Source organism: Oryctolagus cuniculus, chromosome 20 (assembly GCF_964237555.1).
Source record: "Oryctolagus cuniculus chromosome 20, mOryCun1.1, whole genome shotgun sequence".
NCBI classification, from domain to species: Eukaryota; Metazoa; Chordata; class Mammalia; order Lagomorpha; family Leporidae; genus Oryctolagus; species Oryctolagus cuniculus.
In genome coordinates, this window is record NC_091451.1 from 43,075,085 (window position 1) to 43,215,762 (window position 140,678).

Sequence of the window (140,678 nt, forward strand, 5' to 3'; positions counted from 1 at the left end):
ACGGATGCGAGAGGGAAAGGTGGGTGGATGGACAGATGAGGGGTGGGTGGGTTGATGGTTAGGGATAGACGTTAAATGGATGGCTAAAAGGATGGATCACTATTCTCTAGAGTCAAGATGCCTACATTGGGTGGGGTTATGCTTTCATGGGTCCCAGCCAACTCTAGGACTCTCCTTCTCCGTGGGTTTCCCTGGGCTTTTCCAGCCTCCTTGAGTTTTCCAATGCCATCTCTCCCTCACCTGTCCTCCCCTTGTTGGGGAACCCTTACTCGTCCCCCAGGGAAAGCCCGACTTCCTGGCTGATGGGTCAGTCCCTCGTGCCAGCGCCTCTCACTGCCCGTGTCACCCCGACTTCCGGTCTCCCTACATGACGTGCTGCTCTCCCTGAGCAAGGAACTCCTCGAGGGGAAAGATCAGACCAGAAGCCTCCCCGCGCGTCCAGGTCCGACGTCTGGCTCAGTCTCTGCTTTAGGCATTAAATCTACCTTCAAGTTTAGCCTGCTTTGACATCTTCAGCGCATCCCAGGTGCTATAAGACTGTTTTGACGACCACCCAGGGCAGGCAATTAGTGACTAAGGCCTCACCTGTGCACAAGAAAAGACATTTCATCCTCCCCGGCCTGAAAGTTCCGTGAGCTTCGTTTAGATTCCCATCTCGTTAACACTCCAGAACCAGTTCTTTCCATCTCGTTTTATCGCCAGGGCAGAAAGGGCCGATTTCTAGTTCTGAATGTGGACCTGCAGCTTGAGAGTGAGGAGCCACAGCCCCCAACGACGCAGGACCTCCTGTGCTTGAGAACCCCTCCTCACGTCGACAAAGGGTTTCCAGCGTCAACTTCCCATCAGCCTCGTTATTTGGGGCGCACATAGTGTCCTCACAGGGCTCAGCTCCCCGCAAGCAGAGTGGTGCCTCCCGGATTCCCCCTAACTCTTCATTTCACAAATGGGGAAACAAGGGGCCAGCACTGTGGCATAGTGGGTAAAGCCACCACCTGCAGTGCTGGCACCCCATATGGGCGCCGGTTCAAGACCCGGCTGCTCCACTTCCGATCGATTTCTCTGCTATGGCCCGGGAAAGCAGTAGAAGATGGCCCAAGTCCTCAGGCCCCTGCACCCATGTGGGAGACCTGGAAGAAGCTCCTGTCTCCTGGCTTCGGATCGGCTCAGCTCCGGCCGTTGCAGCCATTTGGGGAGTGAACCAGCAGATAGAAGACTTTCTCTCTCTCTCTCTCCCTCTCTGCCTCTCCTTCTCTGTCTGTGTAACTCCTACTTTCAAATAAAAGAAATAAATCTTTTTTTAAAAAAAATGTGGAAACAATGCAGAAAAAGGGAGGGACTGACCTGAGGGCCCAACCCCCTTACCGACAACCCAGTGACGAGAACTGGATTGAGCCTCTGCCTCGTCTCCCTGGCAACGCCCACCTTTGGCCAGGCCCTGGTGAGGGCCAACCCTCTCATCCCGGGCACCTGCTGGTACTCGGTCCAGGAGTTCATTCCCCAGCCCTCGCTGGGGGCCTGTCCCAGATGAGCACACCCCTGTGAGCTTCAGTCCTGCCCTCCGCACGCTTCCTGAGGCTCGGACACCTCTGCTTGAAATCCAACCGCGGGGCAGAGCTGGAGCCCAGCGCCGAAGCAGGAGCCGCCGCGTCCCCTTGGCCTCTGCCAAGCAGGGCCGGGCTTCTGCTGCACAGCTGCACCCTGTTCTGGAGCTGGAGCTCAAAGCCCACTTCTGCCTGGCCGGGGGTGAAGCAGGGCCTGCGGTGAACGGAGAGCTGTTGGGGTGGGGACAGCACAGAGGAGCGGGCGTCCTGGCCTCTCGTCTCTCGGCAGGCAGGACCCAGCGAGCAGGTTCCACGCTGGGCAGCTGCCTCGCGGGGATTCTTGGGCTGCCGTACGGCCAGGGAGAGTCTGCAGTCTAACGCTTCTTGTCCCTTTAAGAACAGGGGACACAGGAAGCCTCGACCCCTTCGCTCAGGGCTGGGCCCTGACTGTCACTCACAAGGGGGAACCAAAGACCCTGTGGGGCCCTGGCGGCCAGAAGCCCGCGCGTCCCTGCCTTCTTCTATCCTCGTCATGTTGGCTGCTCCACACCGAGACGTCAGAGCCAGGTTACTGTGGTCTCCCCTGCAAGCTTGTTTCCGACGATTCCCAAATCGAGTGCCCTCCAACCCGCTAACGCGCAGCGCGGTGGACAGCAAGGGGTCCTCCTGTGTGACCACGACAACACGCGTGTGGTCAGAGACCGCCTCTTCTAGCACCCGCCTGATACATCGGGGAGCGCGTGGAGTCTCTCAGCCCCCTGGGCAGGACCTCCTTCCCCTTGGCTGCTGACCCCCAGGTGGCTCCCAGGGGTCCTCACTGGGTATTCAGGAGACGTTAGCTCAGTCTGCAGCTAGACCTGTGGGGCAGGCATCGGGCACAGCCACGAAGCCGCTGCCTGAGACACCGCGTCCCCCTCCAGAGTGCCTGGGTTTTAGACCCAGCTCCGCTTCGGATTCCAGCGTCTTGTTCACTGCACACTCTGCCAGGCAGCGGGGCTGGTTCAAGCCGTTGGGGCCCTGCACCCAAGTAGCAGACTTGGCTTCTGGGATCCTGGCTTCAGCCTGGCCCAGCCCTGGCTCTTACAGGCAATTGACAAAAAAAAAAAAAAAAAAAAAAAAAAAGTGGTAAATGAGAAGAAAACAAACCTCTGCCTCTGTCTTTTAAATAAACAAAAGCATTTTTAAAAAAATATCAATAAACTAGACTTTAGTCGTGCAGTTCCTAGTCCAGTGCTTTGTCTTCTACACCACTCCACTTGCCCTTGAACTTGGTCACCTGCAACTATGTCAAGGCCAGGACCCACCTCCAGAGACTCAAACGGAATCGGCCCGGGGTCTGGCCTGGGCATGGAGATTCCGTAAAACCCCCGGTGGTCCTGTGTGCACGCCGCGGGCGCTGTTCCAGATCACGCCGCTTCAGCGGAGAAGGGAACCGGTCTCGTGCCGCTGGTGCCTTTCTTCCCAGACCCGAGCTTCCGGGGCCAGGTCGGGAGGAAGACGCAGAGTCCCTCAGCTCCCCCCTGGAGATGAGTTACCCTCCCCCACTTTCAACACACACAGCAAAGGACAAGCTTTGGCGATCAAGGTAAATGTCCAATTTATTTTTATAACTTGAAACCAGAACCAACTTGGTTTTGAACAAGCGTACAAATGAAATGGGAGACACATGCTGAACTCAACATTGTGACATTAAGGGGGAAAAGAGGCCCAAAATCTTGTACAGAGAATAAAAGGAACAATAAATATTTTTACTAAGCCATATTGAAATGACCCCCTGTCATCTCAACATTTTATCCATAATAAAAAAAAAGTGCCCGTTTTTTAAACAAAGCACAAATACCAAGCAATAATAAATAGTTCCAAACTTGTAGTAAAAGACAAACCTCCAAGTAAACAACAGAAGCTCATTCAATAAGTAATAGAAAAGGTAATAAAAATATTTCGCCTTGCCAGTACAAATGCAAACAACTTAGATCAATGGAACTTGGCTTTGCCGGGCCGAGATACAAAGAAGCACCAAAATCACAGGTTTGCCGCGGTCAGCACAGCCTTCGACCGCCGGGGACCAGGACCGGAGGAAAGACGCATTTCCTCACTTTTCACATTTTGCTTAGACTAACGCAGTCTGCTCCTCTCCCCACGAAAGACCCTCGAATGGCAAGCGGCAGGTTCCCAGTTGGGGCAGCTTTGGGCAGAGTTGTGGCAGTGCGGAATCGGCCCGAGCTCGGCGGGGTGGCCGACGCCGGAGGGCCGGAGGGCCGGGCCGGGTGCTCAGGCTCAGGTGCACAGCACCGGACACAGGCAAGCTGCTCTCCCTGCAGGCGCCGCAGGCACCCAGCCCGTGCCTCGGGATGGCTTAGTCCTGGCGATTCTGGGTGAGCTGGTGGGCGCTGCTAGCCTCTCACCCTACATGGGCACCGCCGCGGAGGCTGTGCAGGGCCCCCCGGGGCTTCCACGGGGGAGGGCGGCCCCTGGGTATTCAGGTCCAGCGGGTGGGAGGCCGGAACCCCGGATTCGGCTCCCACCTCCTCCCCTCCCTTCTCCCTTTGCAAGGGTGAAGTGGCAAGGAGCTAAACGCTCATCCCACAGAAGAGCGCCCAAAAGTTAAAGGACTGCCTCCAAAGGATGCTGGGAAAATAATGGTTTCTGACATTTCCTGAAATAAAAAATGGCTTCCTGATATACGTATTTAAAAAAAAAAAAAACGTATTATTCCCTCATCCAAAAAAAAATCACCATTATCTTAAAGCTACTTGGCTTTACACACAGAAAAGGGGAGTGGGGGAGGAATGAAGGAGAAAGAAGAGGAGTCAAATGCAAATGGGAAGAACAGAGAGAGGACACACAGAGGCTGGGGGCAGGGGGACGGCAGAGGAGGAGGTAGGGGAAGGCACGGGAGGCAGCCCAGGCCCTCAAGGACGCAGGGGGAGAAGCAGCAGAGCAAGGCAGAGCAGAGGCCGCCGACCGGCCTGGCAGGGTCTCCCTCCGGACACGGACACGCCACCTGCCTGGTCTCACGGCGCTCGCCCCACGCCTCCCGCACCTTCTGGTCCTGCAGCTGGGTGTGCCGCTCTCTGCCCCCAAGGGCGGGAGGTGCTGGTGGGGCAGGGAGGGCACCTCTGTCTGGCTGCCTCCTCCGGTGCACCCGGCCTCTCGGAGCGAGGGAGACTCCGAGGGATGGAACCGACATCCTTCCACCCCACACGGACGGAGAACTGCCCATCCGGCCTGCTGCGGCCACACCGAGGAGCCTTGATGCAAGGTTCGGGGCGTTCGGAGCCAAGCCCGCCGGAGCCGATTCCGACAAAAAAACACAGGGCTGAGACGACTGGTGAACCGAGCGCGGACACCTTCCTCGTGTCCCTTCTCAGGGCGTCAGACAACCCTTGCTCTCCTGCACAGTAGGGCTGGACATACAAATTTTTTTTTTTGCAATATTTTATCCTGCCAAATTAAAAAAATATATTATGGCAGCCTGTTTGTTTTTGTTTTTTTTTTCTTTTTATTTCCAAATTCACTAACAAAAAGGTACATTAAATCCCTTTAAAAGGACAAGCTTACAGTTAAAAAATTACAAGCTCCAGTAAAAATACAGCAAGTGCCTACATCATATGAACCAACCAATATATCCATTCCAGAGGGAGGAGGGAGAGAAAAATAAGTTCAGGGCAGAAATGTGATTTTTTTTTCTGCAAAGCAATAACAATATTAAGCACTTTTTTTCTACATACTTTTTCTACATGGTGTAGCAATCCCCTTTGAATCCCCAAATACAAGTTTCTATACATTTTTTTTTCCGAAATAAAAATTCAACACCCAAGGCAGAAAAAAATTTACTAAAACTCCGACTTTACAGTTACTGTGACAAGAACAAATTTATAGACCCACCATTTAAATTTTACTGCAACATTTTCAAGGAAAAGAAAAGTTTTTTTTTCTTGTTTTGTAAAATGCCCAGGCATTCTCGATTATTACAAATACTGGTCCACTTTTACAGTAATCAAGAAATTTTAATATATATAATATATACTAAAACCCCGTCACCAAAAGAAAACAATATACACGCAGCCGCTGTGGCATTTTGTATAACCTAGTAAGCAAACTTTGAAAAAAAAAATGATCGCTCCAACACACATACACACAATTTTTTTTACCCTTGTATGTATCCAATACTGTAAACGTATTTTTAAGACAGAGTGCACTAAATTTAACTTTAGAAAAAATTAGCCGTTGTTCCTGAATTGTTTTTATTTTCATTCAACGATAGCAACATGTAAGTTCAGCAGTAAGTTACCTCCGCTCCACATCTAAGCAGCGTTGTCCCAAATGCAAAAGGGGTTGTGTACAGTTCAGCTCGCGATGTCCAAGGTTGTGCTGGGTTTATTTCTTCATTTGATTGGGTCTTCTATGGCATTTTCATGTCCTCTCTCTTCAACCAGGATTTTTTTTTTTAATTTAAAGTAAATGTGGCTTTTCTCGTTTTACTTTTTTAAAAAGTCCTTTCATTTCAAAAAAAAAAAAATTTTGCATTTGTCTCAAGAGACTCGGATAGGAAGATCAGTTTTCAAGGCACTCACGTCAGATTGGGTGGCAGCAGAACTGTCCAGCAAGTAACTTGATTTTGTTCTTTATAGTGCCAGCATTGTGAATGCCACGCTTAGCAACACTGACACTCAATCTCGCTGTCCCTTAGAGTTCAACCCACCTCTGGGCCAAAGAGAAGAATATGTTGCAATTTCTTGTTTAGAAGCCATTGAATTTAAATGCAAACAAAAGCTTTTAAAGTGCGGGTCAACAGAATCCAAATGTCTAATCTTAACAGTCCAATGCTGAGCTCCTTCCAACCTAACGAGAGGGGGAAAACTGGGAAGCAGCACGGGGGGCCCCAGTGGCGGGGTCTCTCCCCTTGCTCTTCCGGAGAAAGGGCAGAAATTCCTAGGGTTCCTCCCCCTGTCCCTGCAGCCCGGCCAGCTCAGCGTGCACCGACTGCCTCCCCTGGCTACCAGGCCACGTGACTTCCCGGCAAAGGATCGGCCACCACTGCTGGCACCGTGGGACATGGGGCTTCCGTGGTGGGAGTTGGGGGAGAGGGCCTGTGGGGCCAGAAGTGGCCAGAAAGAACTCACTTACAGGCCACTGACCCACAGGGGGCCGGGCCGTGGTTTGGCCTCCCCTGGGGCACAGAGCAGAGAGGGCACCCAGGACAGCATCTGTGGGCAACACCCAGCTTCAGACCCCTCTCCGCCCGCCCCCCCCGTGGTGGTGGTGGGGGGTGCTGAGTTTGGGGTGCCGCCCCCCAAGTTTCCCTTACAGAACGGTGAGAGCTGAAGTGAACACAGAAAAGGCCTCTGTGAGTCGGAGCTCCTGGGCTGCGCCTCCATTCCACTTCTGAAACAAAGTGCTACAACGTTAGGGATTGTTATCCGCTGACATGCCCCCAAAACGAAACAAAACAAAAGGCAGAAACCGCATGCCACATTTCATTTCAGGCCAAAAAAATGTAAAAAGGAAGGAATAAAATAGTAAACAACTTCAAAATCGTTGAAGTGTTGGCTTCTTCACAAGAAATTACACATGCTTAGCTTAAATCTCAAAAAAGCAGCGCCCCTACCCCAAATTATAATTTAAAACATTCGGCTCCCTCCACACTGCTTGCGAGTCATTGCTCAGGCTACTACGGGGTTTGTTTGTTTTAAAAAAAAAAAAAAAAAAAAAACGAAGAAGGGACGGATACCCAACAAAATTTCTTAAAGGAATTTAAACAGAAGAGAATAATAATTAAAAAAAAAAAAAAAGTACCTGCACATGCCAAAAAAAAAATTACAAAACCCAATAAATACAGAAATTATTGCACAGTTAAAAGGCTCCACAATGTTCAGTGCCTCCATCAACCCTCGGGTCTCCGTGCGACTTGGCAGACACGGGTCGGGCGCGCGCGCGGGGCGGCGGGCGCGCAGGTGCGGGGCGCACGGGCGCGCGCGCGCGCCTGCGCTCAGCTGCGCTCGGCCTGCTCGATCTTGACGTCGTTCGTCAGCAAGTGCTCGCCGTGCCACTTCTTCATGTGTTTCTCCAGGGTGCTGTAGACGCTGAAGGGCATCTGGCAGATGTCGCAGCGGTACACCTCCTTGCCGATCTGCCCGTGCGTCTTCATGTGGCGAGTCAGCTTGCTGCTCTGCGCGCACGCGTAGTTGCACAGCTCGCACTTGTAAGGCCGCTCGCCCGTGTGGCTGCGGCGGTGCACGGTGAGGTTGCTGCAGTTCTTGAACACCTTGCCGCAGTACTCGCACGTGTCGCTCCGGCGGCCCTCCTTGGAGCTGGGCCGCCCGGGGCCCGGGCCGCCCAGGTGCGGCGTGCTGCCGCCGCTGGCCGTGCCGCTGCGCCCGGACAGGCCGCCGTCCAGCAGGTCCCCGGGCGGCGTGGAGAAGCGCAGGCTGCCGTTCTCGGACGAGTGCTCCGACGACGTGGCGAAGGGCGACTGGCGCGCGTCGGTGAAGCCCAGGAAGGGGTCCTTCATGAAGTGGCGCGACGCGGCGTAGCCCACGAGCCACTGCGAGTACACGTTCTCGGAGGGGATGAGCGCGGCGGGCGGCAGCTCCAGGTCCTTCTCCACCTTGATGCGCTTGGCCGCGCTGTTGAGCCCGGGGCTGGGCAGCGGCGCGGGCTTGCGCGGGAAGAGCCCCGGGAAGGGCTCGGCGGCCGCCGGCGCGAAGCCGCCCCCGCGCCCGTTGACCGCGCCGCCCGCGCCCGCGTCGCCCGCGTCGTCCTCGCCGCCGCCGCCGCCGCCGCCGCCGGGGTCGCCGCCCGCGCCCACCGCGCGCTTCAGGAAGGCGCCGCGCTTCTGCTTGTCGGCCAGCAGCTCCCCGTAGGGCGGCGGCAGCGCGCCCAGGCCCACGTTCTCCATGACCTTGCCCAGCACCAGCGCCTTCTCGTCGGCCAGCGCCTTGGCCGCGCCGCCCGCGCCCGGCAGCCCGGGCCCGCCGCCCGCGCCCGCGCCCAGCCCCGCGCCCAGCCCCGCGCCCAGCGCGCCGCCGCCGCCGCCGCCGTTCTCCCGGTTGCGGCTCAGCTCCGAGTCCATGCTGAAGCTCGACTCGGGCCGGCTCTCGTTCTCCAGCAACAGCTCCTCCTCCTCCTCCTCCTCCTCCTCGTCCTCCTCCTCGGGCTCGGGGCCCAGCGACGGGTCGCTCTCGTGGTGGCGGAAGTCGCCGTCGGCCGCCTTGAGCGCGTCGCCCGCCAGCTCGCTGGTGCCGGGCTCGGGCGAGCTGGCGGCCGACAGCCCGTCGTCCGAGCGCCCGGCCAGCGAGCCCGCCTTGTGCATGTGCGTCTTCATGTGGCGCTTGAGCTTGCTTGCCTGCGAGCACGCGTGGTCGCACAGCTGGCACTTGTAGGGCTTCTCGCCCGTGTGGCTGCGGCGGTGCACGATCAGATTGCTCTGGAACTTGAACGTCTTGCCGCAGAACTCGCACGACTTGCTCTTGGCCGGCGGCTGCGGCGGGGGCGTGCCGCCGGGGGGCATGGGCGGCAGCGGCGGCGTGCCGAGGAACGGGGACTTGGGGCCGGGCTGGAAGGGGTTCAGGAGCCGGTGCATAGGGTTGCCGCGGCCTGGCGACACGGGTGGCGGCGTGGAGCTGTTGCCCGCCAGCTCGCGCAGCCGCCGCGAGAAGTCCATGGCGGGCGAGTCCATGGCCATGGGGTTCAGGCGCATGACTCGGTCGAAGGCACTGGGGTGCTGGGCCACGAGCCCCATCTCCTCGGCGCTCAGGCGGTGCGCGTCCAGGTGGTGGCGCGGCGGCGGGCTGAAGAGCGGCGGCGTGCCGGGCAGGCGGCCCTCGCCGAAGCCCGGGTGCTCGCGCAGGATGGGGCCCGTCATGCGCAGCAGGTTGAAGGGGTTGCTGTCGCCCAGGAAGTTCATGAGGGGCGACTGCGCCACGGCCTCGGGCCCCAGCGGCGGCGGGATGGTGAGCCGCGGCGTGAGCGAGCTGCTGGCCGGCCCGGGCTCCAGGTAGATGCGGAAGCCGTGCGTGTTCTGCGCGTGCTGCAGCAGGAACCACGCGCTGGTGAAGGGCTGCTTGCATGTTGTGCAAATGTAGCTGGAAGGCTCATCTTTACCTGGGGAGACACGCGGAGAGCAAGGTCAGAGAGGCCGTGAGTCGCGGCAGGGGGGCGCAGGTGGGCGCAGGTGGGCGGGCGGGTGGGGCCGGGTCCTCACCTGGCGCACAGGCCACCTGGGGCTACGCCTGGGCCTAGCCTCTCCAGGTGGGGGGCCTTGCATCCTCTGGGTGTCTGGGAGGTGCCTGACCCGGTATAAAAGACCAGCGGGTGCACTGAGCCATCCGGGCCCCTGTGTGTGTGGAACCACCTGGACCACATGGACTGGGTGGGCCTCTGGTGGAGTCCTGGGGGCTGTCCCGTGCCACCTGGGATGCACAGCAGGACTCCAGCCTGCACCTGCTGGGTGCCAGCAGCACCCTCTGTCCCTGGTCACCAGGGCTGGACATTTCCAAGCAGCGCTCCCCACCCCCACCGGAAGGGGGCAGGGCAAAATCCCAGCCCCTGAGAACCTCTGCTCCGGCCACTTCTGAGTGGAGGAAGCTTTACAAAAACACGAACTTTTTTCCGTGAGACTTGGCTGGGAATCCAGCGGTAGGATGGTCTAGGGAAACCCTAGAACCCGGGCCAGGGTCTGCGGGGAAGACGGCGCCCCCACCCCGTGTCCTGCACACAGCCCAGGCACCCTCCCTCACCCCCTGCAGAGGGCCCTGGCACTGCCAGCTCGCGGAGGAATGAGAGGACGCGTGCGGTCTGACAGGCAGGCGCCGTGAGCAGCGGCAAATGTTGCTGCATTCGAAACTGGCAGCAAATCGCGGTGGACACGGGGGGCGTGCGGCCAGAATGTCACGGTCTCTGGCACGTCGTGGGGCAGGCACAAAATGGAGGCTGAACATTCCAGCCGGAACCCTGCTCGCAGCAGCCCTCCTCAACTCTGGGTGATGGGCGCGCGCTCCAGCCCAAGCCACTCCTAGTGCTTTACAGGACAGACAGGTGTGGGCAGGCCCTGTCTTCCAGCACCAGATTCACGGGCCGGGAAGCCAAGGGAGGGAACGGCATCCCGGCTCAGCCCCAGGACAAGATGCCGACTCTTCTGTCTTTCCAAACTTTCCCGGACCTGAACACTGGACACTCCCTGGTGAGGCCAGCATGCAAACTGACCATCCTACCCCATACCAGGAAGGTGATGGGCCAGGGGACACACAGGGCCTCTGAGACCCCGTGCAGACCGCCTGCCTCTGTTGTCCGTGCACTAACTGCGTTCAAGGGCTGCCCCCTTAGCGGTGTTCAGAGGCACAGGAACCGCCGTGTGCACAGCAGCCTTAAGGACCAGGTGCCCTGCGTGCCGCCCAGTTTCTGAAGAGCCAGGACCCCAGGGGACATGGGGGGGGGGGCGTAGCAGAGGGGGCTTCCTGCTGTCCCCTGGGGAAGAGCTGGAGCCACTGCCCAGGACCAGGGACCCAGCCACACCTCTGGTGCTACACAGGGGTCGTGTCACCCACTGTCCTATGTTGTGTCTGTGTTTGCTGTCTCGATGACAGGAGATGGGCAGCGGGACAGAAATGAAGTTTTTTCTGAAGTTGCGGCGGGCAGGGGGTCTCTGCCCAGGGCATCTGGGGCATCTTGCTCACACCAGTTCCCCACGCGGAAGCACCCAAGGGGCATCCCCCCACCTCCAAGGGGGCAGGGAGCCCCTCCACGTGCCTGGCCGCCCTGACGCCCACCAGGCCCTGACCCTCACAGCAGAGCCACCAGCTGCCCCGTTCACACCTCTCCTCCCGTGTTTTAGGGCAAAGCAGAATAAATTAACCACCAAAAGGACGACAGATCCCTTTCCTATCCGTCCTGCAGGGCCGTGGGTCTGTGCCCTGACCTAGGCCGCCCCCCTACCACCCACCACTCTGCTCTGGCCACCTCCCCTCCCCCGCCTCTTCCTCACCACCTTCCTCTCCCTTGATCTGCAGCCACACGTTTTCTAGAAAGTTCTGTGGCTGGAGGAATGTGGCTATCAGGCAAACGCAGAACCCGCAGGCAGGCCAGGAATGAAGCCTGCTCTTCAGCCGAAATGGCAGATTTTTTTTTTTTTTACTCAAAATGGCATCTGCCAGGAAACATGTAACTGCATGTCTGAAAGAGCATGATGCTTCCACTTCTTGTAACAGAAAAATATCCTCCTAAAAGGCTGGCTTGGAGCGCGTGGGCCGGGTCACTGGCCGCTGTGTTCACTCACGGGGTCGGATTTCAGGGCCGGGCTGGGCAGAGGGGCCCCTGAAAGACCCCCCTGGCCGCAAAGGCCCCCCTGGGGACTCCCGCCACCCCTCCCCCTTTCCTCCTCACTGGCCTGTCAGCACTGCACGGCTACCTGTGCTAGGACCCTCAGCAGTGTCAGAAACCTCGGAGAGCCACCCGGAACATTCTTCTTCCACTAGAAAACTCGCCGAGAGGTCTGAGCACACGACACAGTCACAGACGGCTCGGGGAGCAGGCTTCCGGGGATGCGGGGCCGGCCCCTTCCTGGGGTGACACTCGGCCTGGCTGCCACCCCCCCGGGAGCTCAGGGTCTCCTGCCCGCCGCGCTGCTACTGGCTGAAGGCACCAGTTCTGGGTTGCTTCGAAGTGACTCAGCCAGCAGTGTGAACCCGGCCAGGTTTTGCTCGCTGAGTCACAGCGGGCAGCCGGAACCAGGGCCTGCCGCCTGCGCCCCGCCCCCCGCGCCTCCGTTGGAGACCCCTCCCCAAAAGCCCTCGCTCAGGAGCTCCCTGGAGGGCGGCCTGGGTTCCGGCTCTGCCTCGAGGCTCCCAGAAGGATGAAGCCAGTCAAGTAAATGCAGCCGCGAGCCTTGATTTTCTCATCAGTAGAATGGGAGCGAGGCACCTGCCTCCAGAGGGGGAGATCCTGCCCCTACAAATGATTCCCTTTGGTTTTTGTTATCCACCCTTGAACCTGGCCCTGGGTGCTGATGGGGGCCTGTCAGGCAGACTCCGGCAGGACCTGAACCCGGGAGGAATCGCAGCACAGCGGCCTCGTGCCCGCCAGGTTCCAGGGAGGCAGAAACCTGCACCGTGAGGAAACCTCATTTTTTACGATGACGCTCGGGACGCGGCAGGCAACTGGACTCCAATAAACGCTGCTCTCTCTGCCACAGGCTTTTCTTTAACGAGCATTTAAATGATTGCTCCTCCTCGTTATGCCGGCTGTACTAATAATACCAATAAAGGTATCGGGGATATTTAATAAAAAACACACCTTAACTGAATTATTAGTCAATGAAAGGGCCATGCTGGAGACTGCCCTGCGCAGGGGCTGGGTCGGAGTGCGGCTCCGGCACGGCCAGCCCACGGCCACAGAGCACTCTACAGCCGGCTTGGCGCTTGCACCAGCGCTCACCGCGGCCTCTGAGCGGGGCCGGGCAAGGCTGCAGTCCTGCCAGCACACCAGGAGCTGGGAGCTGCATCCCACAGCCAGAAGGGCAGGGCCCCGCCCCTCTGGGGCCATCCTGAGCCCAGCAGGACCCCCACCACCTCCCAGCACAGAGCACACACCCCACGGGGTGGGGCGGGAACCTGTCCTCCTGTGTGCACTGGGCAGCGCCTGATCCACAAAGCAAACGGCCAGGCAAGGGGTCTTCCCCACGCCCTCTACCCATCCCTCGAGGGAAGTGCTCTGACGATGCTCGGATGGAACCCGCTCGGGTCTGCCAGGGGCCTCCGCCCCGGACAGAAAACAGGAGGCATTTCCAGACCCAGCTGCAACCCGCTACCTGGGAGGCCTGGTCACGGGGCGGTGAGACGCCACAGTGGCCGAATTCAGGGGCAGGACGCTGGAACCCAGGGTCCCTTCCCTCTCTGGGGTGCCCAGTATCCAAGGACAGGGCTGGTTTCACCATCTGACCACTTGGTCCTCTCTTGAATCTATGGCTGCTGGCAATGCTGTCCCCACAGTTCCAAAATGATGACCACTGTTGGCCCTCAGCCGTGTGGACCAGTCACTGTGGACCCTCAGCCATGTAGACCAGGTGGTCACTGTGGGCCCTTGGTCGTGTGGACCTGGCGGTCACTGTTGGCCATCGGCCATGTGGCGGTCACTGTTGGCCATCGGCCATGTGGCGGTCACTGTGGGCCCTCGGTCGTGTGGACCATGGGGTCACTGTTGGCCATCAGCCATGTGGACCAGGCGGTCACTGTTGGCCATCGGCCATGTGGCGGTCACTGTGGGCCCTCGGTCGTGTGGACCAGGCGGTCACTGTGGGCCCTCGGCCATGTGACCAGGCGGTCACTGTTGGCCATCGGCCATGTGGACCAGGCGGTCACTGTTGGCCATCGGCCATGTGGCGGTCACTGTGGGCCCTCGGTCGTGTGGACCAGGCGGTCACTGTGGGCCCTCGGCCATGTGACCAGGTGGTCACTGTTGGCCATCGGCCATGTGGCGGTCACTGTGGGCCCTCGGTCGTGTGGACCTGGCAGTCACTGTTGGCCATCGGCCATGTGGCGGTCACTGTGGGCCCTCGGTCGTGTGGACCTGGCGGTCACTGTTGGCCATCGGCCATGTGGCGGTCACTGTGGGCCCGCGGCCATGTGGACCTCCTACTCATTTAGACCGCCCTCCTTTGCAGGACATCAGTTGGGCACCCCCAGGGTGGGCGTCAGTTCCGTGTTTATATCCTCCCTCTGCAGGGTCATCTGCAAAATCCACAGCCAGCCCTGCTTGCTCCCAGCGCGCTGCAGCCCCCAGCCCCACCAGACAGTAGGCACAACAGTGGTGGCAACAAGGACCCCGTACAAAACCCTAACCCAAGCCAGGTTCTGAGCTGAGTGCCCGAGGACCACACACGACACTCCCAACAACCCATTCAACAGATGAGCAAACTGAAGACTGAAGAGAAGGTTCTACCCAAGACACAGGGCACTCAGCACCTCCCGCCACACTGACCACAGCCGGGTGGGACACTGAGGCCGGCCCTGGGAGCTGGGGCGGGAGGAAGGTGGCCGCGTGTGCCTGCAACGCGCACCCTCTGCTCCCGCCTGCGGCCAGGGCGCTGTGAGCCGTGCTGCAGTGGGCTAGAAGCGCAATCACATGGTGAAGTCACGTTAACCAGCAACGAGAATGGGCAGACGCGGTGTACCCAGGAGAGTCTTCAAAACACGCGGCCCACAGCGGGTGTCGGTGCTGCCGGTGGCCACGGTGGCCCCATAAGCTAAGAATAAACGGTCCCCAAGCAAGGATGGGCTGACAGAGGCTCCGTCCACCAGAGCCACTGCCCCTACTCAAGCACCCGTGGCAGACATTGCCAATCTATCCCCGCACTCCCGCGCCAGGCCTTGGCATGCTCGGCAGCTCTGCGCTCCAGGCAGCCACTGCCAGTGAGAGTCTGACTGTCTCTGTGCTGTCTTGGATCTGGGGGCTCAGGAAGCCTGGGAAATGGGGGCCCAGCACGGACGGGAGTAAACTCAGCAGCACATCGACGTAGAGCTGCCTTTCTTTTTTGTTTTGCTTTGGAGTTTTTTTTTTTTTTTTTTTTTAAGATTTATTCATTCATTTGAAAGGCAGAGCAACAGAGAGAGGAAGAGACAGAGAGAGGGTGTGTCCACTGGTTAACTCCCCAAATGGCCTCAACAGCCAGGGCCAGGCCAAAACTAGAGTCCGCACACTCGGGTCATCTGCTGCTGCCTGGATCGGAAGTGGAGCGGCCACCCTCCTAACCCGGGGTCAGCACTGTGATCCGGATGCTGGAGTTGCAAGCGGTGGCTTAACCTGCTGCGCCACACCCCAGCCCTAGTGCACTGAACAGAGAGGACCCAGGCCCCCGTCACTGCTGGAGAGACACTCACCTTCCGGGGTGGGGGTGGGGGACACCTAATAACCTCTCAGGGGTGTAATGAAAAGTGTGAAGGACGGTCGGGTGCTGGGAGACGGAAGAATTCAGGGGGGGGTTGGAACCTGCATGAGGCCAGCGTCTTGGCTGCAGGACCCCGCTGAGCCCCCACACCGCAGCCCTTTAACAGAGAAGAGAAGTAAGCTGCTTGAGGGCACACTGCTGGCCTTGGCCTTGTTTTCCCTATGCAGGGTCCGCCCTGGGCAGGCCCAGCCCCCGGCAGTCACGCCCACAGACGTCCCTGGGCACCGTCAGCGGCCCACAGTGGGACAGTCTTCTCAGCCATCTGCCAGCAAGAGCTCCCTTTGGAGCTGGGACGCTGGGACCAAGGGGCTGGGCCTCACGGAGCTCCAGGGTCTGATCTGGGTGGTGGACACGCACCTGCCTTCTCAGGGGTGGACCTCACGGAGCTCCGGGCTCTGATCCGGGTAGTGGACATGCACCTGCCTTCTCGGGGCTGGACCTCACAGAGCTCCGGGCTCTGATCCGGGTAGTGGACATGCACCTGCCTTCTCGGGGCTGGACCTCACAGAGCTCCGGGCTCTGATCCAGGTAGTGGACACGCACCTGCCTTCACGGGGCTGGACCTCACAGAGCTCCGGGCTCTGATCTGGGTGGTGGACATGCACCTGCCTTCACGGGGAGCGTCATAGTGTGGGGATCATCTAGCGTCGCAAAGTGCCCAGGCTGGGGCCCCACGCAGCAGGTGCTGGGTGCACAGGAGGGGCACCCATGCCCTGCGCCTGCCACTCTGCGATCCGTGTGTTTCACAGCCGTCAGCACGAGGACGAGGGCATGTGCCCAGCCCCAGTGAGCTGGACCCAGCGCTGTGCCCTCCACCCCAGGCTGCCCCAGGCAGGGCTGAGTGCAGCAGAAGAGCCCCCGCGCTGCCCATGACTCCCCACAGCTGTACGCCACACAGCCCCCGAGCAGTGCCGGCGTCCCGGGTGACCACAGAACCAAGACATCTCCCGCCGCCTCCGCCACAGCCCACCCCAGCACCAGCGTCTCCCCACGTCACAGAGCTCCCGGAATCAGCCCGCTGCACTCCCCACCGGGTCCCCTGTCTCAGGGCCATGCACTGTCACACCTCCGTGCCCGACCAGGGCTGCTCCCGCTGCCTGAACATCTGCCTCCTCAGGTCCAGCTCACGCCTGAGCCCCCCTGAAGGCCCAGGCCACCCGGTCCAGATTGCTCCGCACCAGTGGTCACCCTTTGCCCTTAGCTCTGTGTGCTCCGCTCACCCACAGCCTGTGTGTGCCATGGACTCTGCTCTCAGGGGGACACTCCTCCCCACCTTAGAAAGTGGGTTTTAACCCAGATTTTCTTAAAAAAAAAAAAAAAAGAGAGAGAGAGAGAGGAAGGAAGGAAAGAAACTGTCAGCCAGTCCCCAGTGGAGTGCGAAGCCCAAGGTCACAAAGTTTGTAAGTGGCAGAGCCAGGGACACATCCCACCCTCCTAACCCGGGGTCAGCACTGCATGGGGACACACAGCAGGCTGCCCCTCACACCGGGGCTGCCAGAAAGCCACGCCCCATGTTCCCACCTGCACCTGCCAAGCCCCAGCTGCAGGAGGAGGCCTCACTCACCTCCCAGGATTCATGACCACCCATCTACCCGGAGGGATCCATGCAGCCAAGGTCAGCCGCCAGGCTTCACCCGCCCAGCGTTACCCGAGGCTGGGGAGGGGCCCAGGGACCCCGGCCTACAGCCCTCGCTGCAGCCTCCACCAGAGCCCCGGCACCGCCCACGACCGCCGGGCCTGCACGAAATGCCAGCAGGCCTGGAGCCCCTCACTGGAAGAGGCCCGGTGGGGGCTGGGGAGACACAGCGGAAGCAGGAGGAAGCATGCGTGGAGGCGACCTCCAAGATGAACAAGCAGAGCTGGACGAGCCCGGGGGAGGAGGGCGGGCCCGCAAGGTGGGGCTGACGTGGGAGCACATGTGGGCTACAGGCTGCCTGGCCACGCTGGGCAGACAGCACTTCTGTCTGCTGCAGGACAGGGCCGGTCAGGGCAAACGGGAGATCAGTCACTTCTGGCCGGAGCTCCACAGGGCCCGCGCGTCCACCAGGTACAGGCCGCCCCCCTCAGCACTTGCATTGGTTCGCTCCTCCCCCTACAGACACAGAAGTCTCTGCTCCAGGCCACGGCCGCTGAGCAGAAGGGCACACAGAGGAGCCTGCGGTCCAGCACTGGCAGTGTCTAGGATGGGCCAGGCCGCCCTGCCACACGCTGGGCCTGGGGGAGGGGAGACAGACAGCCGGGGCAGCGGGAGGGGGGGGCGTCTGTCCTGGGGGGGCAGGGAGGGCGTTGCCCAGCAGAGGAAACCACAGGCCTGGAGGCACGGAGGCGGCACCCTGAGTTCAGAGCGGAGAACACCAAAGGCGAAACCCCCAGGAGGCTCAGGCTCTGAGAACCTGCCAGGAGCCGCGGACGGCCCAGAGAGCGCGTTCCAACGGCTGCGTTTGCACAGCGGCCAGACGTCCACCTCAGGAAGGCAAATGAGCATTTCCCAGAGCCTTCTCAAAGCCAGGAAGCCTTTGGAGCAACAACCTGGGTGCAGCGGAAGGTGGAGCCCTCGGAGAGCAGCCCTCCGACCGGCGCACCTGCGGGGCCAGCGCCCACACTCCGCGGAGCAGCTCGGCCACTCCAGCGCGCTCGTCCCAGGGGTCTCCCAGGAACAGCAAGGTCTGGGCTCTTAGCACAATGGGGTGGGGGCCTTAGAGCTGAACCCCAGCCGCAGGCCCCACGCGCCCCACACTTCCCAGAACAGCCTCGACGGCAACCGCTCAGTTCTGTGGTCAGACCAGGTGCGCAGCTCTAGGCTCAGCAAACAGCCGCCCAGCCCGCGCTCGGCAATGTGTGGGTGCAGGGTGGGAACGGCAGTGTGTGTGAGTCAGACGGGAGAGCCGGGTGGGACGCGCACGGCCCTCTCACACGGGGCGGCTCGGCTGCGGCACAAAGCACCGGGATCTGCCGGAAATACCAGGCGTCCGATGCCCTTGACCTCCACCTTCCGTGGACCTCCCGGGCAGGGCCCTCACCTTTCAGTGGGTTCTGACCGAGGAGTCCATGAGGCCTGTGCTCCCCCTTGTCCCCCCCAGACTTCCCCGAGAACACTCTAGAACCCTGCGGACGGCAACCGCGCAGAGCACGTGAAAGGGAGGCTGCGAGCCAACCCTCCTTATCACGCAGCAGACAAAGAAGGAGTGAATCAGGAAACAAACAGGCAAAAAAAAAAAAAAGAAAAGAAAAGAAAAAGAAAAAAGCAAGCAGCCGGTCGCAGGTGCGTGTGCGGGTGTCGCTCACACGCAGGCCCCGAGCCTCCTGCCCGGCCGGGGGCGGGCCTTCCTCCTCCCAGGAACACAGGAAGTCTCCCTGCTCCATAATTCACGACTTCCTCCGCGAGGCAGGCCGCCATCCTTCCTTTCCTTAAATCCACAAAAATCTCCACGTCCCAGCCCAAGAAGTATGGCAGGGGCAGTAAATCTGGTTTTAATGGAGTGTACGTTTAGCTCTGCGGAGATAATTGACGTTATAGAGAGGCTGGATGCCGAGTTATATAGGTTAGCCAATGCAGAGGGGACTCGTTACCCACACACTACAAACAAGTAGTAATATATGGATATTGTTCCGAGCGGTGTTACAGCAAAAGTGTTCCGGTCCGCGGGGACTGATGAAGCACAGGAAGCGGCAGAGGCGCACTTGTAAATTTGTCTCATTTGTCCCTGAAGTTAAAGGTTATTCCCTTGTTCTGAATTTGTAATGACGACACGCCAGCCCAGGGTTTGTGGGGAATGTTTGAATATTTAAATTGTGGATAATGATAGGCAATTATGGGGTAAAAACTGGACTTCGCGTGGCAGGGGGGAGCCGCGTGGGGCCCCCTGACTGCTCCTGCTGGCGACTCCACCCTGGAGAGGGGCTGGGGCCGTACCTGGTCCCAGGGTCACCGCCTTTGCCTGCGTGAGCGGGCCCTTTTATCCTCCTTCTGCACAGCGCTTCTCTCCAACCAAGGGCCGAGGTGGAGGCGAGGGCACCCTGGGCGCAGCTGGCCAGGGCATCTGTGACAAGGCCAGCACAGGGAGCGGCCTGGGGGTGATACCTTGAGAGTTTCCTCTGCCCTCACGTGGGGTGCCCCTCTCCTCTGCCTCACCCCCCCCCAACCCAGGAGAGCAGGGGGCTGGCCGGGAGCCCCAGCTGTGTGTCCGCCGGGGCCGGGGCGGGGGAGGAGGCACCGCAGCTCCCGCGGCTGCAGCCCAGGTGCCCGCCTGGCTGCGTCCACCGTCTGCCCAGGTTAACCAACTGCAGTGTGAGACGAACTCCAGCCAGCTTGTCACGGAGCACAAAAGTCATCAGCCAGTGAATGTTCTTTTCTGCACCGCAATTAAGACGAATCAATACGACGTGCCACAAATGGTATTTTACTCTCAATAAGGACTCGGGTTGAGTTTATTCAGAATATTTTAGCGCTTCCCCGGGGGATTTTGGGCCGACGCAGATGGCAAATAAAGCACTCAGCCTAAGGCTACAGCACATTATGGTAATTCTAATGTCAGATGTACTTTAATATACAGCTCTATTTAATCACCCCATTATTTCACATTTCCATATGAAAAACCTGCGGCACTTCTGCAGCTCTCTGCCTCTGCCACGGTGCCAAGCTTCCTCCAGCCCGCTGCCGGCAGCCGGGGACGTGGTCATCGTCGCCAGGCGCAGCCGGGCAGAGCTCAAGTTTCCGGGCTCCCGGATGCGCGCCTGAGCTGCCCGCGGAGGTGAGAGCAGCAGAGGCCGGGGATGTGCCAAGCCCCACCGCAGAGGCTGCGCCGGGAGGGCCTGAGCATCCTCCCCACGCACACACAGAAACGCGGGGCACATGCATACACGCAGGGGCCCTCCCCAAGCACCGGCAGCCCCAGCGGCAAAGCCGGGCAACTCGGAGGCTTGGATGCACGCAGGCACTGGTGCTGGCCCGTGACCTGTGGGTCCTCAGCACCGTCGGCCCACCCCGGAGCACAGGATGAAAGTGTTCCAGGGCGCCAGAGGCGGGAGGCTGGGCTGGTGACAAAGGAGGTGGCACGGGGGCTGAGGAGCTGCAGCCAGGCTGGTCCTGCCCGGCTTGCACGAGGGACCCCTGAAGGCCAGATCCCTGGAGAAGCGGAAGGCCCACAGATTCCAAGTGTCTGAGCACCGCAAGGCTGGACAGCAGTCAGAGGAAGCCGGGGATTTGGCTGGGCCCAGGGAACCACTGCCACGCAGTTCACGCAAACGCTGCTGACCACCTAGTCCTCGCATTCTTGGCGACGGCTCCGCTGACCGACCCGCTGACAGCCGGCACCCGACCCTCCCAGGCACCCCAGCTGTGAGTCCCCGTGTGCAGCCACCGACGATGATTCTTGTAAATGGTGACACCGTGACGTTAAGACAGAGGCTGGCCTAGGAGCAGCCTGGTTCCTAACACGAGGTCAAAACCATCTGCCACAGCAAGAGGGCGGGCGGCAGAGCTGAGACAGCCCCAGAGCGCACGGCACAAACACTGCACTGGCGTCCGTGCCCCAATGAGCCGACCAGGGGCTCAGCCCGGCAGAGGCGGCCAAGGGCACCGCCAGAGGAAGGGCGGGCATCTGCCTGCCTGCAGGTCCGGCTGTGACGGACAGCTCACCGCCTGCCTCCTGCACCGTTCTAACTCCCGACCCAGGGCTGTCCTCGGCCTCTAGATAGCTCGCTCTGGGGCTGGGACAATGGGGAGTCACTCTCCCTTTCCAAGGCCTTTGAGTCCACGCGGCTATTACTGCTTATCCTTAAGGCTGAAAATAGATCCTAAAAGTCCCCAGTTTGGAAAAACAGGTGAGACCAGAGGTTCTCAATGGAGCTGGCCCCACTGGGAGGCTTGGGGCAACATCTGGAGGCATTTTGGGGTGATCACAAAAGCGAGGACTCAGGGTGTCCTTAACCATGAGGGGGCAGGGGGCCAGGGAGGTGCTAAGCACCCCCACAGCGCACAGGACAGCCCCCACGGCTCAGAAGCACCGGGCTGGGACTTCGGCTTCAACACGGGCTTCCTGTGGGCTCTGTCCTTCAAGCTGGCAAAAACAGACATGAGGAAGAGAGGCGGGGGGCGCCGCGGGGGCGGGGGGTGGAGAGGGGGAGAGGCGGGGGAGGGGGAGGGGCCCACACCCTCCACTTTTGGCAGCACAGGCACTGTGGAATCCCAGTCAATTTCATCATCGCAGAAATCATTTGAATTCCGGAGCTGCCTGGAGCCCAGGAGCCAGGGCTCCTAGGGAGCTCCGTGCCTGGCCTGGGCTGGTGGAGGGAGCGTGGGCTCCACGTTCATCGGCCCCTGCCCCCCCAAGCCTGGTACCCAAGAAGGGTCCCTGGCGAGGGATGCCCCTCCGGAGCTCAGCCCGGCCACTCCAGCGGGGACCTCGGGGCTGTCCTAGATTCAGCTGCTCAGCTGTGCGCTTTGCAAACGCGGCTGCAGGAGCTGAAAACCCAAATGCACTTCCTGAAGCCGTGGAGATGAAAATACAATTTCTGCTGCGTCCGCCACTCTTTTTCACAGTGCAGCACCATTGGACGGGGCGGGGGTGGGGGGATGACCACGCAAGCTTAAGTGATTTTTTTTAAAACACGATCCACAGAGATTACATAAAAAGTACAATTAAGGGACGCTCAGAATCCCGAGGCCTCCAGAATATTTTTAGAACAATCACTGGAGTGATTCTTCTTAGTGGTAGAAACACTCCAAATCAGAAAGTCAATTTTTCCTCTATTTGCAGAAGTGAGCTGGCTCCACTGGACGGCCTGCGTGTGTTTTGCTTGGCGGCTGCTCATAAGACTGTCTTGGCAGCTTTTCCTTGGAGCGCGCACGGTGAACCTGGCTCTCGCACACAGTAGCACTTTCATTCTACGCGCCGAGCCACGCTTCCCGAATAACAGCCTGGGAGCTGCAAAACCCCTATAAGCCCGGCCCTTTAAATGGGGAACAGAGCAGCCCTTTCGGGGCCCTGCTCGCCACAACAGGGATTGTAAACCGGGGCCGGTGCTTTCAATCAAGAAACGTGGCTCTTGTTAAAAAGGCGGAAAACAAAACAACGCCGGCACGTTCCGGGGACAGCAGTGCGCCAGCTTCCACCTCGCCCCTGCCACACACACAGGCCCTGCCCTGGCCAGCTCTTTAGTCTCTCCTGCCACCAGCCGGGTGCCAGGGGTGTACAGCCCCAGGAAGTCAGGACGGGAAGGGGCAGGCCAGTTGGCGACCACGTGGGGCTGGCGCTGTGGGCTGGGCACGTCTCACGCTCCAGCTTTCCAGGTGTGGCTGAACATGAATGGGCGTGGGGGTGGGGGTGGGCGGGAGAGGTCCTGACCCTGAGCTCCGGTTTCCTGACCCACAAATGGGGACGACGCCTGTACCGAGGTTGGTGGGAGACACCAGAGCCTGTGCGCGGAGGGCCTCGTGCTGCTCGAAGCTACAGACGCACAGGAGCCAGTGAGTGAGTGAATGAAAGCAGGTGGGGGCCAGGGAGGACAAGGAGGTGACGGACGGGCCAGGAGCCAACGCCCTCCATCCCTGGTCACTCACGGCTGGGAGCTGTCAGTCTGAGGCGGGACCGCCCTCCCCGGCTCGCAGAGGCACAGCTTTCTGGCCCTCCGGAAGGGGCTCCCGCCACTGTGTTCACACGCTCCCCTTTCTTTCTCTCTGTGTTGTTTACAAAGGTTTCATTATGTTTTCAACTAATCAGGAAGGCCCCGCTAATACACAATTAACATGTGATTATAAAAAAAATTAAAATAGCTTCCAGAAGAAGGAAATGTAATTAAGTAGAGAATGCTTTTCAGTAAGTGCGTGCTTTAACCTATTGTCAAAAGACAGCCTACGTCCGTCCACAATGCCTGGAACAGACGCCAAGGGCAGAATGTTAAAGGCGAGTAAAAAGAGGATGTGATTGCGGGAGGAGTAATCACCGTGGACCTGGCACGGCGAGCTCGGCTCTGGCTGCAGAGCGCTGACCTCCCCGCCATCCTCTAACCACCCTCTCCTGTACAAATGCTTCCCTTCTGCAAAGATAAAACAGACGATTAAACCCAAACCTCGGGTAGAAAGTGCAAGCAAGTGAAGGCCCAGTAGCCAGGCAGGCAGGCGCTCGGACTCCACTGCGATCAGGAGTCCCGGCCGGGGGCCACGGCGGGGGGGGGGGGGGGGGGGGGTGTGACGTCACCCCTCTCTAATCAAGTCTGAGGTCACTTTGCTTCTGATCGCTTTTGGCCAGATTTCAGGAGGGATCTGTCTGTGAAAACTCTCCTTGGAACGTGGGCTGACCCACCCCCAGGATTGTCTTCTCCCAGTTTCCTGAAGCCCCCGGGGGTCAGTGTCAATGTGACCTTAGCCCTGGGCTGGGGGTGGGGATGGATGGTTGCTGTCAATCAATATGGCCCCAAAGGAATCGCAAATTTCAGCAATTTCCCAAGGAAACGGAGTCTGGGGAGAAATATGCACCTGCAGGCACATGAGTTGTCAACATGGTTGACCCCCCCCCCACCTCCAGACGTGACGAGAGGAAGCGAAAGCAGGAGGCCCACGGGGAGTGCCAGGGTCCCCACCCCGGGGACCCAAACCACAGGAGCTTAGCACAAACACTCCTGAGCCCAGTCTGCCCCCAGCATCCCTCTAAACTGCTCTGGCTCAGAAAACACGGTCGGGTCTGGTAGCACAGGTGCCGGGACAAACATCCCACGGTGGCAGCAAAGCCAGGAGCAGGCCTGGGGGGCATGGCCACAGCCTCTGCCTCCCTGGCTGCTGCCCTCCTGCCAGGGAGACCCTCGTCCCGTGCTGCTCCACGTGCCTCGGGCACAGGACTCGAATCCAGGGCTTCCATTCCAAAGTGGCCTCCACTCCACAGTTATGAGCTGGGAGACCCAGGGCGAGCTGCTGAACTTCCGCGAATCCGTCCCCACTGCCCGCGGCGTGCTATTCCCTGCCTGCCACACAGGGGATAAGACAGTCCAAGGTTCTAGCGGCTGGCCCTGCGGGAGGGGAGCAGGGGCCTGCAGGGGCCCAGGCCTGCAGGGCTTGCATGGAGGACTGCCTCCCTACCCAGAAGCCTTAGCAACGCTGGACGAAGCCACAGCCCCACCGCCCCTTGCTCCGCTCTCACAGCAGCCCCTGTGCGCCACAGCTCCCACGGGAGGAGCCCGAGGCGCTGCGGTGAAGCCCCCGGCAAGGAAAGGCAGCTGTCGGGGTGGCCCAACGTTGGCCGGGCTTGGCCTCTCCTCCAGGACGGCACCCAGGCACGCGGAGGCAGAGAAGGGGAAGCTGAAGCTGCAGAGGGGACTCCCCCAGCCCAAGCAGGACGAGGGCCCGGGTCTTCAGCTGCTGTGCAGCCCAGGAAACAGGAGGCCCAACCAGCCACAGCACAGCCCAGACAGGCGCTCAGTGCGGATCTGTCTGCCGTTCCGAGCCACAGCCCACAAACCCAGCACGGGCACCGGCAGTGGTCCACTGTGACCCAGGGCTCCCCCCAGGGGGACCCCTGGCACCCAGATTTCCACAGATGAGCCCAGAACACAGAACACTCCCACGACACCTCCCTGGGCTCAGCCTATCTTCCCTAACCCTTTCAGATAGCAGATGAAGGCTACAAGGCTCAGAGAGACAACGCAGCCTGCCTGAGGCCACACAGCTCCCACCCAGCCCAGGGCCTGCAGCGCAAGCGAAGTTCAAAATCAAACATGGGTGAGTTTCCTTGCCATGGCCCCTGCCCCCGGGGATGCCAGGGGTCTCCAGAGCGGGGGGGGGGGGGGGGGGGCTTGTCCCGTTCACCCCCGCGCCCCTTCACAGCACCATGTGACACGCAATAGGTGTTCAGCCAACACCTGCTGGACTCTACCGGAACGGCCCTCCTGCCTGCTGCCCAAGAGAGCCGTTAACATTCTGCAGTCGGCGCCCGCCCCGAGCGTCTGCACGGCGCAGCGAGAACTGACAATTCTTCCTAGATAAATATCTGGAAAGAGGTCGGGAAACAATTAAAACTAGAAGCTAATAAATGATGAAGAAGCCCAGGAGCCAAGTCCTGGCCCAGTTCCCAGTCTTCATTCATGCATCAAGAAAACCCCAGCGGTCCGAGGCTTCGAGAGGGCAGCTGGGCAGTGGGGCCGTCCGGCGCAATATAAATGGGAATTAGATACGATCGAACGTCCTCGCTGCATTCCCAACACCAGACACCACCGCCCGGCGCCCCCGCCCCCACCACGCCGCCCCCGCCAAGCCCCTCCTGGGGGGAACACGTGACAGACGATCTCGTAACCAGGCAACCAGGGGAGGAAAAGGCTCCCAAGTTCCTGCACAGAAGCCATGACGGCCGTGTTCTGCCTGTGGTGGCTGTGATGCCCTCCTTAGGTGGGGCAGGGGCTACGCACAAGCCATTCCTCCAGCCCAAGACCTGAAGGTCCTGGCATTCGCCCTCCCCGGCCCTGGCCGGCGCCACGTCCCTCCCAGCCACAACTACGGTCGATGCTGGCTCCCGAAGGTCCCGGGCCACGGCCCTTCCGGAACAGCTCGCCCTCTGCTCAGCCTCCCCGACTATTCCCGGTCTGCAGCTGTCTTGACAGATGCTCCCCAAATCCAGGGACCCAAAGCCCGGGGCCCAACCTGGTCAGCTGCGCATGGAGGAAATGTCTGCCTCCCGGCGGTGGGAGCGCCTCGTGCCCCTGGGAGACGGAAGCTCTGGGTGCCGTGAGCCAGCAGGTGCATCCGTCTGCTGTCGGAGCTCACAGCACCGTCCAAGGCTGCAGGAGACGCCCCGAGAGCCGAGTGCTCAGGTGAGCAGCTCATTCGTGGGGGTTTCCTCCTCCCCAGTGAGGCGGGCCCTGGATCAGGCGACTGGAGGCTGGAGAAGGGACAGGGGTTGTGACCAGGAACACACCACATGCTAGGAACTTGGCCTGAAGGTTCCACACGCGGTCTCAAGAACATGCTCTCGGGCCTCGGGGTGCGCTATTTTTTTCACAGATGCAGAAACTGAGGCCCAAGACCTTTGTGCCTGCCTGGCCTGGGCCCTTCTCGGCCCACACGACGGAGCTCTTTGCCAACAGTCAGTTCATTTCAGGGTGCTGTGCAGGGACGCGGTTGGTGGCAGTGGGTCAGGTGGGATGAGCAGTTGTGAAGAGAGAAGCACAGGCTGAAGGCATGTGTGCAGGGGCCCAGCAAGTGCCAGGCACCACCTGGCGCCCGGAAGGACCCCCCCCCCCACTCCTCTCTCGCCAGTCAGCAAAGTCCCTTGGGAAGTGGGGCCCCTGCTCAGAACGTAGTGCAGAGCTGTCACTCTTTCTCTCCAACATCCATAAAGCAAATGAGTGTAGTTGGAAAATGGAAAATTGGAAGGGGTGGGTTTGTTCCCTCACGCGGCAAGCCTCCAGCTCCTGTGGGTGTCGGGGGGTGGCAGTGGTGGGGGCGCTCCAGGGAAGAAATGAAGGCAGAAGTCCCCGCGCATCTAATAAGCTGCTTCTGACATCAGAGACACACAGGCCACTTGCGTGCTTCCCGGCTGCATGAATAGAATCTGATTATTTCTGACGTCTCTGAATGGAAATGACCACAGCTAGGTGCTGGGTGACGGCTGCAGCGGAGGAGGCTCGCTGACCAGGGCCATCCGGGCAACAGCCGGGCAGAGTGTCCCTGCTTGGGGACCGTGCAGCCCCGGCCAGAAGAGGAGAGGCCGGGTGCCATCCAGACCCTGGACTCCCAGTCTGGAGCCACGCGCAGGGTAGAGACGCGATGCCAGCAGAGAGAAGAGGGCTCCAAAGGCAGGGAGGGGCCGCACGGGGCCGGGGAGCCATCCATCACGGCCAGGCTGACGCTGTGAGTTTAGCTCACATCCCCTGCTACCTCAAAGGGCTGAATGGTTTTCTGGGAAGTGGAGGGAGGAGCAAACAAAACCACAAGCTTGGCAAAGGCGACCCGGCTAGAAACTCCTCTTCCCATTTGGCCAAAGTCACCGCAACTCAAAGATGGACATCGCTGCATTTTCTGATCTTTGAGGGTCACTCACTTTGGGTAGGAGACTGCACAGATACAGGCAAGGATGCAGGAGAAAACGCGAACCAGCAGGGGACCAGCCGTGCACACGCTGCGTCCTTTTCCCTGGAGGCTGCGACAGGTGCACACGGCCGTCTCCCCAGGGAGCTGCTGCTGTGCTGGTCTGCATTTGCTTTCCGCTGTGACATCCACGCTTCTCTCTGCCCCGCTACGGCCCCTCCCTCGAAAGCCAGGAAGCTGTCCCTGTCCTCCCAGTCGGACTCTGCTTGTTTCAGTCCCCGCTGAGGCCACCGCTGCAGCTGGTGGGCGGGCCTCTCTGCTCTGTCTTCTCGCTGGCGTCCTGGAAGTGGAGCGCCAGGGTCAGAGGGCAGGGGAGCTCCTCCCACAAACTCCCGGCGGTACACCCAGCCCTCGGAACACTGCACCATTCCACGCCCGCCTGAACAGCAGAAAAGTACCTGCGGGACTCCACATCAGAAAAACAACCCTTCTACAGAATCAGTAATCTTGGAAAGACCTCCCCAGCTGGGCGCTGGCAGGCATGCCCCCTGGCTCCGCCCATGCTGGCAGGCACGCCCCCTGGCTCCGCCCATGCTGGCACCCAGGGGTGCCCCAGCCACACTCCCAGCAACACCCGGGGCACGCGGTGGCGCCTCCCTCCCACTCCCTGGACACCACAGAACGAGGCTGCGCACGGGGCCGCTGTCCACAAACAATCATTTAAAAAAAAAAAACAAAACAAACAGAAAGAGAGCGTTGCTGGTACTTTTGCGCGACTTGTCTGCTTCCTGAAAACGTGAGATAATGAATAAAAATGTTCATTACTGAATTATTCACTTTTCCTCCCTGATTCACGTCCTGGTAATTACCGTGACCGGCCTAATAAAAACGGCTACAAACCGAAGGTCAACTGGCAGTTAGAAGTGTTCATTTTCATTTCAATGTATTCATCTCTGGCTCCTAATGGCCTCATTTTCTCCCATGCTCCTTAATAAATACCACTGAATTACAGGTTAAATAGCTAAATTAAATTATTGCAATTACGGCGTGCAGAGCCCTGAATCTGGGTGTACCTTTCCCAGTTCAATTAGAAGCGCAGTTTGCGCAGCCGCGAATTCTGACGGCTGTCAATATTCCCAGTGGCTGAGGACCTGAGCCAGCGCCCCGACACGTGGGAAGAGTGCTCGACTGAAGCGGAACCACGCCATCACAAGTGGATTCTGGACATCGACCACTGGGCATAATTGGTTCTTCTCCCCTGGAGAGGGAGAAGGCAGAGCTGGGGACCTGGCTAGCGGCCGTGCGTGCATGCGTGTGTGCCCGAGCGTGCGAGCACGCGTGTGTGTGCACAAAAGGAAAAGCCCCATCGTCTGGAGGGGAAAAGCACGTTTCAGTACATACAGAGCCTCCCTCTCTCATGCCACTGGCCCACAATTATTTTATGAGTCCACATTAAAGAACTTCCTCATTATTTAAATATATTCCCACGCTTGTTGCTATTGCCTCGCCACAGGATTAATTATCCAACATCCCTTACAAGACTGAGTGTCTTAATAATACGGAGTGCCTGGGAAGGCAGAAACCCCTCACCAGCCCTGCTTCCCCGAGCACCAAGCTAGGAGAGTCGATTCCTGGTGAAAGAGCTCCCCCTGACTTCGCCATCCCGCGCCTTCCAAAGCCGCCACGTCCCACCGCCGACGGGGACTCGGGTCTTCTTTTCTTAAAAATTTCCTGATTAACAGGCAGCACGGGCGAGCTGGGAGTCCCTGCCAGGAAGGCAGTGGGAAGCCCAGATGCTGCGGAGGTCAGAGCCGCTGCCCTGGCACCGTGGCCAGGCCGGGCTGGTGGCCGTGGGGCGCGGTGGTGCAGGGGAGGGCACCTGGCTGAAACCCCACTGGGAGCTCGGTGGGCCCCGCTCAGAGTGCCAGCGCCTGGTGCTGAGAGGCTGGGATGCACAGCCAGCGGCCATGGCCGTGCCCGAGGGCCCGGGCACAAGTGAGTGGGACGTGCAGGGGCAGAGGGTGTGGCTCAGGCTCTGACATCCGAAAGCCCTCCCAGGACCACCTCCTTCCAGGGGTGGGGTCTAACCCCCCCGCCCAGGCCCAGGGGAGCCACCTTGCTCCAGAGAGGAAGAGGTGGGGGCATCTGGATTTCCACCCCACAGCCCTCCCCTGCGGCCACAGTCAGGGACCCCCTGCAGTGCCTTGCCCCAGGGCCCGTGCCACAGCCCTTCCGTGGCCACACATGCCTGGCATCAGGCAGGAAGCTGGCACAGCCACTGCTGGGCCTAACCCAGGTCAGCCAGGAAGCAGCCAGTCCTGCACGAGGGCTCGCTGCACCTGCGGCTTCACCTCCAGCGCCCAGGGCCATCCCTGCCGCCTGGCACAGAGCACCGCCCCCATCCGTGTTTCCTGACCCAGCAGGAGCCAGCAGAAGCCCAGCTTCCTTTTCTGCCCCATCCAGGAGCTCCTGGCCTCAGGCCGCGGATACAGCCAGACCCTTCAAGGCTGGGAGAAGCCAGGTCAGAGACTGGACACGCGGCCATGTGGCCACGCCAAGCCCCCGGCCGTGGCACTTTTCCGAGAGCACCCAGCTCCCCAGGGCTGCAGCTGCAGCCGCGCAGAGCAGCTCCTCTGGCCAGGATTTCATCCCTGCAGCCAGACCTCGGCACGCGGTAAAGGACGCCTCGGAGACAAATCGGACGTTAACCTGAAAACGGACGGGGAGTCAAGCCGTCACACGCAAGTGACACGGTTTTAAAGGAAGGGCGCAGTCAGTGACAGGCCAACCACGGATGAGGCGAGCTCACACCCAGGCCCCGACCCGGGCCTTGCAACAACCTGATGAGGCAGGCATCACCAGCCTCCCGTGAGGAACCCACGGCACAGAGAGGTGCAGTGACACACCCAGAGTCACAGAGCAGAGTGCCTGTGTCCCGTGACAGCTCCCTGAGGAAGCTGCAGACGCCTCCTGGACTGGGTCCACCTTGATTCGCTCCCCACAGCCACCGCGGCTTTCTCTCTGCCCTGTCCCCAGCACCCTGGTCTGGGCTAACGCTGGCAGCTGTCGGGCCCCTGGAGTGTCCTCCCTCAGCCCGTGCGCTGGTGTCCCCTCAACCTCATCTCCCAGTCGCCAAGCCCACTGCACAGCGTCTTTGCCTCCTCCGAGCCTGGGCTCAGCCTCCCTCCCCGAGCCCTGCCTCCCCGGGCATCCCTCGGGGCAGCACGCTTGGTCTCTGCATTGCCGGTGCCCGGGACAACGCGGGACTGCACACACAAGCCAAGCAGAAAGGAGGTGAGGGCATTGCCATACAGCCCAGCCCAGAGCCACCTGCGTGTCCTGGTGACAGCTTCCTACACAGTGGGAGCCTGGGTGGGGCAGTGTGTCACACAGCAGGGAGGGGGGTGCGGAGGAGTTGTCTTTCCTTCTTTTTTAACAGATTCCCACCCCCCCAAGAGGAAAAAGAGTAGAGGCATCGCCCCATCAGCTGGATAAGAGAAAGTGCTGGGGGACAGTCCAGGGAGAGCCAAGAACAAATCCTAGATGGTCGGTGCCCGGGCAAGACAGGCACCGGCACACCTGCTCCTGCCGGAACCCCTGACCACTCAAAGGGTGCAGCCCGGCCCCCTCCAGGCGCCCTCCCTGGCCACAACACAGCCCTGGGAGGCAGGAGAAGCCACCTGCTGGCCCCCAGAGCTCAAGGCCAACAGCAAGGGCCCTCCCTGGCCCAGCCTCGCTCAGGCCGGCTCATGTTGGGGGTCAGCAAGGTGGACCTGGGTCTCAGGTAGTTCCTGCCATGCTGGGTGAGCTGGGACCATTCCTTCCCTCTCTGGGCCTGGGGCTCTGGTCAGGGCGGGCGTCCAGGCCAGCCAGCATCAGTTCAAACCTACTGTTGAGAACCCACAGCCTCACAGCTCCAGCGCCCTGGGAAAAGGGGCGGCCATGAAAAGCCCAGGTCTCCTGGCTGCCCATCCTCCTTGCTGCCCGCTGCCCTCTGTGGCAGAGTCAATGGCCGCTGCCCTTCCCAAGCCCCCACTGTGCGCAGGCAGACAAGGCCCCTTCCCCACATGTCTCCATTAGCCCCCGTGCCTCTCCACTCCCGTCCTGGGCCCGGGCTTGTCCCCTGTGGCCTCGGTGGGCAGAGCGGGTCACAGCGGCTGCCTGAGCCCGCACCAGGGGGTCCCTGCCCCACTCGGGCAGCACCCACACACCCCACTGCCAAGGGCAGAAACAGCACATGCGTACCCAGGACAGCGAGAAGGTCCCACCAGTGAGAAGAGCGCCCTCGACCAGCTTGTAAGTGGAGGGCACTGACCTGCGTGTGTGCGTGTGTACATGGGGGGGGGGGGGGTGCAAAGAGAACATTGACGCTGAGTCCACACCGTCCCTTCCCCAAGGTGGGCTCCTAGAGTTCCATGTAAGAAGTGCCCAAGCCCCACCAACGGGGGTGGGAGAGGGAAAGGGAAAGCCAGTTCCTCACGGCTTCACCACTGAACAGGCGTCCCCTGAAGCACCTACTATGTGCAGGGGCCCTGGGACGAGGCCCTGCCCTAGAAGAGTTCACTCGTTCACTCCTGCGCAGGGGAGCCTGGACGGAGGGGCACATGGTCAGGAGCCACACCCATGACACCTGCGGGCCCGTTACAGGGAGGCCTTTATCACAGCAGGGACAGAGAGCTGGACGACAGACAGACGCAGCCCAAATCGTTCTCCCAGGCCACTGCCCCTGCCCCCGCCTTCCAGGCTCTGCCCAATTTCCAAAGCACAGACATCTAGGACCCCAGGCAGGGGGAGCTCAGCCCTGGGCTGCCTGGGGTGTCAGCCGAGCGGGCAGCTGAACTGTGCGGCCGGCTCTTCGTGGGCTATGGAACAGAGGCACCCGTCTAGCTGGGGTCGGTACAGAGCAGCCGAGACACCTGTGACACCCCGGCCCCCGTCTCTGTCTCTTGATCATCACTGAGAGGTTGCTGGGGCAGGACAGGTGGGCCGGGCTCGGATCACCAGGGCTTGTGTCCACAGCATGCACCTCCAGTTATGTTACTCTCAAAGGGAGGACGGAGCGATGGGAACCTGCTGGAAATGCCACCATTCACAGCGGTGGGAAGGGAAGGTGAGGATAAAGCAGGCCCTCAGGGACCCCAGGTAGTCGGGAGAAAAGTCGAGAGCTGGCAGCAATAGTGCTTCTCTCCTTGGCCATTTCTTCACGCTGGTGTGGCCAGAGGGCCTTAAACCAAGCCACCTGGGACACCCCTGACCGGGACAGCCCCGGCCAGCCAGGCCCAGGTTTTATAGTTTGGGAAAACTCAAGGACTCTCCAAAAGGCTGCTTCTCCCACTCCAGCAACTACTAATTCAACACAGCCAACAGCCAGGTGTCGGCCACGCTGGCATCCCAGGGAAGGGAGGCCCGATTCGGAGCCCTCCCTGGTGCCAGGCCCTGGGCTGGCCACTCCTTAAACCACACAGTGACCAGCGATGAGCTCCGTTTTCCAAGGGAGAGAAAGCAGCTCAGACACCGCCCCTGGCGGGTGAGGTCAGGAAAGAGTCAAAAAACAAACTGAGGCGCACGTTAGGGAGCAGAAGTCAGAACGGGGGTGCCCATGCTGTCTCCCCAGCAGTCAGAAAAATGCCAGCACGCCTCCCGGTCCCCGGAGAAGGTGGCTCTGAGCCACCACGCAGTCCCAGGGCCGCCCCAGCGTCCTTCCCCGAGGGATCGCGGTGCCCAGGGGAGCCAACCCCACAGCCGGGGACCCCTCCATCCTGCCAGCCCGGCCACTTCACGTCCTGCCTCACCTGGCAACAGGGCCGCGGAGGAGATGAAGGCGGCTCTGCGTGATACCTCAAGGCCATCGGTCAAGTGGACATCCTCGCTCTCAGGGGTCTGCAAACCAGGGCCAGCGGCTGGCTGCCTCTTCTTGTAGAGTTTTCTTGAACGACAGCCACGCCCACCATTTGCCTTGCCCGTGGCTGCCCCCGCACTGCAACGGCGGGGCCGATGGTCTCCCCAGAGGCCACTGGGCCCTGGCCCCTGAAGTGTTCATCTGGCCCTGTAGCTTAGACAAAAGCTCTGTCTCCAGTCAGACAAATGGGTTTGAGATCATCCCAGCACCTCCCTACCCTGAGCTACTACTCTTTATCTTCACAAGCAAGTCGACTCACAACACCTCCCTTTTTGCCAAGGCTGCCAGGGCGCTGTGCCCTCCGTTACGGTGCGGGTTATGGGGACAACCTGTACTGCCAACTGCAGGATTCCCGTTATTCCACCCCCATTTCAGTGCTTCTTAAAGCACGGAGCCCCGGAGTCCTCCGGTTACGAAGCAGCTGCGGCACAAAAGGTAAAGGCAGAAAGATAAAGATAAAGGCGTGAGTGCAGGGTGGCGGCTCTGACTCGGGGCCCCCTGCACCAGGATAAGCTCTGCAGGCCCCGCACTCAGAACTCGCCTGGCCGACGGCGCCTCATCCCTCCCTTCCCACCTCAACCTGCTCTTGGGTCCTCCTGCCTAGGAATTCCCACAGGAGCTGGGGAAGCTTTGGCCACTCGCTGTGGCCACCTGCAGTGCCCTCCCCACTTCCAATGGGCCAGAGAGCTCTGAAGAGGTCCCTCCCTCCCTCTCTCAGACCCTCACCCACCTGCCGCTGCCCTGCACAAGGGGACCCAGAGGCAAGCACAGGACGGGATCCGCACCCCGGAGACACGATGCGGCGAGCAGCCTGACCCAGCCGTGTGCGCCAAGCGCAGCCTGTGCAGGGAGCTGGCTCTTGGATAAACGGAAGCTCCCTTGGCTGCCCAGAGAGGCCAGGGGGCTTGCTGGGCAGAGTCTGGCCAGGCCAAAGCACGGAGGAGTCCCAGGAACAGAGCTCAGCTGTCCCACAACAGCCCCAAGCGGCAGTTCCTGCCCAGAGCAGCCAGCGGCTGTATGGGGCGACCTGAGCCAGCTGCAGGGGCTCCAAGTCCCGGTCTCCCCCAGCAGCACCACGGCGTTGTTAGGGACTCAGATCACTGATGCACCCAGGCCTGGCGCTGGCAAGGGTAGTGCAGTGCACAGGGCAGCACTGGCGGTGAGCCCGGGGGGTCCAGGGGGTTGCAAAGGCTGGGAGGAGGAGCTGGCCTGCCCATGAGGGCACCCCAGGGCCCCAAGGTGGATACAGGTCCCTACCAGCCTGAACTGGACAGCCTCGTACAGGCCCCGTGCCCCCATGGACAAGGAGGCCAGGGCTCCAGGACGGCCGCCAGCTGATCACCTCGTTTTCTGCTTGCACTTGATTAGGCAGTCGCTGCCACTGGCAGCCGGCAGCCCCCAGGATTCACACCCAGCTTCTCGAGGGCTCCTGCGGCTCAAGTAATAAAAGGGCCATCACTCCTGGCTCACAGAGACGGGAAGGGGTCCCAGCAAGACCCCGCACTGCGCTGGTTCACAGTGGCCATGTCCAGCTGGTCCAGGGGGACTGGGGGCAGGGCACGGCATTCCTGGCCCAAGACACCTAGGTGCGCTCATCGGAGCCCAGCGCCATGCTGGTCTCGTGGCCCCTGCCCTCAGCCACGGTGGGATCCAGACACCCAGCCAGGCCAAGGGCAGCATGGATACGGGACCTCCACGCCCACGAGGTGCAGGGGGTGGGGCACGGTGCAGGAAGCAGAGCAGGTGCACTACGCGGGAGGGAAGCACGTTGCCTCAACTGAGACCCTGGGCAGCCGTGTGGCCCTGCAGCACGGGCTTGGCCCCTCTGAGCCTCAGTCTCTTCCTCTGGAAGATGGGCGCAGCCACCCCGTCTCAGAGCACCCGTGAGAATTCAGGCCACCGGGGGGAAGATGGGACACGTTGGGGAGCACCCGCCCTCTCTCCTGACTCACATCCTGAGCCCCCAAATGCCGTGTCTATCAAACACATGGCCTCCACGGACATCAGTGGAGACTTCTTGGCCAGCGTGGAGACCAGGGAGATCACAGGAGGCCATGAGAAGAAGCCAAGTCCAGGGCTGGGATGCGGGCAGGGTGAGGGCCGACCGGGCAGGGGCAGCGCTGGCACAGCTGCACTGCAGGGGACACCCAAGGAAGGGAGGCCTGCACTGAGCCACGGCTCAGCAAAGAGGAACCTGGGCCTGGGCTGGGCCAGCACCCACTGCCCCGGCCACCAAGAGGCCCGGGGGGCGGGGGGAGGCTGGGGCCAGGACAAGGGGAGAGCTCTGGGGTGGACCGGCCAGGCCACTCTCTTCATGGCTGTTTTTAAGTCTAGGCCCCCAGGCCAAGATGTTCCCTCTCTGCACCTGGACTGCAAAACCAGAAAACGCGGCCTGCCCAGGACGTCTGCTGGGCCCTCCTGGCCCCCAAGAGGGTGGCCATAGTGTCCTCCACCACCCCAGTCTCCTTGGCAGTTCAGTGTCCCCTCCCACCCGTCCCTTGGAGCAAAGCCCAGCCAGGAAGAAAATGCAGATGCTACTCCTGGGCCGGTATGAGCGGTTAGGTGTGGCTGCTGGCCTATCGGCTAGAGCCGCGCAGGCCCAGGGAAAAGAGGTGCTGTGATTGACAAGTGATGTCTGCCGCGGCACAGCAGGGAGCAATGGAGGCGCACACCCCTGACCACAGTGCATCTCTGGACAGCAGCATCCTATCCCTTCCAGAAGAAACGGAAGCAGACAGAAAAAGGATTTTAGGAAAACGAAACCTGGCAGAGTTGGTGCAAGAGGATGGTGGGAACGGGGGAGCAGAGGAGGAAGAGGCACCTCGATGCCCCCAGTCGCTGGGCACCAGCACAGTCAGACTTCCCCGCCCACCCCACCCACAGGTGCTTACCAGGAAGCTTTTCTCCAGAGACGGCACAGAGCACAGCTCTCCCTGCCCTGCCGGCCACCACCCCAGCTCCAGCCTCTGTCCCAGGCCTGCAGCAGCCTCCCCAAGGAGCCCAACTCTCACACCCAAGAACGGAGAAGCTGAGTTCCTGAGGCTCGGGTCCTCGGCGAGGATGGCCCCCGCCTGGGTGTGAGGGCCACACACACACAGACGTGGCCGGCGCAGTCCGGAAGCTGACAGGGGCTCCCCACAGCTGGAAGGGAGAGACGGAGGGAAGGGCTCCCGCTGGGGGACAGGATGTCCCCACCGTGGGATGCAGATGAGCAAGGAGCCCACACTGGTGTCACAGGGCCTCCATGCCTACTCCGTGCCATGGACCCCAGGGCAGGGGCCCAACTCCCGCCAGCCCTCAGCTCAGCCATGCACATGGGGTCCCACAGGCACCTCCCATGGGAGCGCTCTCCACACAGTGACAACGACAACCACCGGACCGTGGGCACTGCTGAGGCTGCCTCGTGCCAGCCCTGCAGCCACAGCCATACGCACGCCCATGACCCCGAACCACGGTGCCCTCCTCTCAGGGAGGGAGGGAACTGAGGCTGGAAGATGGCAGCGGAGAGCCACAGGCACCCAGGGCGGAGGGGGCAGGCAGGGCAGGCGCAGGCCTGCTCACTCCACGCTGGGCTCCCTGCCCTACCCTGCATCAGAAGGCACCGGGAGGGCGGCAGAGGGGTGAGCACCCTCCCCAGCCCTGTGCGCCTACAGCGGGGCCAGTCACACACTCAGGGGCTGCTTCTGCCCGCACTCCCTCCTGGTCCTGCGGCTCCTCCTCCTCAGGGCATCACAGAGCACAGTCCTCGGGCAGAAGGTAGAAGGCACATTTCACACACGCACACACAGATGCACGCATGCACACGCATACATGCACACGCACATGAAGGCATGCAGGTGTGCACACGTGGACACGCTCATGCTCCCTCACGTGTACTCAAAGCACGCACACACGTGTGCATGCACAAGCACATGCCCACACGTGCATTCCCACGTGTCCACATACATGCACACACACGTCTCCTGTGGCCACTTGAGTGCCTCGTCCTTGTCTCCCAGGGCTGCACCCAACCTCTTTCACACAAACGCACCAACGCACGCTCTGACCTGCCAGCCCACTTCCCACGCCAGGCTCCTCCCACGCCAGGCTCCTCCCCCCCAGAGCCTCTGCTCATTTTATGGGAAATTTAACGAGCAGACAAACTGCTCCTCCAGCCGGAGCTCCTCATCTACACGAACTTTCTCCTTTACTCATAAAGAGCAAACTTCGACTCCACGCGAGGAAGCGTGCTTGAACCCCTGCCCTGACCCACACCCGCCCAGGCATCCTCAATGAGAAGCCTCAGCTCCAAACCACACCTGTGTCAGGTTCCAGACACCAAGCCCACTCGGCCCTGCCCGCCGCCTTCCCTTCACCCCACCCCGTCACCCTGCACCTTTCTAAGAGGTGCCGCCGGCCCAAGGACTCACCTGAGTAGTGGGTGGGTCAGAGCGAGCAGCCCAAGTAGGCAAAAGCAGAACAGACACCCCTCCCCCAATTTCCAGTGACCCCCAAAACTCAAATGGCGCGCCCAGCGCGGTGAGACAGAGTCCCAGAGGGCCTGACTGCTGCGCAAGGCGACACTTCTCAAGTGTACAGTCGTCCCTGCACCTTGCAAGAGACCAAGGCCCCCAGATGCACCTGCCCTGCCACCTCCGCTCGGTTCTCCTCGTTCTGTCTGGGCTCAACAGCCTCCTGGGAGCCAAACCACAGCCAGGAACAAGGGAGACCCAGACTAGCCCCCCAGCCTGGTCTACAACAACTTCACAGGCCCTGTGACAGGTGTCACTGGGAGAAGGGCGTGGAAGGCAGAGGTGACCCCTGAGGCCCGGGATCAGTGGAGACGTCCAGAGAACACTCCCCGCCCCAGGAGCAGCGAAGGCCCACCCGTCTGTGAACCAGGCCCGAGGGGACAGAGGCAGACGGCCAGGGCAGCCCATCTGGGGGTATTGTATGTCCCCACCTCCACACCCTGCCTGGCTGCTTTTCTCCAAAGCACAATGCTAGCCTCAGAGACACTTCCTGCACCGGTCCCCATCTCGGTCATTGGAGCTTCCAAGAGGCCCTAAGGCGCCCAATGGGCAAACCTGGTCAGAAGGACAAACAAGGCTGCCTCCACCCTCGGCTGAGCAGGACGCCCACCAGGGCCAGGGGACCAGACCCAGTGCCAGGATCCTGGTACCTGCCCAGAATTCACCTGAGCTCACAAACAGGAACCTTCCAGCCACATCTGCAGGAGCTATTCCCTGGGACCCCGATTGAGGAGCCCCGGAACGGGAGGCTCAGCCGCCCGCGGAGAGGGGCAGGGCAGGGCAGGGCAGGAAGCCCCATGCCTGCCCCTCTGTGCCGCCCACAGCCCCGACCGCCATCAGATGGCAGAGGACCGCAATCCCTGGTGCCCAGCGGATTAGCCAGTGCCGAGGTATAATTGCAAGAATTAACATGATCGCGAGGTCTCCCTTCCAAAAATTCCAGGAATGCCAGAACAGCTCTCCTCTGGCCGGGGATGAGTCATGTTTTTAATAGAAGAACTTAATTTCCACTTCTGAGGAATCTGGGCTCGGGGAAACATTGTCTAAGAAACACTCGCCTCGCTGGGACCACAGCAAGCTTGGCCCAGAGTGGGACAAAGGTCTCCCAGACCCACGGAGAGCCCCGGCTCAGCACGGTGCCCCGGGCAAGGCGCAGCGCCTGCAGGGCACTGCTGAGGCCTCGTCCCCGAAGGGCAGTTGGCAACAAAGCTCGGGGCCCTGGCGTGGTCCCCAAGGGGCTGCCCGGCGTGGCTGGGCCCAAGGACACAGCTGGGACAGCACCGTTCTCCTGATTCCAGAGGCGGCCAGGAGACACAGCCGCCAGGGCCTGCTGGAGAGAGAGCCTAAGTCTCCAGACCCTCAACGTCCCTGCTCCCAGCAGAGCTGGCTGGAAGGGCACAGGACCAGCAGGCTGAGGCTAAGGACCCCACGCCTCCTTGTCCTCCGATCCCCCAACCAGAACGGCAGCTGTCAGGAAAGCCGTGCCACTCAGCCCCCCGGCGCAGCGGGCACGCCTGGTCCCTGCCGCTGCCTCTTCCCGAACCTCTGCAGAATCCCCGCCTCCTCTCCTCACCCCTAGGAGTGCAGTTTTACATAAACTTGAACTCAGGCTGGGCGTCTGGGGAGAAGACTTCCTGCAGGCATGGGCACCCGGCCCCTCCCTTCTAACTTACGTGGCCCCCAGCAGGTGCCCATGCTGGGTCCTTCCAGCTCAGGGACGCCACGTGACGGGGTGAAGTGACACTTGAGGGCCCGGTAGCAAGAGCTGGCTCGAGCCAGGGACACCCAGGCACCTGCACCCCTCACCTGAAGAACTTCACAGGTGAGCTTCCCACGGGTTGCACTGTGGCAGCAGAGGCCGCTCCGAGATACCGGTCACCTGGGCAGCCACAGGTCCCTCTGAGCACTGCCAACCCTGCACCGAGATCTCCCTGGGTCCCCACGATGCCCGGGAGGGCCCTTCCCACCCCTAAAGCCCCACCCTGCAATGAATAACAGATACCCCAATTTTCCCTTCCCAACGGTCCCCCCCCCCCCGCCTGGCCAGGGGAGAGGCACTAATTTATAAGTCACAGATAATGTCACCCACCATTCATCCAAATGTGTCACTAACATCCCATTAGACTGTAATTATTTTTTAATTAAAACTAAGAAAACTGGCATGCCTGCGCCGACTTTATGCATCTGTTATGGGTTAAAATAGCTTTTAAAAATTGTCTCCGAGACCGCAGTCTATTGTGGCCACGGCCCTGCCAAAGAAAACGCAAGCTTGCTTATTTTCTCCGCGGGGTGCAGCGGTGCCTATGTGTGCCGGCATAGAACCGGCTGGCCGTGAAAAGAATTCTAAATAAAACACAAACATGGAATTTGGCAACGCCACAGAAGCAAGCTTAAGACTAATTCCAGCATGCGGACGGCTCTCACATAGTAAGTCTGGCTCCAGCGTAAATGGAACCAGGCACTGTAAAATACCAAGGCGAGCTGGAGTCTCCACTTAAAGAGACAGAACACTGATTCCAGGTAGAAGCAGCTCAGGCAGCCGGCTGGCGTTGGCTCCATAAGTCCATAGGTTATTAGCTGTTTGCTTCCAGCCAATCCCGGCGTAGAGAGACGTATGCTAAGAGGGAGAACAGCAAATGAAAGCCATCACTTTGCACTTGACTCTGTGGCTCTGGAAATACTGAGTTCATTATCTCAATCAGAGCAGAGACTCTCCGAGACCTCAAACACACACAAACCCAGAATGGGGGACGGAGAGCCAGGCAGCTGAGAGACCGAAGGTACGAATTCCAGCAGAAGAACACACGTGGCCCTCGACCCTAATCAGGCACGGGGTTGGGGGCTGACGGAGGAGGGGTTACGGCAATGGAGGAGCAGACCACAGGGACGCTGGCACTCGCGCCTCCGCCCGGGGCACAGCGAGGATAATGACTGTGATGATAATAATTACAGTTATAACAACAATAAAATACAATAGTAATAAGTGCTACTGTTCACCACGCTGCACGCCCAGCTGCTGCGCAAGGTGCCTCCTGTCAGCAGGGAGAGGTGTTTCACCCCAGGACGGAGCGGGGAAGGGCTCCGGGGTCAGACTGCTCGGCTTCCTCACCTGAGGGTCCTGCGCCCAAAGCCCACCACAGACACCCTGCGTGTGCCCCGCCACCACCAACCACCTGATTCGACAGCTGAGTGGGTGGGGTGGGGCTGCCCAGAGGCGAGGCCGCCTGCCCCAGGAACGTCAGGCGCAATGGGAACCCAGCTCCGAAGCCCTCGGCCTCCCTGCACACACTCCCGCGGTTTCCAGGGCTGTGGGCTGTGGGGAGGGGGGCGCGGGGGCTCAGCCCCCCCCAGATCTTGAGGAAGGTTCTCATCTCCAGGGACCTCAGCAGACCCTGGTGCTGGAAGGCGACAGGCACACAGTCCAATCCAGGAGGACTCACACGTGCAGGAGGCACGGGGAGCAGCAGGCAGGGGGCAGGGCCTGTCCTGTGCTGAGAGCTCCCCCCACCCACACACGCTGATGTGTATACCCATGTGGGTGCACAAACCCCTGTGTGCACACACTCACACATACATACACACATACACACACACTCATGTGTATACCCATTTAGGTGCACAAACCCCTGTGTGCACACTCACACATGTATACACACATGTGCATACAAACACATGCATACACTCACACACATACACACAAACTCACACTCATGAGTATACCCATGTGGGTGCACAAACCCCTGTGCACACACTCACATGTACACACACTCATGTATATACCCATGTGGGTGCACAAACCCCTGTGTGCACACACTCACACATGCACTCACACACGTGCACACACACTCATGTGTATACCCACATGGGTGCACAAACCCCTGTGCACACTCACACATGTACACACACGTGCACACATACACTCACACACGTGCACACATGCAAACACACACAGGGCTTTTTATTACAGGGTCTGTGCCAGGCCCAAGGACCCTGGCAGAGGCAATGGGAAAAGCCGGGAGAAAATCACATGAGGCAACGTTTGGCTGCAGTGAGAAAGCCAGGAATGTGCTCCCTCCCGCCGCGGCCACTTCCCGCAGGTCGGCTCAGACCTGGAGATCCCAGGGCAGCTGGGCAGGTCGGCCTCGCCCGAGCCCAGGACCACCAGCTACTGTCCAGGGACAGCCAGGACACCTCAGCCCACAGGTGCGCAGGGAAGCCACAGTCAGGCCACGGTCAGGTTACTGCCGGACAGTCCTCACAGCCAATTCAACTGGGGCTGAGGACCAGGCTCCTTAACCTCTGACCCTGCCTCCTGCCCCCACCCCACTCCCACAGGTCCCTGCTGGGCGGTGTGGCCCGGCGTGTGACATCACCACGCTGCAGCTCCAAACTGCTCTTCCTGAAAAGATGCACAGTGTCTTAGAAGATGCAGACTGAAAATACTCCTGGCTTCTCAGAGCCAGTTTACAAAAATAATTATGTTTTCTTAAAAAAAAAAGTAGATTTTAGGCGAATCTGTGTCCAGCTATTTTTAGCTCCTATTCAACTCTGTTAATTTTCCCTCAAAATGATCACTGCGGACTTTCCGTGAGGCACTCCCTCCTGTTAATAGCTGCATCCTGACTAGGCTGGTGGGCAGGGCGGGGGGCACCAGAAGTGACCACGCGGGCCTCCTACAGCCACCACGGCTCGCCTGCCCGCCCGCCAGGGGTGCCCAGTCTTGGGAGAGCAGCACGTTTCCAAGGGAGAAGGAACATGGCCACCGCATCCGGGACCAGCTCCGGTCCCACGGGGGACACACTGAGACACACGCAGCTCGGATCTGCCCCAGTGTGGGAGCTCACGGAGGGCACCAAGCCTGGGTTCCAGGGGCCCACGACCCCGGCAGGGGCAGGAAGGCCTGAACGGGGCCCCCGGTGTGCTCGGTCCACAACCAAACCCCTGGAACGGAGAACACGGCCTCATCTGGAAATGGTCCCTGCAGGCTCGACTGAGGATTAAGGATCCAGGATCACCCAGGTGAGCACGAGTGCGTGATGTCAGCGGCTTCAGGTCGCCCAGTTCCCAGTCACCTGCCACAGGGGTTCCCAGAGCCACGGGGAAATCACAGCCCCCAGGCGACACCCTCGCCACAGCCTCGCAGCACAAGCCCCTCGCCCAGGGTCCCCCCCAACCAGGCCCCTCCCTGTGCAGCAAAGGAGACCAGGCCAGCATGGCCCACACCACAGGGAGAGCCAGGGCTTGCCCAGGACACCCAGGGAGCCCCACCCCGACCCCGCCAAACGCGGGGCTCTTCCTGCAGTCACCCGCAAGTCGGAGCCTTGTGGACACAGCAGACAGCTGCAGCGCGCCTGTCCACTGTGCAACTGTCCCCAGCCCCAAGCCAGCGAAGTGCTCAGCTGACAGACAGCTCACGTCCTGGGGGACCGGCGCAGGAGAACCGCAGGACATCCAGGAGGGGGCAGCCCAGCAAAGGGGCTTCAGGCTGCAAGCCGGGGGCAGGGGCAGCTGGCTCCCGCCCACGCAGGCCCGGGCCTGTCCCTGAGACGCGACTTCCTATCCCATCAGGTGCGGACGCGAGCACCTGGAACCTTGGAAGCATTTCCCCCCCGCCCACCAAAGACACAAGAAAGGACCCCCTTACACTCCGAAAAGGGAGAGAAACCAACTCCACGGGAGCCCACACTCGGTCCTCTGCCCCTTGACCCTGTGGACAGACCCTGAGCTGGGTCAGCGCTGTGCCCCAGGGGGCCGGGCCCACCCCCAGCACTGCCCGGCTGGTGGGAACGGACAACACAGTCGCAGTGGGAAACAGCCGAGCAGCTCCTCAAACCCTGGACACAGGACGATGGCTGACCTGCCGTCCCACGCCTGGGTGCGTCCACTCGCGGCCCCAGCTGCGTGATTCCCCACGGCCCAGAGGGGGAGCAGCCAGGTGCTCATCCACACACCACGGAATACTACCCAGCCTTGGAAAGGAAGGGGATTGACACCTGCGGATGAGCCGAGGTGACATCGTGCTTGGGGACATGAGGCAGACACGGAAGGCCAGGCACCTGCCTTACGCGTGCCGGCGGGTTCAGAGAGACGGCGAGCAGAGACCAGGGCTGGGGCAGAGGGAGGGGGAGTCAGTGTTGGACTAGCATAGGGTTCACTTTAGGATGACCAAGTTTCATGGCGACGGCTGCACAACCACACAAATGCCACTGAGGCGCAGGCCTAAATCTGCCTAGAACAGGCCATCCGTGTGCGTGTGCGTGTGCGTGTGTGTGCGTGTGTGTGCGTGTGCGCACGTGTGTGTGCGTGTGTGTGCGTGTGTGTGCATGTGTGTGCGTGTGTGTCTGTGTCGCCACAGCTCAGAAGCTTCTCACAGTCTTAGCTTCGGACCAACGCAGGCAAATGGGCCTTGCTCAGTGGCCTGTGACCACCCCAGGACACAGGGCTAACCTGTCAACAAAGCACAGTGGAACCGGAAGCAAAGAACGCCGCCTAAGACAATGCCAAGAGCAGACCCGAGCACCGGCGGGGCTCGCCTTCAGGAACAAAAGAACAATCGAAGACAAAATGCCAACTGCCCCCGTTCCGGCAGGTTCCGGCAGGTTCCGGCAGGTTCCGGCAGGGGCGACTCTGCTTCGGCGTTAACCTCCGACCCTCTCCGTGGCAATCATAACACATGGGCTCCGGCCAGCCTGCAGGACAGGGGCAGCCTGGGAACCAGGAAGCAAGGAGGGGCAGGCCCCAGACTCAAGGAGACCTGGGTTCAAATCCCACCACCATGTCTGCCAGATGAGCAATTTCAAGCAAGTCACGTCACCCCCTGCCCGTGAACCATGGGAGACGCCACCCCTGCAGAGGAGGGGCGCAGAGTCCCAAATGCAGGCTGGGGAGACTCCTGCAGGGAGCCTGACGCACAGCGGGGCCGGCTGCACCTGACCCGCGGTCCCACTGCCGAGGGACCCCACGGGGAAGCCAGTCACGTTTGCTGCTTCCACCACCACTGACCACACGGCAAGGGCGCAGGCCAAGCCTGCCTCTCGGTCTTCATGAAACAAAGCCCAAGGAGGGGCTTTAGGAACGGGCAGGCCACGGGTGTCCAAGCGCTGACGTGTAGCCAAGAAACCCCCCACACAGGGACCCCTCCCGCCAGCGGCTTCTTCTGGCTGCTCCTGGGACTGAACTCGTGAGCCTGGGCTGCGTTCGGATAAACCGTATTTCACGGCTTCCACGATTTTGCTCTGGCTGTGAGCTATGCACAACACACAACCCTGCATCCTGGGCGGGCCCTGGGGACTGACGTCAAGGGCATTTCACCCCCCCCCAACCAAAGACACAAGAAAGGACCCCCCACGCTCCTAAAAGGAAGAGAAAACGACTCCACGGGAGCCCACACTCAGTCCTCTGCCCTCTGGACCCTGTGGACAGACCCTGAGCTGGGTCAGCGCTGTGCCCCAGGGGGCCGGGCCCGCCCCCAGCCCTGCAGCTGGGCACAGGAGCTGGCCTGTGAAGGCTGGCGTCGGGGGTCAGGTGATACGTCCCTGACCCCCACCCAGGCAGGCCCAGAAACCCAGCCTGAGGGGGATTTGATGGGAAAATCTTGTCCAGGCTCCAGTCCTCTTCCACATCAGTGCTTCCCTCTGGTGGCCTGAGGGTCAGTGACGGCCCGAGTCCAGCCAGCGCTGCAGGCGGGTCCTGGGGGAGGCCCACATCCACACCTGTTGGAGACCGTGCTGGACAGGAAGAAGCCATCCCCACCCAGCAGACCCCTGGAGCCCTACCAGCTCCCGAAAACCCAGTGCGAGAGGGCTTTCTGGGGGTGCCCCGCCCACCGTGCCACCTTCTAGAGCCCGGCCGAGCTCCCCAGTGTCACCCTGCACAGGGACTGAGGGATGACCCAGGGAGACGGCAGCTTGCTCTGGTTTCCACCGGCAAGCTCCACCTCCGAGGCCCACACCGGCAGGAAGCCAGAGGGGAGGGTGAACCCCACACTTTGAGACCAGCCAGACCCGAGTCCGAACCTCAGCTGTACGGCCCCAAGTGTGTGGTCTGGTCTCCCTGGGCCAGAGAGTCCTGAGCAGAAGGGCGGAGGGCTGCCTCTTCTTAGGGGCATTATAAGGATGGAGTGCTCAGTTCAGTGCTGTGCACAGTGGGCCCGCTGGACGGCAGCAAGCCCTGGGGATGTGGGTGACAGTGGCCCTCCCTCCCCTGTCCCCACACTAAGAGATGTTCAGGGACAGCGGCAGACGAGTGATCACGGGGACACGGGCCCCCAGGGCCATGGTACCGCAGTGTGCCGGCGTTTTCACAGGGACGTGGGGGACCCATTTTACAGGTAAAGAAACAGAGGCACAGAGCAACCGGCCAGCCTGGGTCCCGGGTTCACATGCGTCCCTCACTTTGGGAAGGGGGCCCAGGGAGGCCTGTCCCCGAAGCTTCCCACAGAGCCTGCAGCCATTCTGCTGAGACACGTCCACGGTGACAGCTAAGCTCACACACAAAGCCAGACCTCGGAGCTCTGGGGAGATGAGGCGCCCGGTCACGAGGCACAGCCCAGAAGGGCATGCATAAAGGGTCAATCCCACCGCAGGTGGCAAAACCGAGGGTCCAGGTGGCCCCTCAAAGCCAAACCTGCCGCCGAGTCAAACTGTGTGTTTGCTGCAGAATTTTTAAGCGGCTTCTCCTGGGTGACAGGCATCCTTTTCTGGTTTCCATAGGAACTCAAGAAGGGCACTGTGGCCTGGCAGACAGGGACCGAGCACCCAGCTCCGGGCTCACATCCTGTGGCCACTCTCCCCACCTCTGCCTCAGTCTCTCCACCCATATCATGAAGCAGTCAGAGGGAATAATCTCTCAGGTCCACCCCCCCTTCCTGGATAATCAAGGATGAACTCGGGCCTCAGGCCGCCCCCAAGGTGGGCTCTGGCCGGACCCCTGGTGTCCACGCAGAGCAGGGCACCAGACCTTCCCTGCCACCGGCCCGAAAGAGCAGGCGGCCGCCTTGGGCTGAGGTCTCTGCTGCCGGTGGCCGGCGCTGCTTCTTCACATCCACTAACTGCTTGAAAGCTCTGCACCCAGCGCTGCATTAAAAATTAATTACACATGCTATTTTATTGCCAGTGCACAATGTAATGAGCACCAGCTGTGCTAAACAGCCAACCTCCTTTTTAAGACAGCTATAAAAAAAAAGAAGAAGAAGAAGAAGACGAAGAAGAAAGGAAGGAAGGAACTGCACTTCCAACTGCCTCTCCTGTCAGAGCAGAGAACAGCAACATCTTGTACGGATTTGAACAGAATTCTTTGATTTAGCTCTGCCTTCAAAGGTCTGAAGGGCCGACTCGCAGAGGGACACGGACCCTGGCGGGGCTGCGGCGGCGCCCGCGCCCCGGACCCCTCTTATCTGAGGACAGTCATGCGGGTAGGTGCCCCGGCTGGGCGGCACAGCCCCTGCCCGGGTCCTGTGGGCTTCCAGTTGTACCAGAGGGGATCTGACTTCCAGAGATGTCGATGTTGGGGACGGGCACTCTGCTGCCACCTCGGCCACCTCCACCACCCTGGAGAAGCCGCCTGCTCCAGCCCTGGGGACCATGTAACCCTCACGGGCCTCTGGGGCACTTCCTGCAGTCACAGAGGGAGGTGGCGATGGCGGCCTCTTTGGGGTGTGATCCCCACCCACGGGCAAACAGCAGAGGGGAACCCACAGAGCTGGGGTGCACAGCCCAAGCCGGTCACCGCAGCGGGCACCCGGTGATCTGTGCAGGACCACAGCCCCTTCCCAGAGCTACAGCTGCCTATGGTTTTCTGCACCTCCCCTAAAAGCCCCGCCCCACCGTGCGCCAACCCCCACTGACACTGGGACAGGAGAGTGTCCCCAAGGGCACCCCAGAGCAAGCCCCGTACTCACCCTCCCTCCCTCCAGAGTCTCCACGGAGGCTCCAAAGCCCTCCTGGGGTCCCCTCGGGCACCCCTGCCCCAGCACTGAGGCGGGGCCCGGGCGGGGCCTGGCCAGTGTGTCCATCTCAGTCCGCTGCTCATTGATCCTCTGGTGTTAATCAAACCCAGTCCAGAACGAAACTACGGCTTGCTGCTCGTTCTGGTATGAGATGTGCAAAGCACAAACCATATCATTAACATAAAACTTCCAGAAATAAGGCCACTTTCCAGACAGACTGTATTAATTGCATCAAGCCTTCACAGCTAGGGTGGTCTGATCCACAGCGTCCCATTGGACGGCTCCGGTTATAAAACCAACACAGAACGAACACCGGGATATAATTGAAGGAGGGGGAAACGGCCGATTCCACTGTTAAACCCTACCATTTACTTACAGGTATTCTTTTATCTTTATTGTCCCTTTAACCCATGCCAAGAAACCCCAGACTAGCTAAATAACACAGCGAGCACCATTTCAGTAGAAAAGTAAATTGAATTTAACTTTACAAGATTGCCCTGTGATTTCGGCATATACTAATGACTGCAACTGACTCCCTCTATTAAACCCAAACACATCCACTTCCCCGCGCTGGAATCCTGTGTGTTCTATGGAGACCCTGAACCTCACAGTGGCTGAAGACCATTCGCAGCCACCTGCGACGCTGGCACACCATCGAGCCAGGCAAGCGGCAAAGGCCTGGAAACGGGCACAGACACTAACCACGGCCGAAGGTGAGGCCCTTCCTGCTGCTGCCTGAGCCCATGAGTCATACCTGCTGCAGCACACGCGGTACGAGGCACCGTTCTCAGCCCCTGGCCTGAGCTCATGCAACCCTGAGAACCACGCCTGGAAGCGTGGGCTGCCATTAGCCCATTCTGCAGATGGGGAGACTGAGGAATCAGGAGGGGAGACACATCCCCTGAGGCCACAGAGCTCCACCCACAGCGGGCTGACTCCTCTGGATCACAGAAAGCTCAGGCAGGCAGGGGGGAGGGGTGTGGCAAAGCCCTGTGGTTTCATTCGTCTTCTGAACACCCCACCCTGCCCTGGGAACCCCAGCCAGGCCCAGGCTGTCTCAGAGACCAACACGAAGGCCTTATTTATTTTTCTTTTTTTTTTTTTTTTTTGAAAGATTTTTTTTTTTATTTGAAAGTCAGAATTACAGAGGAGGGGGGGGAGAGAGAGAGAGAGAGAGAGATCTTCCATCCTCTGGTTCACTCCCCAGATGGCCACAAAGCTGGGCCAGGCCAAAGCCAGGAACTTCATCCAGGACTCCCATACAGGTGCAGGGCCCAAGGACTTGGGCCATCTTCCCTTGCTTTCCCAGGCCACTAGAGGGGAGCTGGATTGGAAGTAGAGCAGCTGGGACTCGAACCGGTGCCCATATGGGATGTCAGCGTCGCAGGCAGCAGCTGAACCCCAGGACCTCATTTCTAAACGTTACAACACACACGCATGCACACAAGAAAGTTTGTGGGGACACGGAACTAAGAGTTCACCTTCAGTGACCTCTTGTATGAGCTGGAGTTCAAAACCTGCCCCCAAATAACACTATTTTCTAGCTCCAGTCCTCACACATTGCTCAGAAATTTGTGTGTGTGTGTGTGTGTGTGTGTTTTAAAAGGGGTGGGGTTATGAGGCTCAAAGGGGGGCAAGGACTTGTTGGAGGCCACGAGCCACGGACCCCTACCCACGGCCACACGGCCAGATTGTGTGGGCTCCTCGGAGGCAAAGCAACCTTTCAGCAGAGTCCAAGCCCCTCTCCCCAGGGTGACCCTCGGGAGGCCTGGGGCTGGGGTCCGGAACAGACACCCAGGCCCGGGGCTTCTGGGGCGCGAGCACGCGTGCACTGGGGCGCTCCCTATTCACCGGGATTCTTGGGTTCAACGCGTCCGACCCAGAGAGGCAAAACAACGCCAGTCCCGGGCCATTCTGTGGTTGCGGCCGACGGCGGCTTCCTAACGGTTCGGGGGAATTTAATGACTCTATCCCAACTACTAATTAAACAGGCACTAAAAACACTTAAGTGAACGGCCCAGTGCCAGAGACAGAAACCACAAAGGGACAAAAACTACTGGAACAGGACATTTTTCAGGTATCGCAAGTGATCAGAAAATACGCTGGCGGAACCTGGCTGCAGACTCACGGGTGGGACCCGGCGAAGGAAGCGGGCAGAGCTGGCCATCGGGGCAGAGGGCTGGAGGCAAGAGCAGGCCCCCAGGAGGGCCTCCCCACCCAGGAACGGGGCGTCCTGCCTCGCTCCCCTCCCCGCACACCACAGTCAAGGGCTCACGGTCTCCAGTCCTGAAGTCCAAGGAAGCCTCTGAGCCGACAAACACCCAGATGAGGCCGGGGCCAGGTGAGGAGCCCAGGGCCCATCCCGCCTCCACCACCTCCTCTCCCCTCACTCCCCAGGGACCCCATTCGCTCTCTACAACCCCCGCACTACAGGCAGGTAACCCACAGGCCTGGCTCTTCCCTTGTCTGCAGGTTTCCCACACACCAGGGGCTGGGAAGCGGCTCTGAGCTAAAGAATGAAGGCGCGAACAATGCAAGGAGGCATGTCAGCCATGAGACCTCAGTCTCTCTGTGGGGTGCAGCAGACCCCAGACTCACGGGTGCACACACCGGGGCGGGCATCAGCGCAGTGGTAACGATGCTGTGGGAGGCACTCGCGTCCCAGGCTGCAGTGGCTGCGTCTGACCCAGCTTCCTGCTACTCTGCACCCTGGGAGGCACCCACCACGTGGCCATGGGGGAACCTGAATTGAGTTCCTGGCTCCTGGCTTCGGCACCACCCAGCCGGTGGCTATGGGCACTTGAGGAGTAAACCAACAGAGGGGAGATCGCTCTCTCTCTCTCTCTCTTTCTCTCTTCCCCACTCCCCCGTCCCCATCCCAACACCCCACCCCCCACCCCAGGCCCACTGCCTTTCAAATAAAATGAATGAATGAACACTGTTTACAGGAGTGCACGCACAGCGGCCGGCACAAGGCACACGCGGCAGCCCCACCATCCTCGGTCCTTCCAAGGAACCTGGCGGAGGGGCAGGACCTGCCGGCGGCAGAGGCAGGGGGAAGCTCGCTTGTCCTCCACCAGGTGAGGACAGAGCCAGTGCGGCTCCCTGGGACGAGGGCTGGTCGCAAGGACAAATCCCAGCTCGACAACCTTGGCCTTGCCCTTTACCCTCGGAGCCTTCACTCCCCACGTGCAAAGCGGGCAGGTGGCAGCTCCCGCTCTGCACGGTGCACAGAAAGACACCGACAGGACCCGGCCCGCCGCCGGGAGGGGCTGGGTCCCCCCGGCTGCGTCTCATCTACTGCTAAGCAGGGCCAGAGCCAAGAGCAGCGTAAGGAGGTGAGCGGATCACTCCTCTGCACGCACAGCTTGATCGGGTCCAGACGTAAACACTGCGTGTGGCCCCGCCAGAGAGACGGCAGGGCAGGGCAGGCTCCTCGGCTCCCTCCCGTGGGAGGGGCCCTGGGGACCACGGCAGCCAGAACAGGCCGCTGACATCTCTGCAAGTCCTTCCCAGGTGACTGCGGTCTTTGCTTTGTGCACTGAGGCACAAGCCCAGTCAGAGGCCAGGGCTCTGAAGGCCAACCCCCGCCCCCTCCCAGCAGGAAGGCCCAAGGGCTCCTGACCGCCCGAGGCCCTCTGCAGAGTGGTGGCTCCCACAGGGACCATCCCCTGGGACAGCGTCAATGGAAAGAAAAAAGTTGCCCCATAGAAATAGTTGTCCTAAAGCCTGCAACACGCCTGGTGACAATGCAGGGACACGCTGAATCTGCACCCACCCTCTCCTGGCCTCTGCCACGGACACCAGGCCACAGCCGCTTGCCACGTGTGTCTGTGTCAGCATCCTGGCCCCGGGCGGCCACAGAGCATTTCACACCAGGCCCCACCAGCAGGCTGCAGGGAGCCCGCTGCCTGCATATCCCCAGGGACCCAGGCTTTGGCTTTCAGAGGGGGAAGAGGAGGGAGGGAGTGGAGGCCAGCTGGGGGCCACCGCCCAGATGTAGGGGTCTGGGGTCTGCCCAGGACTGGTGCACAGTAGGTGCTCAGCCTTGCCCAGAGGCCCACACACCCCAGAGCCTTTCATGCCAGCCTGGGGCCAATTTTTTTTTTTTTAAGTCTCCTTTTTGAGTGATTGGGGTTTTTTCCTTCCAAGTTAATGGGCAACACATTGTCCTGTAAAGAACCGGGGTTTTGGACGGCTTCGGGGATGTGCAGAGACAACGGGGGGGGGGGGGACCTTCTCGGCCTTGCCTTGCTGGGGGTGGGGGCAGCAGAGGCGAGCCTCAGATGTTAAGCGTTATCCAATTAAACGCTGGCTAAACAGAGATGAGCTCTGGAGCCTGGGCAGTGCAGGCTGGAGGGAGACTCAGAACCAGTGAGGACCTGGGAAGGTGCGGGGATGGCCTGACCTGGGGCCCGGGACCGGGGGTCTGCAGCTCTTGCCCACAGCCTTCACCACTTCCTCTGGCACCCCCAAAGCAGCCCCCGGGCTGGGGGCCCCACCTCGCCCCGGCTCAGCCCACGGCACATCCCGCCATCCCCGGGAGCCCGCCCGACCCCCGCGGCGGCGTCTATTACCTGACCACTGACACTGGCATCCAAAGGGAGCCTCCGTCTGACCCTCACCCTGAGGCCCATCGCCCGAGCCGGGGCGCGCGCTGCAGCACGGCACGGGGAAGCAGGGCGGGAGAGCGCCCAGGGCACGCAGAGGTGAAGTAATCACGGATGTGTGAGGGTGGGAGGAGGAGGCAGCTATGGGGGCCATCGCTGGCAGCTGGGCAGGCCTGCACGGCCCTGGAGAAAAAACAATAGAAAAAGCTGGTCAGTCGGGCTGCGGGCTGTGGGCTGCACAGGGGGCGCGGGGCGGGGCCGGGCCAGGGGCTGCAGCCAGCCCTTAGGGTGGAGCGGCGCTGGGGAGAGGCCCAGGACCACAGCTGCCAGGTTGGGCCGTCGGGGAGGGACCCCAGGGAGGGATTCCAGAGCAAACTGGAGCAGGCTCCCTTTGGGGATTCACTCCCCCCAGATCTGGGCCACCCCTCCCTGCGAGAGCCAGGAAGCTCAAAGCCACGGCTGTTTGGACAGGACTGGGGTGCCTCCGAGTGGCCTGGGAGGGCCTGCTCACTGGCTGACCACCAGCCGAGGAGTGGGGAGGGGGCTTCTTTCCAGCCCCCAGGCCCCAGCACACAGCACCCCAACCCCAAGGTTTCCAGAAGGCTTCGAGGCCCCCACCCCCTCCCCGAGAAGACCTCGCACTGCCCACACCCCTCCTAAGGTCTCAGCCTTGGCCTGGGTGGCCTGCCCGCCTGGCAGCAACCGCAGAGCCGGGGCCCGGGCCGGGGCTCGCCTGGGCTCCCGGGCCAGCAGGCCTGCGTTTGCTTTGGCCGTTTATCTTAAATGGCTGAGAGACCACCAGGGCAAAACATTTGTGTGAAGCCGTTGCCAAAACCACAAGTGAAGAAGCCCAAATTCCCCGGGTAAATAATTGAGTGTGGAAGCATCAGAGAGAGAGAAAACATCAACAAGATGACGGGCAGCTGGGCCCGGCCTGCTTAACAGGGAGGCCTCACCTCCCAGCACAGGTCCGCCAGGGTGGGGGTCTGCCCACTCTGTGCCCCCCCACCCCCCGCTCAGTGCAGACCACCCCCTCCCAGGACAAGCCAGGCCTCTGCGTGCCTGCCTCGAGTCAGAACACCACAGAGCTTCGTAACACGCCCACCCAGGCAGGCACCCACTGCACAGACCTGAAAACTGAGGCCAGAACAGCAGGAAACTGTAGGCCCTAGCAGCCAGGCCCATCAAAACCCAGGGTGCCTGGCTCCTGAATCAGGGCTACGTTTTCTCAAATAAATGTTATCCAGGATTGGAGGCATCAGGGCACTGGGGAAGACCCCCGGCGTGGGACTTGGGCCAAAGCTAACATGGACATTGTTCAAGCGTGTCTGAGCCAAGGAAGACTGCTCTAGGCTGGGCCCAGGGCCAGGAGCGTTTATGAGGCACAGCCCCGGAAGGGCGTGGCCAAGGAGCCTTGAGCAGGGCCAGCCCCAGATTCAGCAGGGCCTCCCCTCCGCCCCAGCAGGGAAGGCGGGCACCCATGACCAGTGTTGCTGCCTCCCTCCCAGAAGCCTGCCCTGGCCAGTCCCTGCCTGAACCACCCGCCCCCCACCCTCAGCAGCCGGCATTCGACCCTGGCTATGACTGGTGTCGAATCCTTCTTAGGGCCCCCTTCACACGGGTCACCTGTAACCGACAGCAGATTCGTGCTGGGGACACCACGGCCATCGGGCTCAGCAGGAAAGCCCTCATCCGTTCCCCGGGGAGGGGAGCTCTGTTAGTGGAACCCAGCTATCTCCAAGCTCCGGCTGTGTTCCACTTCCCTCCAGGGCTGGTACGGTGGGGTGAGCAGGGTGCCCAGGTCCTGAGCACAAGGACCAAGTGGGGTGGGGGAGGCCTGAGGGGCCTCGGGCTCCACTCCATCGGTGGCCAAATCCCACCTCTGGCTCCTGGGTTCTGGGTGATCCAGGACAGAGGCAGCACCATGGACACGGCCGAGAAGCCAACAGAAACAACTCACAGGCTGGTCATGGCTGGTCCAGCGAAGGCAGCTGACCACGGATGTGCAGGAGGAGGAGTTAAGGGCAAGAAAGACACACCTGTCCAGCCACAGCCCTCTCCTTCCAAAAAGTTGGGGGCAGGGGACACCCGGGCCCGAGTCTGTCCAGGGGGGCTCGCCCGCGGTGTCGGGGTCAGGCACACCCTGCGGACACAGCCGCTTCGGGATTCTGACCTGTGGCTGTCCACCTGCTCCCGGGGCAGCAGGGGAGGGGCAACTTTAACCCAGAGACCTGCTAAGAGGTGCAGCTCAAAAAACCCACTGCTCAGGCTACTGCAGAAACTGAAACTCAGGTGACGAGGGAGGCCACACGCGCGTCATTCTGTGGCTCGCACGTGTTCAGAGCAGGCAAAGCCATGGACACAGGAAAGCAGCGGTGGCCAGGAATGGGGCCGGAGCGGGGGAGTGGAGTGGTGAGGACAGGTTTTCTCTGGGAGCAGTGAAAACGTTCTGGAAGCAGTACGCAGACTGAAAACCCTGGCGGCACACTTTATTCACGTTATGTGAGCACCGTGTCTCTAGGCCGCGTGCCAGTTAAGAGAGTAAGGTCTTCCATCAGTTAGTTCACTCCCCAAGTGGCTACAATGGCCAGGGCTGGGCCAGGCGGAAGCCAGGGGCCAGGAGCCTCTTCCAGGTCTCCCACATGGGTGCAGGGACCCAAGAAGCTGGGCCATCTTCCACTGCTTTCCCAGGCACATTGGCAGGGAGCTGGATAGGAAGTGGAGCAGCCGGGACTGGAACTGACGCCCATATGGGATGCCAGCGTTGCAGACGGTGGCTTTATCTGTTATGCCACAGTGCCAGCCCCACCCCGCAGCGTTTAAAAGTACAACCAGGAAATCCAGAACACAGAACAGCACCAGACGTGCCGAGGAAGCCATGGGCTGGAAGGCAACTCAGCCTGGAGACAGAGAGACCAGCTTCCCACTGCTCCTCTGCCTGGCCCTGGCCTTGGGAGCTAAGGTCAGCCACGGGCTCTGGGCCTCAGTTCCTACATCTATGGCAGGCTCAGGGCAGCCTTGACCAGAGCCAGGCACCTCAGCAAATGGTCTCCATCATCTATGCATTGGTGTCCAGTTCTGGGCCTCCTAACACTCGCCGTGGGCCTTGCCTGGTGGACAAAGGCCCAGAGCACAGATGAGCCTCAGAAGCCCCCGGGGGAGTCTGAAGAAGCCTTCTAGGGGCTGCACCGTGGCACAGCCACCTCAGCCTCTGCCTGAGGCACCGGCACTCCATTCGGACGCTGGTTCAAGTCCCGGCTGCTCCACTTCTAATCCAGCTCCCTGCTTATGCGCCCGGGAAAGCAGCAGAAGATGGCCCAAGTGCTTGGGTCCTGCACCCACATGGGAGACTCGGATGATGCTCCTGGCTCCTGGCTTCTGCCTGGCACAACCCTGTCCGTTGCAGCCATTTGGGGAGTGAACCAGAGATGAAGATCTCTAACTCTGCCTTTCAAATAAGTAAATATATATTTTTTTTACAGGCAGAGTGGACAGTGAGAGAGAGAGACAGAGAGAAAGGTCTTCCTTTGCCGTTGGTTCACCCTCCAATGGCTGCCGCGGCCAGTGTGCTGCGGCCGGTGCACCGCGCTGATCCGATGGCAGGAGCCAGGAGCCAGGAGCCAGGTGCTTTTCCTGGTCTCCCCTGGGGTGCAGGGCCCAAGCACCTGGGCCATCCTCCACTGCACTCCCTGGCCACAGCAGAGAGCTGGCCTGGAAGAGGGGCAACTGGGACAGAATCCGGCGCCCCAACCGGGACTAGAACCCGGTGTGCCGGCGCCGCTAGGCGGAGGATTAGCCTAGTGAGCCGCGGCGCCGGCCCAGTAAATATTATTTTTAAAAATTCTTATTTTATTATTTTTAAAAAATCTTATTGTACACACAAACCTGTGTGTGTGCCGAGGGCAAGGCCTAGGGAACCCCTCTCGGCTTGGCCTGGGACGGGGAAGCCCCTGGCTGCCTCGCTGCCCCTCGCAGAAGACTGGAGGCTGCTTTAATTCAGAAAAAAGCCAAGTATTATTCAACACTTCACACCTATCCTGGGACAGGGAGGCCCAGCTCAGCTCCGCCTCCTGGCTCCACGCCCCTGCCGCGGACACGGGGTACCTCCAGGACAACCCCGCAATGCACCTGCGGCTAGGAGACGGGGCCGAATCCCGCGCCAAGCCTCCGCCAAGCCTCCACCGGGCCCGCGACCCAGCTCCCCTCCCTCGCAGCCGGCAGATGCGCGGCTCCCCGGCTCACACATGCGCGCTGCGCGCAGGCACACACCGCACGCCAGAGCCCCCGCCGGCTCCGCCACCGCCCGCCCGGGGGCGTCTCCGCCCCAACGGAGCGGGGCGGGGGCGGGACAGACTGCGCGCCCCGCACGCGCGCGGGAGGGGCGTCTTCCCGGCTGCCGGTGCTGTCCTGGATCCATTTCCGATGGTGCAGATCAAGGCCGGGGACAGACAGGGGGCCAGCGCCCGCGAGTGCGGGACACTGGCAAGCAAACCTGACAGTCCCCGCGCCCCTCCTCCCATGCCAAGACATTAATTCTCACAAGTCGGAGAAAATTACTATGCATGAATGCAAAAAGCATGATCAGGAGTAATTAACATGGCTTCATATGCAAATTTTATTAATGCAGAAGTACAAAGTCATTATGCAAATGAAACTTACGTCAACTCTCTTGACAAATATTCATCTCTGAGGCTCAAGTTTCTCCCTCTTTATTTATTTATTTAATTTTCTCGCTCTTCCCTCCCCCCTTCTTTTCCCGGGTTGTTGGGGGCGGGGGTGGGGACAGCGGAGGGGGGCTGGCTTTGGCGGCCACTAAGGCAGCGGCCAGCGGCGAGCTGGGCTGGACAAGTTTGCAAAGTTGTTTTTCAACCAGAGAAATTTATTCTTGCATTGTTGATTTGGGGGGGGGGGTGTTGTTGGCAGGTAGCAGACAGCTCATAGGAGAAGGGGAAAAAATTTAAAAAAATAAATAAATAAAAGCTCTGGGCAGCAGGCAGCCAATCAAAACGCCAGAGCCTGTAATGAGGGCGATTGATGGCTGTTTGGCTTTTACTGCAGGGTAATGAACTAGAATCCAGTCTGAGGAGGGGGAAAATATGAATATTCATGAGACTGCGCTCCTGCCTTTGATGATTAAAGAAATTTTTAATATTCAAATAAGCGCTTGCCAAGTGATTAACAAAGAACAAGCGCGCAGAAATATGGAAATGGGAGCTGGGAAGATTTGAGAGGCGAACACTCTGTGCGGGAAAGGCAGCCCCAAATTTCATAAACAAGATAGGCAGATAACCCAGCTCGCACGCGGGCAAATAAAAACATTTCTTCTGATCGCTTAAATATTTTGCCAGCTACTTTGTCTTAAGGATGATAAAAATGCTATGGATGGGGGGGGGACACGAAGCGAAACGCGGTGCTCCCAGGCAAGAATCCTCGCCCCAGCCCAGCCCACCCCCACCCGCCCCGACGGGAAATTAGGGTTCTTTTTCCGGTCTGCTGGAGAGAAGATGGAGGGGAAGCCGGCTCAGCCTGCAAACCCCAGGCATGAGATCCGAGCCTGCCTGTTCAGGACGCTAGGGAGCTGTGAGGCTGCCTGGGCAGGCACGGACCGAACGTGTGGTCACCAGTCCAGGGGCCTAAAGGCGGGGGGGGGGGGGGGACCACTAGGGACCTCAGTCTGGGGACCCAGCCCCCCACCCCCGCTCTGCTCGCCTAAGGAAGGTGTAACAGGAAAGGAGAGGACCCCCACTGCCACTGAGAAGGGGCGCCCCCACGAACCCACAGGCTCCATCACTGGCCACTAGGGCCCCACACTCCTATCTTGACAGCCCTGCCACAGATTCACACCGAAGCCCACAGAACAGTATTAGCTGGCAAAACAAGCCTGCAGTTAAAACACAGCTGATTTGCTGCCGGTGATGTCCACGGAAGACGTGGACGCCACCTTAAGCCGGACTCATCCAGGACACCCGGCCCTCCCACCTGGGTCTCCTTGCAGACCAGTGCCCAGGGGCCCTCCTGTGGCCCAGTCTCAGAGCCACGCGGGGCTGGGAGACCTCAGAAATGGATTCCTTCACTGGGCAGGTGTGACTTCCTTTTCTCGGGTTTAACTCTCAGGACCTGGGAACCAGCAGACTGGAACTCGCCGTTCAAGTCATCATAAAAAATTAATAGTAATAATAACAACACAAAGCAGAAAGGAAAACCCAAGCGTTTACGTGAAATAAACCATAAACTACCATGAAAGCCTACAAGTACAGGAGGGTCCCCAAGCCAGGACCGCAGAGGCAGTGGGTGTGTGGCCTGGCTAGAGCCCTGGGACACCCAGAAAGTCTAAGCAGGAGGCTAGGACGCCCCAAGGCCATCCCCATCCTAAGACCTGAGTGTCTCGTGCCAGACCCAGCGGCCATCTTGGGTCCCCAAGCCCTTGCTGGGGACATGGGGTATGGTCTGGGGATGAGTGCCCAAGTGTCCTTTGATAGAGCAACCAAAAGGGAAAACGAGGTCTCATAAGGGCTTGCCGGGCCCTGCTCGGGAGCAGCTGGCTGGGGAGGGAAGGACTAGGATGCCTCGACTTCATCAACAACCAGCTGGGCCCTACCAGACCCACAGAGGGACCCAGTGGAGTGCCAGGCACCAGGGGTCGGAGGGCTGGCCAGGGGCACCCCGGAACACAGGCAACGCGCATCTCTGGACTTGAGCCACCTCTCCAAACAATCCTCCCCCACCCCCACCCCCGGCCACCCCCAGGGCCCTGTTGGTGGACACTTGGGCATCCCCCACACCCACTGCAAGAAGGTTGGCCGCAAAGAAGAGACAAGAAGCCCCTCTCTGAGCGCATGCTGAGCTGTGCCCTCCTGAAACCGTGCCCACCAGCACCGCGGTCACTGCAGACGCTCGGCCACTGCCCGCACCCCAGCAGGGGAAGGGCCATGCCCACAACCTCGCGCAGGGGACATCTTGCAATCAGCAGCCGGAACAGGCACACCCTGCCACTGGCTCCGAGAGCACCTGCCAGCCAAGCCCAAGTTCCCCAAGATGGTCTGAGTTGCACCAGCTCCCCTTTCTGCACGCCAGCCAGGGATCGGTGGGTGAGCTGACACCACCCATGTCCCCGGGCCTTGTGTGGCCCTTCAGAGAGAGAGCACGGGGGGAGGTCAGGTGCTCCTGGGGAGGGGTACCCCAGACTCATCTCCCGTGGGTAAAGTGGACAGGGCTGAGCATTCCAGCCCATGAGCAGGCATCTGCAAGGGCACACGCCGGGTAGCCTAGCCTCCTGCTTCCGCTTCTCTCCTGGGGAGCCCCTGGAGTTCTCTCCACTGCTGGGAGGCAGATAAACCACACCACCTGCAGCAGCTTCAGGAGGCACAGAAAAATGAAGCCCAGTCCTCGGGGGAGACCTTGGCAGGCAAGAGCCACCGTGGTGGGACCTGGGACCCAGGAACGGACAGGCCAGGGGACAGCAGAAGGGGAAGTCACGCGCCTGACTAGTCAGAAAAACGTGCGTGTGCACATCTCTTAGAGCGAGACTGTATCTCCCCACTCGCATACACGCACACCCACACCTATCAACAACACGGGCAGGTGCAGCCCAGTGGCCAAAGGCAAACAGCAGTGAGCAGTTAACGGACACCCAGCAGGGAAGGTCCCCCTTCCTCCCTGGTTTAGGCCTCCTCTTAGAAGCCTGCCCTGCGTACCCTCTGCCCTCAGACAGAACTCCTCCAACATCCTGCTGTCGTTTCTGTCTTCCGGGGCATCTGGGGTGCAAACGGCGTGCTCCATGGCTCTGCACGAAACAGCGGGGCGGACCGGAACCAGGCAGTCTGCAAGCACGAGGAGAAAGATGGCTGCAGCCCTCTGGATTCCGAGCATGAGGAACCTGGATGCGAGCGAGGGCCCTGCAGGCCTCCTCCAGACAGGACTCAGTGGCCATGCCGCAGTGACAAGCTTGGCCAGCCACGCCGCACCCACGTCCCCGTGTCTCCATGAACTCAGAGCCGGGAATCCACAGTCATCACAGAAGTCACAGATCACGTGCAGAGTCTAACCCGGGAAACGCGCCTTCAGACTGGGCGTCTACACCGCGCAGCAAATGAGGCGCGCTTTTCCCGGCCGCTCGGCACCCCCTGTACCCGGCATCGCGCGTGAAAAACATGCATACACACTGGCGCGCTCAGGAAGTTGCGGTCCCATAAACTCCAACGCCGGCTTCTGCTCGGCGGCCACGTGCAGACGGCGTGACGCGATCAATACAAGCGGGCAGTCTGGCCTGTGAGAATCCCAGGGAATCAGGAATGAAAACAACACGGCCCAGCCAATGAAAAGAAAGTAAAGAAAATGGAGTGCCCAGCGAGGAGGGGACGGAGGTGACGGTGACGTGACGGCTCGCCCGGCCCAGAGCAGGCGGCCGAGGTGTCAGGTGCGGATCTGAAGAGTGTTAAGCGTGTGCCACCCTCTTAAGATCAGACCATAAAATTCCATCTGGGCAGCAGAGGAACAGGCGCCCGCAGGGCCAGCGGGGTTTCTGGTTTTAGATGGAACGGAAATAAACTTGGTGGGGAGACGTTAAAAAAGAAAGAAAAATCAAATTGCAAAAAAGGGGACTCCTGCTATAATTGAAATGTGTATCTTGTTTTCACGACAAGCAATCAATCTCTGCTATTGTAATAATAAAAAAAAAATCCAGCTCTCCCTGGGTTTTGCTGATGGCCGAATCCTGCAGCCCTCGGCCCCCATTCCTCTTTACCTTCTCCTAATGGACATTCTAGAACAGCGAGGCGCACTGCTCACATCACGCAGGAGCAAAACCCTTCTATGGCCCCTTTATGTTTCTCAGCCCAGTCTCAAATGTCGCTGCCTGAAAAATGGAGCAGGCCTGTAATTACTTTCCACTAAGTAGCTCCTTTAACTGAGTCTTCCGTATGTAGATGGCATTTAACGCACATATTGCAAGCCGTCTTTTCAGCGCGGGCAGCATCTGACAGCGAGAGCATCAGGGCTTTCCTTCTGGGGAGGCCGTCTGAGTGCCCCCTTCCAACTCGGCTTTTGACGTGAAATCCATTTCCATCCCGGCCCACGCCAGAGGTGCCGTGTGGTGTGTGTGCACAACAAAATCTGTAAAAATTAACACTTCGCGGCATTGATTTAATAAAGACCGGGCGCGCATGAACACCGGTGACGCTGCCCCTCGCCACTCCAGGCAGCCACGCTCCCAGGGCCGCTGCACCCGGCGCACGTTCGGCCGAGGCTGGTGCCGCCACGAGTAGTTAATGTAATTAAAGCAGCCGGCAGCACAGGCCTCAGCCGGATGTTCCCACCAGAACCTGGGCGATCACAGCGCCGACTTGGATTTGGGTTTTTGTTGTCGTTTGTTTTCTTGTTTTCTTGGCCTGGGCAGTCTCAGACGGAGGGCTGATGGGCCGAAGCCCACCCAGAACTCGCTGGGGAAGCCCTGCGAGGGTGCCATGGTCACACAGGCCTGGTCTCCCTCCAGCGGTGCCCACTGTTTATCAGCCACTTACTGGCTTTGGGAACTTTTTCTTTTTTTTATTTTTTTTTTCTAACCTTCAGCCTTCATCTGTGATTACCAAGAAGTTCTCTGCCCAACCAGCGGCCCTCCATTATGAAAACGACTTTTCGCAGGCCCCTCCCCCCAAAACCTGGTGGGCCACAAGCGCCCCAGGGGATGGAGGCCGCTGCATAAACACGCGGTGCAGCCTCGGAGCCTGCCAGCTCCAAGCCCAGGTGAGGGCAAGGCTCTGGGCTGCGGCCTCAGAGAAGGAGGCTCCGAAAGCCCCGCTCAGGGGGCTGAGAGACGGAACAGACGCGGAAGCCGAAAGAAAAACCGTCGCAGCCCATCCCCAAAACGGCAGCCCAAAGGAAGCCTCGGGACGGAGGCGAAGGGACCCGGGCTCAGCTCCCGGGCCCAGGGCAGTGCCTCTGCCTCCCGCAGCCTCCCAGCGGCCACGTGCGATCAGACCTTGCTCTGCCCTGCCTGCTCCGTGGCCCTGTGCTGTGAGCGTGACTGGGGGGCTTTTCTTCCCCCTTCCCCTAAGTGCATTTTAATACCCTTATTCTACATCCTAATTTCTTTGAAAAAAACATCAGTGTCACTAAAAAAACGTCACTCTGTTTTGCAAAATCCAGCAGCTTCCTTGGCAGCCAGCTCGGCTGGCTGGCGTCACCCCCTCATTTGACAAAACTACTACTTCTGGGCATGTGCTCAAAAACAGGTAGGAAACAAATGCCGAGAAATAAGGAAGTAAAAACAGCCAACAGATTTTTCACTGGCACGAATGCCAAGCGTAAACATGATTTATTTAGCTGTGTTTAACGTGGCTGTCCTCCGCGCAACTTGAAGCCCACTGGGGCCCAAGGGGAGGGTGGGAGGGAGCCGGAGGACGTGGGGAGGAGGACGCGGGCCCGGTTCGGTTCGGAGCTCCAGGAGACTGAGAATCTTCGGCCCCAGAACGCACGCACGCACGTACACACGTGTCAGAGAAGGCAGCCCTAATCTGCTGGTTAATTAACGAGCTGCCGCGAACAAAAGATGCAACTCCAGCTCACACGCGCGCTGTTTACATGGGAGTCCTGAGACCTCGGAGCCCACTTCCCTACCTGTTTTTGCAAACCACGTGGGCCGGGAGGAGGGACGGAGGAGCAGCCGGCCGGTCGGCTGGGAGGTTCGCAGCTGCCACCGGGAGCCAGGGGGTAAATATCACCGGCTTCCCGGCCCACCCTAGCATGCCCACACGGAGTATACTCAGACCTGTATTCAATTAAGGAGCGCCAGACGGCTGCTGGCTCCAAGCCTTCGGCAACGCAGGCTCGGGGTATCTGCCATCCCTCAACCTCCTCACTCCAGCGCCCATGCCAGGGAACAAGGCCCCCCGTGGAGCAGGGAGAAGGCACACTCCCCTACCCCCGCCGCAGGTCTTGGCCCGGCCCTGGGAGGGGAGGCGGAGACAAACCCGAGGCATCAGGCCAGCGTCCATATTCTCTAAGTAGCAGAGACTTGGGGCCCTGTCAGAGGCGACCCCTATCACAAATCTAATGCAGGTCACCCAGCATTTGCCAGACAAAAGCTACCGAGCCTCTTGGAAGGAAAACAGCCCGCCGGCGGCCTGCCGATTCCCCGGCGCGGGTGCCGATCCTCGGCAGGCAGCTGTGCGCTCCGGGGGCAGGACTGCCGGGCTTCGGGAAGCAAAAGGGAAGGGAGAATTTCCTCACCTGCACCAGCCACACCGTGCACACGCGCGTGAGGGCGGTCTGCGGTCCGAGACTACACGCCGGCGCTGCTGGGGCCAGGGTCCCAGGATCAGGAACACCCCTCTTACTGTGCGCCCAGGTCAAGGGCAAGGACACCACGGGGGATTCCGCGTCACGTGACCGTGCCCACCACTGACCCCCCCACGCTGTGGTACCGCCACCATGAATGGGCTCCACCGAGGAGGCTTTCCTGTTGGTGTTGGGTTTCCAAACTGAAAACCCAAGTCCTCCCCACTTAGCCTGCCCACCCCCCAGCCCCTAATTCTTCCTCCCTTGCATTAAAAAGGACATCCTATCCCAGCAGCCATTTGATCCCGGCCCTTCTGGGAGTCACTGCCCGCCCCGCCCCCACGCCACCCCCAGCAACTGTCTCCAGGTTCTGATGGCTGTGAAATCCCCCTGCCTTCCTGCCACTTCCTAGAAGAGGCCACCAGCGCACCCTGGGCTGCTTAGGCAGCACACACGGTCAAGGTCGGGCAGCGCGGTGGCCCCACGCTGCGATGGCCCTGGCCACTCCAAGCAACAGCCGGTGTTCCCCGACCTTCCAACTGGGACCCAGGGGCTGCTCCTCCAGAGAATCGCGTAAGAAAGCCTGGACGGCTCAGAGCAAGGTTCCTGAAGCTCCTAAGCCCTTCCCCCACCCCCATTTCAAAGCACATCTCTCCCAGGCTGCTCCAGGCCTTGGCCCTGCCCAGGGGTCTCAGGGCTGAGGTCTCAGGCAGCCCACCATGCTGCCTCCCTCCAGGAGGGACCTGGAGAAGAGCCTTCCACCACTCTGCCCAGCCCAGCCCAGCCCAGCCCAGCCCACGGGATCGACGCCACCATCAGGTCGTCAAGATACGGAGAACACAGATGACCGCCCGCCGCCTCTCAGTGCAACAGCCAGCAAGTCCGCCAACCACAGGCACCTCGCCTTCCAGCAAAGCATGAGCAGTTACCCCGCACATGCACACGCGTGTGCGCACACACACACACACACACACACCTTGTCTCCAAAAATCTCCACAATGTCATTTCTGGAAAGGAACCCTACAGACCCAGGGGGAGCTCCTGAGGCTCACACACACACACACACACACACACACACACTGTCTCTGCCAAGGACTCCAGGATCACACAGGAGAATCTGCCTCTCCGTCTTGGCCCAGACGAACGCCGCGGCGTGATCTTCACCCACACTCCCAGCCTCAGAGGCGGATTCCGTCCTGTTGGAACTGTTCTAAATGGACAGTGAGAAACCCAACAGCGAGTCCAGACAGATAGGAAACCCTCCCCGCCCAAGACCGGCAGTCGCTCTGAGTTCTCAGTGTTGAACCGGTTACCTGTCCTTTAGGGCTTTCAGAAAACAAATTGACAAATACCTTCAGATCCCTCCACCAGAGAAGCTCAAAGTTCAGGTTCGCTCAACCTGAGATTTTTTTAACAACTCGCACTCAAAACGCCATGGAGGCATTGTTTGCACAGTACCTTAGAAGGAAGAGCACAGAATGTGCTGTTTTGGACCCAAATCACAAATATATATGTATATACAGATTTTTTAACTACCTTGCCTGTTGTTACAGCAAATCTATTCTGTGTGGTTCAGACTTATTTCCGAATAATGGCAAATGGAGCTGCGGCTCCCAGCCTGGCTGAGAAAAGCTGTCACCGCAAAGGCAAACTTTTTTTAAATCTTCCACAGGCAAGCAGCGTGTATTTGCGTTTCCGGAGGAACAGCTTTGGGAAAATGCTGCTTCCCTGAAGGACTCTGAGGTGGGTGCCCTGGGGGTGCAAGTCCTGCCTCGTGGGGTCCCTGGGACCCTTAAACAACCCAAGGCCAACGTAAAAGCAGGAAAAACAGGGAGGGTGCTAGCAAGGTGACCCCGTGCAGGCCAGTTCTCCCAGGGAGGACGGCCGCGTGTTCCTGGGATTCCTGGTGCTCTGTGTCCTGCTCTATGGAGGGTGCCATCCCCACACAGCCTGGCAAGCGCCGGCGTCCCCAGAGGGTTAAATCCCAGCCCCAGGGATGTCCCTCGGCAAAACCCGGCTCCTTCTCCCAAGGCGGGCTGAGCGCATGCCAGACACCCCCCTCCGGCCAGGCCTGTCTCCCCAGTGGCCACAGGACGTGCAAGGGGACTCGGCACAGCACCCTCCTGCCCAGCGCCCAGGTCAGTGGGCGCCTCCAGGACAATGGCGGCGGCGGGGAGGACCCAGGACGCGGGGAGCAGAGCCGCCCCTGGCCTGAGGCCCCGGGCGGGGCTTTCCAGGGGTCGGGGAGTGCAACCCCGAAGCCAGGGAAGGTCCTTCAACAGCGTGCGCGCCCAGGCACCCGGCAGGGGGAGAGGGGCCGGCGGGGGAGGGGCGGCCCCGAGAGCACAAAGGGGCCCCGGGCGGGCTCCCCGCCCTTGACCTTGGGTCTCCGCCTCCATCCATCTCCGTGCTGCCAGGGAAGGGGGCTGGCCCCGGGCCAGGGGCGTGCTCGCAGGGATGCTGCCAGGCTGGGGGCCGCCAGGGGGCCGCCGGGGGAGCTGGGGGGGAAGGGGTTCAGGAGAAAGACTCAAGGGCTGCACTCTGCTCCGGGAGACCTGCATTCCAACCCGGCGACGAGCCGGGTCCTCTGTGGCTCCGATTCGCCGCACGCCCCCGCCCCCAAAGCAAAAGTTGCACGGAGGCAGCCCCCTCCCTCCCTCCCGCCCAACCCCGGCTGGCCCCTCGACTCACCCCCACCCCCGCCCCCGCCTTCCTCGGACCCGGGCCTGGGGGAGGGGAGCTGTCAGAGGAGGAAGAAAGGGGCGCGCCGCGCGGCCGAGGCCAGACGCGGGCAGGGTCAGCTGCGCCTCCGCCCGCTCGGGCAGCTGGCCCATTAAGCCCTCGAATTATGCATGGGCCCGGAGCCCCCTCTGCCCTCCCGCCCCGGGGAGGCACAATCAGCGAGGCAGCGGCCGCTGGTCCCGGAGGGCAGGCAAAGAGGTGGCCGGTGGGCGTCGGGCTGCGCGCCCCGGACGCAGGCTGGAGGCCGCGGGCGCAGGCCAGGCTCTGAGAGGCGGTGGAGAAGCGCCGCGGGCCGGAGCGGGCCCAGGCCCACGCAGGGTGGAAGCTCCCCTCGTCCAGCGCCGCGCCGGGGCCGGGGTCGGCGCCGCCAGCCTCCAGGAAGGCCATTGTGCGCCCGGGCTTGGCGATGCGGGAGCACCTGGAGGTCCCCTGCCGGCTGGGCCAGAGGAGCTGAGGTCCCCTGCGAGGGGTGGAGGAGGGGTGAGAGGAGACCTCGGGCGGCATCGCTGCGGCCGCTGAGGCTTGGCACTGGTGGGAAGGCAGGGGCGCCCGGCTTTGTGCAGCCGGAGCACAGGCTGGGGCACAGAGATGCGGGCGCGTGGGCTACCGCCCCCCAGACATCGACCGGCCCCGGGGGGCGCATGGGCTACCGCCCCCCAGACATCGACCGGCCGGCGCGCTCCCCGCCATTCTCGAACCTGGCTGCCGCCCACCGTGCGCCCACAGCTGTCCCCGACCGACCACTTCATCCTCCGGGTCCCCTCGCCCCCCAGACAGAGGCCAGGTCGGGACAAGACCCTACTCCTTGGTACCCGTGGATACAGTCGCCGCGAGGGCAAGGCAAGTTCTACAAGCCGAGGACCCGAGGAAAACCCGCTGTCCAGGTGCCTTCCTTGGCCGGCTCTGGAAGGGGAGTGCGCCTGACAGGGCCCTGGAGAACCTGGCTTTGTGGGGTCTCGGCGCCCCCAGCGCTCCCAGCCCCGCTGCCCGTAGGTGGAGGGGTCCTGGAAGGGGGCTGCCTGGCTTTCTCTTTAAGGAGAATCCAGACTGAATGGTGCCACGGAGCCCCGGACAGGTAGTGTCTGGCCCCCAGCCCCAGGGAAGGACCCGGCCACATAAGGCAGGGCTTCTCCTCCGCTTCTGAGGATGCCTTTGGCACCTGAATTTAGGAGGGCATTGGGGCTTCCTGGACTGGATGTGGGGGAGGGTTTCCAGGCCGCAGGCGCTGTGCACTGCGGGGGGGGGGGGGGGTCCCTCCTGGGTGCACAGTGACCCACACCGTTTTCCCTGTTGTCCACACCAGGAACCCCAAGGCCCGGGGAAGCTGCCAGGCACTGCTCCTGGACCAAACATCTGCAGTGATCCAGTGTGGTCCTGGGCCAGGAGGGTCACCCTTGGGGAGGGGGCGAACGGACAGCTGCGGTCTGTGTGGCCAGCGCCAGCAGAGCCGCTGACTTTTCACCTGCCACGAGATGCCATGGTGCTGAGTGCCCAGGCTCCCAGCTCCAGCGCAGCAGGCGGCAGTGTCCCCAGGCAGTGGCTAGGTAAGGCGTAGTCCCACCCCACTCCTTCCAGCCCCCCCCCCACCTCCACCCTGTGGGCTCCCAGCCCCTCTGCACAGGCTCCTCCTCCTGAGCCACTCCAGATGAAAGCCAGCAGCGGGGCCCCAAGGAAACCCACTTGAAAACAAAATGAAAGGAGGCCCGCGCAGCCGTGCAGGCTCCCCGCCCTGTGACAGGTGTGGGGCCAGGGCGGGGCCAGATCTTGTGGGGCCTTGGCGGGGGGGGGGGGGGGGGGGGGACTCTTCACAAAATAATATTGACAATTACCAAACTGTCAGCTCCAACATTAGGGTTGGGCCCTGCAGAGACCCTGTGTCAACCCTGTCAACCTCTCAGAACCATCGCCCTCGGAGCACAAAGACCTCGGCTGACGTTTTAGTAGAACTGTTCAGAGAAAACTCACTTCCTAGGCCCAATGCACATGAAACCGTTGAGGAGCCGGCGCCGTGGTGCAGTAGGTTAACCCTCCACCTGCGGCACCAGCATCCCATATGGGCACCGGTTCTAGTCCCAGCTGCTCTTCTGACCCACCTCTCTGCTATGGCCTGGGAAAGCAGTAGAAGGTGGCCTAAGTGCTTAGGCCCCTGCACCTGCGTGGAAGACACGAAGAAGCTCCTGGCTCCTGGCTTCGGATTGGCTCAGCTCTGGCCGTTGCAGTCACTTGGGGAGTGAACCAGCGGATGGAAGACCTCTCTCTCTCTCCCACTGTCTGTAACTCTACCTCTCAAATAAATAAATAAAATCTTAAAAAAAAAAAATGAAAGAAACGGTTGAAACACCAGGGCTGCAGGGCGGGAAGCAGATTCAGACGGAGGCCGCCACGGCCTCCCACACCCCCACACCCGCTGCCTGGCTCTTGCAGCCCTTGGAAACCACCGGTGGCTCCCGACCACTCTTCAACTCAGGCCCAGAGATGGGAGGGCCCACTCGAGGCACACAGCAAGTCTGCCTCAGGCCAGAGTCCACAGCCCCTCCCCACCCCCACTGGCTAATCCTGCACCTGTGTCACCAGCATCTGACCGGGTCACTGGCCCACTAGCCCCAACGAGGTAGGGGGTGGGTGTGTCAGCTCGACAGGAGATGCACAGCCACAGGTGGCAGTCAATGCCCAATCCACAGGTGTGGCGAGAGGGTGAGGCCCTGTCCTGGTCCCCCCCAGCTCCCCCGTGGAGGTTCCTCCTCGGTGTGGACACCACTGATGGTCTGCCAACAACAGAAAGACCGTGCAGTCGGGGACAGGTGCTGGGTGTAGCCATGAAGACCCCTGCATCCCAAATGGGGGGAGCTGGGTTCAATCCCAGCTCTGGAGCCTGCTTCCAGCTTCCCACTGGCGTGCGCCCTGGGAGGCAGCAGGTGCTTGGGAGACTGGATAGAGCTCCGGCTCCAGCCCCTGCACGCCTCTGGGGAGTGAACCAGCAGGTGGGGGCTCTCTCTGTCTCTACTTCTCTAATAAATAAATAAAAATAAAAGGCCTCCCCATTCCCAGGGGGCCTGGGCTCCCACGGACTTGACCCAGTGCCTCCGTGGGAGGTCCAGGCACAGCCCAGCTGCCGACTCTCGAGGTGACTGTGCAAGGACCGAACCTGTGCGACTCAGCTGCACCCCCAACCCCAGATGAAACCAGCGCGTGGTGTCCCGGCCCCATGGAGTGGGGACGGTAGATGGAAACCTAGAGTGAACCGCGACCACGGCAGCCCTGGTCGGCAGGGTAAACGCCAGGACTGTCCAGGCTGAGACCCGAGGCCCCCGGCTCACCGCCGTGCGACCTCGGGCAAAGAACCAAACGCACTGTGCTTCAGGTTCCCACCTCACAGTCACCAGAGAACAGTGGCCGTCACGTATGTGAGGCCTCCTTAGCAGGGGTTACAGTCAAAGGCGGACCCAGGGCACGGGGGCGACGGCCAGGCTGCCCCACTCAGGTCGATGAGTGACCCAGAGCCCACTCGGAACAGATCCTGGAGCTGCTGGTTATGCATTAGTCAGGCATGAAAATTAGCAACAACAATAACAACAACAAAAAAAAACCTGTCAAAAGCCTAATAAAAAACTTAAGTCAACTGCTAACGATTTACTGTCAAATAAAAACCTAACGATGAGAATGCCCAAGTCTCCAACCTCTGGTCCGCATCGCCCCAGAAGCAGGGAAGCAACAAGGAAGGCCCCACCCCACCAAGGGAGAAGCGCCCCGTTTTGTTGACCAGTTTTTTTTTTTTGGTCTTGTTGTTCTTGTTAAACCCGATAACCACAGCTCAGCAAGGCATCACGGGGTGTAACCGCCGACACTGCTCCCGGTTCACACGGAGGCTCCGTCCCCAGCCTCCCCGGGAGGCCAGCAGGGCAGGAATACCTCGCTCACCGCCCTGGACCACAGAGGAGACGGGGACGCCCCAAGGTCACCAGTCCTGAGCTGCTCTGCCAGTGCTGGGTGACGCAGGCTCAGGCCCTGGGCAGCTGAGACCAGGAGGGGCTGGCAGCAAGAGTCTCCCAGCCTGGCCCAGAGGCCGGAACCTGCCTGTGGATCCCAGCAAGGCCTCCCAGTGCGTACAAACAGGTCACGAGCCTTAAGATCCAGTTAGGCCAGGGGGTTTCTGGAAGGTCAGAGAGAGGCATCATGAAATGGCGCACGCATTTCCAACGCGGCACCAAAATCAACGGGTCTTCTCTCCTTTTCTCCACGCTGTCAGGATCAATCCTACAAGCAGCCTAGAAGAGGAACGTTCTCTCGTCCTATAGGAAGCTGCGACTGAGGAGGCGACGGTCACACAGCAAAGTCTGTGGCAAAACCAACGTCCCACAAAATACAGCAAAGTGTCAGCATGCAAGGGGAGCCAAACAACGCAACAACAGATACGAAATACAGCAAAAAATCCGTACGTATACACCGGGCCAGGCCCATCTGAGTTCAAGTTCAACTGCACCTCCCCAAATCTCCACCAGTAGGAAAGTAGGGGAGGGTGCCACAGGTGGTGGGTCCAGCCCTCTGGGCCGTCCCCACAAAGGTCAGATCTAGGGGAGGCTTCAAAGACCACCTGGGTTGGGGTCCCACTAGTGCCTGCCCCCAGGACCCCCCACCAGCCAGGCAGAGTAAAGAGCACCTCTCCCTAGAAGCCACCAGAGGAAGCCAGGCAGACCCACGGCCAACTCTACTTTGCTGCGTGACCTTGGGCAAGTCCCTTAACCTCTCTGAGCCCAACGCAAAGTGAGCCGGAAATGCCCATTCCAAGGTTGAAGAGTGAAGTTGGCAGGACGAGCACCTTGCACGGTGAGCCGCTCTGGGTACTGGCTGGTTCCCCTGCACCCTCCAGCCGTGCCCAAGCTCTAGGGTCAGCCCTGTGCACACAGCCAGGCCCCCGGCCCAGCCCAGAACACCGCATCACGCCTCGATGCACACAGAACTAGTAATTAGCAGCCACGATTTAATAACAGCAAAAAAGATAATCCATGCCACAACGCACACGGATTTCACTAATCTTAATTTGGAGGGAAAAATCACAACTCTAAGAAGATCAGATGCAGGTTTTTTAAGACAACCTGTGAGGGGTTTATCTCCACTTTCCAGCATACAGCCAAGTCCTTTCGTTTCTCCCACTGGCCGAGCTACTATTTTTTTTTTTTTTTTTGCATTTACTTTATTTTTAAAAAATCGGAAGCAAACATCATCAAAGCCTTAAACCCAGAGGCCTTCTCCCCAGCACGCTGTGCTTAGCGATGGTCACCAGGACCCCAAACAAAGCCCCCACCCACGCCGTGCGCCCTGGGACCCCAGGCTCATCCCTGGCCCTTCCTGGGACCCACACAAAGACGGATAAAGCAGGAGCTACATGGAAGCGCAGCCCGCCTGCCCCTCCCAACCGGGGGCATCTGCCACCTCCTGCCTCTGGCCGCCAGCCCTCTGCACCACTGCAGGAAACTGACATTCTGGGTTTGGGGGCGGGGACGAGGAGGCAAAGCGGTGAGTGACAGCTGACTGCTGACTGCACAGCTTCCTGCAGGGGTGCGAGGGTGACAACAGGAGAAACCGAACTGCCTGGACCCTGCGCCGCGCCACCCCAGCTGCCCAGTGGGCATTCGGAGGCAGGGTCTGGAGGGACGGCTGAGAAGTGGGTCTCGGGTGAGCGCTCACGGTTTTGACTACGGAGAGCTTGCTTTCTGGAAGCTTCCAGTCCAGGTCCTCTACCTCAGGCCTGACCCCGTGCTGGGGTGGGGGGGGTTTCCCTGCCCCATCCCGTCACGCTGAAGGGCAGGTGCAGACAAAGAAACTAAGGCCCAGAAGAGCCAAGTGACCGGGCAGCCAGCAGGGAGCGAGGGCACCAGGATGTTCCCCAGAGAGGCAAAACCCCCCACTCCCTTGACATCCAAGCTTCCAGGCCCTCCCCAGCAAAGAGAAGCCACCATGTGACGGCCATGTGACAAGGCAGGAGGGGACGTGACGCACGCCTGTCTCCTGACACTGCCCCAGAGTGGGGGACTCTGGGCTCCTCCCCAACCCTAGCAGGGAGCCCAAGTTCAGGAGACCAGTCTACTTCTCACTAAGGAAAACAAAGTGCCAGCAAGGAAAAGCTAACATCTCCAGCCCCACCCTGCCCCACCCTGCCCCACCCTGCCGGGCGCCCAAGTCATAAACATCCGACCGGCACTGGGCTCATGCACACAGGAGGGAACAGAGGCTTGGAAGGTCCAGCCACATGCCTGCGGCTGGCAGGGGGCTGCTCGTGGCCTTCAAACACCAAACACCCCGAAGTCCCCTAACGCTCTCCCAGGCAACGGCTCAGGGACACCTGCTCTCTGTGTCTCCCCTCCCTTCCCAGGGTCGGGTGGGCTCTTGTCTCTTTCTCAATGGGTGGGTCTTAGCCCATCACAGAGAATGCCATGGGAAGGGTCTTAAGAAACATGAAGAACTTGGTGCTGGTGTTGAGGCACAGCGGGTTAAGCAGCCACACCTGTGACACCAGCATCCTATGTGAGCACCAGTTTGAGTGCCGGCTGCTCCACTTCTGGTCCAGCTCCCTGCTAGTGCACTTGGGAAAGCAGTGGAAGATGCCCAAGTGCTTGGGCCCTTCACCCACGTGGGATAAAGCTCCTGGCTCCTGGCTTCAGCCCAGCCCTGGCTGTTGCAGCCATCTGGGAAGTGAACCAGCGGATGGAAGATTCTCTCTCTCCCTCTCTCTCCCCCCTCCCCAACTCTGCCTTTCAAATAAATAAATCTAACAGAAGGAAAGAATGAAGGAAATGAAAGGGAAGGAAAGGGAAGGGAAGGAGGAAATGTAGGGGCCGACGCTGTGGTGCAACAGGTAAAGCCGCCACCTGCGGTGCCAGCATCCCATATGGGTGCCAGTTCTAGTCCCGGCTACTACACTTCTGATCCAGCTCTCTGCTATAGCCTGGAAAACCAGTGGAGGATGGCCCAAGTCCTTTGGCCCCTGCACCCGCATGGGAGACCCGGAAGAAGCTCCTGGCTCCTGGCTTCAGATCGGCGCAGCTCCGGCTGTTATGGCCATCTGGGGAGTGAACCAGCAGATGGAAGACCTCTCTCTCTCTGCCTCTGTGTAACTCTGACTTTCAAATAAATAAATAAATCTGAAAGCAAGCAAGAAAGCAAGCAAGAAAGAGAAAAGACTAGACAAGACAAGACCTCCTGTCCTGATAGAACGCAAGACCAAAGACCCTCCCTCTGCCCATCTACACTCTGGTCCCCAACAAGCCAGAGACCATTCCACCCAGACTGCTGGTCCTAGGCATGTGAGACCCTGACAGCCACCTCAACTTGGACATGACCAAGCCTGGGTGGCCAGAGCTAGAGGTAGAGTCCCAAGGATGAACAGCTGCCGCCTGCCAGGGCCTGGCCAGGGCCAGCACACCCTGAGGGGCAGCAGGGGGGCGTGGAAGGGCTGGAAGAGCGCTGTGCAGCCATGGCCAGGGGGCAGGAGCACCAGAGGCCCGGGCCAGGCCAGCGCGGGGCCTGGGCAGCAGCTGTGCGGGTTTCCGGAAGCCAGGGTGGAGAAAGCCCTCTTAAAATATAAAGACTCAATTATCTCCGAGCAGCTTGCTTTACACATGAATTGACACATTTATTTTACAATAAATAACTGAAAGTTATCTGTGTTTCCTTTACTGTTAATCTACACAGAGAAATAATAAACAGGGCTTGTCTAGCAAAATGCAACTACGGCAGTCCTCAGAATTCAATTAAGCTAAAATAATTAATGCTCCCACCATATTAAATTACTTTACACATTTGAGCCACTGAAGTTTTATTCTTTAATCTTTCCTTTTTATTAAATAAAAAAAAGGGAAGAAAAGTTGGTGCCAAAGTCGGGAGGGAAGCGGGAAAAACGGGGACTAGAAAGGCAGGGCGGCGGCGCGCGGCTGAGCGGACCGTCGCCTTCAGCTGACACAGCGCGCGGGCTGTGCGGCGCCTTTGATTAAAATAACATTTTAAATGCTTTGAACAAACATATCTCTTTAGACTTCTAAGGGGTTATTTTACATATTTCTCCTCGAATGAAGAAATCCATTCGTCCTGTTGCTGGACAGAAAGCCCCAGAATAGCTTTCGTCACACATAAAATAAAATGCTGAAGGTTGCCGCGTTATTACAACTCGGGGTGGGGGGGGACAAAGCTGCCCCGGAGATTAACTTTGCCTTTTATGAAATCACATTTAGTCTCTTTCTTCAACAAACCGACCCACGGGGCCCTGCAGCCTCGCGTTGGGAAGTTCCTCCAACACGGAAGGAGGCGGCGCGTGTTTTTGGCAAAAGCAGCAAGAATTTGCATTGAAACATAAATGGGGCCCACGGCTCCTCGCAGAGGCCACCCCTGAAAGGTCTGTGTGCACTGACCCCAGACGCTCCGCCCGCCAGGAAAGGCCCTCTGAGCTCCGACGCACCTGTGCTGCCCGTGCCCCCTGCACCCGGAGGACAGGGTTCACCCAGGACACCCCCCGCCCCGCCCGCATGTGCCTGTAGGAACCTCATCGCTCCCATTACGCAGGTGGACAAAGTGAGGCCCACAGTCACAAAGCTGCCATGCAGGAGACAGCTTGCTGTATTGCCCTGACTGCCTCCGGGGGGCGGGTCCCTGCCCACGCCCTCAGCCTCCCTCCGCTGCCTCAAGAGCTTCCATGATGAAACACAGTGGGCACGGAACACACGCTTTCCCAGCCGGCCACCCCCGGCACACTGCAGGGAAGAGTTTGTCCTGCTCGTGCGCTCCCCACGCCAGGCCTGTTGTGTGACCACACCCTGGTGACAGATGAGGAAACCAAGGCTCAGGCCCACGACTGGCCCAAAGTCACCGGCAGGACCCACACTCATCGGCAGGAACCCTGCTGTCTGTCTTGCTTCTGGGGAACACGGGCTGGCCAGGGTCTCCCCCACCCGCATCTGCCCCAGGCCTCCTGGGCTCAGACGCAAACACTCCGGTTTGCAGAGGACGCGGTGGCTAAGGAGAAGGGTCCAGCATGACCCGGCCATGGCCATGGCCATGAGCACGACCATGACGCAGAGCAAACCTCTGTGACAAGAGGCCCCGGATGGAGCATGCAGGCTCAGGCCTGGGCCCCACCCTACACCTGCTCTTCCTGCTGTCCAGGGGGCCAGCTGAGGCGCATGCCGAGGGGCACAGTGCTACCGCAAGCTCCCACAGCCCCCTCCCCGGGACCCCTTCGAGGCCAGGCAGTGTCAGGAGCAGTCCCTGAGACCAAGGGCCCTAACCCTCCTTTTATAGCCAGGAAGCTGAGTCCAGAGGGGGTGGGGAGGAGTGTTGTCACTCAGGGTGCCTCCAGGGACCGCCACACACCCTCTCAGCCCTCCCCCCAGCTTAGCTCCCTTTGAAGATGGGGTGCCCAAGTGACAAAGGACAGATTCTAACCCAAGCCTGCCTGGCTGCACAGCCAGGGACGAAGCCAAGACCACCAGCTAAGAGAGGGCCAAGCAGACGCCCCAACTTCCGTCCTGTGCTCCCGGCCACTGCTAGGTTAGGTCCCAAGGCAGAGAGGAGTCCCCTGGCCAGAAACAAAGCACGCAGGAGTCCGTGGGGCCTCCCCAAGCCCAGGCCCGACCCCTCGGGAAGGGAACCTGGATGGTGGGCCCTCGGAAAGGGGGGGGGCCCGGCTGGCTGGCTGGTGGCCCGGAGGCCACCGAGGGGCCCCAGCACGTGCGGCGTGGGACCAGGGCGGCCCCTGCCGCGGCCAGGCGAGCGCGTGGTTCCGTACCTGCAATGTTCTCCTGCTTGGGGCAGATGCCTTTCGTGGGCGACAGCAGGTGGTCATCTTCGTCGGGGGTCACCTGGATCCCGATCTCCACGGGCTCGGACACTTTCCTGAGCTCGGAGCGCGAGGAGGGCGGCGGGCTGCCCTTGTCCAGGCCTTTGTCGTAGCAGGCAGCCAGGCCGCCCCCACACTGCTTCTTCTTGTGCTCTATAAAAACCAGGATGTCCCCCAGGGGGAAGTTCATCTGACACTGGCCACAGGTGAGCAGGTCAGGGTCGGGGCCACCGACCAGCAGCCCCAGGCTGCCCGGCTCCTCTATCTCCAGACCCTCGTCTTCCTCGAGGATGGCGGCTTCCACATGGTCAGCCTCTGCTGCAGACAGGAAGGACACGGGGGAGGGGCAGAGAAGACAGAGACGGACTTAGGCAATCGCAAGCACCCGGCACCGGCCCGACCCCTCCCCACCGGGAAGCAGCCCCCCCACCCCGCTCGCTCGGCTGCCAGAGCTCCCCAGGTGCTCCCTGGGGCGGGGGGCGCCACCGCGGCTCCCGGAAGTTGTCACGTAAGCAGTGCTGACCTTATGTCCGCCGAGCTTATTTTCTGGCCATTTCTCCCCCTACACACACTAAGAGCACACACACACACGTGTGCACACACGCACACATCCGAGCTGCTACCAGACATGGGTCTCAAACTCCCCAACATGAGAGCCCCCCCCCCCCCCCCGCACCCCACCCAGCCCAGTCACGCTGGGAGCCAAACACCCGCCCTCTGGCAATGCTCTCCAGGTGACCACCAGCCAGCCGCCGCCCCTCCCCCCAGGACACTTCCATTCACGTCCCTGCCTTCCCCATTCACGGACTCCACCTGAGGCCTGGCGTGGAGGCCTGGCACACACCAGCTAGCCAGGGCGTCGTCCCACCGGCTGGGAAAGCAACAAGTGAGCACCAGGGTCCCAGGGGCAAGGCACGCAGCGCCAGGGCTGCGGAAGCAGGAGCCCGCGTCCTGCCCGGCCCCGGCCCACTTCTGTGTCTCCCGTGGGTTTCCCAGTGCTCATCAACTCCCCACCATCCGGGCTGGGTTTATTTTCACTTGAGGGGGTTGGGGGGGTGGGACTTTGTTTCCAGCCTCGGGCGGCAGGTAGGGGCAGACGCCCGCCGTCTAAAGAGATGTGTTTGCATTTCTCTCGCAGACAAACTATGTCCTCCCTTTTTTTGTTTTCTATGGTGGGGATCACAGGACCCAAATATTTTGAAGTTCATGAAAGACTGGGAACCCCCTGAAGGGAAAAGCGCAGCCGCCAAAATAAAGGGGGAGGGGCCTGGAGCTGGCGGGCGGGGGGGGGCAGCAGCCTGCCGCGTGGATAGCACCAGGGGCAGGGCCTTCGCGGGAGCCCACAGATGCAGGTGGATCCTCAGCGGCGTGAGAGCTGGGAACAGGGACAGCACGGAGAAGGCAGGCAAGGGAGGAGACACACATCCCGTGCGCAGGCCGCAGCCAAAGAACAGATAATTCAGCGGGAAAACCCTGCGGCCTCTCCCACCCTGCCTGCAAACCGCTGCTCTGGGCCTCGGCAGGGCCCGCGAGCCGGCACGCGGGACACACGGGACGTACAAGTGCGTGGCCGGGGAGAGGCGTGCGTCTGGCTCAGAAGGGAATGCCTTGGGCATGCCTGTGGTTCCCGGGAAGGAGATGGAGCCCTCGGGGAAGTCGAGGCAGGAACACATCAGCCCCATGGCAGCGCAGAAACACCGGCGGGTGAGGGAGCCCTGGCTGCAGATCGCCAACAAAAAGAACCGACAAGGTGTAGAGGCAGCCCTCACAAAGCCGCTCCCAGAAACCATTAATTACACTTGAAAAAGAAACCCGAGTTTACTTAGAAAGGAGTTGGAAGACAATGCTACATAATTAATTTACCAATTTATTTTATGAAAAGATGCTTTGCTATGGTGACAATGCAACCCCCACCTTCCTGCTGAACGCAGTTCGGGGGGGGGGGGCCGGGGCCGGGAATGGGTGTCAGAATGCAAAAGGGAATTATTCCGTGCCTCCTTTCCCTTTAATACTCTAGCATTGAGCAATACTGTTGATATTGAAAAGCTCGCACCTTTAATTACCAATTACATATACGTTTTCGGAGCCAAAGGAGAGGGCTGGGAAAACAGTTCTTTAGAAATATAAGGCTGCATTGTGCACCCTTTGCAGGGAAGGGGCGCTAACAAACGCGAAGGGGTGTCAAAATATTGTTTTGTTCACAAAAAGGACAGAGAGGCACAAAGGAAACGAGCAAGGGACGGAAGCGAAATCGAGAAGTGGCATGGAGCGCGGCCACCTCACGGGCGCCCGCAGGTCCACGCGGCCCCTGGCCCCCCGCTCTGGGGCTCCTTTGTTTCCCGTTTCATCCTGGGTGCACTTTTGATGGCTTCTCGTTAACTTTCCCGGCCACATCCGCCCTCCCGGGGACGGGAGTCCTGGCTGGCTGGCTGCTCCCAGGGTCCAGGCGACAGCCTTCCAAATGCATTTCTACTTCCGAAGAAACACGGACTGATGAAAAAATCTGTAAAGGCCGCACACGCCTCCCCCACCCCAGCCCTCTATTGCCAAGACGCTGCACCAGCACGTTCCCCACCCCCCCCACCCCGCCCCTTTTTTTGGTAACATCTGGTAGTCTTTCCTCTCCGGCAGCCTGTGCCCGCGAGCCCCGGGAACCCAGCGTGGAGATCTCCAAGGCCGCTCACGCTGCTGCCACGCTCGTCTGTGCAGCTGCAGCCAGGCCTCTCGCAGCCACCGGAGTCCCATCCGCAGCCCTGGGATCAGCCAGGGCTCCGGGCTGGGCTCTCAAAGCCACGGCCATGTCCCATGTCCCAGCCCGAGGATCCGAGAAAGAAACAAAAACAAAAACAACAACAACAAGACCTCCCTCTCCCCTCCCACTTTCAGCCTGGAAAGTAAACTCCCTCAGATGACAGCCTGCTCGCCCAGCCCCTTCCGAAGAAGGGGTTCCCTCTCCCTGTGGCCTAGGCCCTGGGGCTCTGGGCTTCGCCTCCTGCGTGCCACACTGCTAAGCAAAGTGGCAGGGGCAGCCCCAGGGTTCAGGCAGCAGAGTCAACCTGAGCCCCAAAACCTACTAACTTGGGGGGTCAGGGTGGGGGAGGGCAGCTGCTTGGGCCTGGAAGCGCCCGCTCAGGGCCGAGACACCCAGAGACTGTGGTTTCACTTCCGCTGGCGGGCGGCGACGGAGCTGGGTGCAGGGTGTGTGTGTGTGTGTGTGTGTGTGTGAGTGCGCACGCACCCCTTCTTAGAATCGCATCAATACTTGAAGAAATCGAAGGAGCAAGAGCCCCCTGGCCAAGCCCAAGACGGCCAAAGCAGAGCACAGCTCCTCCCCTGCCCTGTGCTCACCTGAGCGCCAGGCCCTGCTCTCGCCAGCAGTGGTCCGAGCTGCCACCCAGAGACGACACAGCAGCAGAGAGAGAAAAGACAAAAAGCAGCCTTGCCGACCCCCCTCCCGCAGCCTGGTCTAGGAAAGTCAGGCCCTTGGAAACTAAGGCAGACGCGAGGTTTGTGCTTCTGTGAGAAGCTCCCCAAGTGTCGGGCAGCCCTGCAAAATATCACTGCTCTCGATAGATGGGGAGCCAGATAAAGTCGAGCACCTGCTGAAATGTTTGACTCATTAAGAGGAGAAATGAACGGATGCGGCAGGCAACGTGTTCAAATGCCAGACACCAGAGGACCGGGCTGAGTCCTGAAATGTTAAACCCTGAAGTGCATGCATGAACAAATAGATATTTACACACACACACACACACACACACACACACGAGTTAGAATTTCTTTTACAACAAAACCACATTTTATTTACAAGGCTAGCCTCCTCCCAGGTGGTAAACGCATTTAGAAGCAATGAAATCAGGCTTCATAGATAGTAACGGACATCATTGTTAACCGGAGGGGCAGGCACTGGACCCTGCCACCAGCTTCCCCGTGTCTCAGCTCGGCCGGGAAGGAACTGGGCACAGAAGATGGAGAAGGCCCCAGCGGCTGCAGAGGCTCAGCCAGGCCTTACCTGGTGGAGCTGCCCCCACGTGCACGGCTCCAAGGCCCCATCTGTCCCCATCCCTCACCAAAAACTGCCTTTGCACCTGCTCTATGGAAAATTCCAGCCAAGGGGTCAACCACCTGCTGTCCCCAGAGCCCAGGGCGTGTGCATCGCCACATACACGGCACATGTGGGCACTGCTGCACACAGCTGTGCGTGGCTACACGCACACACACACACGTGTGTCACTGCATACATAGGCAGGAGCTCATGCTCCCACACCGATTCAGATCCAAATCTCGGTCTTGAATGGCTGAGCCACAGACAGTCCAGGAGAAACATACGCAGAATTATCGCTTCCGTGGGGGGGGGAGGAAAAGGATGTGGGGGAGGAGTGCAGGGCTCTTAAAATCCTGTGCCACCGACGTCACAGCCTCCACGGTGAGCTGCATGTGTGTTTACAAGAACTGTTCGGCAGTCGCCCGCCTGCTACAGCCCTGCATCTGACTGGAGACTTGACACCTGCTTCCTACGAAGACGCGCTCGCGGGCAATCTGCAAGGGGATCTCTTCATTCTCCTGCCGGCGAACGCCCAGGGAGGGGCAGCCGCACGACATCGACACGCCACCAACACACACAGCACTTTCTGAGCTGCCATCAATTTTTAATTTATTGGATCCAAGGGAAAATAACAACCGTGGGGAGGAGGGCAGGACGGGGGCGGGGGGGCCGGAATCAATTCTTGGTGCAGAAAATAATCTATGGCCAGAGGACGCTTAAAGGCACGAGGAGAGCTCTCATGAAGTCCTCCTCAAGGGGGGATAATGAAGCACCCAGCAGAGGAGCGGACACAGCTAAGAGCCCGGGAGGACACAGCCAGGCAGGGTTCCCAGCAGGCAGTGTCATCACCGGGGGACCCCTCTCTGTGCTGCCCACCTGCCCACCTGCAGGAAGGGCGGAGCAGTCCAGCCCCACACCTCCCCGGAGGGACGTGTGCACACCTCGGCCACCACCCCACGAGGCCCTGTCTGCTCAGTGCCAGCCACAGCACACGCCGCAAAATGCAATTGTCACTGTTTCTGACATCTGGGCAGAGCAGAGAGCCAGTGTGAAAACATGTCAGCAGCGTGCGCTTCCCTTCCCCAGAAGAGGCCAGGACCCAGCTGACTTGGCAGCCGGCACAAGGTTCAAGCCTGGCCTGCACTCCAGGAAGGACCTGGCTCACCTGGCCCTGGCCGGCAGACTCTGGGCGGGCAGGGGGCCTGTGTGGGTACCGCTGCCCTGCAGAACTCCAGCCTGGACTCGGGGTACAGCAGATGTGCTGCAGCTCCCCCGAGAACGCGCTGACCTGCTCAGCAGATCTACAGACCTCGTCCCCACTCCCCACTGCCCCGCTGCACTCACCCTTCCAGAACCCCACAGAACTGCGCTCGGGTCTCACCAAGGCGAGAGCAGGAAAAGACACATCAAGAAAGAAAACAGCACTGGGGGGGGGGGGGCTCTCGCGGACCTGGCCGTGGCTCAAGGATCACAAATTAAAAAGCCAAGTCCAAAGAATGGAGGGACCCAAGTTTCGAGAAATAAAACAGTGGCTTTGAAGGGAAGAAAAAGCAAACGCTTCGCCGCCCTACAGAAGTCCTTCTAAACACAAGCAGCAGATGCCGTGGATCCTGGAGCCACAGCGGGGCTCGGGTGCTGTGATCTGCAAGTACTCTTTGTGGCCAAATGAGGAGATTTTGTTTTACTGAACATTATGCTGCTTCAAACGTGCTAAGGGGAAGAAAGAAAAAAAAAAAAAAGACTTGCACTGGACTGCAGGCCCCGGGCTGGACCAGCTCAGCGTCACACAGCCTGACAGCAAACCGGCGGCAGCCGCGCTCAGAGCCCCGTTCCCAAGGTCTAAACTTCAACAGGACCCCCCCCCCCATTTTAATGCGCAGGCCTGCATCCTTTCCACAGGCACATGTCAATCACGGTAACACTGACACCGAGCGTCCTGGGTCCTTTTCCTGCCTTGTTCCGGTAGAGAACTCTCAAGAACATTTCACAAACCTATTTGTATTTCAGTGGAAGAGGGTCAGAAAATGTTATGTAAAACAGAGGGCTTTCTCTCTCTCTCTCTCTCTCTCTCTCTCTCTCTCCTTTACTCTGAAGGGACTTCATTTTGTGTAGTCTGGGACTTCACTGCAGTCACACGGCATGGGCCGGCTAGGGCAACACCCAGGCTAAGGCTCAGCTGCTGCGGAAGCAGGAGAGAACACGTTTCTTTTCATCTGAGCTGCTACACAGGGCCCGCCTCGCCGTGAAGACACTGCCTGCAAGCCCTGGTGGCCGTGGCCCCGTTCACCGAGCCTCGGCCCAGCGTCACTCCTGGGGCTCGGCCTGCGCGGGAGGCACGGAAGTGCGTGCCTCCACTTCCAAGCGTCTCCCTGCAGCCTGCTCCCGGCCCCTCCGAAACCCTTCCCCGGGAAACTGCTCAGGGCCGGCCGGCGACAAACGGCAGTGCTCGGGCGAGGGTGCAGGGCCAGGGAACGAGGCGTGCGCAGCTCTCCCAGGGCCCACAGGGAGATCTGTGGGATCGGGGAGCAGAGGACGGGATCTGTGGGATCAGGAGCAGAGGACGGGATCTTGTGAGTAAGGAAAGGTTGGAAGTGACAAGCCACCGTCAGCAGCCGGAGGACGCAGAACTCACTCCCAGCGTTCTCCCGTGCCCCTTCTCCGCCCGGAAACACCTGGCTGTGCAGCCAGCATCGAGACCCTGCCCACGGGGTGCAATGCCCTGCTTCTCCTTGCTCCCCCCAGATGTGACGCCAGCAGCGACCTGGAGGCCAGAGTCCTTGCAGACTGGCAGCCAACGGTGAGGCCTAACCGGCCCCCTTCTCAAGCCACAGGAGGTGCAGAGTCCCCCCCCCGAGGGGGAGCACCTATCCCCACCCCTCCCCCACACATGTGTCTCTTCCTGCAGCATCGGCTCTGTGATGTCTGGTTACAGCCGGTGAAACCAAGTTCCAGGCAAAGGGTTGGAGATCGCTAAACTGATTTTTCAAACGGTCTTCCACCGGCCAGAAGCTGCCGCCCAGCCCGAGGCTTCCGGGTGACCATGCCCCTTCGTGCCCAAGCTGTCCAGTGCACTCGCTACCCGCTTTCAGCCGGCTCGGTGCAAACACTCAGTGAGGCAGAGAGATCATCAGATAAATTGCTGGTCTTCAGCACTGGAGAGTGAAGGCTCTTTCTCTGGCTGATGACAGCACGAGGCTTTTGTCTGACCTAATTTATTTCTCTTTCAGGTTACAAGAAGGCACGGTTTGCTGTCGCCGGGTAAGCTCCTCGGCTCAGAGACGGAGCGCCAGCGCCAGACTTGGGGTGGCTGCGCTTGCTGCAGGCTTCCTGAACTCGGCTAAGAGGACGGTAGGATCCAGACACCCTGAGAGCGGAGGAGCAAGGCACCGGGCACTGAATCCCACGTTCAGGGGAGAAACGGACTCATCAGAAGCCACCCATGACGGGCACCGTGGGAGGTGGAGGCTATGTATCGGCGGTGGCGGCGGCAAGCCTACACCCCTTCCAGACAAACTTTGACGCGTTATTGGAGCTGGCGTTTAGATCTCTAGGGAATGGGGCAGTGGGCACACTTCCTAATAAATGGAATCGAGACTCCAAGCGTTATCAAGTCGGAGCTAACAGGCTTCTCACTCCTCAAGCTGTTTGTACGCGCCTGACTCCCGGCTGCTGCCCGGGTCTGGGACAAGCCAGGGACAAGCCAGGGATACAGCACAGCCAGCCAGCCCCGCTGCCTTACCCCCAGAGGGGGCACACTCCCCCCGGGGCCCCCGTCTCATCACTTTATCAACATAAGGGGATTTTCAGAACGGCAAAGCCACAGACTGCGGAAAACACAAGCCTTCCAAACAATTCTAGTTATTAAAAAAAAAAAAAGATTAAAGCAAAAAGCCTCCTTGGCCTAGTGAAGCGGCCGCCGGAAGAGAGAGCTCTCCGACTTACGTCCTCACTGTCCTGCACGAGCCTCTGCAGGAAAATCAATACTGCAACTTCACACCTAGACACTCTGCAGCCACGGAAACTGCGGCCGCTGCTGCTGGAAGCCCACGGCCAGCCGTCCTTGCCCAGGCGCCAGGCAGCCAAGACACGGGCACCGAGCGCCCCCTAGCCGCCAAGCGGCGCCCGCCGAGCTGCTGCCTCTCCGGCTAGCCATGCACCAGAAGGCAACGCAGCCCAAAGTTTATTTTGGAAAGTATTTTATCACGAGCAACATGGAACGCAAAGCAATCGAGATAGGAGATGAGAGGGGATAAGTGCAGGCGGTGCGACCCGTGCTCTGAGCTGCGAGACAGCACTAGGAACTGGTGCACCGTGCAGTCGGAAGCTGGGAACTGGTTTCCATGCCACTGGCTCACCTGAGACAGAATCCTAATCCTCGTCAGACACACCCAGACACGGCCTTGCCCGCCGCGGTGGACGCCCCGTTAGGCCCCTCAGAGTGGGCAGCAAGGCGTGCCGCCCAACCATCCAACCCCCGCCTTCCTCCAGGTGGCGAGGGCTGCTGCGTTCCCTCCGGGACGTCAGCAACACCTGGTTTTTTTCTGTCACAGAAAGATGTTGAAGGCCAGACGAGTCTCCAAGGCTAAGGCACAGGCAGCCGGCGACCTCCCCGCCCCGGGTCGAGAAGAGAAATACGCATCTGTGCGTGATCCTCAGGTAGGGGAAAAACACCCCCTCTGAAAACACTAGGGGCTGTTAAAATATGCCGGTGGCATTCTTCTCTCAGGTGTGAATTACAAATGAATACAAGCAGCCCGGTCCAACACCCTGGAAGAGCGAATTTGTAGTCTCCTGTGGGATCAGGGCAGCCAATTTCCACCACACGTCTCCCGATACAGGGCTCCCGTCTGTGCAGCACGGAGACAAACTTAGCTCCCCGCACCAGCTACCAAAAGCGGGAAACACGGGCCCAGGATCTCGGGAAATTTATCGGAGGCCCAGTTTCCAAAGAGGACTAGACCCTCAGAGTTGCGCTACCCTAACCCGGCCAGGGAGAGTGGCGATCATCGAGAGCAGGACCCCCTTCAAAGCAGACGGGCACAGCAAAGCCTAATGCAGAGGCAACATGGAAGGCACGCAGCTGGCCCAACTTCCGCATCCAGTCTCGGGTTGTCCTGCAGGCTCGCGGATGCACACGGATCACTAATCTTCCCAGGAAATCGGCTGTGCTGCTGAACGCCCACCTAGATTGGGGTCCGGGGATCTGTGTGGACACAGCGTTTTCTGCAGTTTCTTCTGGAAGTCTCGAGCTCCCGCCTTGCACCGAGAACACTTTCCCTTGCCTTGGCCCTGGCTGGCACAGCCGGCCCGCGGCCTCTCCCTGTGCCTGGTCCACCGCCGGCCTCTTACCTCCCCTCTGCCCTGCTGTCCCTGTGCTGTGTTGTTTGTTTTTATTAATAGCCGTGTCTGTCCTCTGGTTTTTCAAAGCCATCTCCATCTGGGTCAAACGTTCTGAAACAAACCAGAGCCCACGGCTCCATCTCCAGCTGTCCCCACACTCTTGTCACTGGCCCTGTCGGTAAATTTAGCCCATTAGGGAGCCCGTCTTCCCATCGCACCCCCCACCAAACGCCAGCCCCCACCCTCCGGGGACAAAGCTGCCGGGTGCTGTCTGCGCCCTCCTGGCTTCCCAGGCCTGCCTCTAAGTTGCATCACCCCTAAGAACCTGAGGCTGCAGCCCCAAGGCCCGGCTGCCACCAGACCAGACCAATGAAGATGCACTGTGTTTGAGGTGTTTTCTTTCACATTTAAAAATCCCCAACACGAACCCCCCGCTGGGGACGGTGCCAGCACCCTCTTGGGTAGCCAGGGCTCCAGGGCACCCTGAATCCACGACTCCTGCCTCCATGTACCGAGGCCTTCGGCCCCAACCGCCTTCCCCCTGCCTGCTTCCACATCCCGGTGACACAGGACAGAGGGAAGCCAGCTGCTTCGGGGTAATAAATGGCCTTGTCTGAAAACTGGTTGGGCCACCATCCCTGCTGAAACCCTGCACAGACCCTGGCTCCCCGTGCCAGGAGCAGACAGGGGCACAGCCCCTCGGCTCCCTGGTCTCCATCGCCTCTCCCTTCTCCCCACCTCCCGGCCCTTCTCTCTCTCTCCCCTGCCTGCCAGAGCCCGGGTGTCAGCTGGCTTTGCCCCGCGCGGCTCGGAGCAAGGCTGGGAGACGGAGAACAAACGAAGGTGGGTGAGGAGGCACCAGGCACCCCTCGCCCCGTCCTCCTGTGCCCAGGGCTGTCTCCCGACGCCCCAGCGCTGCCGGGAGAGAGAGGAGCCAGCGCGAGGCAAACCTACCTGCTTCTTTCCCCTCCCGCACGACTGCAGCCGGCTCCCGGTGCTCGCCGCTGCTGCCAGCCTGGCAAAGCACCCCCAGCGACTCCCCCCTTCCCCGGCTCCCCCACGCTTCCCCCTCCTCAAAAAACAACCCTAGCAATTAGACAGAGGCTCACGGGGCAAAATTGCCTCCTGGAGAAACTAGGCATCTACCAGTACAGAGGCCGAACAGCCACCCCCTGCCGGGGGAGGGGGCTTCCGTAAAGGAATGGCCTGTCGGCTGGGGCAAGGGACCTGGATCGCGGGAGGCTCAAGTCGGTTGCAAAACATTTTGTTTTGCAGGCAACCAGTGAGTCTTTGATGTCTGCCCGGTGGGGGAAAAAAAGAAAGAAAAATAAAAAAGAAAGCCAGTCTTCCCTGCAAGGCGGCATCCCTCTCGGAAGGCAAGCCCCGTCCTAGCATCTACTCCGCCTCCCAAAATATTAGCAATAATTAATTCCCAGAGTCTTACGAACGTATCGGGTGTAACAAAGGAGACAGCAGCCACCGCAATTGCTCCGAGCAGATGGCTCCTGTGCTGGGATTTCAGAGGAGGGGAGAACCCCTGGATATATTTATTTATTTATTTAAATTTTTTAAAATGTAACATAAATATTCGGCCCTCGGCCGCGCGGCTGCCTTCTTCCGCGGCGGCCGGAGGCGCGCGCGGGCAGCCCGGCCCCAGCCCGGGGCGGTGCACGGCGGGCTGCGGGGCACCGGAGGGCGTTTGATTCCTATTGCAATTTAAAAAACAAAAACAGAGAGCCGCGGCGACCCTGGCGCGGCGCGGGAGCGGACGCGGGAGAGCTCGGCGCGCGGCGGCGGAGCGGCGGAGCGAGGCGCCCTTGGCGGGGCCCGGGCGGGCGCCCCTGCGCTCAGCCCGGCCGCCCGCGCTCGCTCCGCCGGTTCCTGAACGGACCCCGCGCGGCGCGCGAAGCGGCCTGACTGTGCGCGCCCCGCCACGCGCAGGAAAGCCATCGGCCCCAGCCGGCGCGTCTGCACGGCTCCCTGCCTCGCGTGCTCGGATGGGGAAGACGGGCAGACACTGGCGGGGGGCGGGGGTCTCTCTCTCTCTCTCTCTCTCTTTTTTTTTTTTTTTTTTTTTTTGCTATTTTACAAGCGCATCCGTCTCTCCCCACTCCTGACAACCTTCCCCCCCACACACTGTGTAGCGCGGGTTTTTCACCAACTCCAATCCCCCCACCTTTTTTTTTTAGGAGAGGGGAAAAACAGACAAGATCATCCCAGGAGACAGGCGGAGGTGGGGAGGGGGCGCTGGCGCCCGGCTAGCAGCCGCGCAGCTGGATTCTTTTGCCAACAGCAGAGGAGGGGAGAGAGAGAGAGAGAGAGAGAGGCGGCTGCAGACTCCTGCGACCGGCGTGGCCGGCGGCGCCCGGCCGGGCCGGGCCGGGCGCGGCAACCGGGGACCCGCAGCCGGCGGCCGCCCCTCGCCCGCGGCGCGCCCCGCGCTCCTCCGCCCGCACCGTCAGCGCGGACCCACGCGCTCGCCAACTTTTCCCCACTTCCCGGCTGCCCCCTCCCCCTCCGCTCCCCCAGCCCCCTCCCCCTCCGCTCCCAGCCCCGCCACCAGCGCCGGCGCCACACACGCCGCTCGGAGGGGCGACCGTCCAGCCGGGCTCGGCGCGCACACACGCCTCCTGCAGCCCGCGCGCGCCCGCCCCGGCCCGCCGCCGGCCCCGCAGGCCCCCGAGCCCGAGGCGCGTCCGGCTGCGGAGAAACTTTGCCGCGGCGCCCCGCCCTCCCCACCGCGCTCGCGGCCGGCCCGGCCCGGCTGCGCCCGGCTCGGTGTCCCCAGCCCCGGGCCCCTGGCGCGCACGCCGCAGACACTTACGAGTGATGAGCTCCCTCTGGGACAAGTGCTGCGGGTTGCCCTGTTTACGGCGGGACATTGCCCCGGCACCTATTCCGGCATCGCCCGCAGAGCCGCACCGATGGGGGCCGGGTGGGGTCCGAGCCGCCGCCGCCGCCGCCGCCGCGCCTCCTCCTCGGCCTGGGTTGGTGTTTTTTTTCCCCTTCCTCTGCTGCCCTCTCTTCCTCCTCCTCTTCTTCTTTATTTTGCTCTGTCTTCTAGGCTCTTTTTTGTTTTGTTTGCAAAAAGAAAAAGAGAAGAAAAAGAAGGAAAAAAAAAAAAAACCAAAAACCTCCCGATCTAAAAAAGGAGAAAGAAAAAAAAAAAAACAAAAACAAAAACCACTGCTGCTGCTGCTTGCCGCGCGCTGGCCGGTTTCTTTAAAAATATCTTCTTCCGAAGGAAAAAAAAATCTCCTAGACTTCTTCAAACTGCTTGGCCACCTGGACTTCCAGCGTCTTGGAGAACTTGAACGGGGTTTCTGCACCGGCTCCTGACACTTTTCTTTCGGGGTCTGGTAGATGGAGAGCGCACTTCTACCAGGAAAGGGGCAAAGGAGAAAAAAAAAATGCAAACAAATGAAAAAAAAATAAATAAAAGAAAGAAAAAGGCCAAGCAAACTTGGGGACTTGTCGCGTCCCCCTCTCACCCCGCCCCCTCCAAAAACGCACGGCGAGGTAGCACTGCCCCGGCTCGGCCGCGTCTGGGCTGCGTGCGGGCCGCCCGCGCTCTGCTCGGAGACTGACCCTGCCGCGGCTCCGGGGGACTCCGGGAGCGGCTCCTCCCAGTCCACCTGGCAGGCGGGCGCCGGCCGGAGCGGCTGCCGGGTCCCCGCGAGCGCTGCCCGGCGCTGCCCCGGCGCCGCGGGCCCAGGGGCAGCGGGGCTGAGGGCGGCTCGCCCAGGGCGCCTGGGTCGGTGCGGGCGCGGACTGGGAGCTTATAGATTGCAACGTGAAGATGGCGGAGTCCGGGTTCTCCGGGAGCTCTCGGTCTCTCTATGGCTGGGGCTGCCTCTGTACAATGGGATAAAATTCAAGTTCAAGTGCGGACGTGACGTTTAATCTGCACTAGAGACAAAAAGACCCAGCGCGTCGGAGCACTGGGGGCGACTAGCGGTGGCTTTTTAACATTGTACCCTGCAAGAGAACAAGCCGCACACACAGGCGCGCGCTCGCCCGCGCGCAGCCCCGCCGCCCGCCGGCCACACGTGCCGAGCGCGGGCCGCTGCGCTCCCGGCTCCCCCGGCACCGGCTGCGCGAGGACGGCGGGGGGCGGGGGCCGGGGGGGGGCGACGCTTTCCCCAAAAATCCCCAGCACCCCCTCCTCTCCCGGGGCCAGGACCCCCGGGAAGGGGGCGCGGCTAAGTGAGAGAATGCCGGCCGGTACCACCCGCCCGCCCAGAAGCTTTCGGGGAGCTGGGGGTGGGGGGCGAGGCGGCCACATGAGGCCGGGGGCTCAGCGGCTTGGGCCCCCGGAAAAGTGGCCGGGCTGCTTTTACTTTTGTTTTATTGGGGGGCCGGAGTGGGGAACCTGGGGTTAAACTTCCCAAAAAGTGCCTCTTCGGGAGCCCCGGTGTGGGCCCCGTGGGAGAGCGAGGTGCACAGAGTGAATGAGAGGGAGGGGTACCCGGGACCTCGCTCCGAGGCCCTTTTTGGGAGGGATTTCCTCCCAAATTTTGGCCCTGCCACCTCTCATCCCAGCGACTCCCAGGGGTCACACGCGGCCCCACTCCTATCGCTGAGGTCCGAGCAGAGCTGGGGGCGCTCCACGTGGGACGGGAACTCGGACCCGCCGGCCCAGGCAGAGGTGTGGCCGCAGCTCCTCGGCTGGGGGTGACTCCCGGCACCCTGGAGGCCACCCCCCACGCGCGGCTCGGCGGGCCCCGAGGACTTGAAATCGCCGGTCAGCCACGGCAGCTGTTTGATCCGCAGCGGGCGAGGCCCGGCGGAGTTGTGGGGGGCGGTGCGCGGCCCGAAGTCCCCGTGGGCAGCCCCGTCCGCGCCCTTCCCCCGGCGGCGGCCAACTTCGTCCGCTGGATGACCCGGCCTCCAGGGCTGGGCGCGCCACGCGGCTGGACCCCCGGCCCTTCCCAGGGCTCCTCTGGTCGCGGCCAGGGCGCGCCAGGGCCTGGCCCGGGCTGGGCTCGGCGGGCAGGCCCTGGCCCCCGCCCCCGCGCGCGCACCCCGCGCCTGGGCCCGCTCGGCAGGCTTCTCCCGAGCCAGTGGCGAGGCCGGGACGCTCCGCGCGCGCCGCCTGCCTCGGGGGCATGGGGTTTTTTGTTCCCGCCGAAGGTCTCGGGTGCAGCGATGGCACCGATACCCAACAGCGCGCAAGAGAGGGAACGGAAAGAGCCCCCCTCCCGCCCCACCTCCCCCAAAGGAATCATAAAACGTGCCCTCGGCTTGGGTCTGCGGCCCAGCGGGTGGGGACGCGGCGGCAGCGGGCGCGCACCTCCTCTCCTGGCGCGGGCGGCCCCAGCACCCCCGCGTGTCCCACGGTCTGGAAGCGCCTCCCTCTGCGGCCGTCGCGTCCCACCGAAGGAAGCTCTCCAGGAAAGTGGCCTGAGAGGAAAAAATGCCCGCACGCACCTTTAATAAACTTAAAAAAATCCATAAACTGGCCATCCTGACTCGCCGAGGCTCCCTAAGGTGTGCATCCAGGGCGCCCTCTCTCTCTCCCTCTCAGAACCGGCGACTTGACGCCCAGAGAGGGTGAGACCCCTGCCCGAGGACACACAGCGCACGGGGACGAGTCTGCATCCCTCGCGCTCCAAGGACTGATTGCAGGGAGGGGTACCCAGGCAGCGGCTGGGGCAAACAGGAAAACGCTCCCCACCCGAGGCTAGGGGCCCCTCCAAGGGCGACGCAAAGGCACAGGGCGCGGGGGGGGGGGGGGAGATAGGGGCTCTCAGCTGCCGCTGCCAACTCGCGCGCCATCACGCGGCCCGGCCCGGGCAGGGGACACCCCCGCTCCATCCCCGGCAGGAAGTGGCGGGCAGGGGGCGGCACGGGCCCCTACTGACCCGAGGAGCACTTCCTCATTGGCCCCGCGCTGCCCCGACGGCGGGAAGAGGACGCGAGGGCGGGCAGGCGCAGGGCCGGACACGCCGCCGCCCGCCGCCCGCCCCACCTCGCGGCCGCCGGCGAGAGGCTGCCCAGCCCTGCGCTGGCCCCCAGCCCTCCGCCGCCGCCTGCTCCTCTGCCCCCTCCTCCTCTCCCGAGAGGCGGCCGGGCGCAGCAGCGAGCGAGCCCAGCTGCCGCTCGCGTCTCCTCCTCTTCCCCTGCGCGTCTGGCACGGGCATCATTAGCGCTGCGAGCTGTTAATGTCTGGTCTCACAGCTCCCCCTTTAGTCTCGCTGCGCTCCCTGTCTCGCGTGCCGGGCGGATCGATAGCGCCGCTCGGCCGACCTTGACCTCCCGCTCGACCGCGCGCGGCCTCGCGGCCCCCACGCGGTCCTCGGGCCCCCAGGCTTTCTGGAGAGGCCCCTGCACCTTCACCCGCGCCCCCCGACCCCAGATGCACCGCGCCCTCCTTGACACTGAAGTCACTGCCACGCCCGGAGAGGGGATGCAGGTGGTGACCCTGAGAACGGAAGCGGCAGGTGCAGCTGCAGGTGCGTCCTGGTCCTGCGCTAAGGTGAGGAGACTGGCTGCTTTCCGCGGCACCTGCCGCCGGAACCGGGGGCTCCGCGCCGACGAATCCGACGGAAGAACCGCCGCATCTCGGCACCGTCTGCAGCACACGCACACAGAGCAGATGTCAAAAAAGCGTTCTGAACTCACAGACGTTCCCTGCCACTCTTGCGTCCTAGCTCCTCGGTGCATTCCAGCAGATACCCCCCCCCCATTCTGCGTCACCTTACATTTCTTTGTAGAGGGAGAGTTCAGAAATCAGGGTGCCTTTGCTGTAACCCTCTGCGGGCCCTCGCTCCCCGGGTGTGCCACCCGGAACACGCCAAGTAGCGGGGCCCACCCCCCATCCACCCAGCCCACAAGCCAGGCTTTTTGTTTAAAATTCTTCGAGCCTCAACACTAACTCTACGGAGGCTGGGCTCTCTTAATGTTATCTTTGCCTTCTGAGCTGTTATATTTTCTCTCATGTCTTTACAGAAATTTGGAAAGAATCAAGATAAGAAGTGTCGGTAGAAACGGGAACTCCTGATGTTTCTGGGGAAAGAAAGCTGACATTTCACTTGTTTTGTTATTTTCTTTTTAACAAGGATCCTCCTTCTAAAATGTAGTCAAATAACTTCGTAGCCATAGGAAAGCTCAACAGCACATCAACATTAATTTGGGCTCCATTTCAGGTGTTTTGAAAAAAAAAAAAAAAGCCTCAATGCAAAGAGAAAGCAGAGCTCTGAGTATTCACCGGTGCAGGGCAAACTCAGGAGCAAACCGTGTTGCTGATTCTGTTCCGGCAGATCCGTAAGCATCGTGGACTTGGTGCGATCGGTGGATCCGTGGATCCGTGGACCGACTTTTCCTAACTTTCAAGGAAACTGCCATTCAAGGATTAAGCGAATCTGATTTATGTACAAATTAATAAGGCTCCCGAGAGGCTCCTTATCTCCTTCCTCTCCATTCCAGAATCTTCAGGAGCTATCAAACCCAGAAACACGAAGAGGCAGAGGAGGCCTTTCGAGTTTGCCGGCGCGGTCTCGGCACCGCCGCGCATTGTTGGATGCCGTCAGCACTCGACAGGCTTCGCCCGCCTTGGTTACTGGGTTGGTTCTTAACCAGGTACTGAATTTAGCAACATTGCGTTTGTTAAAATATGACATCATTGCGCCTTATTTTTGTCTGCAAGTGACACTTGGGTCTGATCCAGTGGTAGGTTTTTGGCTATTGCTTACTGTGCAAGGCCCACGAAGGCTCTGGCACAACCAGGAAGCACCACGGCCTGCTGGCTTCATGTCTGCAGCCTGCAAGGGGTTAAACTAAATTCACCGTTCCTGATTCATGTATTATTTTCCTTAAAAAAAAATACTTACCCAGCTCTCCGTATATGAAAAAGACTCACACCCACATTGAATGTTCCTAGCTCTGTCCCTGTCATCTGAAATGATATTGAATGGCTGGGTACTAGGGGAACTGGGACTATTTCTACAGCTTTCTCACCTCATTTGGAATTTTCTTGCCTTGCTAATTTTAATTCTTCAAGTTGAGTCATCAATTCAAATTTGGTAGGGACTGGTATCACCCGGTTGGTCGCCTCAGGGGAAATGTTACTGGTGAAGATGACCGGGTCCCCCCGCCACCCCTCAGCATGGCTGGAGTCCAGGGTGCACACACTGGGCGTGCAGAAGGGTCTCTGTGCTGCTTGCCCGCCTGCCAGTGTGCAAGTGAACATGCAAAGGGAACTGTTTTCCTGAAGAGGGTAGCAGCTCTGTCTGCACACACATGCACACAGACGTGCACACGCATGCGCGCGCACACACACACACACACACAGCAAGCTTTCAACTCGCTGATCTGCTGACCGTCAACCTGCCCTGTTTAGAGCCCAGACAAGAAAGGGAAAGAGAGTTGAGATGGCTCGCCTGGGGAGAGCGTTAGGATTCAGAAGGGAATTTTCTGATCTGACTCTGGCTGTCAGCCGGGTGAGAACTGGAGCGACAATGAGGTGTCTGGTGCCAGGGAGCTGCTGCAGAGGGAAGCAGGCACCGTCACCTTCCGCCTTCCACCTTCCACCTTCCACCTTCCGCGCCAGGGTGTGTGCGGCTGCAGGATTAATTAGTTTGAGAAAGAGGAAGTTGCCCCAAGTGCGAAGTGGGAGTTGTAGACAAGTCTGACTCAGTGGAGAGCTGTCCCCCACCCGCCATGCCAGCCTCGGAAGGCTGTCTGCGCTGTGCTGCACTTGGGAGGAAGTGGCTTCTGGAAGACGGCGCGGGGAGAGGCGTGAGTCAGGCTAGCCTGCCTCCCAGAGGCACCGCTAATGAGGAGGTGCAAGAGGGCGCTCACCAAAAAATAAAAATAAAACCCAGCCACACCTGGGTGCAGAGATGCCTTCCAGAGCCAGAAAGAAAAAAGAGCTCTGGGAGATCGCATCTGTTGTTTTGTAGTTTTAGAAACCGCCACGCGCACTTTCGAATGAATTCGGCAAAGGTAGGTAGTACCCTAGAGAACACCAAAGTGGCTTCCCCTCTGTTTTTCAGAGAAAGGTGGAGGCTGCGAACTGACAAACCGGCCAGGCTCTGCAGCACAAAGTTTTAACAGCAGGTGCACTGCTAAAGACAGGATGGTATCTCTGTAGTGCGCGCAAGTTACGGAAAGTTGTTCCATTACGGACGTATTAACACAGTGCATCTGCGTGAACGTGAACTTCAGCTCAGTATACAAGGCAGACAATTTGCTACAACAAAAGATCATTAATGCCACCCAGGGAAAACCGAGATGCTGGATCTCTGTGCACTCTGATATCAGTGTAATCTGGATCCTTTTTTGAAAAAAAAATGATTTCAATGGATTTTAAGCCTCCGGGATCACTGTAACTACAATGGCTTCTAAAATATGGATGTGGCAATAACATCTCCCACTGGAACTCGTGACAGAGCCCCTCTGCCTGGCCCTCCCACATGGACCATGCCCTGGAACACCAGGCAGAGCAAAGATGCTCACCTCTGACCTGTCTCCAGGCCACCCTGGATCTGGAGATCTGGATCCCAAATAGGGCAGATTTACGGCCAACTGTTGCAGATCTGTGTTTGGACCTCAGGATTAAAACGGGTGGATTCATCAGCTGTTGGGATTTAGCACAGGCATCTGCAGTTTCATTATTTGTATCTGCTTAACAGGAACAATTAGGGAACCGAAGGCTGAGAATGCCTGCGTGGGGATGGGTTTGGTATTGTACCCAGACCACACATTCCGGCTGGGAAGAACACAGTAATGTATAAAGCATTAGTGGATGTAACGCTGCACTGTGCTTGGGGAATCGAATTGTTGATGTTTCTGGCAGGAACGCATCCTCCAACTCAAATCTATCAAACACCTTAATTAGCTCCGGGCACCTAAATGCACCCAACCCAGAGGCAGGCTGGAAAGCAGAAGCCGGGCAGGGCAGGGGCTGGCGCAGGGGCCGCGCCGGCCGCCCTCAGCCGCCCTCAGCCGCCCCAGGGCCCCGGGGCCTCAGGTTGCAGGCCAGGATGAAGGGACCACGGCGCAAAGTCACACAAGTTGTGACTCGCCCCGCAGCAGCCGTGGGGACGTGATGGAGGGTGCCTGGATGCTGTGACCGGCGCTGGCTGAGGGGATGGGAAGAGGCTACCGCAACACGACGCTGCTGCCGACAGTAGCCGAAGTCTTTCCCTGAGCCAACCATTCCACCTGGACCTCAGCACAAATTATTGTTTTCAATTACCACCTGTGTATTCCTTCCCATGCAGCTTATTGATGTAAAATTACAGCTACACCGGTATAAATAAGTTATGCTGCAGTTGTAAAATGGAAGAAATTTTGTTGTAGCAATTATGTTCAGCAAGATGACAAAATAAATTTCCAGAGCTATGCCTGCTGTAACCTGGGGAATTTAAACCTCATAATTTCCATTCATTTCAGATAATTTGGAGTAATTTCTATATGTAATAACTTTGTAATGAAAAACACAGCGGTACTGAAGTGATTTCGCTCCATTTTTTTCTCCTATGGTATACATGGCACAAAATAAATGATAAAAATAATATTTCCTTTTTATATGTGTGTGTGTTGAGTAATTCCTTCAGTAAAAATCATAAACTAATACCCGGACTAAATCTCTGTCCACAAAATGAAAAATAAATTGAGTTAAAGAAAGTGGAGAAGTATGAAAGGCTTTGGATGTTTTATTGTGACTTTATTGCATTGTCTCATTTCCCACATCCCTCTGATCTCACAGGGTTACAGTTCCCAGGCACGGGGCAAACGCAGGTGAGCCCCCGACTGCCAGAGGCGGCCACACAGGGACCCCGAGGACTGGAATACCCGCAGCACGTGGCCTGTCTCCCCACGAGCATGGGGACCCTCGTTCTCCCGATGCGGGCAATGCTCTCACTGAGTGGCTGATCCCCCTCCTTGCCCATAAACCTCTCGCCCAGAAGGAGAGGGCCCGTTAGGGTGCACGCTGGTCATGCAGGCTCTGACATCGTTCCCGACTTAATGAAAGGCCGGGCGAGGTGGTGCTGCCTTCCTCCCCGACACTGGCGCCCTGCCCGGCCTCTGACAGTGACACCTACGACTGACGCACACAGCCCTGCGCCCCGTGCCCGACTCCCCGGGAGCTCCTCCCGGGTTGTTAGAAGGTGACAGGAACTGCAGCGGCTGCATCAACTCGCAGCCCTGTGCAATTAGCCTCTGCCGCTGCCATCGCAGCCATCAAGGGCTTTCTCGAAATGAAAAATGGAGGCTGTGGGAAGAGGCATCCTCTAGTGAAACCCACCTGCCAGGAGGGATGGCCAGGCCGGCCACCAGCCGCCTCCCTGCCCGGCACGAGGGCTGCCTGCTGCCACCCTTGCCCTGCAAATCCTACCCCCTGCCTGCTGCCAGGGTGCAGAGCCCTAGGCTCAGGCCACATGGAAAGGCACCCCCTGGCTGGGTGGCCTGGGGAAGGGGCATTCCTTCCATTCCGCTCCCTTGGTAGACGGGGCTTCTGAGCACCTGACAGGTGCACCTACGTCGAACACCTGGCAGGTCTCTGCCACTTAGTGGTTCATTCCTTGAACCACACACATGGAGGGGAGGCCTGCTGACAGATACCCTATGCCCATAGTGGTCTTGTCCCACTATAGCGAGTAGGAGGATTCCTATGGTCTGGCGACGTTGAAGCCATCCCAATGCCAAAGCAGACCGCAGAGCCCACACGCACGTGGCGCGACCACTGCACACGCACCGGCTGCACTGCTGTCAGTGAAGGTAACAAGTGACATGATCCTTCTTCTCACTGTGTTAGAACGGACTCTCCTACTCCCAAGAAATACGTCGTCTGCACGACAGTGCGCTGTGTGAGGCTGGCCGCAGCCTCGCCCTCGTGTTTACCAAGTCTCTGGTTGCACCAAGAGGCCCCGGGTGGGTGTGCTGTTCACACGGTGAGAGAGCCACCTAAGGACATGTCTGGGAACGCTGCTCAGGCTGTGCCCTGTCCTGAAGTGACATGTGACACACGACTGTCCTGGAATGGGGCTAGGACAGCCCACCAGGCACACTCACGCGGTGCACCCCAGGTGCCATGGGAGCACAGGGGCAGGGGCCAGGGTCCTGATCACAGGTCATAAAATCCTCCCAGACCCTCAGGCCTGCGAGTCAGAGAGAACCCCTAATTACCTGGTCAGGAAGCTCATCCTACCGAATCCGCCCCATCACACAGGAAGCTCAAGGCCAGGCATGAACTGGCAGAGAGACTGCCGCAGGTTGGTCTCTGTGTGTAACCCCTACACCGCTCTCCGCCTGGATCCCAGCCCCAGCCACCCTGCAAACCCGCCGCAGGAAGCTGGCATCACTGGAGGTGGAACCAGGACAGCAAAGGCGAAGTCGGAGCCGGACCAGGATGAGGGGCAGGAAGAGAACACCATGAAGAGGAACGAGGTCTGAAAGGAGCAGGCAGGGCATGCCGGCCTAGCGCGAGGAAGACAGGGACAGCCAGGAAGCCATGACGCCAGCCAAGATGCCAAGGAGCTGCTGAGGCAGAGAGAAACAGGGCGAAGGAGGAAAGATTTAAAAGACCTGGAGGGGCCGGCGCTGTGGCTTAGCAGGTAAAGCAGGTAAAGCACCTTCGATGCCGGCATCCCACACGGGTCCAGTTTGAGTTCCAGCTGCTGCTAATGGTCTGGGAAAAGCTGCGAAAGATGGCCCAAGTGTGAGGGCCCCTGCCATCCAAGTGACAGACCAGAAGCAGCTCCTGGCTCCTGGCTTCGGATCGGCCCAACGCTGGCCGTTGCGGCCACCTGGGGAGTGAATTAGCAGATGGAAGATCTCCCTCTCTCTGTCTGTAATTCTGACTTTCAACTAAATCTTTTAAAAATTTTTAAAATGCACCCAATGTGTGGATCACACCAAGTCCCCCAACAGAAAGCCCCCAGCCCGGGACCTGGCACACAGTGGGCATTTAATCAATAACAGATACTATTCTCTGCTGCAGAGGGAGTCACGTCCCACTCAGTCCACGGTACACACTTGGTTTCATTTCAGGAGTGCAAAGAAAAATTGTTCCCAGACTTCATTTGTGAACATACTCAAATAACACTGATGAAATATTTTGTCTTGGTTCATTTGTGCTACTATAGTAAAAGAAAAACAGCTTAAGGGCCAACACGGCACAATGGGTTAACCGCCTGCGATGCTGCCATCCCATAACGGATGCTGTACTTCTGATGCAGCTGCCCGCTGCAGTGCCTGGGAAAGCAGCAGACGATGGCCCAAGAACTGGACCCTGCCAGCCTTGGGAAGACCCAGGTAGAGTTCTGCGTTCCTGGCTCCGGTCCGGCCCAGCCCCTGCCCTTGCTGCCACTTGGGGAGTGAGCCAGCAGATGAATGATCTCTCTCTCTCTCTGTCCCTCTCTGTGTGTCACTCTGCCTTTTAAATAAAAAAAAATTAAATTTTTTAATACCTAAGACTGGGTAACACAATGCAAATGTAGTTTGCCCTAGTTCTGGACTCTAGGAAGTCCAAGACCAAAGTGTCAGCAGGTTTGGTGTCCGGGAAGAGCTCTCTCTCTGCCTTCAAGACGGCTCCCAGCGCAGCGTCCTCCAGAGGGGACACTCTGTCCTCGGGCAGCAGAAAATCAGCAGGGACCCAGCTCGTGCCCTCCGCCTTCTCATAAGGCACAGATCCAACCACGAGGCAGAGCCTGGGCCTCAATCACCTCCTCAAAGGCCCCAGGTCTTTTCAACATTTTACTTATTCACTTACTTATTTACTTTTATTTTATTTGAAAGGCAGAGGGAGAGAGAGGGAGAGAGAGAGAAGACAGAAAAGAGGTATCTTCCATCGACTGGTTTACCCTCTAAGTGGCCACAAGAGCCAGGGCTGGGCCAGGCCGAAGCCAGCGGCAGGAACTCAGTCTGGGCCTCCCACGTGGGCAACCACTTGAGCCACAGCTGCTGCCTCCCAGGTGCACAGCAGCCGAGAGCTGTGGCCAGAGCTGCAACTCGAACCAGGCACTCAGCACGGGAGGCAGGCACCCCGAGTGGTGGCTGAACTGCTCCTCCAAAGGCCCCACCCCGAGCCACCACCCAAGTGGGAACTCAGCCCCACGTGAAGTTGGGAGGCTCCCGGGCCAACCACCGAGACTGCTTTGTCTCCTCTGCCGCTGACGGGCTCACGGTGGCACAAGCAGGTCTCAGAGCAGGTGGTGCTCTGCAAGCCACAAGCCGTGCCCACAGAACAAGGCGGGGAGAAGCCCTTTGGAAGGAGTAGCCTGGAGGGGAAGGGGGGTGGGGGGCCTCATCGCTCGCTCTTCTTAGTCCCCCAGATACCCCACAATCCACATTTATGGGTTTTATAATCCATCCCCCAAAATCCAAAATTAGAAGGTGCTGCGCTGAGCCTTCTGCCTAATTGTGCAGGGAGAAACAACAACAACAAACGGATCACCTATGGAAAAATTAAAAAAAAGACTAGAAGGAGATTCAGAAATGACGGCTGCTATTGTGTTAGGATTACGGGATTAGAGGGACTTTTAAAGGAAGTTCATTTCCCGAACCTCCTAACGTGTCATTATAGGCTTGCTATACATCTTTATAAATAGTTTTGTCAAACTCTTCTCTGCAAAAGAATCTGCGGCGTGAGTGCCGTGCGAGGAAGCAGAGTTTCCTGTGGTGCCAGCCTCGGGGTTTGGTCCACGGGGGTCGCTGTGCTGGTGTGAGACCACTGGGGGCGCAGGAGGGAGGTGGGGCGGGGCCTCAGGGAAGGAGCTACCTTCCTTTCCCCTCTGCACACGCAGGCAGGAGCTGGTCACCACGGATCTCAGCAGAGTCCACACAGGCTGGCTAACACGCCACCGCGCGTCCCCACGCTGGGGACACCACGCGGAAGCCGGTGGCACTGGGGCTTCCCACCGGGCTGTCGGCTGGGTGCATGCTAAGTGCGGGGTTCTCACAGACGCTCACAATGAAGAATGTCCTCTGACGCTGCCTCCCCCTTCCCACCTTCTGTCATCCGGGGAGATAATTCATTTATGCAGCTTCACAGAAGACTGACATTTTCGACTTTTTTAGCAGAATAAATTTATAAGGTAAATTAGGGGGTGGGAGCCCTAGTGTCCTAGGCAGACTCAAACTGGTAATTACAGAGGGCCTAATTATGCATTCACCACGGAGCCTTCTGGAACAGGGAAGGCTGAGAACGGCTCGTGTTCTTGCAGCAGGGGACGTCCCCCTGGCACCTTCACTGCCAGCCTGAGCCGGGGCACGGACGCACCCGTGTCTGCCAATGACCTTGACCTCAGCCGGGAGCTCAGTTTCCCCCACCACCTGCAAGGCCAAAGATTCTGCAGACCGGGGCTCCTGACTTGGATGAAAGTCCAAACCTCGAGGCGAAGGGCAGGCCTGTGGCCCGGGGTGAAGCCCGCCCTTAGGACACCCGCATCCCATATTGGGGTGACTGCGTTTGAGACCTGGCTCCATTTTGCATTCCAGCTTCCTGCTAATACACACTGGGAGGCAGCAGGTGACGACCCAAGTGCTTGGGTCCCTGCCACCCGCATGGGAGACCCAGGAGGAGTTGCTGGCTGCTGGCTTTGTCCTGAGAGCCCCGGCTGTTGCAGGCATTTGGGGAGTGAACGAGCTGACGGGAGGTAGGTGTGTGTGTGTGTGCGCGCGCGCGCATGTACAAGGCAGGGGGTTTAAAGTCGTGCTCTGCCCTGCTTTCTCCCATGGTCCCCAGCACTCTGGATCACACCCACCAGCCTACAGCACCGAGTGTCACCTTCATAGCCTGCTCCTCTGTGGCCAGGAGCTCTCTGGGAGCAGGACCTGTCTCATCGGCACAGGATCCGGTCTCACTGCAGCCACTGAGTGCATGGACACGTGAAAGGCCAGCACGTGTCCAGCGGCCCTGGAAGAGGAGCACTCCGGGCCTCGGCAGAGCAGTGAGCTGGATGAACACCACGCCTGACACAACACGTGCTCCCTGGTGTGTGGGTAAACACGCACCCCTGAAACGCAAAGCCCTCCTGGCTGAGCCCCTTCTCGCGTGTGCCCCCGTGTGCCCCCAGCATCCCCCTCGCCCCGGGGGACGGTGCCTGTGCATGGGGCCTCACATGGAAGCAGGGCTCTGCAGATATAATCAGCTAAAGCAGCGACACTGCATTGGGGTGGCCGTGTCCCCATAAGAAGGCCACCCCCCGAACACAAAGACACAGAATATCATGTGACGACAGAGACAGACTGGGCCCATCGTGCAGCACAGCCGCAGAAGCAGGAGGCAGGCAGGCCCCTCCCCTGGAGTCGGCCGGGGGGCTCAGGGTCTCTGAGCCTTCATTTCAGACCTCTGCCCTCCAGATCTGAGAGACGACGAATGTGACGATCTGTTTCGTCACAGCTGCCACAGGCTGGACAACACACAAGGCTCAGGGCCCAGAGCCAACGACCCTGACGCCGAGCCTGTCGGCCCTGTGACAACTTTCTCTCCCATTTTGTCCCTGCAAGGGCAGCACTGTGACCGGGACAGTTGGCCGAGCCCTCCTGGGCCACCCAGCTAAGAGCGGCAGCGAGCGGGCTGCAGACACCCTGTGCCATGGGGTGATGAGGGTGAGGGTGAGGATGTGACGGGTCCACCCCTCACCCCTCGTCCCGGCTCCAGGCGCACGGTGCCCTGGGGGCTGAAGGACCCGGCGGCGCCCTGCACGCACACCTGCGGTGGCCACAGCTCAGCCTCAGAACAAGAGGCTGCACCCGGCAGCCGGGCGAGGTGCGAGTGAGGCCTGTGGTTGGCTGGTTTCCCTTTTGCTTCTGTGACTAACAAACAGAACACAGAGGACTCAGTTACCAGCTGGGCTAGGGAGAACGGAGCTGGGATAAAAGACACATCTCTCTGGTTTTTACCAAACACCATGTTTGTCGTCTCTGCCCCTAAAACATTCAGGCAAAGCCCCCTCCCCAGCTCCTGCAGGAGGAAGAGCAGAAAGACTCTCTTGACCTCTTGACCCTTCTGCCCCGAGCAACCGCTGCAGACACCATCAGCAGGGCAGGCCCCGGCTCTGTATGCACCCCCACGGGGAACGCACGGTTCTGAGAGCAGCTGCGGGGCGGGTGTGTGTGTGTGTGTGTGTGTGTGTGTGTGCAGGCCCTGGGACCCTCTCCTGGTTCGATGTGACCCCCCCGAGACTGCAGCCCCAGGGCCAGGGCCACAGACCGGAGCTGACTCAGGCTGTGCCGGTACTGCGTGCCAGGCACCAGCTGGACATCGGCACTCCTGCACACCACTGCACGGCCTCCATGCAGGCACTGGCACCCCGGTTCACAGCGGGAAGCCGAGGAGTGCGGCCTGCCCCAGCCGCACAGCAGCAGCGGCCGAGCCAGGAGCCAGTCAGGTGTCCGACAGCGCATGGACCCTCCTGGTTCACGTCCTCACTCAGGCCGGTCAGGACGAGCCCCGTTGTGTGTCTGGACGCTCACCCTGTCCTTGCACCTTGAGCTTGTTGGCAGCCCAAGGCCACCGCGCGAGGGGAGAAGGGGATGGGGTGACCACAGGATCTTCAGCCCACAGGTGACCCCAGAACTTCTGCTCACACCCCGCTGGCCGGCACTGGCACTCGTCACGGACCCAAGCCAAGTGCCAGGGGAGCTGAGAGCCGTGGCCTGCGCAGCAGGGCCGGGCGTCCAGTGAGTGCTGACAGAGGCCCAGCAGGGCTCAGCCGGACCTGGGCTGTAGCCCGGGCAGCGGCACGACAGCACGACACAAGTGGCGGCCTGCCTGGATCCTGCTCTGCGGTGACGGACTCCCCCTCCCTCAGGTGTCTCTGCCCACGCGTCACCGCGCCTGCCCCGTCACGTGGACCTGGGCCACAGGCGAGGCCTTCCCAGTGACGCGGCGGTCTCCTTGGTCCTCACCAGCCATCCCCCATCAGGAGCAAACCAACCTACAGACCTGGGGGTCAGCCGCCGGCTCCCCGCCACACGACAGGGCCCCGGCGGGCCAGAAGTGTGTCCACCTGACGTGCCACTCACAGAGACGTCGGAAGCTTGGAAGGTGCGAGGCAGGTGTGTGGGATAATGTAAAAGCACCCAGGCGTCACTTCAAAGCCCTCAAAACAGGGTTTGATGGACGGATTTAGAACGTAGACTTTCTGAGCTGGAAGGAACCAAGAGATAATGCAGTCCACCTACCTTGGGAGGCGGTGAGGCCACGAGGGGGCGGGGGCCTCGCCGCTGGGGAGCCCCGAGCCCCAGGGCGGGCCTGCCTTGGGGCCGGGGACTCGCCAGCCCATGCCCCGCTCCCTTTCCCATCTGCTCATCGAGAGAGAAAGGGACACCTGGGGAGCCCCACCGTCTCCAGCGAGCCCGATGCAGGCTCGGGAAGGCACAGTCCCCGCCTCAGCCCGCCTCCAAGCGCGTCCGGCGGCCGGGCCCAGGGCTGCCCGGGCGTCACCAAGCCCCGCGTGCTCCTGTCCTGTCCCGCGGGCCCCCTGGGCCGCCCTCTGTGCCCAGCCTGTGGAACTCATTCCAAGCACTCCACGGAGCCAAGATGGCGGCGCTGCGCTTCCGCTTCCGGGGGGAGGAGCCTCTGCGCGTGCCTGTCAGGGCCGGGGGCGCCTCTTCCTGCCCCTGCACGGCTGCCCCCAGCCCCCGGGTGGGCTCTGTCCATCGCGGCACACCGCTCCCTGTCTCCTGTCGCCCCATCGCCTCCAAGAACCAGGTGGGCACGGCGAGGTCTCTTCCCCGCCTCTGTGACCCCGCCGTGACCCGGAAGTGGAACGCGCCACGTGCCTAGCTCCCAGGCCGCTGGCTGTCCTTTTGACGGGCAGTGCTCTGGCTGTCCTTTTGACGGGCAGTGCTCTGGCTGTCCTTTTGACGGGCAGTGCTCGGGCCGCAGCTGCCCCAGCCGCCTTCCTTGAAAGGAGCTGTCTTCCCATTCGCCCTTGAAGCCACTCCGGCCGCTTTGACCTTCAGGCCCCAGCCCGGGCCACTCGCTAGGGTGGCCGGTGACCTCTGTGTGGCCAGCGTCCAGCCGTCATCTCAGCCTCGGGCCGGCAGCAGCCCACGCGCGGGGCATCGTTCTCTGCCCTTCCCTGGGCTCCAGGGCAGCCACGCGGCCTTGGGTCTCCTGCCGACTCGCTGACCGGCAGCCTCTGGCCGTGGCCCCGTCTCATGTCCCTGCCACTGCCTTGGCCGTGTCAGCACCTCCCCCGTGGCTGCCAGTGCCATCTGTGTGTCCAGTGCATCCCAGATGTCCACCCCAACAGGGCCTCCATGCATCCAACCAGCCGCGCTACCCCTCCCTGAGGGGTGAACAGGCACCCCACACTCACCTGCCCCAGGCTGAGATCTGAGCTCCCCTCCCCAGATGGGCCCTCCCATGGTGCTCTCCAACTCAGGAAACAGTCATTGCTCAGAGGCCCAAACGCTGAGAGCCACCCCTGACCTTCAACTTCTTCCCACACCCCCCGCCAACCCATCCCGGCATCCTCTTGGTCCTGCCTGCCCACCGCACGACCGCTTCTCACTACCATGGCCACTCCTGGGACCAGGAGCCTCCTTTCTGTGTCTTGGGTGGCCAGGCTGACCTTGCCGCACAAATCACATCGCAGCACTCTGCTCAAGCGGCCCCCCGTGGCCCCCAGGGTCCTGGGGACCCCCCGCACCCTCACTGAGCTCATCTCCATCACCGCTCTCCCAGCTGCTCGGGGGTCTGCGGGCACCCGGCTTGTGCACTTGCATCCTCTGTCTTCCCCATCCCGCCATCCCGCCTGATTCCTCCCGGAACACTGACGGCCCACGGGACACGGACGAATCCTTGAAAAACGCCCCGAAAAACACCACATAAGAAGAAACAAAAAATGCGGAGTCCTTTGTATCAAAGCCTGAATCTGCGACTTAAACCTGGCCCCTCCCACGCCTCCGTCCGCCCCGGGACGTTGCGCCAGATGACTTCATGGGGAAATTCTTCCAAACATCTAGAGAAGAAATCCCGATGTAACACAAACGCTTTCCGGAAACGTGGAGACATCTCTGCCCACCTCACGTGAGGGCGGACCAGCACCAGGAGCCGCCCAGGACGTTTCCAGGAAAGGAAACGTCAGGCCCTTGTCGCTGGTGAAAATCCCGAAGAAATCAGGAGAAAGTTGAATGAGGCGATGCACTCAGCGCGGCCTGCAGGCTGTGGGGTTCGTGCCGGAGCACGTGGCTGGCGCTTATTCAGCAGCTGATGCACTCTGGGGAGCCATTTCTAGAATACGGCGTGAAGTGAGGCAGTGGGAGAGAAGCTCCAGGGTGTTACATCTGGAGAGAAAGAGAGGGAGAAGGAAGGGGCCAGCGTTGTGAGCAGCAGGTTAAGCCACTGCCTCTGGTGCCAGCATCCCGTATGGGCACCAGTTCAGTCCTGACTGCTCCACTTCCCATCCAGCTCCCTGCTAATGCACCTGGGAAAGCAGCAAAAGATGGCCTAAGTCCTCGGGCCCCTGCACCCACGTGGGAGACCCGGAAGAAGCTCCTGGCTCCTGGCTTCATTGCCTGTGTCTTAGAACCTCCTCTTCCCACAAAGACACACAGTGGAGTGGATTACAGCCCACTCGTGTGACCTCATTTTACTTTAATTATCTCTCTCTGTGTTTTTAAAAGATTTATTTATTTATTTGAAAGGCAGATTACAGAGAGAGAGAGAGGCAGAGAGAGAGATCTTCCACCAGCTGGTTCACTCTCCCAAAATACCGGCAGTGGCCGGAGCTGGGCCAATCCAAAGCCAGGAGCCAGGAGCTTCTTCCAGGTCTCCCATGTGGGTGCAGGGCCCAAGCACTTGGGCCATCTTCTGCTGCTTTTCCAAGCCATTGGCAGGGAGCTGGTTGGAAGTGGAGCAGCCGGGACTCAAACACGTGCCCATATGGGATGCTGGCACCACAGGCGGAGGCTTTACCAGCTGCACCACAGCACCGACCCCTTTAATTATCTCTTTAAAGACGATCTCCAAGCAGTTAGATGGGAGTTAGGACTTTGCATACAAACTTTCGGAGACCGCCATTCAGCCCCTAATGGTTACCCCCAGGGCTGGGTGAGGACGGGGTAGAGTGTGGAGGAGATGGGAGGCAGTGCAGTTGTACCTGGCACACACTCACAGAGAAAGGAAATCCTGACCATCCGGCTTAGGCCTGGCCCAGTCCCGGCTGTTGCCGGCGTTTGGAGGGGGAATCGGGACATGGAAGTTCTTTTTCCTCTCTCTCTCTCTCTGCCTCTCAAATAAAATAAATAATAAATATTTGTCAAAAATCAGGACGCAGAGCTCTATTCCAAATAAATAGCATGGCTGTGCTAAAGGGAGAGGGGAGCTGAGAGTTTTCAATGCGGTGCTGGATTCTGTGCCCTCAGCAAACAGACGGAATTCTGAACAAACAGTGGGCGCTAACCCACTGCAGAGGAGTGGGTTGGCAAGAATGAAAACTACACTCCGTCCACTCCAGGACTAAACACACACAGGAATGTACTGTGGATCATGGCAGCTAGCTTGTTCTCTGTTGAGTAGAGTTATGGAAGGGGCCGGAGCTGTGGCGCAGTAGGTCAAGCCTCTACCTGCCTTGCCGGCATCCTATGTGGGCACTGGTTTGTGTCCAGCTGCTTCTCTTTTGATCCAGCTCTCTGCTGTGACCTGGGAAAGCAATAGAAGATGGCCCAAGTGCTTATGCCCCTGCACCCATGTGGGAGACCCAGAAGAAGCTCCTGGCTCCTGGCTTCAGCCTGGCCCAGCCCTGATCACTGCAACCATTTGGGGAGTGACCCAGTGGATGGAAGGCCTTTCTTTCTATCTCTCCCTCTCTCTATCTGTAACTCTACTTCTCAAATAAATAAATTTTAAAGATCTGTAGCAAGAGTTATGGAGAAAAGATAGCATGAGCTGTGAGATATTTGGAATTGGACGTATCAGTGTGAATCTGTAGCTGGAGAAGAGATAGATAGAGGATAGATGGATGACGGAGCAAGACTCGTAAGATGTGCAGATCTGCACCTGTGTGTATGCGTAAAACTCGTCAGCCCTGAGAATGGAGAAGCCACGAGCGTGCGTGCAGACAAGATCTGGTTTCTAAGCTCCAGTCTCCAGGCAGAGGAAACAAGGGCTGATTCCAGGATCAGAGCAAGAAGGTACAAGATGAGCTTAGAACATCTTCATGTGGCAAAAAGTAGGAGGTACCCAAAGACCTGGGGGAGGCGCGTCCAGGCACAGGAGCCAGACGGCAGGAGCTTCCTGTGGCCACTGCAGAGACAATTTGAGCATCAAAATAAATGACGGCAGTAAATGATTACAGCTCATAGAATCAAGCAAGAATCCATGGGTCCGTAATGCTGTAGATAAATGAGGAGCATTCTTTCTTAGGGTAGAAAGCCAGCTAGTAAAAGTGGAAGGAATGATCCAATTAAAAATCGCTGTTTGGCAACCATAATAAAAATAATTCTCAATTCAGGCAAGAGTCATCAAGTAGATAAAACTCTGAAGAATGACAGGATATTTACGTAGTCCCAAAGCATGTTCCCACATGGCGCTTTTCCATTACAAAGGGTGAAGCAGTGACTGCACCGAGAAAGCGGGCGGACACCGCGCTGACTGAGAGCTCACAGCGAACACCCCTCACAACAGGGCTAACTGCGGTGGGAGCCTCCTGACACGGTGCTGAGAGGGGCGCCCCACCTCTGTGGTCCTCCTGTCCAGGGCACCTGGCCCACGAGCAGGTGCTCAGCCAAGACACCATGTCCCACGTCAGAGAGCCTGGGTTCAAGTCCACACTGCACTCCCGCTTCTCGCTTCCTGCCCGTGCAGGCCCCAGGAGCAGCAGGTGTTGGCTCAATACCTGGGTTCCTCCAGCCATGTGGTATTCCTACATGGGGTTCCCAGCCCCCAGCTTTAGCCCTAGCCATTGCACTCTGTTCCTCTACATCTCAAATAAATGTTAAAATGATTTTAAAAGAAATAAAATAAAATAAAATAAATCGAAAATAAAAAGGAATAGTACTCTTTTTTAAAAAAATTTTTATTTTATTTATTTGAAAGTCAGAGTTACACACAGAGAGAAGGAGAAGCAGAGAGAGAAGTCTTTCATCCACTGGTTCACTCCCCAGATGGCCGCAACAGCTGGAGCTTCGCTGTTCCGAAGCCAGGAGCCAGGAGCTTCTTCCGGGTCTCCCACGTGGGTGCAGGGGTTCAAGGACTTGGGCCATCTTCCGCTGCTTTCCCAGGCCATAGCAGAGCTGGTTCGGAAAAGGAGCAGTGAGGACTAGAACCAGCACCCAAAGGGATGCCGGCACTTTAGGCCAAGGCTTTAACCCATCGTGCCACAGGGATGGCCCCAGAATAATACTCTTTAAAAGTGTCTGACCTGGGCTGGCACTGCGGCTCACTAGGCTAATCCTCCGCCTTGCGGCGCCAGCACACCGGGTTCTAGTCCCGGTCGGGGTGCCGGATTCTGTCCCGGTTGCCCCTCTTCCAGGCCAGCTCTCTGCTATGGCCCGGGAGTGCAGTGGAGGATGGCCCAAGTGTTTGGGCCCTGCACCCCATGGGAGACCAGGAGAAGTACCTGGCTCCTGCCATCGGATCAGTGCGGTGCGCCAGCCGCGGCAGCCATTGCAGGGTGAACCAACAGCAAAGGAAGACCTTTCTCTCTGTCTCTCTCTCTCACTGTCCACTCTGCCTGTCAAAAAAAAAAAAAAAAAAAAAAAGTGTCTGACCTCTATCTAAATATGAGAAGCCACCAACAAGCTCATTCCACAAAATCACCCGCTGTGCATCCCAACGTGTTGTGAAACAGGATCCTACAGGGACACAAGAATTGAACGCAGCACTTGCCTTGGGCTTTCCTAGCAAGTAAAAGACATTATTGGAACCATCGGTAAACCCCCAACAAGGTGTGCGATTTAGATGATAGCTTGGTTTCAATGTCAATTGCCTGATTTTCAGCATTAGATGGTGGTGACATAGAGAAATCCTGGGTTTTGAGGAGGATCCACACTGAAATGTTTAGGGGTAGAGAGGTCCTTCACTCTGAAATGGTTCAAGGAAGAGCATAAATATAATGAAATATTGGCATCTGGGGAGTTTGGGTGAAAGGTGTCTGAAAATTCTGTGTTCTATTCTTGCAATTTTTCTGCAAGTCTGAAATGATGCCCAGAAAGGAATCCATCCACGTAGCACCCTTGCAGCACCATTCCTGGCCCGTCCTGTCGCCTGTGCCTCACGCTTCTCTATAGCCGTTATCGTCCTATAAATTGAACACTTTGTTTGCTGTCTGTCTTTATCCACCAGAATGTAGGCTCCAAAAAGGCAGAGTTGTGTCTACTTTATTCCTCGCTGCGTCCCTAGCAACCAGAACAATTGTTGCCACACCAATTTAGTAGTATTTGTTAAATAAATGGTTTTCCCAGAGCTGTGCACAAGATGCATCTGTTGAATGAACGAGTGAGTGAGCCAGGAAGAAATGAGTGTTAAGCTGGGTCTGCAAGGTGAGCTCTTCTCTAGTCAGAGACGCATCCGTGTGGATGTCGCAGGAGGTGCCTAGTGGGGTGCACAGAGCTTCCAGAGCCATTCTTGGGGCTGACTTTGCTGTGATGCCTCTGAGGAGTCTGCTCCCTCTCCCCAGGACGGGGGCTGCTCATGGCCTGACCCCAAGAGAAATACCTGGCACCTGGTCCTCCTCAGCCCCGAACTCTCCTGCAGCCGCCAGCAGCCACCCAGATCCAGTCAGCATCCGTGGCTGGGAGTCAGGCCTGCCCGAGGATTATCTCAGATTCAGCTCCTCTCCTCGCGGGCCAGACCGAGGGCCAAGGAAGATTCAAAGTGCTTGGTTGGTGACACATGTTTGGGAACCAGTGGAAGAAGCAAAGGAGCCCCAGGGCATAAAAACAGCCGAGGGGACCGGCACTGCAGTGCAGTGGATAGAGCCACCGCCTGGGACACTGGCATACAGACGGGCACCAGTTTGTGTCCTGGCTGCTCCACTTCCATCCAGCTCCCTGCTGATAGCCTGAGAAAAGCAGTAGAAGGTGGTGCAAGCACTTGTACCCTCGCCACTCATCCTGAGACCCCGATGAAGCTCCTGGCTCCTGGCTTTGGCCTGCCCCATCTCTGGCCACTGTGGCCTTTTGGGGAGGGAACCAGCAAATGAAAGATCTCTTGCTCTCTCTCTGTTTCTCCCTCTCTCTCTGCGTAACTCTGACTTTCAAATAAATAAAATCTTTAAAAAAAAAAGCAAGAGAAAATGCCTGTTCCCCTCCTCCTCCCTCCACGGCCTCCCAGAAACTTTGCGATCAGCCGTAGCATTACAGCAACGCTGGTCCCTGTCTCCTGGTCGTTCCTATGCCTTCCTTTAGAGCAGTGGTTCCCCAGCTTATAAGATCATAAAACCCAACTGAGAAACTACCTCAGCGCACCTGAGGTTCTGCACTTTTAACAAGGTTTCAAACTAGCAAGCTTGCTGGGAGACCATGTCCTGAACCCCTAGACTACACATTTGCTTAATCACACAAGGACACAAGAAGCAGCCACAAGAAGGTCCGACATCTCAAGGCGGAAGGTGGGCTTCGTGTCTGCCGATAGGGGAGTGAGTTGTTAGATTTTGATGGTGGGAAACTCATGCCTTCAGCTCCTATGGAGTAGCTTATAGGACACCAGTAAGTCTGTTAACAAAACTAGAAGATCCAGATGTTTTTGAAAACATTAAGGCCAGAGTCTGGGCCATCAAGTGATTCACAACAAATCTGAAAAGACTGAAACTTCAGAAACTGTTCTGGGACCCTGGGGTAAATAAGACAAAAATTAACCACAGGGAAAAAAAATCCACAAGTGTTTGTAAAGGAATCAGAACACCTGCAGACAACCAACTGGCCAAAGAGCAAATCAAAATAGAAAAGATTCTGAATGAAATGAAACTAAAAATTCAACCTGCAAAAACCTGGTCTAGAGCCACGGCTATGAGCAGAGAGACACATCCATCGCCTGGAAAGAAGACAAAAGACTGAAATTAACAACACGGAGCACATCAAGTTTGAGAAAAATGAAAGCAACAAGACAGGAAGATAAAAACAGGAAACAGCAGCGCAGAGACCAGAAATAAGGGACGAGGGCAGAAAACACACACGCAACGGAGAAGGACAGTACAAACGCCATTCCTGGGCAAAAGAAAATGAAGCTGATAAACGCCCAGCAAAGCCAACCAAGAGAAAGAGAGGCGCACACGGCCAACGGGAGGAACAAAACGTGGGCACCACTGCAGGTGCTGCGTCGCGGACCACTGCCTCCCGGATCTCATGCAGAGTCCCAGGAAAACACAACTTTTCCAAACAGACACAAGAAGATCTAGAAGACATGACGAGCAGATCAATACTTAAAAATTAGTTCATAATTTAAAATCTTCCCCCAAAAAAGAGCTGCTGAGGCAGCTGCCCTGCGGAGTCTTTCAAGCATTGACGGCAGAAGCGATGGCAAAATACTGCACGAACCTCCAGAAAACAGAAGAGGAGCGACTACTTGCCTGCTGGTGTTAGGACCAGCACAACCTTGATGTTAAAATTCTAATAGTGACATCAAACAACAGAAACTCCAAGTCTGTCTCTCTCCTAAACTTAAATGCTAAAATCCTAAGCAAAATAGAAGCAAATTGAAGTCAGTGATTTAAAAAAAAAAGAATCAAATATCAGGACTACAACTGATGAGTTTCCAAAACATAAGTCTCTTTTAATATTTGAAAATCAACTGATTTAATTCCCAACATTCTCAGAAAATCATACTATCATCTCGACAGATACAGAAGCATTTGATGAAATTCAACATCTCTTCCTAATTAAGAAAGCTGCTATGAGCAGTCAGCAGAGAGATGGCTCCCCGCTCTTGTGTGGAGCAGCTCCTCAGAATCCCACAGTGGTCGTCATCCTTGTGTTCTCTCCTCGGTATGGGAAAGAAGACGAGGTTTCCCGCCACCTCCGTTTATTTCAACATTGTTCTAAAGATCCTAGACAGTACAGTAAAGAACAATAAATAAATAAAAGAAAGGTGTAAGAACTGGAGATGATTTAATGAAACTGTCATTTTTTTTTCTTTTTTTTTTTTTTTGACAGGCAGAGTGGACAGTGAGAGAGAGAGACAGAGAGAAAGGTCTTCCTTTGCCGTTGGTTCACCCTCCAATGGCCGCCACGGCCGGCACGCTGCAGCCGGCGCACCGCGCTGATCCGATGGCAGGAGCCAGGAGCCAGGTGCTTTTCCTGGTCTCCCATGGGGTGCAGGGCCCAAGCACCTGGGCCATCCTCCACTGCACTCCCTGGCCACAGCAGAGAGCTGGCCTGGAAGAGGGGCAACCAGGACAGAATCCAGCGCCCCGACCAGGACTAGAACCCGGTGTGCTGGCGCCGCAAGGTGGAGGATTAGCCTAGTGAGCTGCGGCGCCGGCCGAAACTGTCATTTTCTCAAACAACATAGCAACATGTGTAAAAATCCCAGAGTATTAGAATTAATAATTGGCCAAAAAGCTAGATAGGACATCAATAGCAAAAGTCACTCTTATTTTTCTAGAACAGCAGCAAACAATCAGAAAGTGAGTTGTCGAAAATGATACCGTTTAGAATTCTGGCTGGCTGTAACGGCAGCGTCGGCCAGGGAAATACATTCAAAGAGGACGTCGTCAAATCTGGAGAGAATTCATCACAGGAAATACTAGCTGAGGTCGTTGTAAAATAATCGGAAGAACGCAGAAACCCGAGGGGACTAGTGCCACGCGATGTGCCCTGCAAACAGGTGGCTTTCTCCATGCGGTGCCTGGTGGTGACCTCAGAGCCTCAGGAGTCCTTTGGCAAAAATCCATCCGTAGACACGTGAGGAGGTAGAAGAGAGAGATTGGACTAGGGGAGTAGCTGGCATTTTTTAAAGTATTTATTTATTTATTTATTTGAAAGTCATAGTACAAAGACAGAGGGACAGACAGAAAAAGTCAGAGAGAGAGACAGAGAGACAGAGATATCTTCCATCTGCTGGTTCACTCCCCAAATGGCCACAACAGCCAGGACTGAGCCAGGCTGGGTCAGAAGTGGAGCAGCCAGGACTTGAACCAGTGCCCGGATAGGATGCAGGCAGTGGCTGAAGGTTCAGAACCCTGATTCCCAAACCCGGGGGTGTCATGAGCTGGTTGCTCATTTGCTCCTGCTTGGGACAGAGCCCAGGGAGCCCAGTGAGAAAGCAGCCAGGATCAGAGCAGCATCTGTCCTGGGAGATTGGTGAACTCGCTGTGCGTTTCACTCAGGGCATTCTGCAGCACCCAGGCCTCGGGCAGCGGCAGGCTGGATCCTTACTGGCTTGAGGTGTTACAGGTCAGAGTTTACGACTGGTGGGGCGGCTAGAAATTTAAGAGAGAGGGGCCAACACTGCACGGCCGCTGAAGTGCCGGCATCCCATATGGGCACTGATTCAAGTCCCAGCTGCTCCACTTCCCATCCAGCTCCCTGCTAATGTGCCTGGGAGAGCAGCGGAAGGTGGCCAAGTGCCTGGGGCTCTGCACCCACCTAGGAAACCCAGAAGAAGCTCCTGGCTCCTGGCTTCAGATCAGCCTTGCTCTGGCCCTTGCGTCAATTTTGGGGAATGATCCAGCGGATGGAAGATACCACTTTCTCTCTCTGTCTCTGCCTCTCTGCAACTCTGCCTTTCAAATAAATACATAAATCTTTTTAAAAAAAAATCAAGAGAGAATCCACAGGCTCAGGAAAGTCACAGAAAGGAGAAATGGGGCTGAAACCCCTGCCCAGATCCTTGGCTGACACCAGGGAGCCAAGCTGACCACAGAGCAGCCAAAGGTTGGAAAAACTGAACATGGAAAAGAAAAGGCGGTGTTTGGAGAGTCAATCCTGGCAAATGAACCTCCCACTGGGACAAAATCCAATAGCCCTTAGAGGAACAGAACGGAATCTAGAGTCACTGCAGTATCTTATCCACAATGTCCAGTTTTCAACAAAAAAATCCTAGACATGCAAATAGACATGCAAATAGACAGGAAAACAGGACGGATACAAAAGGCAATGCAGCCAGAAGAAACCGACCCCCAGTAGCATAGAAGCAGAGCTGGCTAACAGACTTCAGGGCCGCTCTTAGAAGCATTTAAAAGATTAAATGAAAATGTGTTCCTAATGAGTGAGCCAATAGGACATTCTAACAGAGGAAATACAAGTGAGAAAAAAAGCTAAAAACTCTGCTGCTGAAACGTACACACCTTTGCCCATTCGAAACGGAAAGTGAGAAGTGTGCTCCTGTGTCTCGACACGGGCTGGAGAAGGCGGAGGGAAACACGCCGCCTGGAAGACATGGACGTTCCCCAGCCACGGCAGAGAGAAAGACCGAAGGAAGGTGAACATCAGAGGACTGTGGGAAGTGCCGGGGCTCCAGCGTGGATGCAACTGGCGTTCGAGAATGAGAGCAAACAGAAAAGAACCGAAAAAGTGCTTGAGGAAATAATGGCCTAAAATTCTTATTTTTGGTGAAAAATGTGAACTCACAGATCAAGAAGCTGGAACCCCCTGAGCAGGTATAAATAAGAAGAATATGATAGCTGGGGACCCCATAGTCAGAAGGGTAAAACTAGAGAGAAATCTTTGAAAGTAGCCAAAAATAAGAAGAAGAAAAAGAAGAAGAGAACACAAAGTAAAATGATTAAGCGACTTCTCATCAGAATACAATGAAACTGCACATTCTCAGACTCTGAGAGTCTTGTTGACCAAAAATTCCGTATGTGGCAAAAATAGTTCAAAAATGAAAGTGGGGGCCAGTACTGTGGCGAAGCACGTAAAGCCACCGCCTGCAGTGCCAGCATCCCATATGGGCACCGGTTTGAGACCCGGCTGCTCCATTTCTGATCCAGCTCTCTGCTGTGGCCTGGGAAAGCAGTAGAAGATGGCCCAAGTCCTTGGGCCCCTGCACCCGTGTGGGAGACCTGGAAGAAGCTCCTGGCTCCTGGCTTCGGATCAGCACAGCTCCAGCCTTTGGGGCCACCTGGGGGTGAACCAACAGATGGAAGATATTCTCTCTCTCTCTCTCTCTCCTCTCTCTCTCTCTCTGCCTCTCCTTCTCTCTCTGTGTAACTCTGACTTTCAAATAAATAAATAAATCTTTTTAAAAAATGAAAGCGAAGTGGAGACCCCAGAAAGGAGACAGTGAGTCGGACGTCACAGGAAACGCTGCAGGACCGGCTGCGGGAGGATGACATCTATTGACAACTTGGATCCGCAGGGAGAGTCAAGGTCACCAGCAATGGCAGCCACAGGGACGCGCGCTGCAGACACACATTCCCCCTCTTCATGTCTGTTAAGGACAGGTGATTGCTTACAGCAAAACTGACAACTCTGCTGACTGGGCCTATCATGAATATACATGGAAATGTGTGATGATGGCATTAAATGAAATCATTGCTCAGTGTTTTTTAACTTTTATCTGAAGTATTTCAAGCTAAACATATATACTGTATGTGGCGTAGCGGGTAAAGCTGCTGCCTGCAGTGCCGGCATCCCATATGGGCGGCAGTTCAAGACCTGGCTGTTCCACTTCCGATCCAGCTCTCCGCAATGGCCTGGGAAAGCAGTGGAAGATGGCCCAAGTCCTTGGGCCCCTACACCCGCGTGGGAAGACCCAGAAGAAGCTCCTGGCTGCTGGCTTCAGATCAACGCAACTCTGGCATTAGAGCCAATTGGGAAGTGAACCGGGGGATGGAAGACGTCTCTCTCTCTCTCTCTCTCTCTCTCTCACACTCTCTCTCTGCCTCTCCTCTCTCTGTATAACTCTGATTTTCAAATAAATAAATAAATATTTAAATATATATATATACTATAAATGCAGTGTTTCAGTATGAAAATAGACTGTGATAACTAGAAGATGTCTATTACAATCTCTAGACGACTAAATAATGACAATGTCTATAGCTACAAAGCCAAGAATGGAATTGAAATAGAACACCAAGAAAGAAGAAGAGAGACAAGCCGGCGCCGCGGCTCACTAGGATAATCCTCCACCTAGCGGTGCCGGCACAGTGGGTTCTAGTCCCGGTCGGGACACCAGATTCTTTCCCAGTTGCCCCTCTTCCAGGCCAGCTCTCTGCTGTGGCCCGGGAGTGCAGTGGAGGATGACCCAAGTGCTTGGGCCCTGCACCCACATGGGAGACCAGGAGAAGCACCTGGCTCCTGGCTCCTGCCATCGGATCAGCGCAGTGCGCCGGCTACAGCACGCCAGCCGTGGCGGCCATTGGAGGGTGAACCAACTGCAAAAGGAAGACCTTTCTCTCTGTCTCTCACTATCCATCTGCCTGTCAAAAAAAAAAAAAAAAAGACAGAAGCCCAATTCAAAAAAAAAAAAAAGAGAGAGAGAGAGAGAGAGAAGCGTACAGAAAAATAGCAAACTGATAGCCCTAAATCCTAACAAACTGATACGTAGGTGAAAAAGCAGTGGCTCGCACACTGAAACCCAAAGGCAGAGCAGCTAAAAGCATAAACCCAGCCAACTGCTCTCTCCAGAAAAAACACTGAAACCCAAAGACACAGCGATTGGAAAGTAAAATGGTACGGGAGGCGTAAGAAGGGTGGAGCAGCTGTATTGATCCTCGACAAACGGACTTCAGCAAAGAAGCACTACACAGAGAGAGACGAGAGAATGAGTCAAGTAGGAAGAATGAAAAATTCCTGTGCCTGTAACAACGAAAAGTGGTCGAGTTAAAGGCAGAAAGAGACAAATCAGCAGTCACTGTTGGAGATTTTAAGATTAAAAAAAAAATCATTGACAGCACAAATAGGAAAAAAAAATCCTCCAGGGTGTGGTAGATGAGACCACTCCCACGCGTGTTAACTACCTGACTGTGGTGGCACAACGCGCCCAACGCTGCGGGATGCACACCCTTCCCAAGTGGCTGTGGACTGTTCTTCCCGACCTTGAGGTAGGCTTCAGTCGTTTTTAAAAGAGTACATCTTCTGGCCAAATTGAAGCTACTTAGGGAATTAAATCAGTTACCAATAATATTGGGGGTGCACAGATAACCTCAGGCATTGGGAAATTGAACCACGTTCTTGTAAATCACCCACGGGTCCAAGAAAATTGCAATCAAAATCGAAAACATTGTAACTGAGTGACAGCAAAAACCCATGAAAACGTGAGCTGCGTGTGGAGTGAGGTTAAGAGGAAAAGTTCCAGTTTTAAAAGGGTCTGTGAGAAAGAAGAGAGATCTAAAACCCATCTGTAAGCTAAACGTGAAAAACAAAAGTAAGCAGAAGAAAAGAGGTAACAGAGACAGAAGTTACTGAAACAAAACATAAACAACAGAGAAAATAAGTGACCACAACTTGGCTCTTGGGAAAAAGTCAATAAAACTGGTGAATTTCCAGCTAGAATAACCGAGAAAGAAGTGAGCTTCAGGAACAGAAGAGCAGGTGCAGCCTCCGGTCCCACAGCGCCCAGGCCAGCCACAGGCCCCGTGGCACGGGAAAGCTCTGATTGGCAGATGTGCTTGACCCGCCAAGCTGTCACTCCCGTGACCTCACTGAACACCTGGTTAGGAGACCTCATCCTGACCGCTGGGAGACGGTGATCTGGCTTTGACACCAAAATCCTCACAAAATACCCTAATAACTTCACGCCAATCACTCCAACAACGTGGTGAGACAAACATTCTGAAAGTCGAGTCTGCGCCAGCTCAGGCTGCCCCGGCAGAGCGCCGTGGGCGGAGGAGCAGGTGCCGCGGCAGTGGGCGCGTCTCTGCCTCTCAGCTCCAGAGGCCGTGAGGTCCAAGGCCAAAGAGGCAGCCGGGGGGGGCGGGGTCTGGGTCCTGCTGAGGCCTCTTCCCCACCTGCCCACCAGGTGCACATGGTGGAGAGCGAACTCTGGTCTGACTCCCCCTTCCCGTAAGGACAGGAATCCCATCTCAGGGTCCCTGCCCATGACCTCCACTGGAGGTGAGGGCCCCGCCCATGAACCTGGGAGACACAGGCATTCAGGCTGTGAAAACACGGATTCACCAAACCAGCTCAGTAAGACGTACGCTACAAGTAGCCCACCATCTGCCGAGGGAACTGCATTTCTAACGTGAAAACCTTTAACAAGAACACTGATGCGCAAGTAAAGGGGACTTCGCTGTTGATTCCATCAAACTTTTTTTTAAGTTACTCTTCCTGTCCCTGTTCTTTCTGTTTTGTTTGTTTGTTTATTTGTTTTGGGGTTTTTTTTTGTTTTGGTTTTTGGTTTTTTTTTTTTTTTTTTTTTTTTTTTTTTTTTTTTTTTTTTTTTGACAGGCAGAGTGGACAATGAGAGAGAGAGACAGAGAGAAAGGTCTTCCTTTTACTGGTGGTTCACCCCACAATGGCCACCACGGCCGGCGCACTGCGCTGATCCGATGGCAGGAGCCAGGTGCTTCTCCTGGTCTCCCATGGGGTGCAGGGTCCAAGCACTTGGGCCATCCTCCACTGCACTCCCTGGCCACAGCAGAGAGCTGGCCTGGAAGAGGGGCAACCGGGGCAGAATCCGGCGCCCCGACTGGGACTAGAACCCGGTGTGCCGGCACCGCAAGGTGGAAGATTAGTCTAGTGAGCCGCGGTGCCGGCCTAAGCAGCAAGCATCACCAGGCCTACACACTCTTTGGAAAATACAGAAGGAGGAAACCTCCTGACTGATTTTCTGAGGCCTTGATGCCAAAATCAGATAATTAATCATATATTTTTTAAAAAAGCTACAAACCAAATTCCTTAGAAAAACTCATAAAATTCTGAATAAATATTAGCTAATCAAATCTGGCAATTCATAAAAATAATAACATATCGTAACCGAATGGGGTTTATTCCAGAAATGATGGGTTGGTTTCAGATTTGAAAATAAACCAATGCAGTTTATTATATCAAAATAATGCAGACAATCCATTAGATTCATCTCAACAAGTGCAGAGCACGTAGTGGGATCAAATACCCATCACGAGTCAAGACTTGGCAAATCAGAAATGGGAGGAACCCTCCTCGTCCTCATGAGGCAAATACACAGAACACTATTAGCTCCACACGTGCTGGGGAGAGACTGCTTTCCCCCAAGGGGAGGAGCGAGCAAGAATGCTGACCCACACTGACCACGCACGTCCGGCCCCTGTCGCTCACTGCTCCCCTGCCGAAGTGTGGGTAGGTGGGCACCAGAAAGCCCACAGAAGGCGGTACACGGCCGTTACTCCTGATACCGAGACAAGTCAAATGTCTGTCCCTGATAAAACAGGTGCAGAAACAGAGGTGTGGTCACAATGGAGGGAGGAGAAGAAATGTGCCACTGCGAGGGCAGCCACGTGGTGAAGCCCACGACACCTACAGACTGCATGAGCCCCTGAACACAGTCAGAGGCGAGCACAACAAGCCACGGGGGCAGAAGTCCCCAGAGAGGAGATGTGGACCGGAGAGCGGCGCCTGGCGGGCCTGATAGCTTCCGGCTCGTTGACAGGTGTGGCGGTTTCGCCAGCGTGTGGTCTCTCCAGAGATCCTGTAAGTCGCACTCAGTGGTTCTGTGTGTTTTCCATACGTGTTACATTTCAACTTTTATGCTGCTTTTAAAAAATGATACATTTGCATTATAAAAGACCATATGACTATTTTAATTTGATAACTCTGCCCATATGTACTAATTTGAACATCTCTTTAAACCATTTTGAGGGGGAAAAAAAATCCTATAACGTGATATTAAAATTTAAAATGGTCTATTTATAACACAGTTAAGAGAGAAGATAGCATACATTTGAGATAGATGGATGCACAGATAGAAAGATAGATATTAAGTTAATAGCTTTGAATGAAGCATCAAGATCTAACAAATTTGAAATTCAAAACTGAGAGTTCTGAGCAAGATGAAAAATGTTAAGGATCTAAGCTGTGGGTGTCCAGGCAGGCCCTGGAGAAGGGTTCATCCTGTGAGCATGAAATTGTGTGTGGAGAGTTTTTTTTTTTTTTTTTTTTAGATTTATTTATTTGAAAGGCACAGTGACACACAGAGAGAGAGACAGACAGACAGACAGACAGAAAGAGATCTTCATTAGCTTGGTCCACTCCCCAAGTGCCCACAACAGCCAGGGCTGGGCCAGGCCAAAGCCAGGAGCATGGAGCTCCGTCTGAGTCTCCTACATGGGTTGCAGGGGCCTAAGCACATGGACCGTGCACTGTTGCCTTCCCAGGCGCCTTAGGCAGGGAGTTGGATCAGAAGCAAGGCCACCAGGACCGGAACCGGGGCTCCAATCTGCGACGCCCGAGGCGCAAGCCACAGCTTAACTCACTGTGCCACAACACTGGCTCCACACAGGTGATTTTTGAACCATAAAACCAACTGAAAAGTGACCCGCATCTTATTAAGGCCAGGAGTTGGCAGCTCTAAATTATGCCAGTGATAAAACACTCTTCCCAGACCAAAATTTTTTGTTGGGCATAGTTGTAAATAGTTGCTGTTATCACTGTTGTATTTTTTTAATTCATTTATTTACTTGAAAAGCAGAGTTACAGAGAGAGGGATTTTAATAATATGCATGTAAGCTTCAAATTAACATGTTTTTATTTCTTACCTTTTGCTAAATACTGTATCCTATATGGAGGTTAATCCAAAGAACTTCCAACACACGTGAACTCCGTTACAGGTGTCCGTTTAGCGAGGACGTCCTGCAAGGGTACGACCTGAGGAGAGCAGTGTGATTGTCTGCAAAGCGAAAATTCTACTTCATAAATAAAGGATTTTACCGAATGTAAATAGTTTCAACGTTGCAATTTATTTTTAATTAACTTTTAGAGCTACAAAGCCAATAAAATAATGATTACTACTGATTATTGCATGATTGTTGTGGAAAATAATTTTGTTTTATTCCGAAGGGAAAGCCTTAAAAATGATCTACTTCAGGTGCTGAATACACTAGGCATGCCACTGCCTAATTCACAGAGATAGCGTAAGAATTAAACAAGAAAATAAATATAAATTTCACGGCTTAGTGCCTCACGTATACTAGATACTCAGTGCACCGTACCCTTTGTTATTAGCGCTCTCGCTCGCTCTCTCTCTCTCTCTCTCTCTCTCTGCCTCTCCTTCTCTCTGTGTGTAACTCTAACTTTCAAATAAATAAATACATCTTTTTTAAAAAAATGCTATCTAGGGGCCGGCACGGTGGAGTAGTGGGTAAAGCCGCTGCTTGCAGTGCCACCATCCCATATGGGTGCCGGTTTGAGACCCGGCTGCTCCACTTCTGATCCAGCTCTCTGCTGTGGCCTGGGAAAGCAGTAGAAAATGGCCCAAGTCCTTGGTCCCCTGCACCCGCATGGAAGACCTGGAAGAAGCTCCTGGCTCCTGGCTTCGGATCGGTGCACCTCTGCCCATTGCGGCCATCTTGGGAGTGAACCATCAGAGGGAAGACCTCTTTCTCTCTCTCTCTCTCTATCTCTATCTCTCTCTCTATCTCTCTCTCTATCTCTCTCTCTCTATCTCTCCTTCTCTCTCTGTGTAACTCTGACTTTCAAATAAATAAATAAATCTTTTAAAATGTTACCTAAGTTATCTCTCTCAAAACCCTATGAGCACTATTTTTATCCCCACTTACCATGTCATAAAACTACATTCAGAGAGTTTAAGCTATATTCTCCAACTCAGTTAGCTAATACATAGAAGGTGAGATTTACAGAGTGAGAGGGAGAGACGGAGAGATTTTCCTCTGCTCGTCTGTGCCACTGTGGCTGAAATGGCAGGGGCTGGTCAAGGCTAAAGCCAGGGGCTTCCCCCAGCTCTCCCAGACGCTTGGGCTGTCTTCTGCTGCTTTCCCAAGCCAGTAATGAGAGTTAAATTGAAAGTGGAGCAACTGAGACAAACTTTACAAACTGGTGCCCACGTGGGATGCTGGCATTGCATGAGGCAGCTTTACCCCTTCCGCCACAACGCTGGCCCCAATAAGAAGCTTTAGGATCAAATTTACGTTTGTTTAATGTTAATTTTGCACTCTTTCCATGTCACTTGCCTGCAAGACCGTCATTTGTGGACATCTTTGTCATCATCCATCATCACCATCATCATCATCACTGAGCCCCAATCTACTCAGTATTTGTGGCAAGCAGTCACACACTTGGCTTTATATAATTAGTATGAAATAATTTTACCCATATATTTACCACTTTATTTTTTTAAATGACTTATTTTATTTATTTGAAAGGGAGAGTTACAGAGAGGGAGAGGGGCCGGTGCTGTGGTGCAGTGGTTAACACCCTGGCCTGAAGCGCTGGCATCCCATATGGGTGCCGGTTCTAGTCCCGGCTGCTCCACTTCCAATCCAGCTCTCTGCTATGGCCTGGGATAGCAGTAGAAGATGGCCCAAGTCCCTGGGCCCCTGCACCTGCGTGGGAGACCCAGAAGAAGCTCCTGGCTCCTGGTTTTGGATCGGCACATTTCCAGCCATTGCGGCCGATTGGGGAGCGAACCAGTGGATGTAAGACCTCTCTCTCTCTCTCTCTCTCTCTCTCTCTGTGTAACTCTGAATCTCAAGTAAAAAATAAATAAATCTTAAAAAAAAAAGAAGAAAGAAAGAGAGGGAGAGACAGAGAGAGAGGCCTTCCATCCACTGGTTCACTACTCAAATGGCCGCAACGACCAGGGCTGGGCCATGCCGAAGCCAGGAACCAGGAGCTTCTTCCAGGTCTTCTATGTGGGTTCAGGGGCCCAAGCACCTGGGCCATCCTCCACTGCTTTCCCAGGTGCATTAGCAGGGAACTGGATCAGAAGTGGAGCAGCCAGGACTCAAACTAGTGCCCATATGGGATGCCGGCACTGTAGGCAGCAGCTTACCCAGCTACACCACAATGCCAGCCACCTACAGCTTTCTTAATTAATTTATTCCTACACCTCAGATCGTTCATCTAGGGTCATTTTCCATCTGCCCAAATGTGTTTATAAGAATTCCTTTAGTGGGGGTCTATTGGTGGGAAATTTTGTTTATATAAAATGACTATTTAATCTTTGCTGTTGAAAGATATTTTCACTGAGTATGGAATCCAGATTGACAATCATTTTTTCTCAGCACATTTAGAATATCTTTCCACCGTCTTCTGGCTCTGATTGTTTCTGGTGAGAAGTCAGCTGTCTCTCCTTTGGGTATTCAATCTCTTTCTCTCCTGCTCATATGATATTTTCTTGTGCCTACAGTCTCATTGTGTTTTTCTTTTCATTTAACTTGCTTGTGATTCTGAGGATTTTTCTGCCTCTAATTCTGGAGAGTTCTTGGCCATTGTGTGTTCACACTGGTGATGCTGCCCTAGCATCTCTCTCTCTCTCTCTGTCTCCACTCCATCTCCCTCTCCCTCTCTTCTCTGCTTCTCTCCTCTCAGCTCCCTCTGGAGCTTTGAGTAAACAGCACTTGAACCTCCACTCTATCCTTAGGTCTCTTCTTTTCTGTACCCTCGTCTCTGCAGGCTGATTTTCAATAATTTCCTTATTCTTACCTTCAAACTCACTAATTCTCTCTTAACTTGTTCTAAATGTCCTATGTCCTAAACTCCAATTATTATGTTTTTTCACTTACAGGAGTTCATAATCCACTTGCATCTTATCCATTTTAAACCTTCTCTTGTTTCTTAAACATATTAAACACTTTTTGCATTCTGTGTGTAGAAATCCTAATATCTGAAGTTTTTGGAAGTCTGATTATGTAGCATCCTCATTCTGCTCACTGTCCCCAACCCACCTGATGTCCTTGTTTGTCTGGTGGTGTTTACATAGGAATTCCTCATTTTCCATGAAGCTTAACTGTGGAAAGTTTTTGAAGCTTTGAGCGGAAGTGGCTTCCAACAGAGAGAATCTGTGTTCTCTACTGTCAGGTACCTGGTATCACCACAAGTATGGAGCTACAGGGAGCCCCTGAAGGTTGTGGGTGTGAGAGGGACACAATCAGCAAGCCGAGGCAGAGACTTCATACCCAACACCGAGCTCACTGGAAGTACTTAACCAACACTGAAGGAATGAATGAAGCCTACTGGCCTGGCCCCTTTAAATGCAGGCACCAGACACTATGTCTAGGCCAGCTTATAAGGACAAGACATTTAGTGGTCACATTATTATATACAATTAAATAATATTATTTAATTTATTGGCAATTTTAATTCTAAAAATCCAGGCATTCATTTGGAGAGTCCCTGAGTCACCCATGCAGCTGCTGGCCACTCACTGGCATTCCTAGAGGCCCTTCTTGTCCTGAGCACTTCCACAGATGCTCCGGGCTTTCACAAGGATGTCCAGCCACCGTCCAGATCAGGACCAGCACAGCCTGCCCAGCAGAACTGCTGAGCTCATGATTCACACTGAGCCTTCTGGTCATGGTCATGGTCAGATTCAGCCATGGGATCCGAGTCAGCCAGCCAGGTCCTTCCCAAGGTGTTTTTTGGATGGAGCCAGTGGAGAAGAGCCATCTTCCCTCTCAAGTCACGGAGCTCCACACTGAGATTCTGGAATCACCAGTGGCCATCGATTCCTGCCCAGCCCACAGCACACATGAAGGAAGCGTGCAGAAAGGAACAGGCATAAAGGAATGGGGGGGGGGAGGGAGGGAGAGGGAGAGAGAGAGGCAAAGAGTGGAGGCAGAGAGAGGGGGAGAGGAGGGAGAGAGAGAGAGACAAAGGTGCAGTGCTGTCCAAGGCCCCGGGTCCATGTGTCCTGAGAACAACCCTGCCCCTGCCCCCAGAGGATGGCCTATGACCTGAGCCAAATCCAACTCTTTCCCCACGAAAGCCCAGTTAACTTGGGATCCTATCGTTTGCCATCAAGAGGGTTTCAGCTCATTCAGAAAACCGTGCAGGGTGTTACCGTGCACGTATTTGTTCACGCGTTCATTTGTTTTCCAAACGGTGGAAGAGGAAATGCAGACGTTTTCCTGCCAATTCCCCGGCACAGAACTTTGGCAGAAACTGTCTCCACCTGCCCCTTCCCCAGCCGCCTGCGGTTCTCAGGACCTCTGGGGAGGGGCTCTGGACACCAAGCAGATGATGTGAGACAATGGGGAAGAGGCACTGCATGAGTGTGTGAGGAGCTGCCCAGCTGTGTTGGCACTGGGTCTACACACACACAGACATGTACACACACACATGCACACACGTGTACACACATGCACACACATAGTCAAACGCACGCATGTACACACACATGCACACACATTCTTACACATGTGCACATATACACACATACACACGTGTACACATACATGCACATGCACACATGTACACACATGTGCACACACATTCTTACACACATGCACATATGCACACACGTGTACACACATGCATATGCACACATATTCACAGGCACACATGTACACACATGTGCACACACATGCACGCACGCACACACACTCCGCCAGGGCAGAAGCACCTCACCCAGCGGAAACACCGGGAGCTCCACCACTAGTGAGAGACCAGTCCTCCCCAAGTCCAGCTGGGATGCATTTCCTGCAGGTGGGCACATCACCCTGCTCCTCGCGGAGACCCTCGTCTTCCAGGCGCAGACACCAACGTCCGAGTGGCTCAGCACATGACCCACCCACACGGTGACAACACTGGAAGCCGAGCCCTCCTTCCTGACACACCGGGGATGGCTTCTCTTGGAGACCGTGAGGTCCGTGGGTGAGAGAGAACAGACGTGGCGATGTCCATTCTGCCGGTGACTGCAGGGGACCGCAGGGATTCCTCAACTTCTCTGCACCCAGTTTTTACCTCTTTGGAGCATGGGACAGGGTTTGGTTGGTGCCGCACGCCGGTTCACTGTGGCTATGAGCATGGGGTGGAGAGCAGCTCAGCAGGTCAGGGGAGGTGAGGAGCAGGTGACGCCACTGCACGGGGGCTCCAGGCAGCTCCTGCCTCTCCTGGGTTCTCGGCGCCTGCGTGTGCGATCAGGAGACGCCACAGGAAGCGTGTGGACCCGCAGGTAGGGTCTGCAGCCTGACGCATTGCATTGCGCCAGTCAGTGTCCTGGTTTCAAAATGTACACAGCTAGCACGATGTCACTGCCCGGGGCAGCTCCATTTTTGTAATTTCTTGTGAGTCTATAATTATTTCAACTAAAAGTTTTTTAGAAAATAAATGCAGTAAAAAAAAAAAAAAAAAACGGGGGTGCCTGGGACCTTGCTGCTTCCCTCACTACATTGAGATCGTGGTGGTTTTATGCACTTACAAAGAGGCACAGGTATCAGCTCACGTCGGTGCTTAAATGTTTTGATAACTGTGTTCCTCTGCAATGTCCTGGTCTTTTCTGCATTAGGATCACATCATCCCAGAAGGAGGTCCTTGGGCTTCCCTGGGGCCTAGGACAACGCGAGACTTCGTCCCTGGATCACGGAACAGAAGCCAACCACCCCAGCCCGGGCGGGACCCTCAGCTCCAGGGAGGTCTGCAGTGACAACGCCTGCGGGTCTCCGAGTCCCAGACCCACCCAGAGGGAAATTCTCTCTTCCAGGAGAGAGGCAAAGCTCCTCCCCCTGGACTGGCCACCTCGGGGTGGGTGTTTACTCTTCCAGGTGGAGTCCATCCCGGGTCCACTCTGGGGCCGCCCGGTGGCCTTTGAGACGGAGAACAATGCCACATTGTGGCCCTGGCTTCAGATAAAAGAGAAACTTGGCCCAAGGGCCCAGGCGAGAGCCACTGTCCTCTTAATATTAATACAAGGAGGGCGCGCCCGGGCGCACACCCTCACCTCCCTCCCCGTGGTGGCGGTTGTGCAGAACGCGACCCCACTGCCTTCTGATGGGCGGTCAAAGGCCAGCGTGCCGGGCACTTTTATTGTCAGCTGCCTCAGTAATCTTTAACCTCCACTGGCCAAAGGGCTGAAAGCTCAGAAAGACAAAGCAAACATGGGCTGGGCACCAGAGAAGAGTGACTCAAGGGAGCCGGTTTTCCCTCCACCCCCACCGTGCCCTCCCACCCAACGTGCACCTGAGGAAGGGGCCTCACGGCGCCCACCGGGCCAACAGGAAGAAGTGGACCTGCCCAGCGGCAACACCGTGATGTGCAGCCAAGTACCCTTGACTGCAAAGCCGTCATCTTTCCAGTCGGCTGCGTATGCAGAGCCCTCTGCAGACAGGTGCCCGTTCTACCCCCCACGGCCGTGAGGCAGGGATCATGGCTCCACCGGGCAGACGACAACACCGAGGCTCAGCCGCTGTGAGGCTGGAGCATGCTGGCCGGAGCCCGAGCCATTTGATCCCAGGACCCACGTCTTGCTGCCTCTCGATCTGATGTGCATGACCATGGGGTACCAAAGCGTGGCCCCAGCATGAGAAGGTTGCAACATGGAATTCGTCCTACGGTGCAAAGACAGAGAGGTCCCCGGTGGCTGTCAGCTCTGTCCTCGCCAGCTGCTTCCCTCGCTGTTTGATGGGAGGGGTTGTCACCATGCAGAGCAGTAACAGACCAGGAGAAATGGACCAGAGGCACCCCCACGCCCACATTCTGTGGGGCAGGGGCTTGCGGGTGGGGGCGGAGCTGGAGGCCAAGAAGGATGTCGTGGGTCGGATCCAGCTGGTCCTTACCAGACCTTTCCCTCACAGAGCTGGGCAGCTCCAGGTCTCCGCCATGGCGGCAGGACTCCCCCCACCTCCGCCTTCTTTCTGGCCACCCAGGGCTGGGGCCCCAGCCAAACCCTCGCCAGCCCTGCTGATAAAGTTACCTTCCGTGCCTGGGGCAGAAGGTCAGGAAAAGCCTGCAGCCGTTGGAAGAAGGTTATGGTCTTGGGGATCTGCACCAGGGTGGGGCGTGGGGAGGGAGGAAGATAAGAGTGGACAATAAAAGATAGGCAGAAAGGGAGAGTGGGGGTGCGGGGTGGCAGCACAGCCCCTGGCGGTGCCATCTCTCAGGACCACAGAGGGCACACAAACAGGCAGTGGCGAGAGCCTTATCTCGCCCTCCGCATCTGTAAATGATCCTCCAGAGTCCACGCTGCCCTCAGAAACGGCAGCTATGCTGGCCCAGCGGGAACCACGCCACGGGGCGGGCGGCCTGGGATGCAGAGGCGGGCAGGCTGGGCGCCCGGCGGGGCTCTGCCAGTGCAGGCCGGGTGGGGGGAGGCAGCAGGAACCGGGCGTCTCCTGGGAAGTGGGGCCCCTTGCAGGCCAGCACGGCCTCTGTCCAGGTGCGGGGCGTGGGGTGATGGTCCAGGCCAGGGCAGGCTGTCAGGGGTTCTTCTTGGTGGCATAAAACATCTCTGGGAAGGGGAGCAGCCACGTGCTGTGTGACAGGTGCCCTGGGCCTCTTTATAAAGAACTTATAAAAAAATATTTAGCGTCCGAAATAGCCTGTGGCACATGGTAGGTGCACAATGAGTGGTAACTGTGGTGACTGCTCATTGAAGTCTTTGCAACAGGCCTGCGAGCTGTCTGGCCACCTAAGGCCCTGAGGATGTCTGCAGCCCCCAGGGGCCCTGTGACCTATGGCCTGCCCCCTTCTGTGCTCGCAAATCCATCACTGCACTCCTGACAAGGCCAAGGCCTGGCCTCCTCGGGGGCTGCTCCCAGCCACGGGCTGAGCCGCTCGGGGTCCTCACGTCTGCTTCTGGAACACGCAGGAATGTCAGGGGCTCTTCCTGAGGCCCTGGGAGCAGCAGCCGGGGCTGAAGCCACCTGGGGCTTGCTTCTGCGCCTCCACCTGTGCCCCGCAATCCCCTCTCTGTCCTCCTCTGTCCTGCTCCCGGCCTGGCCTCACTGGGCTCTGCCTTCTGCCCTCCGGCTGGGTCTAGCCAGTAGGAAGCCCAGACTGCAGACAGGTAGGTCAAGGTCTAGGTGTTTCCTCTTCAGCTCTGCCATGATCCAAACCCTGGCCAGGCGGCTCCCTCAGCAGCTCCTGCTCCCTCCAGGGCCCCTGCCCCCTCCAGCTGGGGGTTCATGGCTTCCCACGGTGGTGGCCCCTGGCTGCAGCAACACCTGTCGGCGTCTCTAACTCTGCTCACACTCCCAGATACAGTCCCTGAGCTGCACTCCCCTCTTGCATGGGCTCCATGAACTGCAGGACCCTGACACCATAGTGAGGACCAGAGCCCTCCCCAGGGAAGCCCAGAGACGGGGGACAGTCCAGTTCCTTTGGCCCCAGCCTCCCACCACCCTCCGGGCAGCAGCAGACATTACTGAGACACAGTGCCAGGAGCAAGGGGTGACTCCCCCTGGATCTGCTCACAGGCCCGGGAGTGGGCTGCCCTCTCCCCTGGTCCTCTCTCTAGAAAGTGGACTTTGTGATGTGCCCCAGATGGGCGTCTCTAGGGAGGGGGCAACAGAACAAGAGAAGGCACAGACAGGAGAACGCAGCATAGGGCTATGGGGTCTCAGTGCCCCTGCTGCCTCCCTGCCCAGGACAGCTGCCCGGAGGAGAGGGGACGCTGGCCGGCAGCCAGAGGCTGCAGCATGACCTGTTGCCAGGGCCAGCTGCCGAGCCGGACAAGGCTGAACAAAGCCGGCTGTCCCCTGCCAGGCAGCTGTGCACGGGGTGGGGCGTGCAGGCACACACACCCCACGGGAGTCATGACAGCACCTGCCGCCCAGGGGACATCAAGTCCTCTGCGGAAGGGAGGCCATGATCTGGGCGTAAGACGGGGTGAAATGAGCTATGAGAGTGGGACACAGGGCAGGTGGGGGCAGCGAGGGGGGAGGTAGAGCTGTTGAGTCTGGGGCCGCCCCCCTGGGACAGCTCGGCAACCCCACGCAGCTGCTGCCGAGGGCCAGGTCCCCTGGGTCTAGACTGCAGGGTGTGAAAATCATAGAGAACAGTGTCCCAGTCCAACCAGCGGAGCTTTGAACAGAGGAAGGGCGGGTGGGCGCTCCGCCTGCCCCGCACCTGCCCCCCTCTCTGTCCTGTCTTCCTCTTCACGCGGGTTTCTGAGTTCCGGTCTCGTGCTGGTTGAAACTTGGTGCCAGAAACAGGCTTTGCTCCCGGTGCTGCAGACGCACGACGCAGCCCAGACCGAAGGCGCGGGTGCGGAGCGGTTCTGTGCCTGCCTCCGAGGTCTGAGCGCCGCGGCAAACACTGCGCCGTCCTGCGACCCGCGTTGTCTCATTTCATCCCCTCCACACCCCTGTGCATCTCTCTGAACCTCCGTCTCCCCCACGACCAGCAGCTCACACAATCCCTGGCTGTCCCAGAGCGGGGACTTGGGGCAGGGTTGGTGTCCGGGACAATTGGGACACAGAGCACCTGGGCTGTCTCCCCACCCACCCCACCCCCAGACATAGCAGGGGACCCTGGGAAGCATTTTTGGGGCCAATGAATTCAGCTGCTCTGCTCTGCACGTGTGTGTGTGAGAGAGAGAGAGAGAGAGAGAGAGAGAGACAGAGAGAGAGAGACAGAGAGAGGGAGAGATGGAGGGAGGGAGGGAGAGACTATGACCCGGGGCTTGTGGTTTCTAAGCACAGGTCACACAGCGTGCAGGTGAGCTGCGTTTTGTGCTGCAGAGGGAATGCAGTCGCAGGGAGCACGCCTTCCTGCAGCAGCGCGGCCAACTGCGTCCCAGCTCTTGCCACAAGGGGGCACCACCTTGGCTGGTAAACCTTGGACCCTGGTCCACATAGGGGGCCTGCTGCTCCCGGGCACCCAGGGCCGTGTGTGTGCCGAGAGCAGGTGGGCCGTACGGGCCCTAGGATGGGTGTGGAGGCCGCCAGGAGGGCTCACGGAAGCCATCCCCATCAACTGAGCTGATGGACCGGGGTGGCAGATGGGTCGAAAAGGGTCAGTCGCAGAGGGCCAGGAGGCTTCCCAGGGGCACGGGAGGCCACAGGCAGGGCCAGAACAGCCGTGGGGGTGGCCTGCTGAGCTGTGCACGGGGAGCCTGGCGGAAGGAGTGCCCCTCCCCTAGGGCTGGGGGCTGGGTGACCACAGAGGTCAGAGCCTGCCCGGCTGGCTGACCACACAGGCGGGGCTGCCAGGGACAGGGCCCTGGCAGAGGAGGTGAGAAAGTGTCCAGGGGCTGAGCATCAGCGGGCTCGCTCTCACCTCCGCCCACTCAGGGGGCCTCTGCGTCCACTTCCTCCCTGGCCTGTCCTCAGTCAGTGCCCCTAGGAGCGGACTCGGCGGGGGCGGGGGTGGGGGTGGGGGGACAAGCCTGCACTGACCACATGCACCAGAGGGCCTGGGGGGGTCTTCCCTGGGCCCATAGTCCTCCCCCCAAGCCCCTCCAGCAGAGCTGAGGCACCTGCTACACCCTGGCAGGGTTCACCAGGAGGTCACAGTCGCACTCGGCTCTGAGAACAGGCTCCAAGCACCTTCCCGCAGACCCTCTCCCGCCAAGCCCCCAGGCCCCTTGCTCAGTGCTGCAGTTCTGCTCCTGCCCCTCTTCTCAGGACCCCACAGTCAGCCGGCCAAAGACTCTGGCTCCTCCAAACCACAGATGTCCAACTGCCAGCCTCACCTGTTCATGGGTACTCAGCAGGGGACTGGGCAAAACCCACAGCCAAGACCTGGACACACGACTGGCTGCCTGGTGGAACCTGCAGACTGTGCCCAAATGCACCTGGGCGCCATGGACGCTGGTCTGAGGACCTTGGCCTTCAGGTATTTGGTTACTCACCTAGGGTTTATTAAGGGGTGTGCACACGTACACGCACACACGGGTTACAATATTCACACACAGCCATGAACATGTACACACGTGTGCGAGCACAGACAGGCACATGTCCACACTCACAGCTGTGCCCTCTTTCAGCCCCAAGACCCCTGCCCAGCCTGTGTGCCGGGTGAGTGAAACACACTTCCTCCCAGTAACCACGCTTGTCGCCCTGACCTTGTCGCTAGGGAAGCCTTGTCGGGGTCACCGTGGTTCCGTGGGCCCCTGACAGTGGGCTGATCCCTTGGGCGCTAACCCCTGCCTATCTACCTATACTGCCTGCGACGTCAGGACAAAGCTCACCTAACACGTCTGAGGGTCAATTGCTTTGTGTTCACACCTCACCTCTTCTATTCCTGTTTCTGATTTCCGTTTACTTCGACAGCCGCTTCTTCCTGGAAGCCCTCCCTGGCTTCTCCTCGGGTCGCCTCGTCCCTGTCACCCACTGGTTCTGTTTCCTCCTCGCTGTGACTCCCTGAGTGACCACAGCGCCCATTGCTGGAGGTCCCCCCGGAGCCAGGCATCGATTCCCCAGGCACCCATGAAGGCTCAGGGGATGGGGGGCGGCACTTCTGCATGGCACTGGGTCCCCTGCCTCTCCCATCTGTTTGGCTCTCTCCTGCCGCATTCGCCTGAGGAGCGAACTTTGTGTCTGGCAGCGACCCCAGGACTCCGTGCCTGCCTCTTCCTTCCAGCTCAGGAAGCATCTTGCTAAAGGAGCTTGGATCCCGAGGGGCGCTTCCTGGGGACTCTGTGAAGGGGGCTCCCCCTCCCAGGCACTTCTCCCTCCCTGTTCCTGCCTCCAGCTCTCTGCAGGGAGGGGACATTCCAACGAGGGTCTGGGAGGAGGCAGGAGCCTGAGCAAGAGCCCACTGGCCTGGCCTGGCCCTGGGAGCCAGTTCACAGGGCGGCACTGCTGACCTGGCTCTGTCCAGCGGGTGTTCCCGGCCTGCCTCCTCCCTCTGACTTGCACACGAGCCCACTCCTGACCTCCTCCTGCAGACCACACAGCACCTGGACCCCTCCAAGCTCCCGCCTGCCACGACTCTGACCCTGCCATGTGCGCGTGGCCTCTGTGAGTGGCGTCTCAGGCTGATCCAGACCCCCATGTGCCCATAGCTGTGCAGGCTGCCCTGGCCCCACAAACAAGGGCGGGACCCGCTCCCTCCTGGCAGAGGCTAAGGCCCGGGCACCTGGAAAATCGGTCTGGGCAAGGCTGGGTTCCAGTCCTGTCAGTCAGCACACTGCGACTGAGCGTGGCCTTCCTGCCGTGTCACAGGACCTGGGATTCGAGATCAGCATGGGCCAGTGTAGCTTGGAGCCCCAGCTCCCTGGCTCTCACTCCCTGTTACCCAAAGGCCCTGGCTGGGGAGCCCTGGCTATGAAGGCAGCCCCTGCCCCGTCTCCTGCTTTGCTGTGTCCCACGCTCATGCCAGGATGACGAGGGACACGGGTTTGTTCAGACCCCGACTTGAGTCCCAACTCCCCAGGTGTGTACTTTGTGACCCAAGCCGGTGACTCAACTCCTCGGAGCCTCCATTACCACCAGCTGCAAAACGGCGGTCACTGCAAGGATTCCAGCAAACCACGTGCACCGTGTGCTTGCCAGACTAAAGCATCATTGTCACTCTGATCCGTCTGGGAGCTGGGGGTGCTGGAAGGGGTCCCCCGAGGAAGCTGAGCAAGGGCAGGGCTTGGCCCCCCGCCCTGCAGAGATGAGCACAGACTCTCACCTTGGGACACATGGCTGCACCCAAGAGGGCGCTAAGCCCCCCTGGCCATGCCTTCCTCACCCCACTGCTGGGTGCTGGGGCCAACAGTTGGCCTCTGGGACCCATCTCCAGCAGCCCTGGGAGTCATGGCTCGAGGCACTGGGGCCAGGCCCAGGGAGGAGGAGAGGGGCAGGCCCCAAGGACCTGGAGCCCATAGGACGGTCAGCTTCCAGCAGCAGCAGGGAGAGCTGCACCCCGAGACCGGCCTTGCTGTGCCCCTAACACTGGGATGGGAGTCAGGTGAAAAGCAAAGTCCACTGGGAAAGCGGACCCCAGCTCTTTGGAGGGCCCCTCTGGCCTGACTGCGCCCAGGGACGGCCACTCAGTGTCTTCTTAGACCAGACTTACAGGGTGGGACGCTTGTCCACTCAACATATGCTTATTCCACTTTTAGGTGACACTGAATAGCTGAGTGTTTCTTTTTTACAAAGATTTTTTTTATTTCAAAAGCAGAGTTACAGTGAAGGACAGGCAGCTCTTCCGTCCACTGGGTTCACTCCCCAAATGGCCACAGCGGCCAGGGCCGGGCCAGCCTGAAGCCAGGAGCCTGGAGCTCCTTCTGGGTCTCCCATGTGGGTGCAGGGGCCCAAGCACTCAGGCCACTTTCCATTCCCTTTCCAGGTGCATTGGCAGGGAGCTGGGGTGGAAGTGGACCAGCGGGGACTTGATCCAGGGCTCATTTGGGATGCCAGCATTTCAGGCGGCGGCTTAACCCACCACACCACAAGGCCGGCCCCAAGGCTTCCCTCTCCACTCACCAGACCTCCACTGAGTGTTTGCCACGTGCGAGATGAACTGCCCACTTGCGGGAACACTGTCTTCAGGGTCAGGTCCTACCCGCGGCTCAGGCACACGTGGAACACCTTGGCGCACCCGCCCACGGGAGAGGGCGGCACACCTGTACACACAGCAGACCAGTCGGGAGCACGGAGAACTAACCAGGGACCCCCAGGACCGATCCCGGCTTCCCGGGGTCCCCATGAGAGCTCCATGGCCAAGTGGGACTGACAGCTGGGGGAGGAGGTGCGTGTAAACGCCTCCACCCACCTGCCTTCCTGGAGCCTGACATTTCCTCGCTTTTAAGGAGCAGATCTGTGCCCCCCAGGGCCAGAAGACGTAAGAACACAGCACTTCCTCCCGAAAGCTCAGTCTGCTCCCTCCTGATGCGGATCCAAGAGCCCTCGGCACCACCACCACCGGCACCACCGGCAGGTGAGGAGCCCCCGGGGGCGGGGCCTCCCTGCACCGCGGGCTGCGACCCCCTGGTCACCCCGGGGCTTGTTGCAGGGACAGTGGCTGCGGAATTCGGCTCTGCGGTGGAGACTCAGCAGGCTGGACACCCCGGGGGACTCCAGTCTGAGGGCCACAGGCACAGAGGGTTCTCTCTCTCATGGGAGAAGTGGGGTCACTCTGAAGTGGGCTTTCCCACCCAATCCTGCGACCCTGTTTATGGGTGAAGCAGCACACGTGGCTGGCATTGAGCTGAGAGAGAGAGAGAGAGAGAGAGAGGCTACACTAAGAGTCCAGTCTGTGCCAGAATGGAGTGCTCACCCATTCATTCAACCAACAGTGAAGGCCGCTTCGGGATGGAGCTCACAGCGACCTTACGCACACACCGGAAACGCTCCCAAATGCCGACCTTCAGGGGTGCCAGTTCAGGGGTGCTGACGGTGGAGTGGACATTAGCCATGCCTCCCCCCGCGAGTGCCAAGGAGCCGTTGAACTTGGCCTTGGCTAAGGTGCACACGCTGTCTTTTTACTCATGTTGTGAGGCAGAAGAAAGCAGGGCGGAGATGGGGCGCCACCTGACCCGCCTCTGTCTCCTGCCTGGATGTCCAGGACCCAAAGCAGGACGGGCGGAGGACGGGCACGAGACCCCCTCGCCGACGGGCTCGGCCCCATCCGCTGCCATGTTCGCCTCCAGGTGACAGACGACAGGCAGCCCCGTCCGACTCTCCACAGCAGTCAATGCACCCAGGCCCTGAGCCTCAAACTGGCAGAGCCCCAAGCAACGGCCTTGGCTCCCTGTCCCAGCCCATGTTTCCCAAAGGGGCAGAACGAGGCTCGGGGTGGATCGCAACTTGCTGGGTTCATGGTGGGCGGAGTTCTGCTCTCACCACCAAGCCAGCGGGAGGCTCTGGCGCGAGACCGCTGCCCAGGAACGGTGCAGGGAACCTGCGACCCACGCACGGGGTGTTCCTCACGCACGTTTTCCTGGAGGTCCATCGGGCACGGCTTTCCAAAGGTGCATGGCCCAACATAGACGCAGCTTCTCATTCCACGCGCCACTAACTGCTCGCAGTCCCCTCGTGGTAACGGCACCGCTCTGCAACACCAGACATCAGCTTCTCCCTTGGTTTCGAGACAAGGACACGGGCCAGTGCTGTGGCAAAGCGGGAAAAGCCATCGCCTGCGATGGCATCACCCCATATGGGCATTGGTTCGAGTCCCGGCTGCTCCACTCCCATTCCAGCTCCCTGCTGTGGCCTGGGAAAGCAGTGGAAGATGGCCCAAGTGCTTGGGCCCCTGTACTCATGTGGGAGACCCAGAAGAAGCTCCTGGCTCCTGGCTTTGGCCTGGCCCAGTGCTGGCCATTGTGGCCATTTGGGGAGTGAGCCAGCAAATGGAAGATCTCTCTCTCTCTCTCTCTCTCTCTCTCTCTCTCTCTTCTAGCTCTTTCAAATAAATAAATAAAGCTTTAAAAAAAAAAGAAAAGAAAAAGACAAGGACAGTTAGGTGACAGAAAGAGTCCACACTGAGACCAAGCCTGCACAAAGCGGCGTTGGCAGCCTCTGGAATCCAGGCTGCGTGTGGAGCCCGGGAACTCCCCTGCCAAGCTCTGACATGTTGCCAGCATCTCCCCAGGTCTCTGCTTGATAAAGGGCCATCCCAGGCAGACAGGGATTTGATCTGTCAGCACCCAAGGAGCTGGAGTCTGGGAGTGGGAAATTCCTCCCTGTCTCTTTAAGTGGCCTCAGGGCTCCCAGACACCTGCACGGCCCCTTCTAATCTATTCTCTCTCTCTCTCTCTCTCTCTCTCTCTCTCTCTCTCTTTTTTATCTGACAGGTAGAGTTAGAGACAGTGAGAGAGAGAGACAGAGAAAGATCTTCCTTCTGTTGGTTCAGTCCCCAAATGGCTGCGACAGCCAGCGCGCTGCGCCGATCAGAAGCCAGGAGCCAGGTGCTTCTTCCTGGTCTCCCATACAGGTACAGGGGCCCAAGCACTTGGGCCATCCTCCACTGCCCTCCCGGGCCACAGCAGAGAGCTGGACTGAAAGAGGAGCACCAGGACTAGAACCCGGCACCCATATGGGATGCAGGTGCCACAGGTGGAGGATTAATGAAGTGAGCCATGGCGCCGGCCCTCTTCTAATCTATTCTTCACCCTCCCACCAACAAGAGGTTGTGACGCCTGCTGCGTGCCGGGCTCCTGGCCACTGGAGCCCAGCACTGGACATGGCCCTGTGCCCCTCTCCCCCGGGTACACACCGTGAGCGCTCGGGGCAGAGGCTCAGGGAGAATGAAGTGAACGCAGAATGACGGGACTAAGATGGGGAGCTCAGGGAGGCCCTGAAGCAGTGGAAACGGCCCTTATAAAAGGGGACACTTGGGCACAGCCCATGGGGACAGTGTCCACAGAGGCCAAGGTGGACATCAGGGAGAAGTGACCACAAGCCAAGCAGTAGCAACGGCTGCCCACAGCCCGCCAGAAGCCAGGAGAGAGCCCTGGACTGGTTGGTTCCCCGACAGCCTCGGGAAGAGCCGGCCCTGCATCCCAGACTTCAGCCCCCAGAGCAGCCAGACTGTCTGTCTATGGTTCTCTTTCCAGCAGCGTGGGCAAGTGAGTCCTGCCTTGGGGAGGACTCGGCAGGAGCGCGTGCCCGTGCGAGCCTGTGCTGCCCAGAGCTCTGCCAGCGCCTGGCCTCTGGGGAGGAGGGCTCCCCGGCTCATGACCTGGTTTGTGGGGCCTCCCAGGTCTCCTCGCCTGTGCCCTCGGGCCACAGCGTGCTAGGTGCTCCAAGTCCCCCAGCACCTCCCTGCCTCATCCAGGGACTTGGCAGCAGGGGAGGGTGGAGGTGAGGAAGGGGGACAAGCAAATATACAGGCCCCCTCCCTTCAGATCTCCAGAGCCCCCCCCACCTCATGCCTCCTTGTCAGGGACCTGGCCCCTGGCACAGGCCTGCTGGGGGGGAAGGCTTCGCTGCTGCCCACTGGAGAGACCCCTCTGTGCCTGGGGCCGTCCTCCCCCTCGCACCGCAGCCGGAGCGTCTCCCACCCCCCCAGCCCGGACTGGCTCCATGCGTCGGTGGCTCTCCATTCTTGAGGCCTGCCTGGTTTCCACCGCCACCACCTCTGGTCACCCCAGAGCGCGTGGCATCCGGGCTCCCTGACTTCACACCATGCTTTCTTCTGCCCAGAAGCCTCCTCCTGGCCCTGGCCACTTGCCGGAGCCCGGCTTTGCTGCCTGTGCTCTCTGTGTACCTGGCCGCTGGGAAGGCTCCGGGGGCCTGGAGCCATCTCCCCGGCCTCCGTCTCACCCGCTCCGCTCTGCACCGTGTGGGTCAGGTTCAGTTCCCTGGCGTATGCCACAGAGCATGCCCGTCTCTTGCTGGAGCACCAGCGTGGCTCACACAGCTGATAGGAAAACCATCTCCTTACGCGGCCGTCCACCGGGCCCTTGCTCGCTGCCTCTGCCGGTTCAGCACCCTCTCTGGCTCCAAGTTGCCACTCTTGGGCGACCACGCATGAGCCACTTCTCCATCTCTGAGCAGGAAGGGATAACGTGCGGGGTGTAGTTGTCCAGGCCGAGCTGTGAGCCTCTCTTCATCGGGCTGCCTGGCCACCCTGGAGTTGCCGCCCCGGCCCAGCGCCTCTACCGAGCACGTCTGTGGGGCCGGTGTGCGTGACCCTGGGGTTTGATCTGCACAAACCGCTAACCTTTGGTGTCTCAGCGAGGACTAAGATAGGAGCCACCCCCGCCTCCCACGCGGGGCAGACGGTTTTCACAGTCCACACGGCGCTATGGCTCGGAGAACGCGGCTGCCGCTCCAGCGTTCCCAGACGTGATGGTCGAGACTCACAAGTCGGGAAAAAGGAGAGCTGAACGGTGAAGCCAGCAGCTTGCCCGGTTACCAAAGCCTCCACCTGCCCACCAGGACGTCTCCTCCTGCTCCTGAGCTGGGCCACACGCGCGCGCAGACTCCCAGCTGGGTTTTCTAGGAAGCCGGCAGAGCTGAAGCCTTGGGGCCCCGACTCCCAGTCCCTCCTAAAGGGTGGGAGGAGAGAACTGGGTGGACATGGTGGGGAGCAGCCAAAGTCAAAATCAGGAAGCAAGGAGAAGTTGAGCAAGGCCGTGGTAAGGTGGTTCCCAGCACCCCACCCCACCCCCGCCCGGCAGGAGGAGGGGGAGTCAGAGGCTCGGCATTTGCACCCGGAGCTCATCCTGGGAGAGACCCTAGCAGTCACCCACCCCCTGCAGGTCTGCACGGGAACTGCACGGCCATCGGCCTGCAGCAGTCCTGTCTGGGCCAGCCCACGGTCCCGCCTCTGCCTCCTGGACAGGGACGACCCTTCTCCCAGCCACCAGCAGACAGAGCACAGAACGGCTTGCTGGGCTCTGGGAGGCGTCATTTGCTCTTGGAAAATCATGGGGAAACTTCCAAAAAAGATGAAATCCGTGCATGCGAGGGGTCGTCCAAACGGGCATGGCAAATGTGCGTTATGAAAAACTGCGCGTGGATTGCAAAATGTCTGGTACCAAATACACCTCTTTCAACTCCACTTCCCCACAAACTTGGTGAAGTCCCCTCGTGGGTCTGTCCTGGCTCCTGCCCCTCCCCTGTGCCAGGCTGCCGGCCAGGTCTGGGGGACCCCATGACGTGATGCCCACTCTTGAGGCTCTCAGGATCTGGGGGAAGCGGGCTGGCTGGAGACGGCTGCCCTGGCCGTGGAGGAGGGGGACGCGGGCGGAGAGAGTGACAGCCTCCGACAGCTTCCGGGAGCTACAGGTGGCTGCAGGCAGCTGGGGCCCTGGGGGCAGGGCGGGGCTGGCGCTTTTGAAGGCTTGCCTTCGAGCCTGGCGGCTGCTGGCACCAAAGTCGTTTCTTCTGGAGCTCCTCCTGGCTCCAAGAGCCCAGACGAGGAACCTCCCTCGGTTCCTCTAACAGTTTGCTTTCTGGGCAACCTTTAGCAGCTCCGAGTTCCATGCTCGGAGGAGATTCAGGGTGTCGCGCTGACATTTCCACTGCTCCAAGCTGCTCGGCACCCCCGTGTTTTATTTCTACGCTGCAGGGAAGAGGGTGGTATCTGGCCGGCAAGGAGCCCCAGGAACAGGTCTGGCCTTTTCCTGGGGAACATTTGAAAGGTTTTTGGCAGGACCCTGAAAGTATACCAGAGGGGGCTGCCGGGCCCACTGGAAAAGCTCCAGGAAAAAGGAAGAGAATTCCAGAAACCAAGGGAACTTTCTGAGCCTCCGAGCTAAGCAGAGCACCTGCTGGCAGGCTCCGCCACCACGGTCACAGGAAGCAGCGTCACGAACCCGGGAAAGAGAGGCCAGCCGAGTCCAGGCGTCCATCAGCAGCAGCGCGGGTCAGTCTCAGGCCCTGGAGCTGGGGGCCCCACCACCCAGGCCCGCTCCCTTCTCCCCAGCTGTGTGAGGCCGC

The 140,678-nt window shown here is 58.7% G+C and overlaps 1 protein-coding gene and 1 long non-coding RNA gene across 6 annotated transcripts; one reads left to right on the forward strand and one right to left on the reverse strand.

The window, feature by feature from the left end:
* Positions 1-3,113: 3,113 nt before the first annotated feature.
* BCL11B (BCL11 transcription factor B) lies at positions 3,114-89,627 on the reverse strand. 5 transcript variants are annotated; one of them, XM_051835202.2, is made up of 4 exons: positions 88,514-89,627; positions 76,254-76,622; positions 52,430-52,645; positions 3,114-9,647 (listed from the first exon to the last, which is right to left on the reverse strand). In XM_051835202.2, exons 1-4 carry the CDS (start codon positions 88,569-88,571, stop codon positions 7,534-7,536), a joined length of 2,757 nt encoding a protein of 918 aa, XP_051691162.2. In that variant the 5' UTR covers positions 88,572-89,627; the 3' UTR covers positions 3,114-7,533. The 5 variants fall into 5 exon arrangements, with proteins under 5 accessions (XP_051691162.2, XP_051691163.2, XP_051691165.2 ...); XM_051835203.2 differs by having other exon boundaries at positions 76,254-76,619; positions 88,514-89,460; XM_051835205.2 differs by lacking the exon at positions 52,430-52,645 and having other exon boundaries at positions 76,254-76,619; positions 88,514-89,460.
* On the forward strand, positions 67,056-69,648 carry LOC127487978 (uncharacterized). The gene is made up of 3 exons (XR_007915356.2): positions 67,056-67,362; positions 67,782-68,022; positions 68,319-69,648. It is a non-coding gene; the product is annotated as an uncharacterized lncRNA (long non-coding RNA).
* Positions 89,628-140,678: the final 51,051 nt, after the last annotated feature.

Excerpts from the sequence above, each read along its gene's own strand:
- BCL11B (XM_051835202.2), bottom strand. The coding sequence starts at position 88,571 with ATGTCCCGCCGTAAACAGGGCAACCCGCAGCACTTGTCCCAGAGGGAG. Across the intron at positions 76,623-88,513 it reads CCAGAGGGAGCTCATCACTC|CAGAGGCTGACCATGTGGAA; the intron begins GTAAGTGTCTGC and ends TCCTGTCTGCAG. Across the intron at positions 9,648-52,429 it reads ATGCCAGTGTCAGTGGTCAG|GTAAAGATGAGCCTTCCAGC; the intron begins GTAATAGACGCC and ends GTGTCTCCCCAG.